The 144,179-nt window shown below is 42.9% G+C and overlaps 1 protein-coding gene and 1 pseudogene across 1 annotated transcript; both read right to left on the bottom strand.

The window, feature by feature from the left end:
* Positions 1–58,691: 58,691 nt before the first annotated feature.
* trmt2b (tRNA methyltransferase 2 homolog B) lies at positions 58,692–116,480 on the bottom strand. Its single transcript, XM_060832345.1, has 15 exons — positions 116,199–116,480; positions 115,678–115,914; positions 89,011–89,200; positions 85,302–85,539; positions 82,626–82,680; positions 80,755–80,862; positions 78,660–78,813; positions 76,006–76,076; positions 74,547–74,693; positions 70,968–71,062; positions 66,713–66,927; positions 65,695–65,796; positions 64,775–64,894; positions 61,172–61,271; positions 58,692–59,468 (listed from the first exon to the last, which is right to left on the bottom strand). Exons 1-15 carry the CDS (start codon positions 116,478–116,480, stop codon positions 59,342–59,344), a joined length of 2,241 nt encoding a protein of 746 aa, XP_060688328.1. The 3' UTR covers positions 58,692–59,341.
* Positions 116,481–128,304: 11,824 nt separating this feature from the next.
* Positions 128,305–129,430, bottom strand: LOC132820321 (interferon-inducible GTPase 1-like; annotated as a pseudogene).
* Between the last annotated feature and the right edge of the window lie 14,749 nt (positions 129,431–144,179).

Here is a 144,179-nt window from a genome sequence, read left to right as displayed (position 1 = left end):
AAATTGTTCTCACCTATTAAGTGAATAAGAATGCCTGGGCATAGATATAAAGTGAGTAATGGTGGCACATGTGTGAGAGGTAGGGTGGTTGATGTGTAAGAGGTAGGGTGCCAGGTGGGTGAGGGTTTAGGGTGACAGATAGCTAGGTAATGTGGTAAAATGCCAGTGGGGTGACTGTTTAGGGTGACAGATAGGTAGGTAATTTGGTAGGGTGCCAGGTGGGTGAGAGGTTAGGGTGACAGGGAAGTGGCTGACAAGGAGTAGAATCACTCAAATATGTGAGGGGTGGAGTGCAGGTAAGGTGAGAGGACAGCGTGGTCGTGGGTGAGTGGTACAAGTGGCAGATAAGGGAGTGAGTATGGGTCAGCTGTTGGGCTCGTTTGATTTTGGGCGGAGCAGTAGGATGTTAGGAAGGGAGCGCATATGGTTGTTAGGTGGTGTGTAGGGTCCACACAGTGTTAGTTGTCTGAGGTATGCACGGGGACAGTCAGGTCATAGAGTCACAGAGATGTACAGCATGGAAACAGACCCTTCGGTTCAACTCATCCATGCCAATCAGTTATCCCAATCCAATCTAGTCCCACCTGCCAGCACCCATGTCCTGTACAGCCGCAACATGACCTCTCAACTCCTGGATTCAATACTCTGACCAATAAAGGAAAGTACACCAAATGCCTTCTTCACTATCTTATCTACCTTCAGGGAGCTATGAATCTGCACTCCAAAGTCTCTTTGTTCAGCAACACTCCCTAGGACCTTACCTTTAAGCGTATAAGTCCTGCTAAGATTTGCTTTCCCAAAATGCAGCACCTCGCATTTATCTGAATTAAACTCCATCTGCCACTTCTCAGCCCATTGGCCCATCTGGTCAAGATCTTGTTGTAATCTGAGGTAACCCTCTTCGCTGTCCACTACACCTCCAATTTTGGTGTCATCTGCAAACTTACTAACTGTACCGCTTATGCTTGCATCTAAATCATTTATGTAAATGACAAAAAGTAGAGGACCCAGCACCAATTCTTGTGGCACTCCACTGCTCACAGGCCTCCAGTCTGAAAAACAACCCTGCAACACCACCCTCTGTCTTCTACCATTGAGCCAGCTCTGTATCCAAATGGCTAGTTCTCCCTGTATTCCATGTTGTGGGTAATTGGATATCGAGGGTATCTGGTTAGATGTTCAGGAGGGAGTTCGGTGTTTGGGTTGGGGTAGTGGGGGACGTCAGTGTGAGTGATTTGGCAAATTAGTTTTACAGTTAATCAGGAATCAGAGAGGGTTTTAATTCCCCTAAAATGCCCTGGTTAATATGTCAGGTTAGGAAGGCCTCTGAGGCCTCCTACTTTCGCTCAGTGCAAAGGAGAAACTCCTGTAATTAGTTCCTAGCTATCACTGCTCGCATTCCCATTGTCTTCAGAGTTCTGTGAAAACCCAGTGCTAAATAAACGTACAGCTGATGAGGGCATTAAAATGTAGGCAGAAGAGAAAGTTAAAAACAATTTGAAGGGAAAAGATGGGCATCAAATGGAACTACAAAATGTTTTGCAGGCTCACAAATAACAGTAATGGAAGAACAAGATGAAAATTGGGTCGCTCGATTAATTGTGTTAACATTTTTGGCATTGATGGAGGAATGGTGGAAATATTTTAAAAATTAGTTTGCTGAACTATTTACCAGGGATTAGAACATTTGAATATGAAATCAGATGACGAGATTAAAAAGTACACATAAAACAAAAGGTGGTAACATTTTTAATAAACTAATCAAATTTCATCATTTCAGATTAGTGTTGATCTATAAGTTTACCATTTTTAACACAATCTAGGGAAGAGATAACAGAGCATTGCTACACATTTCTAATAAGTTGTTAGAGAAAGGTGCAGTTCCCAATAGATTGATGGGCAGTTATTTTCTTTACATCGGTAGCAGGAAAAATAACTTTATTCTTGTTGAAGGAGAGAGCAGAAGATATGAAAAATGTGATCAATGTTTGTTAACATGGATTTAGAAAAGGAAAGTCTCTTGTTTGACCAATCTTCTTGAATTTATTTTCGAGGTGGTAACTGAGAGAGCGTGCAAGGGTAATTTCTATGGTGTTATGATCTCCATGGAGACCAATAACATTTAAAAAGAAAATCAAACTTCTAGTTGTTAGCTGAAAGAATAACACATCAATTATTCACATTTTTAAAAGCTTTTGTATTCAAATGACAAAAGAAAATTGCTGATTAAATGTCATTTTCTTGTGTAAGTAACTTATACTTTAAAATATAGAATTAAACAGATTTGTATTTTTTACTACTCAATTACAATCTCATAACAAACTGTTCAGTCATTCCCAACCATCAGTGTAACACTTATAGTTTACTTTCCCAGATGATAATGTCTAATCACAGACCTGTTTCTCACTACAAGGGTTACAAAACAGATTTTTTCCAAAACCTAAATAAATCTTCCATGCTCTAGTAAATCTTCATAAACTCAGTTGTGAAAATGAGTGTGAGCAACCAACTAGATTGTGTAGTGGAAAGTAAAGTCCATACTTTCTCTGCTTAAAGTGCAGGCCTGATTTTTGCTCCCGACCTCTCAATTGGCTCTTAACCTCACAAGACAAGACTGCAACTATTTGCCTGCCTGATATGCTTAGCTTTTTAAGGTAGACTGTATCTGAATATCAAAGTGGCAACCTTATCCTGTTCTCTTTAACAATACAGTCACAGAATCATAGAATCACCAATGGGCAAGACATTGATTATATATCGAAGCAGAAATGCTAATCAGTTACCAATGATCACAACTTCTGCTTCATACAGAAGAGGTTTACAGCACATCTGTTACAAAACAAACATAAATACCACTTTACTGTGATTCCGGGTGTTGCAGGGTCTACCTGGTATAGATTGAGGAACTGCAGTCAATGTTCCAATGTGTAAGTAACTTGCACTTGACTCTCAATAAAACAATTTGAGACTTCCACACAACCTCCACCACATGTCACAAGACTCCTCTAATTTACCCTAACAGGACCCATTGTTTATATTGCGTGATTTTTTACAACACTGTGTAGCACGCGCAAGTACCACATCATAGGAGAACTAACTGTACATATTAGATTAATGAATAAGGCCATAGGATGCACAATGAGTGAAAAGCAGCAAAATGGTTTGCTCGTTGGCTGTAAGACTGAAAGCAGAAGCTGGGAGTAATGGATTGCTATTCTGAATAACAAAAGGTGGAATGAACTGCTCCATTAGGATCATTGCTGGGATCATCGGTATTTACAATTTACATTCACGATTTAGGCTTTGGAATCAAAAACACTGATCTTAAGTTTGCAGATGAAATCACAGATAGTCAATACTGGGGAGGACTGCAACGAACTAGAAAGAATACATTAACAAAATTGCCGTGTGGACATTTAATCAATAAATGAAATTCAACACAATAAATGCGAAGTCATTCATTTTGCCAAGAAAAATAAGGACATCATGTAGTATCTGGAAAGTAAAAACATAAATGCGATAAAGAGGTAAAGGGATCTGGAAGAACAAGTATACACATTCCTAAAAGTAGCAACACAGTTTGTTATTTTAACTGTCTTGTGAATATAAATTTATTTCAGAAAGTTAAAAATCACACAACACCAGGTTATAGTCCAACAGGTTTATTTTGAAGCACTAGCTTTCGGAGCAACGCTCCTTCATCAGGTAATTGTGATCCTGATGAACCACCTGATGAAGGAGGAGTGCTCTGAAAGCTAGTGTTACCAAATAAACTTGTTGGACTATAACCCGGTGTTATGTAATTTTTAACTTTGTACACCACAGTCCAACACCAGCATCTCCAAATCATTATTTCAGAAAGGTAGCGTTGAGAAGTAAAGTAATTTATGTTGAACTCATATTGATCCTTCGACCCTGCTTTGAGCACTACATACAAATCTAGTTACTAATATGATAGAACAGATATAGAGACATGAGAGAGGGAGGACCAAAAAGATTTACAAATACAATGCCAGAAATGGAACCAGGGAAAGACTGACAGCTGGCTCTCTTGTCGCTTGTAAAGAGGAGGCTGAAGGTGATTTATTAGAGGTCTCTGCAATTTCAAAAAGTTTGACTGAGTAGACATAAATAATCTTCCCATTTGTGGGCATGGGCAACCGGCTGAGCTATATGACATTGATATAAAATAACTGCCAAGAAATTAAACAAGGAATTCAGGTGATTTCTTTCTCCTGGGAGTAGTAAGAATGTGGAACGGGAGTCATTGAAATTAATAATTCCGATGGATTTAAGGGGAAATGGGACAACCATTTGAAGAAGGGAAGAGGGAGCCATAATAATGGATTTCAATGAGGAAAGATGTATGATCCTTTACCAAGTTTAATCAAATTGTTTGTTTCTGTGCCACATGGAAGACATTACACAATGTGTTGATGTAGTTTCTCCATTCATAAGGCACATTCGGAACATCAGCATGTACAACCGGAGGGTTTTCAGTCACTCTTGTGGAGTATATAGGAATACCTATGACTCACTGATGGACAACCAGATTTCCAGGAAATGTCATTAGTTGGAGCAACCTGATCTCGGGTTTCAAACTTCAGTGATGAGGATAGATTGAAGAAGTTGAGACTATTCTCCTTAGAGAGAAAAAAAAAGGCTGAGAAGAGATTTGACAGAGATTTTCAAAATTGTGAGCAGGTTACATAGAGCAGATAGGGAGAAGTTGTTTCTGCTCATCAAAAGAACAAGAATGAGAGAGCACAGACCATAAGACTGTAAGACCATAATATATAGGAGTAGAATTAGGCCATTTGATCCACTGAATTTTCACCACCATTCAATCATGGCTAATATATTTCTCAAATCATTGTCTTGTCTTTTCCCCCTGACCTTTGATCCTTTACCAATCAAGGCCCTATTGATCACTGTCCTAAAGACACTCAATGACTGGCCTCCATAGCCTTCTGGGTCAATGAGTTCCACAGAATCACCATCCTCTGGCTGAAGAGATTTCTCTTTGTCTCAGTTTTAATGTCCTCAGGTCATAGTTTCTCCTACTAGTGAAATTACCTTCTCCACGTCCTCTCTATTCAAGCCTATCAGTATCCTCTAAGTTTCAATCAGATTCCACCTCATCCTTCTGAACTCCATCGATTACAGACCCAGAGTCATCAACCGCTCCTCATTGGACAAACCCTTCATCCCTGGGATCATTCTTTTAAACCTCCTCTGGACCCCCTCCAATGCTAGCACATCCTTCCTCAGATACAGGCCCCAAAACTGCTCACAACATTCCAAATGAGGGCTGACCGGAACATTATATAGTCTCAGTAATACACCTCTGCTCTTGTATTCCAGCCCCCTTGAAATGAATGCTAACATTGCATTTGCCTTCCTAACTGCCAACTGAACCTGCATGTTAATCTTAAGATAATTGTGAACTAGGACTCCCAAGTCTCTATGTACTTCAGATTTATGAAGCTTTTCCCAGTTTAGAAAATAGTTACCCTTCTATTCTTCCTACCAAAGTGATAACCTCACACTTTCCCACACTATATTGCATCTGTCACTTTACTCACTCGCCTAGCTTGTCCAAAACTTTCTACAGCCACCCCACTTCCTCAGCTATCTTTGCGACACCCCCAAATATAGCAACTATCCCTTAAGTTCCTTTGTGTAGATTATTATTTTGAAATGTGAATATTTGTGGTCCCAAACTGGCCCCTGTGGAGCTCCACTAGTCACTGCTGCCATCCTGAAAAAGACCTCTTTATCGCCACTCCCTATCATCTGCCAGTCAGCCTATCCTCAATCCATGCCAGTACATTGCCCCTAACACCATGGGCTTTTATTTTATGTAACAGTCTCCTGAGCGGCACCTTGTCAAAAGCCTTCTTGAAGTTCAAACAGATCATGACCACTGGCTCTCCTTTGCCTAATTTGCTCATTCAACCTCAAATAATTATAATAGGCTTGTTAATCATGACCTCTCCTTGATGAAACTATGTCGACTCAGCCTATTTTACCATGCACTCCTGAGTACTCTGCAATCTCATCCTTAATAACGGACTTAAAGATGATAAAGAAGGTGATGCAAGGAGAAAAAAAAATCACACAGCGAAAATACAATGAATTGCCTGAAAATGTGCTGTAGACAGGATCAATTAAGGCATTAGATTGGATTATTTGAATAGAAATTGTTGCCATTTGCAACCACTTGTTAAGGAGTATAACTGGCACCTAGGACATTTCTGTCACTGGTCACAAGTTCTGTGGGTCCTTATATAGCTGATGAGCCTGATCTTAGAGCCACATCTCCAACCACATATTTGGTAGGTGGTTCCGGGAAGAGGGAGTGGTTCTTGGGCTTAACGTTGTTGGCATCCTTTCTCTGGTTCCTTTTCCATACTTCCTCTTGCTAATGGGTATTCTCAAAGAATTGTATCCCCTCATGAGGGAGGTATCCTCAGTGTGAAGATGTGACTGTGTCTCCACAAGATTGTTTAGTAATCATTTCTATTGATATGCTCATGGACGGGTGTATCTGAGAGGGATTGTTAAGGACAAGGTCCAGTCAATTTCTCCCTCTTGTTGTTTACCCTTTGCTGTAGACCCAGTCTAACAGCTGTGACCTGCAAAATGACAGCTGGTTCAGTCTGTGGTGGTGGACATTGGCAACTCCCACCCAGAGTACATTCTACATTCATTACCACCCCCAGTGCTTCCTCACATTGGTATTCAACAAGGAGGAGCACTGATTCATCTGTGGAAGGTAGATGATAGGCATAATCATCGAATTGGCCCATTGAGTCTGCACTGGCCCCCCAAAGATGATCCCACCCTATCCCTTTAACCCTGCATTTACCCTGGCTAATCCACCTAGCCTACAGCCCCCTGGATACTACAGCGGAATTTCAGCATGGCTGATCCAACCAACCAACACATCTTCGACTATGGGAAGAAACCAAAGGAAATCCATGCAGACATGGAGAGAATGTGGAAACTTCACGCAGACAGTTACCCTAGGGTGGAACCAATCCCAGGTCCTTGACATTGTGATGCAGCAGTGCTGAACATTGAGCCACTGTGCCATCAGTGATACAGCAGGAGATTTCCTTGCCCATGTTTGAGTTGATGCTGTAAAGCTTCATGGGGTCTGTAGTCAATGGTGAGGTCTCCCTGGATGTTCCCTCCCTTTTGTACATGAGTGTGCTTGTCCTGAATGTACTTTGGGATGGCAATGCCTTTGGACAGTTTCCCACAAGTCTGGGGGTGCTGTTGTTGCTTCCAGTTCCTCGGTCATTGCTGAGTATTACTCCTTAATCAATTTTCTGCAGTGGCTTGATACAACTGAATGGCTTTTTCAGAGGCAGTTATAAGCTGATTATATATTTGCCTGATGAGGTAAGGCTGCAGGTATCATTCCCTTAAGGTTACTTGTAAACCAGGATGGTATTTACAACATCTGATGATAGTATCACTACTGAAGTTGGCTTCCAATTCCAAACTTTTTAGAAGTGAATGGCTTTTAATTAATGATTTTTTAAAAAAGTTAAACTGAACCAGTTGTCAAGCTATGATATGAATGTGACCAAAGAGACAGGCTGAGATTTCTGTAGCTTCAGGTGTGTCTCCAGGATTACATGCTTCCTCCCTGTTTCTGAGCCACTGACCAACTGCAGAATGCTGGTGGGTGGAGTTAGGAAAGGTGAACAATGCAAGGGTCCATCTCAGCACCAACAATGTAGATACACAGAGAAAACAGAACACTACAGATGGATTTTTAGAGAGCTAGAAAATAAATTCAAAAACAGGACTTCAAAGAGAAGAACTTCAGAAATATACCTGTTGCACCATGCACCAATAGAACTTATGGACAGAGCAAATGAATGCGTAGCTGGAGAACTGGTGGAGGAAGGACTGGGTTTTGGAATCCTCGAACGTTGGGACCAGTTCGGTGGAAGGAAGGATCCATACAAGCCAAAGGGGTAATACCTAAATAGAGTCATGACCAATATTTTGTGAGCTTTTTTCTGACATGTTAAACTTGATAGTCAGGGAGGTTGGAAACCTAAATGTACATACCGATGAGAGAGAAGTGAAGTTGGAAATGAAATGTAGAAAGTTAATAAGGGAGCATAAATGGCTGAGTAAACAAAAATGAGAAAATTGACATCAAAGAAGCTGTTAAAAATAAGGGGCTTTTCTTTTTTTAGACAGGAATTAGACTTACTGTTTCTGAGAGTACTTGAATATTTTTAAGGCAGAAGGTGGTGGATTGTTTGAGTAGCAGGGTGAAAGGTTATTAGGGCTATGCAGGAATGTGGAATTGAGGTTACAATCAGGTCATAGAGTCATAGAGTCATGCAGCACAGAAACAAACCCTTTGGCCTAACTCACCTGTACCAGATATCCTAAACTGATCCAGTCCCAGTTACCAGTACTTGGCCCTTATCCCTCTCCATCCTTCCTATTCTTATACTCATCCAAATGCCTTTTGAATGTTCTAATTGTATCTGCCTCCACAACCTCCTCTGGCACCTCATTCCATAGATGCACCACCTTCTGCATGAAAGGTTTGCCCCTCAGGTCCCTTTTAAATCTTTCCCCACTCACCTTAAAGCTATACTGTCCAGTTTTTGACTCCTCTACCCTGGGGAAAAGATCTTGGCTATTTACTCTAACCATGCCCCTCATGATTTTATAAACCTCTATAAGGTCATCTCTCAGCCTCTGACGCTCCATGAAACAAAGTCTCTATTCAGCCTTTCTTCTATAGCAGGCAGAGCAGAATTGTATGCAGCATGTTAAAAGTGGCCTCATGAATGTCCCATACAGCTGCAACATGATTTCACAGCTGCTACACTCAGTGCAATGACCAATGAAGACAAATGTGCCAATCACATTCTTTACCACCCTGTCTACCTGCGACTCCACTTTCAAGGTACTATGCCCTTGCACTCCTAGGTCTCTTTGTTCAGCAATACTCTTCAGGGCCCTTCCATTAACTGTGTATATCCTGCCCAGGTTTGCCTTACCAAAATGCAACATCTCACATTTATGTCAATTAAACTTAGCCTATTGGCTCATCTGATCAAGGTCCCATTTTACGATGAGATAAGCTTCTTGACTGTCCACTACAATATTAATTTTGGTGTCATCCGTAAACTTGATTGTGATAACTTCTATATTTACGTGCAACTCATTTATATAAACGACAAAAAGCTACCGATCGTTGCGGCACATCACTGGTCAGAGGCTTCCAGTCCAAAAATCAACTCATCAGCACCACACTCTGTTTCCCACCTTCAGGCCAATTTTGTATTCAAATGTCTAGCTTCCCATGGATCTCAAGTGATCTAACCTTACTAACCAGTCGAACATGTGGATCCTAGTTAAATGTCTTAGCCATGATATTATTGAATGGCAGAGAGATCCGAAGGGCTGAATGGCGTATTCCTGCTCCTTGTTTATATGTTCAATAACTGATGACATATAGTTCATTGGAAAGAGTTGGGTGAATTAGGCGGCTGTCCTGAGGTCATACTTAACCAATTGGAAATAGGGTATTTTAGCTCTTCCTGAAGCATGGCATTAAATTGGAAAGCACAACATTCCTGGTGAAATAACTTCAAGGGCTGACATCAATGCATAACTTTTGACACTAGCACTGCCTGTCACTGAGTCAGGCATTCAGGGGGCTCAATGTCCCTAACATTCATCCTTTTACATCAGCCAGGACTCCCTGATTAGACCAGATTAACAGCCCCAATCAGGGAACTCAAATCCTATGAAATCCTGCTGGCTGACCTCATTATAATTGCTACACCTAGTTAGAGAATTTTCAGACTGGTTAGAGAGAGGGACAGAGAAAAGGAAGGGGGTCATTATATTGCTATAGGAAAAAATGCTGTGAGGATGGAAGACAGGCTTCTGGATGATCAGAAAAGACCCTATTGGTTAAAGTAATGAACAGAAAGGACAAATATGTTCTCACAATTAAAAATGTATGGGACTCCAGATCAAAAACAATCTAGAAAATCTATTGAGTAGTAATAGCAGAGGATTTCAAACACCAAAATATTAATCATAGAATCCCTACAGTATGGAAACAGACCATGCAGCCCATTGATTCCACATTGACCCTCCAAACAGCATCCCATTCAGTGCCACCCCTTTACCCTGTCCTTGGAACCCTGCATTTCCCATGGCTAATCCACCGAGCCTGCACATCCCTGGACACTATGGGCAATTTAGCACAGCCAACCCACCTAACCTGCACATCTTTGCTCTGTGGGACGAAATTGGAACACCCAGAGGAAACCCACGCAGACACCTGGAGAATGTGGAAACTCCACACAGAATGTTGAAAATGCATTCCAGAGAACTCGTAATTAACACAGCAAACTCTTAAAAAAGGGACAGCTCTGAACTATCCTTAGTTTTCAAAGATAAAAATTAGCTGGTAAAAGGGGTGTCATTTGGGGTGCACTTTGATGGAAATATTTGGAATGTCGTCGTGTGAAAAAAGAAACCAAGAAAGAACAGTACTAAAAGTTTTAAGTTGGGAAAGCTGAGTTGTGATTTAGCAAAAGTTGACATGACAGTGGAAGACATTGTAGGAGGAGAAAGCGAAAGTTCAGAACAAATATGCTCCCACAAAAAAATTTAAAGATCACACCAGGTTAGTCCATCAGATTTATTTGGAGGCATTAGCTTTTGAAGTGCTTCAACCTACAAACACACACACTCAAGCAAACCCTCTCTCATACACAAGTTTTCTCTCATATGCTCCCATATATATGCACCCTCTTACAGATTTATACCTCATTGCACTCACACATATACATCTACACACATTTTGTCACAGACACTCACATGCACACGCACACTTGATCTCCCCTGCATACACACATGTAAGCTTGTACTTGCAGAATTACATTTTACTTTGCTCAAAAACTGCATAAATCCATGTAAGATTCTGTATATTGGGACACAGACAGACTTTAACCTCACACCTTCAATGCATTATCTGAGATGAGATGGCACCTATTGTTAAAGATCTCTTGAGAATGTAAGTTTAAAAAAACTTCTAGGATTTACATATAAAAGAACCAAAACTAACGTGGTCATTCTAAAAGATGAAAGACTTAATCTAAATGTGTTTAATATTACATTCCATGACACTGCAATCCAGTTGCTATAAATCCTGTGTTTTATATTTCTGCTCTAACACACCTGTTGAAGGAGCAGCCTTCCGAAAGTTAGTGCTTCCAAATAAACCTGTTGGACCTGGTGTTATGTGATTTTTAACTTTGTTCACCCCGTTCAAAACTGGCACCTCTGAAAAAAAATGTGTGGGGCCTCAAATCTAGACTCCCTTGATTGTCAAATGGCAAAGGATAAGAAAAGAAAAAAAAAGGGACAAATATAAAGCGTTTAAAACTACAAAAAAGTACAAGAGGAGTGCTCAAAATGCAGAATGAAAATAAAATGAAAATTTGGAAAGCAAGCAGTCACAATGAACAAAATTGTCAACTATAATCAAGACACAGACTGATCAAGAACAGTCAATGGGGATTTAATAAACAATGGTCAAAGAGTCATATATCACATGCAGAATGCCATTAAGCACATTGATTCCATGCTAGCATACTGCAGAGCAATCCAGGTGTGTTTAACTTAATTAGACTGGTTGAGCTGATAAAAAGGAGAGTTGATTTGATTTGATTTGATTTTCATTTTATTGTCATGTGTACTCAAGTACAAAAGTACAGGAGTACAGTGAAAAGTGTAAAATGTTGCCACACAAGGTGTCGTCTTAGGTATAAGCACCTAGGTACAGAATCTTAGGAACAAAGTAGAAAGAAAGAAGAAAGTTTAAAGTTAAATGGTGCAGTAATTATAATACAGTGAAACCTACCTAGTTTTAAGTAGAAAATAAAGCTGAAATTTCAAACATTACAGTCTTTCTTAAGTGCTTAACCATCGTGGGACCACACCTCAATGAATCACCTCGAGACTGAAAGTCCACACTGAGGTCATTCAGGGTGAAGAGACAGCCATGTACTACTAAAAGACCACCATTCCAGGCTGAGAGACTGCCAAGCCAAGCCAAAATGACGGCTTTGCCATATTTGGTATAGTCTATATGTACTTTAACAAGACATAAGGCAGACTGGTCAGAAAATTCAGACCTCATAATGTCTAAGGGCCAGTGGCAAGTTGGATCCAAAATCAGCTCAGTGACAGAAAGCTGTAGTCGATAGTGGAAGTCATGTCTCTTGTGACAAATCAGTTGGAAGTTGTCTCGATATAAGCAAGGGTAGATCTCTGAAATCTTTGAGATCCATCCATGGAACAGGGGATCCATATTGGAAGGCTGTGGGTACAGGAACCACTCTTAAATTTTGGGCACATAAACTGGACTGATGTTTCATTGTACTATTGAGAGGGTGCTACACAGTAAGACGTGCTGTCTTTCAGATGTTTGCTGAAAATGTGTTGCTGGAAAAGCGCAGCAGGTCAGGCAGCATCCAAGGAGCAGGAGAGTCGACGTTTCGGGCATGAGCCCTTCTGCAGTCCTCACTTTCTCCTTTCAGATGTTTGACCAGGGTTCCATCTGTCCTCTCAGGTAGAAATAAAAGATTCTGTGAAACTATACAAAGAGGGGGTGGCTAATGTTCTATGGACATTAGATTACTTACAGTATGGAAACAGGCCCTTCGGCCCAACAAGTCCACATCAACCCACCGGAGCGCAACCTACCCATACCCCTACATTTACTTCTTATCTAACACTACGGGCAATTTAGCATGGCCAGTTCACCTGACCTGCACATCTTTAGACTGTGGGAGGAAACCGGAGTACCTGGAGGAAACCCACGCAGACATGTCGAGAATTGAATCCGGGTCTCTGGCGCTGTGAGGCAGCAGTGCTAACCACTGTGCCACCGTGCCCATCCCACTTCACATCCCTGAACACTATGTGTAATTTAGCATGGCCATTTTACCTAACCTGCACATCTTTTTTAAATTACTTACAGTGTGGAAACAGGCTCTTCAGCCCAACAAGTCCACACTGACCCGCTGAAACACAACCCACCCATACCCCTACATTTACCCCTTCACCTAACACTACAGGCAATTTAGCATGGCCAATTCACCTGCACATCTTTGGACTGTGGCAGGAAACCAGAGCACCCGGAGGAAACCTACACAGACACGGGGAGAACGTGCAGACTCCGCACAGTCAGTTGCCTGAGGCAGGAATTGAACCCAGGTGTCTGGTGCTGTGAGGCAGCAGTGCTAACCACTGTGCCATTGTGCCGCCCATGGGTTTTAATCTGCTGTGGCAAACAGTGAAATGTGCATTTAGATTGAAAAATTAGGTAGTCTAATAGCGACCACTGTCCATTGTTGTAAAAACCCATCTGGTTCACCAATGTCTTTCAGGAAAGAAGTCTGCCATTCTTATCTGGTCTGGCCTATGTGTGAGTCTAGACCCACAGTGATGTGGTTGCTAGGATAGGTAATAAATGTTGGCCGAGCCAATGACATCCACATCTCACGACTGAATATACCCAAAGGCACAAGGAGGGAAGGGGCTCTCCCCAGTGTCCATGGCCACTACTTAATGTTAACTAACATCACTAAAAACAAAGCAGCAGTTAATCTATCTGCATAATGTTCTTAGTTTTCAAAAAAAGGACTACAATGTTTACTGCCAAACAACAGTGCATACATGTCAGAAGTATTTCATTTTGCTTTGAAGCTCTTTGGACTATACTAAGGGTGCTTTGTAAATGCAAGTCTTTCTTTTTAATACCACTAAATATGGGAAAAACGGGAAAAATCAGTTGTCCAAACAGAAAGACGTTCTGAGTGTTGAGAGATCGAAACTGCTATCTGACCTGGTCAAACCAGATGCACTGCAGCCTGGATCAGGTGTTATCCTGATACAGCAGTTAATGGTAATAATAAAGCAGGTCCCGTGAGCAATAATTATTTTGCTCTGTGATATAAATACAGTTAACAGAATTCAACCAACCTGAGATTCACACGTCAGCTCAGGCCAATGTACAAGACATGAGCTGAACAGCAGAAGTCCCAGAGTGGCTTTAAAGACAACTGTCAGAGCCATGTTTCATCAGTTTTAAAGTCTCAGGATGTCAAAAAGACTCACCCAGAGCCTTTAAGGGCAAACAAAATTAGAGACTAGGTCTTGTTGGGTGTAGTGTAGACAGGAAGAAGGAAGGGATGGAAGTGAAGGAATGGGGGAAAAGAAGGGGAATGGAATGCTGAAGCTGCTGGAGAGGTAGAAAGCAATGAGGAAAGATTTGTAAATGGGAGGAGGATGAGGAGAAGGGAAGTGAACTAAAGGGACAATTCTGGAAGAGTTTTATGTTCATATCTAATGTCTTCTCTCAGAATAACACATACCTTCTCTCACTCTACCAGTGAGCTTTCCAGTGCCAAATCACCGTTGCCAAGTGGGACAGATTATCCCAACTCTGACTTGTTTCATTCCACACCTGGGCCCTTAGGGTCCACAGAGTCTGCTAGTCGTTCTACATGACCCCCACCATCTGAAGTGTCTCTTGATAAAAACCTGCCACATGTCAAGTTCTATCCAGTGGGGCAACACTTCGTTCGAGAACCACAGTTGGGAAAGGAGCAAGGACACCAGGCACCTGGAGCTTGTCCTTTGGCAATTCTTAATTATTGTTGTTTACTGTTAAATATAGATAGAATAAAAACAGAAAGTGCTGGAGAATCTCAGCACGTCAGCATCTGTGGAGAGAGAGAGACTGTTAAGATTTCAAGCCAAAACTGCTGAGTATATCAGGCATTTTCCACTTTATTTTTCAGACTTCCATCATCAGCACTGTTTTTACTTTATTTAAATAAAAATGGACGTTGAGATTTTGGATAAATCTGTTTTTTGTTCTGGCTTTTCTGTTAATAGTTATATCGTAGAGAAATGAGGTTAAAATCCATGAAATTAGAACAGAAAGTGCTGAGGAAACTCTGCATTTGTAGAGGGAAAAACAGGATTAATGTTTCAAGCTCAACATGAGCTTTCTTCAGAACTGAAGAGGCAGGAAGATTGAGGTGTTTTATACTGCAGTAAGAGGGGGAAGGGAAGAAAGTAGTGGTAAAGATGGTAAAGGTGCCCCAGAGTAAAAGAGGTAATTGCGATGGAAAACAGAATTCACAGACTGAAGTTGTTGAACTCAATATTGAGTCCTGAAGGTTGTAACATGCTTAAGCAGAAATGGGGGAGTTGATGGCCAAGCGGTAGCGTTATTGCTAGACTATTAATCCAGAAACCCAGGCGACCTAGGTATAAATCCCACCATGGCAGATGGTGAAGTTTGAATTTATTAATAATCTGGAAGTAAGAGTCAAATGATGATCATAAAGCCATGGCTGACTGTTGAGAAGAGTCTATCTGGTTCACTAATGCACTTTATGTATGGAAATCTGCCATTCTTACCTGGCCTGGCCAACATGTGACTCCAGACCCGCAGCAGTGCAGTTGACTCTCAACTGTCTTCTGAGCAATTAGGGATGGACAATTAATGCTGGTTCAGCCAGTGACACCTACATCCCATGAATGAATAAAAAGAGATGCTGTTGCTCCAGCTTGCATTGAGTTACACTGGAGCATTACAGTAAGCCCAGGGCAGAAAAATCAGCGCAGGAGGAAGATTCATGACCAAAAGGTCAGGTCATTTTTAAGGATGGAGTGAAGTGAATGTGTTCTGCATCAAAGGAACTCTTGAGGATGGACTGAAGGGAATCAATCAAAAAACTGTTGGGAAGCACAGGATGATAAACTTGACTTTGGGTAATAGTTCTATCACTGTCACAGCCTACTGAGGAGTACCATCAGTCTAACATAATAGTAACAGGAGAAGGCTCTTCAGACCCTCAAGCATGTTTTGTTAAACCATGGCTGATTTATGTTTTAACGCTAGCATACCTTGATCCAACCACCCTTCTTTCAATATTTCAAACCAAACATTTGCTAAACTCAGTTTTAATATTCCGTTAGTTCCACTTCAGCAACTTCATGAGGTTCCAGATATTTGCAAAGAAGTGCTTCCTGACTTCAGCCCTCAGGTCTGAGCTCTAATTTTCACATATTCAGTCTTGTTGTCATGGATCCTTCTATATAACTTAGCCCATCAAATCCAGCAAAAAGCCTACTATGAACTGACCGATGACACTAAATAGTTGTCAGGATGTCACTGGGGATATTCAAAAATGCAATGTAATAATGCAAAGAACCTCAGATTTTGGAGATCTGGAACAAATCCAGAAGTGCTGGTGAGACTCAGCAGTTTTGCCGACAATTTTGGAGAGAGAGAACGAGTTAGCATTCCAAGGGTATCAATAAGGAAGCCCAATGAAGAAGAATTACTGGACTCCAAGCATTAACTCTGTTTCTCTGTCCACAGATGCTACCAAACCCGTTTAAGTTCTCTAGTTATTTCTGTTCTGTTTCGTAAATTTGATGATTGTTTCATCACCTATGTTGTCTGTTCCTGCCCAGTGCGTAACCACAAGTAGAAGGCTCTGTGGCACAGTGGTAATGTCATTACCCTGACACCGGAACGTTCAATTTCCAACTGCTGCAGACATTTGCCCAACCATCTCTGAGCAAATTGATTTAAAACATCTATGATCATAATGAGAAAACAATTTCAGGAGGTTCAAGTGAAAACAAGATGGTGGCACTGGCAAGGTAAGTAATGTTTGGGCTCCTGAGCATGCCCGGTACAGGTCAGACTCATTCTTTCTCTTTCTTTTTCATCTTCTTTCTTTTTCTTTTTCTTGTTGATGGTGCAGAAGATTTCATCATCACAGAGGAGGTTGAAGTGAACCTCATTGCGAAAAGGGCAGCTACAGCGGTGGCTCAAGGTTGCGGTCAGCTCAGAGCGGGACTCCTTGTGATGTCAGCGGATTCAGGGTCTCCTGGGGCATCGGCTGTACCCAGAACAGGGACTGATTGTGGCCCAGAGACTGGAACATCTTACAGAAATCTGGGAGAGCTTAAGAAAACCCAGAGCCGTGCTTGACAAGAAGGACTGTAAAGATGAACATTACTCCTTATTTTTCTACCCTTATATTTTTCTGTCAATTGATGGAGTTCTGTTCAAGTAATTTCTTTTTGTTCATTTTGTAATCTAATTGCAACGACAAAACACTTTTCACTCTATTTTCCGAAATACATGTGACAATAAAATCATTCATTCATTCATTCAAGACATGGAAATGCACAATTTAGGAACAATCACGATCTATATATGTTTACTATCCACTGTGGGGAAGAACTTTACTTCTGCAGAAGCTGCTACCTGGGTGACCTGTAGGTTTCCTCACCAATATCATTGAGGAACATTACATTTTCAATGCAGATAGCAGTCCACAATCCTCTCTCTGTTGAATCGACATAGTCTATGTGGCACAGATGCCACCCTCGGAATTCATTTCCCTTGCAATATCTGTGATTATATTGACCAAAAGTTGGTTACATTCACATATTATTTATTCCAAATGTTAGAATCTTTAATTTGATGACTGTCATGTGGGTTTACAGTGTTCTATTTCAGTGTGACATATTTCCAAACAGATATCTCTTGCCCTTCACAAGGAATGACGGTGACATTAGCATCTGGCACATTCTATTAAAAACAAACCTTTCCTTAATGAGCGTCAGGGAGCTGAACTGTCAGAACTGCAGAGGGTGAATCAGGCACAACCCTAGATAAGAAAACTGGAGGGAGCTCACTCAGAGTACAGGAGGTATGCCCAACATTTCAGTTCTTTTTCAGGTCAACATTGGACATCATGAGAGAAATATTTAATTACAACTATAAACTTAATGCAGCTTCACAGAAGTCAATAAGATGTTTTCAGCAATAATAAGCTGCGTATTGGTTCGAGACTTCAGTGGGCATGAAGTTAGTCAGCAAAGATGGCACACTCCTACCCTCTTGTGTTCACTCAGAAGAAGTAGCAGTGTGCAGTGCCTAACCACAGGAGCTGCTCTCTGTCAGATACAAGTCACAACAAATAAATCACAATAACAGACCTTTGAATTGATAGACAGAGCATAGGGCATTCCTCACCATTTAGACATCTGCAGGAAGGGAGCATGGAAAAGAACTTCACAATACACCAACAATCATTTCTCATGTGATTCCCACTTCCCCGTTCAACTGTTCAGAAGGCAGCTTGCACCAGATACATATTGATGGTTTTGTTGCTCATGCAATTTTAAAGCTGTAACAATGAGATGAAATGGTATATATATAGATATAGATATACATTACCGAATACTGCTATCGCTCCTACTACTGCCAGTAAGCCAGTCACTTGACCATGCATGAGCAAATCAGATGTGGAGCTTAGCTATTGGTTTGCCTGCGTTCTGTCATGCTCTGTCTCTCTCACTTCCAGGCTTTCCCAAACACTGTGCTCTTCTGTTTATTCCTTGTAGATCTTTTATTTATATATAAGGCATGGCCAGGGGATTGAACCTTACTCCCAATCCTTTCTGTACAAAGTATTCTTTGAAAAACTACACAGGGTTTTGTTGAAAAACTGAAAACAAGACTGAAAGAATTCCCTTGACAAGGAAACAACCAGACCAATAAAAAAAAACCTCTGGGCTTCCTGCAATGGAGCACACACAGTCATGTGGCAGGCTGCCAGCATTCGTGACCTTTACTCGTGTCTTTCCCATCGACAGGCACAAGGAGGGAACATGCCAATCAACTCTGACTGTGACTTTAAAATTCCTGAGGAACAATCAAGCAAAAGGAAAATCCATCGGACAGTATTCCTGGAGGCTGCAGTGTGCAAGATCGAGAAACCAACTTCAGGGAGGGCAGAGAAAAGGGCTTTGGCACTGCTGACATTTGTTCATAGGGTGAAGATGGAATAATAACTATAAAATACTAGGAGGGAAAACTACAGCAAATCACCAATCTAAAGAACCAATCCAACTGTTTGGATGACAAGGTATATGACAGTGAAACGCTACACAATGAATCAGTTCAAATCCAAAACATAACACTGCCTTCAATACTTTTTTGTTTTTTTTTGTTTATTTTTGTAATTCATGAGATGTGCATGTCATTGGCTGTGCCAGCATTTATTGCCCATCTCTAGATGTCCTTGTGAAGATGGCTCTGAGTTGCCTTTCTGACTAGTTGCAGTCCATTTTGTGCGGATAGATCCACAATGCTGTTAGGGAGGGAGTGACAGGATGTTGACCCAGAGACAGGGAAGGAATGGCAAAACCTGGATGGCGATTTGATTTGATTTGATTTATTTATTGCCACAAGTATTTTGTAACAAAATATGGTGAAAATTGTTGTAAAGTGTCACCGCTCTCTGGCACCATCTTAAAGCACAGAAAAATAAACCAAAACATAAAATATAAGGGCTAATAAATAAAGAAATAAAGATGTGGTGTTTAACTTTACAGTCCGTCATGAGCATCGACGCTGTGGATTAAAAGTTGCCGCGCTTCCGCACCATCTTACCTCCACCATGTGCCCTCCACTGCCTATCCCAGAGGGCAGTAGGACTAAACCATATTGTTGTGATCTTGAAGTCACGTGTAGGCCAGACCAGGTAAATACGGCAGAGTTCCTGCCCTAAAGGACATTAGCAAAACAGACAGCTTTTTACAACAATTGTCAATGGTCACACAGTTGGCATCAAGTTGCGATGAAGAGTCACTGGACTTGAAATGAAAACTCTGCTTTCTCTTCAGAGATGCTGCCAAAGCCAGACCTGACTTACAACGCCGTGACCGCTGCCAGGGGTGGGGAAAGGAGGCAGATGTGGAATCCACCTCAGTTGAAATGGGGATTGAACCCCATGTTGTTGGCATCTGAGCCACACTAGCTTTCCACCCAACCACTGTAATCACTCTCTTCACATGAAATCTTAGTCACCAAGGCAACGTACCCTTCTGCATGCACATTGTAGCCTGGATCTATGGATACTGATGGGAGGGTCTCAAATATCTTTTAATTACATAGCTGACCAAGAATCTCACCTTCTCCCCACTGTGATTGGCTTACACTGAATGGATTGACAAGCTTCAACTCAATGTTGGCTGCATTGCAAATTCCTTGGTCATTACTTTCTGGAGGTCAAAGCCAGAGAAATCTGCTGTCGAGGTTTGTGATGAGGTGTTGGTCCTTAAGCTGCATATAGTATGTCGAACAATGCAGCATATGACAGGCCCTTTTGCCTTGATTTTGTGCTGACTTTTTATCCTACTCTAAGATCAAACTAATCAACATACCCTTCATTCTACTCTCATCCATGCACCTATCCAAGAGTCACTTAATGTATCTGACTCCACTACCACCGCTGGCAGTGCATTCCACATACCCACCACTCTCTGTGCAAAGAACCTACCTCTGACATCTCCCCTAAATCATCCTCCAATCACTTTAAAATTATGTCCCCTCATGATAACCATTTCCACCCTGGGAAAAAGTCTCTGGTTATTCATTCAATCTGTGCCTCTCATCATTTTGTACCGCTCTATCATGTTGCCTCTCACCTTTCTTCGCTCCAATGAGAAAAGCCCTAGCTCCCTCAATCTTTCTTCATAAGAGATGCCCTCCAGTCCAGGCAGTATCCTGGTATCCTGGTATAATCTCCTCTGCACCTCTCTAAAGCTTCCACATCCTTCCTATAATAAGATGACAGGAACTGAATACAACAAACACAATATGTCTCTCAATTCTACCCATCCGGATAATGGCTTCAAATCAGACAAACAAGTCTGGTCCATTCCCTGGGGAAGAGAGCTCCAAAGACTCACAATACTCCAAGAAAAAAAATTCTCCTTGTGGGATGCTAAGGCATACAAGGCTATGGGATAAGTGCTGGAAAATTGGATTGGAATACTTAGGTAGCTGACTTTGACCAGTGCCTTTTTTCTCTGCTTTAGATCTTTGTGACTCTATGTGTACCAACTGCTGTCCCCAGAATGATTGGAAGATTTGCAAGTACTTTCTTCATATGTTTATCAAGTCTTAGTCAATGCAAGGGTTGATGCTACCCATTACATCTCACACCCCATGAGCACGATGGTAAGGTAGTGGTTGTCTGGGCAACACAGGACTTCTATCATACAATTGTACCTAAATATGCAACAGGTCAACTGTCCTTCATCTGTTACTTGCAGTACGTTCTAATCTGCTTTCACATCCGATTTCCCATGAACTTGTCTCTCGATCTGAACTTGTTGCTGTTGCTCTCTCAGGGCCAATCTTAACTTTGCTACTAACGATGCTGATGAGGTGATGTTATTATTGTTGTTGGTAAACCAGTATGGCCATTACGTTTTCATTTTCTGGCACTTCCTACTGGACCATGTCCCCACAAAACCAAAAATCAAACTATTGTTTCCTGGACTAAAGATTCTCATCTCTTCTAGAGATCATCTCTTCATGACTTCCCAGAATAGCTTGTGTCTTCCTTATCCCCAAGATCTATAAACAGGACTGCATTGGTGCACTCATCATTTCAGCCTCTTCCTGACCTACTAAATTGATTTATTCCTATCTTGACTCTGTTTTGACCCTCCCTCCCCCTATCCAACTTCATCCCACCAATATCTGTGACACTTTCTGTGCGTTCCTTCGCTTAAAGGTTTTGAGTTTCCTGGCTCTGTCCATTTCCTCTTCTCTATGAACTAGTTCACCCCCCCACCAGGATATTCTGACAGCCTTCCACTTCTTCCTTGGAATGGAGACATGAACATTCTCCCTTCAGCACCAGCCACCCCCATCTCCACCTGACTGGCCTTGTTCTCACATTGAACAACTTCTTCTTAGATTCCACTCACATCCTTCAAGTTCTGAAGAAGACTTACTTTGGCCTTGAAACTTAGTCCACTAACCCTCTGAAGTCTTTCTTTTCATTCATTGTTATTGTGTTACTGGCTAGACAAGCATTTATTTCTCATCCCTAATTACTCTGGAACTGGCTTTCCGGTCCATTTCAGAGAGCAGTTAAGTGTCAACCATATTCCTATGGGTCTGGAGTCACATGTAGATCAGACCAGGTGAAGTTGGCAGATTTCCTTCACAAAAGGGTCTTTGAGAACAGACTTTTTTTTAGCAACTATTGCATGGTCATCATTAGAACATAGATCAACACTGTGCAGAACAGACCCTTCGGCCCTCAATGTTGCGCTGACCTGTGAACTGTTCTCAGCTCGTCCCCCTACATTATCCCAAAATCATCCATGTGCTTGTCCAAGGATTGTTTAAATCTCCCTCATGTGGCTGAGTTGACTACATTAGCAGGTAAGGCATTCCACACCCTTACCACTCTCTGAGGAAAGAACCTGCCTCTGCCATCTGTCTTAAATCTATCACCCCTCAGTTTGTAGTTATGCCCCCTCATGCACACTGATGTCATCATCCTAGGATTAGATTTAATCTTAATTCTAGATTTTTTTATTGAAGTTAAATTATACCAATTGTCATTGTGAGGTTTGAATTAGCCTGGGATTTCAGGCTAATAGATCAATGACATTACCACTTTGCTACTTCTGAAATAGTTTAATATACAGTAAATTCAAGGGTATTTAGGAATTGGCAACAAATACTGACTTTGCCTGGTGGAGTCCACATCCCATGAAAGAATAAACAAAATGAATTTTGAGGAACAAAAACTGAAATTATTAGAAAAATTCAACAGTTCTGGTAATATCTGTGGATAGCATGCAAAGTTAATGCTTTAAATCCAGTGATCCTTCATCAGAATTAGATTCTGTAGCCTTTGGATCTCCAACCTGAACAAAAGCCAAATACAGACCACTGCAACATTTAAGCACCTGAAGGCAGACTAATCTATCATTCATGATCAAGGAGGCTTTGGTACAAATTACTGTATGGAATGCAGGTACATAAATGTTTTCTCATTCCCATGAGTCTGTTCATCTCTTGATGAAGGACAGCATAATTGACCACAATTGTAAAGACTCATGACTTGTCTCATTTTCAAGTCACTCAACCTGTTCCAAGGCCAATTTGACTCAAACTTAAATTTATTTTACATTTTTTTCATTGTAGTCCACTTCATTTTTAAGTGTAGTTGTTTTGAAACTGTACATTTCAGGCGATGAGTATCTTGACATTTTTCCATTTGCACAATGAGAGGGCAAACTGATTGGATTGCCTGCCTCTTTACACAGTGGTATAATCCACTTCTAACACTGAATGCCTGAAATGTCTTAATGCTGCAAACATATTAAACCAACTCAAGGCAGAAGGCATTGGAAAATATGTCCGTACCTGAGTTTAGCCCTGGGCAATGAACAATTATGTCCAGTATATTAATTAAGATGAAACTTCCCAATTGTTACTGTTTTTAAGTTGCCATGGCAGGACCTGAAGGATTAGTTTTGTCCTACTGTGCCCAATGCTTTAGTTTTTCCACCAGCTTTAGCTCCTCCCTGGTCACTGCCTCAGCATGAACCAGCCTCATCACAGTCTTGGTGTTCCAATTAGCCTCAAGCTACATGTATAGCCAACCTCAAATTTTTCTCCATCACACATACAGCCGACTTCAGCCATGACTGAGAATGTATCACTCCTGCCTCTAAATCATAAAACTGTGGGTTTGGCTGGGATGCCAATGCATTGTTGAGGGACCAAACATGGAGAATGATGGAGAAACTCACCAGGTCTGACAAAAATCAATGTTTCCAGCTTGATATGACTTTTCATCAATTACTGATGGTGATCTGCAATGCTGCATGTGCTATTTTTCAGATGAATCATTTCACTCAGATCCCGTCTGTGCTTTTGAGTCAACTATAAGAACTCCTGTGGTACCATTTGAGGAGAAGCAGGGTAGTTCTCTCTTGTATTCTAATCAATATTTATTCTTTAAACCACACCTACTAAGCAGATTACCTGATCATTATCATATCATTGCTGTGGGACCTTGCTCCTTGCAAATTGACTGCCCTGTTTCCCATACTATAACAGTAATTATACTTCAAAAGTATATGGCTATGTGCAACCCATTTTGGGCCATCTTGAGAGACTCTTTTAAAATGCATGTTCTTTCTTTCTACCTCTGTAGCATCTGTATCATCAGCTCTGGACTTAAACTTCCCAGTATTCTTTAGGATGACCTTTCCACCACCAGCTTCCACAAACCTAAGCTTACCCTGCTCCAAACTCTATGCCACACCAAAGTCCCTCTAATTCATCAGTCAGTCTTTACCTTTCTACACTGCCTTCTTGTCCTCCAATAATTTTCCATCCTCTTACTAAAATTAGTGCAGGAACTTGCCCTCCCTGCCTCTATAATATCTGACAGCCCTCTCTGAGCTGTGTGCTTTAACTCTGGCCAATTATGCCTAAACCACCTCTCCCTCACCTTGAGGTTACAATTCCCAGCTAAGTCCTCTCATGTCTCTACCTCCTTTTAGACCTTTTGTGAAGCAGTCATTTTTAACAAAGCCGTTAGTCAATTGTGCTAACACCTGTTCCCTTGATTCAGTATTTGTAATGGCTGAAGTTTCAAAATGGACTAAACTGCCTTATTTGTAAGCTGGGGGGAATGGCATATCAAAATTAGAGTAAAGAATTTGTAACTTATGTGGTACATGAACCAGACAGATTTTTATAGACGTTTTTAATAGTTCTTGGTTTGCTTAAGCAGTCTAGCAGGTGCAGTGCTATTGCCCCTGCCTCTGACCCAGTGGTCATTCATGATTTCATTGCAAACAAATTTGAAGTGACATGGTGGCTTAGTTGTTAGCACTGATGCCTCACAGTGTCAGGGACCTGGGTTCGATTCCAGCCTCAGGTGACTGTCTATGTTGAGCATGCATATTCTCCCTGTGTCTGTGTGGGTTTCCTCTGGGTGCTCTGGTTTCCTCTCATGGTCTAAAAATGTGCAGGTTAGGTAGACTGGCTGTGCTAAATATCCCGTAGTGTCCAGATGGATTAGCCACGGGAAATGCCAGTTACAGAGATAAGGCAGAGGGTTGGTCTGGGTGGGATGCCCTTCAGAGGGTCAGTGTAGACAATGGAATGAATGGCCTGCTTCCACATTGTAGTGATTCTAAGAAACCCCACTCTGAGACTTGACGGTTTATGAGAGGTGTGTTTGTAAATGGGTCCAAACAAGTCAGTTATCAACCTATATCCTTATGGTAGGTTGTAAGATTGGGAGAGTTTCCTGGTCAACCAATGTTATCATTCCCAGCTCCAGATAAGAGCCAAGATCACCATCAGGAGGGACATCCAGCTGTAAAGCCAGCTGCCAAATCCAACGTAACAGAAATAAAGAAATTTCAGATATCCTAATAAGTGAAATCATGTGGAAAACAGGATGCTTCCTGAATCCTGGAAGGCCAGGTGTGAGAATTGTTGTCAGATGGAGGAGCTGGAGCTCTTGTGTTGGACATCATTGCAGCACAGTTCTGAGCCTGAGAGTTTTGTGGACAGTAGCTTTTCAGAGATGTTTTTTATTCATTTATAGAATGTGGGCAATGCTGGATGGGCCAGAATTAATTGCCCATCTTTTATAGCCCTTGAGTCATGGAGCCATGCAGTATAAAAACAGATCCTTTGGCCCATCATGTCTATGCTGACCAACAACCACCAAACTACACAAATCCCATTTCCCTGCATTTGGTCCAGAGACTACTAGGACCTGGCATTTTGAGTGCTCATCTAGATGCTGCTTAAATGTTACAAGTGTACCTGTCTCCATCACACTCTCAGGCAACACGTCTCATATTTCTACCACCCTCTGGGAGAAAGAATTTTTTCCCAGATCTCCCCTAAACTACTTATGCATCATCTTAAACTCATGCCCCCGGGGCCAAGACATGTCTGCCAAGGGGAAGAGATTCTCATGACCTACACTGCCTGTGCCCCTCGTAATTTTGTTTACCACAATTAGATTCTTCCCTCAACCTCCTCTGCTCCAAGGAAAATAAACTTAGTCTATATAGTCTCTCCCCCTCATGACTGAGACTTTTCATCCCAGTCAACATCCTGGTGAATCTCCTCTGCAACTCTCCTTCTGACAGTGTGGTGACTAGAACTGCACAATGTATTCCACCAATGATTTATAAAGTTGTAACAAGACTTCCCTACACCTATATTCTACACTCAGCGAAGGTAGGCAAGTATCCTGTATGCCTTCTTCACCATCCTGTCTACCTGCACTGACACATTTGGGCATTATGGACTTCTACACCAAGTTCCCTTTCATCCTCAACACTCCCTAGGTGAGAAGAAGTTAGTGAGCACTTGAATTGGTGCACTTCAGGTGTTGTAAGTAGATAGGGGAAGGAATTCCAGGATTTTGACCTAGCAACACTGAAGAAACAGCGATAAATATCCCAGTGGTGGTGTTCCCGTGATTTGCACGCATCCAGACTTTGTGCCTTATGGATGGGACAGGATTTGGGAGCTGGTTACATATTGCAGCATTCTAGCCTCTGGCCTGCCATTGTAGTCACTGTCATACTAGACCTGTTCAGTTTCTGGTCAACAGTAAAACCCTAGGATGTTAATTGTGGGAGATTCAGTGATGATAATGTCTAGGGTCAGTGGTTAGATTGTCTCTTATTGAGGATGGTAAATGCATGGTGTTCGTGTGGCAGAAATGTTACTTGTTGCTTGTCAGCCTGAACCTGGCTGGCTGTAATTTTACATGGAATACTTCAGTATCTGAAGAGTCATGAATGTTGCTAATCACTGTGCACTCATCAAGGAATAAACCCTTTCATCCCATTGAATCCGTTCCAGTCAAAAATAATAATTGAGTGGCATGGTGGCTCAGTGGTTAGCACTGCTGCTTCACAGCGCCAGGGACCTGGGTTCAATTCCAGCCTCGGGTGACTGTCAGTGTGAAGTTTGCACATTCTCCCCGTGTCTGCGTGGGTTTCCTCCGGGTGTTCCAGTTTCCTCCCACAGTCCAAAGATGCGCATGTTAGGTGAATTGGTCATGCTAAGTTGCCCGTAGAGTTAGTTGCACTAGTTAGGGGAATGGGTCTGGGTGGTTTACTCATTGGAGAGTCGGTGTGGACTAGTTGGGCTGAAGGGCCTGTTTCCACATTGCAGGGAATCTAATCTAATTAAACTATTCCAACCTTCTGATGGAGAGAAGGTCATTGTTAAAACAGCTGAAGATGACTGACCTCCAACAATCACAATCATCTTCCTTTGTGGCAGGTATGACTCCACAATCAGCAGAGAATTTTCTCCCTATGGTGGCTCAGTGGTTAGCATTGCTGCCTCACAGCACTAGTGTCCCAGGTTCGATTCTAGCCTCGGGTGACTGTCTGAGTGGAGTTTGCACATTCTCCCTGTGTTTGCATGGGTTTCCTCCCACAATCCAAAGATGTGCAAGTCAGGTGAATTGGCCATGTGACATTGCCCATAGTGTTAGGTGCGTTCGTTAGAGGGAAAGAGGTCTGGGTGGGTTACTCTTCAGAGGGTTTGTGTGGACTTGTTGGGCTGAAGGGCCTGTTTCCACACTGTAGGGAATCTAATGGATCAAAAAAGGTACAACTTTATGTCCCCACGGTGGCTCAGTGGTTAGCACTGCTGCCTCACAGCACCAGGGTCCCAGGTGACTGTCTGTGCGGAGTTTGCACATTCTCCCGAAATGTGCATGGGTTTCCTTTGGGTGCTCCGGTTTCCTCCCACAGTCCAAAGATGTGCAGATCAGATGAATTGGCCATGCTAAATTGCCCATAGTGTTCAGTGCATTAGTCAGAGGGAAATGGGTGGGTTACTCTTTGGAGGGTCGGTGTGGACTGATTGGGCCGAAGGGCCTGTGTCCACACTGTAGGGAATCTAATCTAATTACTCCATAAGACCATAAGAAGTGGGCTGCGTGGTGGCACAGTGGTTAGCACTGCTGCCTCAGGCGACTGACTGTGTGGAGTTTGCACATTCTCCCCATGTCTGCGTGGGTTTCCTCTGGGTGCTCCGGTTTCCTCCCACAGTCCAAAAATGTGCAAGTTAGGTGAATTGGCCATGCTAAATTGCCCGTAGTGTTAGGGGCAGGGGTAAATGTAGGGGATTGGGTCTGGATGGGTTGCGCTTCGGCGGGTCGGTATGGACTTGTTGGACCGAAGGACCTGTTTCCACACTGTAAGTAATCTAATCTAATCTATTAATTCCAGTTTTGCTAGGGCTCCTTGATACCAAACCTGGTCAAATGTAGCTTTGATGTCAAGGACAGTCACTCCCACCTCACCTCTGGAATCCAGTTCTTCTGTCTACGTTTGGACTACTAAGGCTGTAATGAGGTCAGGCGCTGAGTCCCCCTGGAGGAACTTACACTGGACGTCACTGAGCAGGTTATTGCTGAGCAAGTGCTGCGTGATAGCACTATTAGTGACAGCTGGCACATTTCAACTGAAGAAAGTGCAGGCAAAGAGGGAATGGCTAACTGCCAGGCAATTAGTGCAGGAATCCCCTGGGTGCTTCTCACTCTCCAACTGGCAATGAATTCTGAATATTGATAAGAGTGATAGTTCCTCTGGGGAATGCAGGCAAAGACAGTACATAGGAAATGTTTCAAGCAAGAATGAGGAAAGGCAACATAAAATGAAGGTTAGAATTCTGAACTGAATGTACAGACAAGAGAGGAGCGATAGCAGGATCAGTGAGAAAGTGATTGCATACAAGATCCCAGGTTTGGTAAACAGTAGAATGTTGTGCCCAGTTCTGGGCATCACATTTTAGGAAGGATGTGAAGGCTTTAGAAAAGATGTAGAAAATATTTCAGAGAACACTCCCAGAGATGTGGGCCTTCAGTCATGTGGATAGATTTAAAAAGACAGGGAATATTGAGTAATGCACAAAATCATGTAGATTCTAGACAGAGAAACTACTCCCATTGGAGAAAGGGTTAAGGACCAGTGGACACTGATTTCATGGCGAAAGAATGACTGACATGAAGAAAGACCTTTGTTTAAGCTGTAAGTCGTTAGCATTTGGAATGTGCTGCCTGGGAACATGAAGGAGGCAAACACAATCATAGTTTACAAAAGAGAATCAAATTCTTTTCTGAAGAGAAATATATACAGGTCAATGAGGAAATGGGAATAACTGCAGTGAGCTATCACATACACGAAGGACCAAAGGGCCTTACTCTGTGTTAAAAAACAGTCCATGGTTAAAAGTCAAACGTTTTAGTCAAATGATCTCTTCCAAAATGATTAGAAATCAAGGTCTCCCAGTCTAAATTAAAGCTAAAGAAACCATATTCCCAAAGGCTCTCCTCTCATTGGAGAGAGATGATCGTGGTGGGTTTTCCATGAGGCTCACCACATTTCAGGCGAGGGGGTAGGGAAGTGAGGGTGAGGGCCAGGGCTGAGAAGCCAGGACCTTCATGATAACCTTAACTATTGTAGGAATAGAACTGAAACTGTTAGCATCACTCTGTGTTGCAAACCATCCAGTGAGCCAACTTACAACCTTGCATGATACTTATAATATGAAGGTGCCATATGTAAAGTGTGAATTAATGATGCTTTTAATAATATAGATCGTTGCTTACAATATAAATATAAGGATTATCTCATTGATGTAGACAGTAATGAGACAGCCCTGATCAAGAATAAATATGACTCTTCTAACATCCAAATATAGACCACTGACCTGTTTTAATGTGTTTAAGGATCGCCTGTCTCTGCTGTACCACTCAGTTCACATCCAATACAGACCAATTGGTCCAGTTAATATTAACAGCAGTTGCATCATGTTTCAATGTTTAACAGTCTCAAAGTAGGTTACCGCTTTACAATATTTAATTTACAAAAATGTTCTATAAACAGAAGAATTCCCTTCCCTCCAATTCTATTGCAATATGTACTGCAATGTAAAGTTCAGAAGAATAGTTTACCTGCTATGCAAACCCAGTCCAGTTTCACAGTATTATTGAATCATTCAATGAATTTACATAATTGCTGCATTGTGGGAGATATAAATAAGTCATGAGTACAAAAATTAAACTCACTGGAAATTAATATAAACAGAAAGTGATGGAAGAACTCGGTATACCAGGCAGCATTACTTTACTGAAAATGTGTTGCTGGAAAAGCGCAGCAGGTCAGCAGGTCTCCTGAAGAAGGGCTTATGCCCGAAACGTCGATTCTCCTGCTCCTTGGATGCTGCCTGACCTGCTGCGCTTTTCCAGCAACAAATTTTCAGCTCTGATCTCCAGCATCTGCAGTCCTCACTTTCTCCTCGAAGCATTACTTTACTGCCTTCTTTATAGTTTGACTCCAATTTTAGTATATTGGAGTATCAAAGCATTTGCTTCTTTTGCAAATTATTTTGAATCTGTGTCCTCTTGTTCAAGATGTTTTTATGTGCAGGAATAAATTCTCCCTATCTACTGTCTACAAACCCCTCATGATTTTGAAAGCTTCTATCAAACTTTCACTTAGTGTTCTCCACATCAAGGGATATAGCAAAAGCTTGCCCCTTACTTGCCAAAGGTAAACTCGAGATACACTGCTGAAAACCGCGCAACAAAGAAAGCTGAGGATTCAGAAGATTCATGGGTGGATATCTTACCTTACAGGACTGACACCAACTCTCCTTAATTTATACAAAGCATGGACTTTCTTCTTAAAGTTCTGTAAACCTCATTATTTGGGCAGACAATAGCTGGCTCTCAGCCTTTTGCTAGAATAGACTTCCTTCCTAGTCAGCTCTAATGTAAAATACCTGGATAAAAGAACTTACAGTTTCTTTTTTTAAATAGGGATATGGGACTTTGCATATACAGAGAGGAAATCCCTTTGCAACAATAAAGAACAGCTTCACCAACAAAGATGTTTACATCAAATCAATTCTTGTGCTGAAGACACAAGAATTGGCCTGTACCTTATCTTTGTGTTTCACTTGCTTCAGTTTTCTCTTCCTTTTCTTTCACCTCATTGTGTTTGCTCTCTCTCCCCTCTTTCTGAGGATCTCAGTTTCAGAATCATCGCCCCATGAAGGCCCTTGCGGCATTTCTCTATGTAAAAGACACAGCATAAGCCCAAATGGTGCTATCAAAAAGAAACACTTGCATTTATATAGCACCTTGAATGTCTAAAAAAAAATTCAAAGTGCAATATAGTACTTTTAAAGGGCAGTCACTGTTATAAAGATTGATCCCAGGACAACCCTATTTTCCTTTGAAATAGTACCCTGAACATCCATACATCCACCTTTAATTCTAGTTTCACACTATGGACTAGTGGTTTCTCCCAATGCTAAAGCAAAGTATTAGTATTGACTTTGTGCGAAGTGGGTCTAACCCCACAACCTTGTGCTTCAAAGGCAATAGTATCACCAACTGAGTGACAACTTACACTGTCCAGCTTGCTAGAGTGACAAACGGCACTTTTGACTGCCTTCTTGTCTATTCTCATTGGGCAGGTCAATACTACATTCTAGTCCTCCTGCTGAGGTGAACATTTGTTCACATTCTTTGTTATTTTAAAAAAGGATTAAAAATCTATTGAAGTAATTGGCGTGACTATGTCGCTAACCCTTCCATCGAGTGTCTGATGTAGTTTTTGACGATCAGTATCCATTATTTTATTTCAGCCACAGGGCTGGAACAAAAGTATTGCTTTTGTGGCTGTAAAGATTGAAAGCACATAACTTCACTGGGCGTTCATTTGTGAGCCCTCCCCGGATAGGGAGCATTTCAGCAAAGTAAGATGGAATGGGATGTTGAGTCTCCTGGGGAGTTAGAATTTTAATTCCGCAGCAACGGTTCCTTCTAGCAAGGTGAGTGCAAACATCAGAAAGTGAATGTGCAAGACTATGAAACACTGGTGAATGTCATATACTGCACTTATCAGACTCATTACTCAGGCATGCAACAACTGGAACTCAGCCTTTTGCTAGAGTACACTCCCTTCCTCGTCAGCCCTACAATGTAAAATATCCAGAGAAAAAACTTGCAATTTCTATATTTTATATAAGGATATGGCACTTTGCACATACAGAGAGGAATTCTCTTTGCAACAACAAAGAACAACTTCACCATCGAAGGCATTTACATTACAGAGTCATACAGCATGGAAACAGATCCTTTGGTCCAAATAGTCTATGCCGAACATAATCCCAAGCTATATTAGTCCCACCTCCCCTCTCCTGGTCTATATTCTTCCAAACCTTTCCTATTGATGTACTTTTCCAAATGTTTTTTACACGTTGTAAAAAACACAAGGTTTGAGGTACACCTAATCATTCTTGTTTTACTTGGTGCTGGTGCTGTAGTTATGAAGAGACAAACAAAGTAAAGTGCTGCTTTGAATAGTACAGCAGCTGGTTAAAAAATACTTGGATATGGGTGCAGACATAATTCCAAGTTCTCTGTATTGGAGCCACTTTCTCTAACACAGCCAATTCCCTCACTGTCTTTTTGAAAAGAGCTTGGAACTCATTAATAGTCATTCAAACTAGATTCAAATTATAACCAGCAAAAAAGCCCACATTGTAATGTTAGGTTCTAATTGTTCAATCATCTCATTTCGACATTGCAGGCTAGTTTTTACATCTCCATTTCCCTTTTTTTTTGATTAACATGTTTCTTTGGAAGCAACATGGATGCCAAACTAAAAAATGCCTCTGCTGCAAACTCTGTTGTCTTCCTTGGAAGCTCAGACACCATGCTGTCTCAGCACTTGTACAGAGTTTGTCTAGTGTCTTGTTTAGTGTTTCTTGTCCATGGAGATGGTGATGCAGATGTTCTTCTCAGACCGTAAAAAGTCTCAATGCAGGTGGACTGAGCGATGTTGGCGGTGTCATCTGAAATCTAGGAATAAACCCAAAGCTACAGGCCACACTCTCCCTGCCCTGGAGTTGTGGCTGCAGCAAATGATAGGACTTTCTTACAGCGACCATGATAAGGTGCAGGTGACTCACATTGTCCTTCGATCAGCTTGAGATAAGAAAAGTGTTCTGTTTAGGTCAGCCAGGATCTGAAGTCAATGTTGAAACATCTCAAAGTAACCCCTTCCTAACTGTAGACCACTCTCCTGCCAGTGGGACATTAGATACCCAGGGACTGTGATGGTGGCATCTGTGACAATGTAAGGTATGATTCAGTGAACATGTCAGGTTGACACTTGACTAGTCTGTGGGATATGGCTCCCAATTCTGGCACAAGCCCCAGATATTGGTAAGGAGAACCTTGCAAGGTCAACCGTGTTGCTATTGTTCCTAGCGCTGTGACCAGTTGTATTTCTTTATGACCTTTATTCTGCTGGCTTGGTACAACTGACTAGCATGTTGAACCAGGTCAGAGTTCATTAAAGCATTAACCACATGTAGGGCAGACTAGTTAAGGCACATTAGTGAAACAGGTGTGTTTTTATGTCAAACCATTAAATTTCATGGTCACCATCACTGAGACTAGCTTTCACATTATAGAGCTTATCAATTAAAATTTAACAGTTCAAACAGGCTACATTTGTGCATTATCAAGTGCATTATCCTACAACATGAGACTTGCAATTTTTTTTAGAGTAAACGTAAGTGCTCTGAAAAGGCAAACAATGTCTATGGAATTGACAAGCTATTGTTATTTAAGTACCTTGCTCTTTATATTTTGAAAAGAAAAATCAGTTGGCCTGTATGAGTTGAAAATAAATTTGTATTTGCAAATTCAGTGTAGCTCTAAGGTTTATCATTATAATATTATTACTGCTAGATTCTATCACAACCTGCCTTATCTTTATGGATTGGGCCTAAAATTTCACTGTTTGCTTGTTCCAAAGGAATAAATTTATGGATAAACTGTATTTGATGCGGGTCTACAGATACAAATGTTTGTCATACCATAAATTAAGCGCTTGAAGGAATGTAAGTATATTGAATGGATTTTCATTAATGAGAATGTATGTTTATGTTTGTGCAGTCTGTAATAGATACTTAGATTATGATCGCATTAAATCTCGGCATGGTTTTTGTGATCTGTCCTTGGTGGTTATTAGGTGAATGACATAGAAATGTAAAGACAAAGGAGTTAGTACAATATGCTACTAAACTGACACCCGAGCTCTATATGTCCTGGGGATAAGTGACAGGACATTGGCTGGTGTGCAAGGTATGATAAGCAATCAGGTTAGTTGAGTACATGGGTTGCATAAATAGAGCATGGTGGGTATGTCAACAAATAAGGTGTGAGATCTTGAAGATCTAATGTACAATCATGGAGGTTCAGAGATCAAAATGAGCCCATGAAGTAAACCATCTCAACACTTGAAGCCTCTATGGCCAGACCTGGTAACGTGTCAAATTACTTTTTGTTTCTCTTTCTACAGTACTTCCTGACTTCCTTGGTGAGTATTTCTGGTAATTGCTGTCTTTATTCCAGATAGGCAGCATCCATTGTAATTGATTTCTGTACTTGAGCCTAATGTTCACCTCTTCCATTTCACAAAGCTTGGTGTTAAAGGATAGAATTGAAGCCAATCTTTTCACAATTTTTCAGGTGTTTATTTACAGAGATGTGTGTCATAAGTATGCACTTCCTAACTCAACCACTAGTGTTCTTACTTTAAGGAGCACAAGTCATCTCCGATTGAAACCTCTCTAGGCATATACAATTGAACCACAATGAATGGGTCAGTAAGAAACTAGTTGGGTGAGTGGGAAAATGGTGCTGGGTAGCATTTTGGACAGTGGCGTTTTGTTCAGCTATGTTTTGGAATATAGTAGCAAACATAAAGGGCTTTGGGATGTCCTAAGGATTCAACTATTATATTTCTACAAAGTTAATACCATTGCATTAAATTGGAATATTCTCCCTTGCAGGCAAAACTACTATTGTTTGTTTTTGGTCCGCCAAGTTAGCTCTGTGTATCCAGACACTATGTCAGAAATGTGGTGTCAGTTTAAATCAGTTTAATACTCATCTTGAGACTTCTGGGTCCTCAAAGTGTTAGTAGGTCAGGATCTATGTGCTTTGAAACTGGAGGATTTTGAAAATCTGGGATTACCTAATCCAGATTATATTGTGGGGGATGAGTGTGAGACTAATGGTCACGAGAGGCCACAGAGATTTGGAAAGATGGGCAACAAGTGAAAATATAAGTCAGAAAGAGTGTAGACTAGGGCAAGGAAGGGGGCTAAGAACTAGAAAATCTGGTACTACAGAAAAGAAAACTTTTCTAAGGTAGATTTGTAAGGTCTCTTGTCTCAACCATGAGAAAGGGGAGATACAATTATGATAACACACAGGAAGAAATCATCATCAGATAATAAAGACCAGGAGTGGGCCATTCAGTCATTCACACCCATTCAACCAATCAGTGAGATCAAGGATGATCCTATGTTTGCCGACAGTTTTCAAAGACTATCTTCATACTCTTTTAGGATTGTAGCATCCAGCACTGTCAGCCTTGAAAACACTCAATGATGGTGCTTCCACAGCTCCCTGAGTTACAGAATTCCAAAGGTTCACCACTCTGAGTGTAGGCATTTCTCCTCATCTCAGTCCTAAATAGCCTGCCCCTTATTATGAGATGGTTCAAGACCCTTAGCTTGGAGAAACATCCTTTCTGTATTTATTATGTCAACCTTGGGTGCCAGAGCACAGGAGGGTGGCTAATGTGATGCCTTTATTTGAGAAAGTCTATAAGGAGCAGCCTGGGAACTATAGACTGGCGGATCTGACATCGGTGGTGGGTAAGCTGTTGGAGAGGATTCTGAGACATCAGATTTACATGCAAATGGAGAGTCAAGGATTTATTAGAGATAGTCAGCATGGCTTTGTGCAGAGAAAATTGTGTCTCACCAGCTTGATTGAGCTTTTTTTAAGTATGTGGCCAAAAAGATTGATGAGGGCAGAGCAGTGGACATTGTCCACATGGAATTTAGTAAAGACTTTGACAAGTTCTGGATGGTAGCCTGATTAGTACAGCTAGATTATCTGGGATTCAGGGACAGCTTGTCAATTGGATACTAAATTGGTTTGATGTAGGTGACAGAAGATGGTTTGATGTAGGTGACAGAAGATGGTGGTGGAGGGTTATTTTTCAGATTGGAGACCTGTGACCAGCAGAATTTAGGAAGAATGGTTAGTAAGTTTGCAGATGACACCAGAATTGGTAGTTTGGTGGACAATGAAGAAGGTTATCTAAGACTATAAAGGGTTCTTGATCAATTAGGTTAACGGGCCAAGGAGTGGGAATTTAATTTGGATAAATGCAAGGGGTTGTATTTTGGTAAGACGAACACGGTTAGGAATTGTTCAGTTAATGCTAGGGCCCCTGGGAGACTGTTATTGAACAGAGACACCTAGTGATTCAAGTACATAGTTCTTGAAAGTTGACTATACGATGCCATGTTGAGGTTGTACAGGACTTTGGTGAGGCCACTGTTGGAGGCTACTTTTGAGTACAGTTCTGGTCACCTCACTGTAGGAAGGATATTATTAAATTGGAGAGGGTTCAGTAAAGATTTACCAGGATATTGCTGGGACTACAGGGTTTGAATTATGAGGAGAGGCTAAATAGGCCATGACTTTTTTTCCACTGGAGGTTGAGTGGTGATCTTGCAAACCTTTATAAGATCATGAGGGCATTGATATGGCAAATAGCAAAGACTTTTTTTCCCTTGGGTTCAAATCTAGGGGGCATATTTTTAAGGTGAGAGGAGAAAGATTTAAAGGGGACCTGGGGTGGGCAATGTTTTCCACACAGACGTTGGTTCGTGTGTGGAATAAACTGCCAGAGGATGTGGTAGATGCAGGTATAGTTATAACATTGAAAGGATGTTTGAATAGGTATATGAGTAGGAAATGTTTAGAAAGATATGGGCTAAATGCAGACAAATGTGATAAGTTTAGCTTGGGAAATTTGGTTGGCATGGACGAGTTGGACTGAAGGATCTGCTTCTGTGCTGAATGAATCTGAGTCTATAACTTTGTATGTAAAAATGCGATCACCTCAGATATTTCTAGTATATGTTTCTTATGCATGAATCAGCTCTCCATCCATGTCAATATACACCCCTAATCGCATGTGAACCAGATTTGTTTACCAATCACTTGTTTGTGAACTTACCAAAGTTTTCTGAACATCTAAATAGACTACATTCACCAGATTCCGCCATTATCTACACTGCTGGCTAAAACCCAAACAAAGTTCCAACTGGTTTGACAAACAAGATTTCCCTTTGTAACTCCATGTTGACTTCACCCAGTCCTACCATTACCTTCGGGGTATCTGGCCATCAAATTCCAGTGGAATATTCTAGCATTTTCCCTCTGATTTATGTTAGCTAAAAGGTCTGTAGTTCTTTAATTTTCTCCACCCCTCTCTCTTTCTCTGTCTCTGTCTCTCTCTCTCTTAAATAGCGGGTTACATTTTTCATATTTTAATTTCAAGAAAACATTCCAGAGTCTATAGAATTTTAAAAGATGACCACCAAGACATCTACTATCTCAACAAGCCAGCTCATTTAGTAATCCAGTCAAGAATCCAGTCATTTCTCTATTGCTACTTATTTATTAATGTTAGTATTTTCCAGTTCCTCATTTACTTTAGTCCCTGGATTCTCCGTTAGTTCTGGGAGTCTTTAGTTGTTCCTTCTGCTACAAACAATCGAGCTGACGGACTGATGGTAAATTGACTGCTTACAATTCACCCATCTTCTGGATTTCATACAATCACATGAGTTAAAAATTGAGCAACTGAATTGCAGATGCTAGAGATCTGAAACAAAACCAGTAATTGCTGGAGAATTCCTGAAGCAGGGTTGCCAGACTCAGAATGTTAACTCTATTTCTCTCTGTACAGATGCTGCCAGAGCTGCTGAGTTTCTCCAAACAAATTTCTGTTTTCTTGCCAAAATAGTAATCGAGGTACAGAATGTGCTGTGAGTGAACACCATTGAAGTTGACAGTGAGAAAGAATTTATATTATGGAGCTCTTGCCTAGCCAAGGCAAGAGTTTTCAGACGTTTAATATGGAAGAATTCAGAACACAGAGAAACACATGGTATTATCTGGAACTATAATTGAGCATTTTCCTCCATATTTTTATTCCAGAAACTACATCCCTTGGCCAACACTCATGAAAAATCTGACACTCTGTAATGCATGCAGCCACACTGTCTGGCACCCCAAATTCAGGTAGCCAGCCATCAATGCCATTAGAATAAATAAAACAAAGACCCAGGAAATCTGAAACAAAAACAGAAGTTTCTGGAGAAACTCAGCTAGTCTGGCAACATCAGTGGAGGGAGAAACAGAGTTAATGTTTCGGGTCCATTGACCCTTGTTCAGAACCGATGTTAGCTGGGAAAAGGTGGTTTCATGCTGAAGGTCCCTTCCACCACCCTTCCAATGCAGGTCAACTGTGGTAGGGGGGGGAAGGAGTGAGGGACAGATGGTGATGAACCCAGAGAGAGAGAGAGAGACAGAGAGACAGAGAGATCGGGTGAGAGAGCGAGAGAGCAAGAGAAAAAAAGAGAGACAGAGAGAGAAAACAACAGTAAGTGGGACAAAGAGATGGTATAACATACCAATGATGTAAGTCATGCCAACATGTGACGTTTAATGATGCATTAATGATATAAGGTCTACCTTTGCCCTCAGGGCAAGCTTGGAAGTTGGGAATGGGTTGTGGGAACTTCTGTGTCTTGAGCAGGTTTGTGGGAACCTCTACTTTTTCCTTTTTAATGTTCTGATGTTCAATCTCTCCACCAGTAGGAAGATCCACAGAGGACACCATAACAGGACGGGGCCACAAAGCCCATTAAGTCTTTTTCAATATCCAACTGGATTAGGGTTTCCCAAAGGGAGGGTTAAACCCGAATGCTTGGGGTTTCTCTGTTCCCTGCAAATACATTTCTCCAGAGGAAGAAGAGATCAAACACATGGGAGAAAAGGGAAGGTCAGTCACCCACTTTGTATAAATTCATTGTCTAGTCTCAAGTTTCCCTTGAGTGGGAGGCCAGCTACTGCTGTGGTACATTGCTGTACTGAGCTGGCAGTGAATGCAGTGAGTAATTACCTATCAAACCTGCCAATTTCAGGCATTTTCTGTTAATATTAATTTCTTATTGGTCTGACTCACGTCAGCATGGAAATGCTATCAGTTCGAAACACTTATATCTTCCACCATTTTACGATATTAATTCCTTACCTTTTTAAAATTCTTTTTACGGGATGTGGGCATCACTGGCTGGGCCAGCATTTGTTGCCTAGACCTTATTGCCCCTGAACTGAGTGGCTTGCTTTGCTCATTTCAGTGGGCACTTAAGCATTGCTGTTGGGTCAGGAGTCACAGGTAGGCTAGACCAGAAACAGATGGCAGATTTCTTATCCTTCCCTTAAGCACCTTTAGTTGATGCAGAAGGGATTTTCCAACAAGTGATACTGTAGTGGTTCCGATATGAAGGCCAGCTTTATATTCCCAGATTGATATGAAATTCCACCAAGTGGTGCGCTGAGATTAGAATCCATGTCCTTACCATGGGACTCTGGGTCACAAACCTAACGACATCAGCACTCTATCACCATTTCCACAATTGTCAATAATAACTGTGCTGTTTTAGCACAGGTCAGAACAACATTCCCAAGGATACCACATTTAATGAATACTGTGTAACAGAATTGGATGGAAGTAACATTGCATAAAAGGAGGAACATTGTAGGAACAGAAGACTGACCTGATTATTAAAGCATATTAAACATCTAAATATATCTAACTGTTGTTCATATTGATGGAATTAATATTGTTCCACATGTGATATGTGAACCAAGCTGGTGTGTATGCCATTCACAGATAAGCATTAACCACATCAAAACCAAGGAGGTTGGCCTACATTGGAAAGGTAGTGGAAGGGATCTTGTGGTAGTGACCCTGCCTCTGAGCCAGGAGATCTGGGTTCAAGTCCCACCTTCTCCAGAGGTGTATAATAGCATTTCTGAACACTGAGCCACCGTGTGGCTAGCACTGCTGCCTCACAGCGCCAGGGACCCGGGTTCAACTCCCGCCTCGGGCAACTGACTGTGTGGAGTTTGCACATTCTCCCGTGTCTGTGTGGGTTTCCTCCGGGTGCTCCGGTTTCCTCCCACAGTCACAAAGATGTGCAGGTCAGGTGGATTGACCATGCTAAGTTGCCAGTAGTGTTTGGTGCATTAGTCAGGGGTGAATTTAGGGGAATGGGTCTGGGTGTGTTGCTCTTCGGAAGGTTGGTGTGGACTTGTTGGGCTGAAGGGCCAGTTTCCACACTGTAGGGATTCTAATCACTAAAATGATTGATCTGTCCTGTCTGCATGTATTAGGCTTGAAAGTCTTGTGGTAAGTGACAAAGTCTCCAGTTCTAGGCTGGGAGAGCAGGGTTCAAGTCCCACCGGCCCTGGACACATATCTGGACTACAATCGCCTCAAGTTGTTACTTGTTTCATTAAAAGCAATGCTCTTTACGTGCAGCACTTTTATGTTGTGCACATTTTGCTGAAATATAATTTAGATTGGGAGATTGTATTTGCTAATTCATTTACAAAGGGATCCATCAGCCAGAACAGTTTGAGTATAACTGTTCAAAAGAATAGTCGGGTGATCGTTGCAGCTTTCATATTGGCTGCAATCCTCCATTTCTGGGTTACATACTCCCTCTTGTGGTTGCATGTGGTGTCTGCCTCTATGATTCCCCACATGGAGCTGACTCAAATCACAGAAACGCCTGTATCATGTATTTTGGTGCTGTAACCAGTCTTATAAGTGCAATGCAAACCACTTTGGATGCCATTGCAGGGTAGTACATCCATTGCAGTGTCAGCCTCACTGATCGCCATCTTGATGTGGCTGGAAGTGTTCATGGCTCCAGTCCCAGGGTGCCATCTGACAAAGTGCTGATACCTCAGAGCTCAATGCTTCGGTTCACACCCTCTCGGGACCTCTCACATGGCTGATTGTTGATTCAACAGCAGGAGGGACTCTTTTCCTCAACAAGTGCTCTTGAATAAGAGGATCAAGCTCTTACACATTAGTTGTTGAATGATTTCCACTGATTGCCAAAGCATTTATTGGTTTTTACAGGATGCAGTAGGATCTTGCTCTGGCTCTAATAACTGGGTAAGTTGGCCTGGAGAGAAACACACCCACTTCTCGCTAACTCTATAATTAAGTGCTGGAGGAGAAGGTCCATTGGTGACTTTCTCCACTCACCAGCAACTGAAGCCCTTAAGTGGATAATTAACAGCCACATTAAGATCTCAATGCATATTACCCACGGCAGTATACGCCGTGAGGTACTGTTCAGGCAGAGAGGAGAGTGTGAAGTAGTTCAGAATGGGAGTTTTCCCTTCAACATTCACAAAGATTAAGAGAAAAAAACTCCAGCCCTGATGTGTCAGACCAGAATTGGGAAAGGGGAAGCCTTCCACAGAATGGTTTTCACCCACAGCCATCGCAATCACATCCTCTGCGTCTGTACTAGGGGCGGAGGTATCACTGGTGCATCCAATATGCCAACAGGATGCCACTTGGAATATAAATGACTGGCTTCAGCCTCAGTGGCTGGCCTGCCTGTGGTCAGGAGGATCTCAACTACAGTCACCTTTCCAATTGGTCCATTAGTAGATCCAATTGGCTAGCCACAGTTAATCCTACCTCCAGCAGAACTGCTCAGAATTGGAAATGCATCTGGGAGACAACCCAATGCACGATTTTGCATCCTAATCCTCCTTTTGGTAGAACTGGGAAAAACTGTGTCAGGTGTCCCTACTTCAGTAAAAACACGTCCTACTAATAGTGTTCCACTTTTTGCATCCATCTCCAATGTTTCCAAGCATGGGGAGCAGGCCACTGGCAATGTGAAGGTGACCCTAGGCCGCGGGCCTTTATGAGTCTGCCTCTCTTTCAGGGGGCAACTGGCAAAACTGGCATTGGTGCAAACGAAGTGTGAAATAATTGAAGTCAAGGGGCAATAATAAATTTATAATTTGAAAAACAGTTCATAGAGCATTGCTTATGTCAGCATTTATGACCATGAGCGCAAATGTGGAATTGTAGCATTCAGCCATTCATCCTTTAGAAGTTACTCCACTATTCAATAAGATCCCCGTTGATCGACTGTAACCTTAATGTCACTTTCCTGTCCATCCCTGACAGCCATTTGTTGAATAAATTCAATGTCCCAGCCTTCAGTGCAGTATGAGGATGAGAAATCTATAGATTAAATAATCCTCTCCACAGTTAACTCTTAAATGGGACACCATTAATTTTTAAACAGCATCTTCTAGTTCCAGACAACTCCACAAGAAGAAATATCCTTTCAGCATCCACTCTGTCAAGTCCACTCAGGGTCTTGTGTTTTAATAGAATCTGATTTCATTCTTCTGAACTGTAATGGGTGTGGGGAGGGAAATATATCTCTGGTGGTGGAGTTGCTGGGTTTGAACTTGAAGTCGTGTTGAGTTGCTCACCAGAACTGGAGATGGAGAGGTCGTTGGGGGCCAGGGAAATAAAAGTCATGAAGGAGGAGGAGGGGGACATGGGTGGTGTCCCGAATATATGTGGGGAGTTCCTGGACCAAGGGGAACAAGAGAGTGTCAGGATAAGAGGAGATAAGTTCGGAGGGGTAGGAGCAGTTCAGGTTCGTGGATTTTGGGTAGGAGGTAGAAACGAGCGATGTGTGGTTCTGGAACTATAAGGTTGGAGGCTGTAGATGGGAGATCTCCAGAGGTGATGAGGCTGTGGATGATCTGGGAGATGATGGTTTGGTGATGGGAGGTGAGGTCATGGTGGAGGGAGCAGTAGGAGGAGGTGTCCGTAAGTTGGTGCCTGGTTTCAGCGGTGTTTAGGTCGGTGCACCAAACTACTACTACGCCCACCTTGGGACATTTCTGCCACCTACAGTTAGACCCCACCACCAGATATATATTTCCACCCCATCCCTATCAGTATTCTACAGAGACTATTCCCTCCATGACTCCCTCCTTAGGTCCACGCCCCCACCAACCTACCTTCCACTCCCTACACCTTCCCTTGCTGCCGCACGAGGTGTAAAACCTTTGCCTTCACCTCCATCCAAGGCCCCAAAAGGTTCCTTCCACATCCGGCAGAGATTTTCCTGCAGCTCCAGACACATCATCTATTTTGTTTGTTGTTCTCAATGTGGTCTCCTCTACATTGGGGAGACAGGATGCCACATTGTGGAACATTTCAGGGAATATCTCTGGGACACATGCACCAAACAACCCTGTGGCCGATCATAATAACTCCCTCCCCCCCATCCCCACTCCACCAAAGACATGCAAGTCCTGGGCATCGTCTACTACCAAATCCAAGCCACCCAACGACGGGAGGAAGAATGCTTCATTTCTGCCATGGGACCCTACAATCACACGGCATCAACGATGATTTCACCAATTTTCTCATCTCCCCTTCCCCCACCTCATCCCAGATCCAACCCTCCAACCCAGTACCACCTTCTTCCTGCCCACCTATCCACTCCACCCTCCCCTCCTACCTATTACCATAAGCCCCCACCTCTATCTCCATATCGTCGTCCCAGAAACCTCCCCCCCCAGTCGCAAACCCACCCTAATATTTACCTCTCAGCCCCCTGCTCTGCCTCATATTCCTGATGAAGAGCTTATATTTTCTGACCTGCTGTGCTTTTCCAGTGCCACACTTTTCCAATCCGATCTCCAGCGTCTATAGTCCTCATTTTCTCCTCAGCTATTTACAATCTATTTCAATGACTTGGATGAAACAATCTGAATGTATTGCAACACAAACATATGATGATACTAAAAGAGGCAGAAATCAGGTTGCGAAGACAATGTAAAGTGGTTGTCTTATGAAGAAAGATTGAAAAGATGGGGCCTGTACTCATTCGCATTTAGAAGTAAGGGAGGTGATCGTATTGAAATATATAAGATTTCAATGTGGCCCAATGATAGCTGATGTTTCCCTTCAGAGGGGAATTGAAGGCTAGGGGGCACAGTCTCAGAATAAGATGTGCTCAATTAAGATAGATACAAGGAATTTCTTCTTACAGCAAGTTGTTAACCTTTGCAGTTCTCTGCCTCAGAAAGCAGGGAAGGCTGTGTCATTGAATATATTGAAGGCTGAGAATAGACACAGTTTTGATTGACAAAGGAATCCACAGTTATAAGAGGTCAGCAAGAATGTAGAGTCATGACCACAATCAGATTAAATCTTGTTGACTTGGGGTGCAGTCTCCAGGGGTCAAATGAGCTGCTTCAGTTGCTGACTCTTATGCTCTTGACTTATTTTCACATAAACTAAGTCTGAATGTGAATCATGTGTTTGGGTTTGGACATCTCACAAATACATGTAAAATGTCTCATATTTTTACGATGAGAAGTATAATAAGACCAAATAGCACAGAGGGTAGAAGTTGGTGAAATATGTTTTCAATCAGGACATAATTTAGACCGTTAGTAAATCTCCCGTTTGTCATCACACTTTGATGTTGTACAATCAACTTTCATCGTTCAGACTTGTTTTAAACAGAACCCAGTCGACTTCATCAGGGTTTAAAATGCAATGTAACCTAAAGATTCTGCTCATGGTTTATGCCATTGCTCATTCATCTAACTGACCCCTGACTGCAGCGAGACTCTTAATGCAATTCAAAATGCTGTCAGCTCTCTGGCAAAAGTAATTTTGGAAACTTGCCAACTGGATCAGTAAGGTTGGGAAAATGACTTTGATTGTATATGCTGCCCCGACAACTAAGTGACCACCTCATTGAATTCAGTAATATGAATATTATTCCCACTTAAAGAGCACAATATATTGTAATAACTGTACTAGGAGAAAGTGAGGACAGCAGGTACTGGAGATTCAGAGTTAAAAAGTGTGACACTGGAAAAGCACAGCAGGTCAGGCAGCATCTGAGGAGCAGGGGAATTGACGTTTTGGGCATAAGCCCTTCATCAGCAATGACCCATATTGTAACACTAACACTTCAACAACAGTCTTTTCCATTCCCAGCCAAAACAGAGGCTCAGAGGGAAGGAAAACTCTTGTTTTCAGTAAAATTCGGCTGAAAATAATACCTCAGCGGTAACCTGCTAAGTATTCAGATGAAGAGCACTGACCATTCTCGACGCGTTAAGGAGAGAAGATCTCCACTAGTTATTTAGCTGAAATCTTAAAGCATTGAAAGGCAGCAACTGATCAATCATTAAGTGCTCACATGCTTTCTGGGAGACATGGTCTATTAATAAAATGCTCAACAATGTATACCTCTATACCCAGTAAAGAACAGGAGGAGTCTAGATGTAAGAGCATTTGTTAAGTGCTGCTGATTCTTGGTTTGAGACCCATGGTGCTCAAGGGCCAGAGCACAAAATCTAGACCACTCTTTCAATGAGGCATTAAACCAATGACCCATCTGTGCTGTCTGGAGTACCTAAATGATCCCAAGCAGTCCAGAAGCAAGAACAGAATACTGCTTCCCAGTGATCTGGTCTCAACAAACATTAAAACAGATGATCTGGCCAGTTAACCCATTGCTGTATCTGGGAGCTAGCTGTGCACAAAACTGGTTGCCATTTTTACCAACAAACAATCTTGATACCAGTTTAAAAGTAATCCATTGATTCCGTCGCACTTTGAGAAATACATTGCTCACCACAAGTTTGTTCTTCAATTTATTAAGGCAAAGCCAAGATGAAAAAACTCTTCTGTCTAGTCAGAAACACAATTCGTTTCCATCCTAACTGCTTTGATAACCCAGAAACAGAAAAACAAAGACAATTTGTAATTTCTTTGAAATATCTGGGGAATCTGTTAACGTCTTTCAAGAATTTCTGTAAGTTTTCATCAATCATAAAGGGGTAATTGTGATTTCCTTGAATAGCAAGAAAATCTGGTCCATGTCACTGGATGATCCTTCACCCGGAAGCAGTAGCAATGGAGAAGGAGTTAAAAATGAATCAGTTTAATTACAGACCCACAGCAGATTCTGGATCAGTGGCGCTGGAAGAGCACAGCAGTTCAGGGAGCATCCAACGAGCAGCGGACTGCAACAAAGCAGGAGATTCCCAGGTTGAAGTTAATCAGCATACAGAGACACCAGAAAGAAAGCAAACAGATACAGAGGTATACAGGGATCTCTTGTGAGGCGGAATGCTGTCAATTTGACTCTTTGATGAAAAGGGGATAAGAACCCTTGAAGATACTGTGCAAACTGGCTACAAAGGTCTAAAACCTGGAAAGCTGTGTAAGTAGCTGAGAGCTTAAAGAGCTGAGTGTTTTCCCAGAAAATGTAAACTGAGGCATTATTAACTGGTTGTTTGAAAAGCAATTCTGGAAATCTACACCACCAGGACTGTTGTGACACAAGGGAGAGAGGATTCTTGGAAGTGTGACCTGTGCGCTTTCATATTGTTTGAGACAAGGAACCATTTCTTGTGAAGAAGAAGTAATCTGAGATCACAGTTAATAACAAAAAGAGTGAACATAAAATTCCACAGTTCAAGAAAAAAAATCAATAACATAAATTAAACTTGGATTAACAGGCAAATTGCAGTCAATTATAAATTACTAATTATACACTATGTGTTAGATACAACTAAGACAGACCGTAGGAATTGGCTTAATAGTGCACTCAGTATTTATATTGTCCTTCTCAGTCACAAAGTCCATCAAAATTCTGTTTTGCTTACATGCAATTTCAAGTTCCCTTAGGATTTAACGTGATCCTCAGCTGACAGCAGTGCACAGCTAACTGAACCGAATTCTGCAGGCACAGCCTTTGCCAAAAATGGTACATTTCTGCAGAACCTCTTCAACTTAGTTTATGGCCATTTGGATGATGTAAATCAAGCAATGCTGTGAGTAGTAACAGAAAAGGCTGCAGCGATTGTATATTTGACAATTCCCAGCTTTTTGATCTCACGCCCCCCCTGCATTACACCATTCGAATAATCATTTGAGTACTGTTGGCTCTGTAGCTTTTCATTGGTTACCGACAGTGATGTGGGTTTTGGAATCTGATTTTCAGTATCACTGTCCTTAGAGGCTGGAAGGCCAGGCTGCCCTTCTCCATCTCTTTTTCAGTTTTCCTTTACAATTCAGGTATGTTTAAAATATGCAAACTTTAAGGGCACAGGTTCCACCACATTTGCTGAAGATAATCACACAAAACTCAAAGGTGAAAGCTGTTGTTGAATGTAGGACCCCATGTGAATAAAGAACAGAATGTTGTGGAATAGTGTCGTTATATAGTGCAATGATGGCTCAGTAGTCAGCAATGCTGCCTCACAGCACCACCTTCGGGCAACTGTGTGGAGTTTGCATGTTCTCCCTGTGTCTGCGTGGATTTCCTCTGGGTGCTCTGATTTCCTCCCACAGTCCAAAGATGTACAGGTTAGGTGGATTGACCATGGGAAATGCAGGGTTACAGGGATAGGGTGGGATGCTCTGAGGGTCAGTGTGGACTCAATGAGTCATTGTTTCAGCCTGCTCCTGCCCCACCGAACTCATCTCCCAATACCTCGACACGGTCCTGTCCCCTTTAGTCCAAGAACTCCCCACCTACGTTCGGGACACCACCCACGCCCTCCACCTCCTCCAGGATTTTCGCTTCCCCGGTCCCCAACGCCTTATTTTCACTATGGACATCCAGTCCCTGTACACCTCCATCCCCCATCACGAAGGACTCAAAGCCCTCCGCTTCTTCCTTTCCCGCCGCACCAACCAGTACCCTTCCACTGACACCCTCCTTCGACTGACTGAACTGGTCCTCACCCTGAATAACTTCTCTTTTCAATCCTCCCACTTCCTCCAAACTAAAGGAGTTGCCATGGGCACCCGCATGGGCCCCAGCTATGCCTGCCTCTTCGTAGGATACGTGGAACAGTCCATCTTCCGCAACTACACTGGCACCACCCCCCACCTTTTCCTCCGCGACATCGATGACTGTATCGGCGCTGCCTCGTGCTCCCACGAGGAGGTTGAACAGTTCATCAACTTTACTAACACCTTCCATCCCGACCTGAAATTCACCTGGACTGTCTCAGACTCCTCCCTCCCCTTCCTAGACCTTTCCATTTCTATCTCGGGCGACCGACTCAACACAGACATCTATTATAAACCGACTGACTCCCACAGCTACCTGGACTACACCTCCTCCCACCCTGCCCCCTGTAAAAACGCCATCCCATATTCCCAATTCCTTCGTCTCCACCGCATCTGCTCCCAGGAGGACCAGTTCCAACACCGTACAGCCCAGATGGCCTCCTTCTTCAAGGACCGCAGATTCCCCCCAGACGTGATCGACAATGCCCTCCACCGCATCTCCTCCACTTCCCGCTCCTCCGCCCTTGAGCCCCGCTCCTCCAACCGCCACCAAGACAGAACCCCACTGGTTCTCACCTACCACCCCACCAACCTCCGCATACAACGTATCATCCGCCGCCATTTCCGCCACCTCCAAACGGACCCCAGCACCAAGGATATATTTCCCTCCCCTCCCCTATCAGCGTTCCGCAAGGACCACTCCCTTCGTGACTCCCTCGTCAGATCCACACCCCCCACCAACCCAACCTCCACCCCCGACACCTTCCCCTGCAACCGCAGGAAATGTAAAACTTGCGCCCACACCTCCACACTCACTTCCCTCCAAGGCCCCAAGGGATCCTTCCATATCCGCCACAAGTTCACCTGTACCTCCGCACACATCATCTATTGCATCCGCTGCACCCGATGTGGCCTCCTCTATATTGGTGAGACAGGCCGCTTACTTGCGGAACGCTTCAGAGAACACCTCCGGGCCGCCTGGACCAACCAACCCAATCACCCCGTGGCTCAACACTTTAACTCTCCCTCCCACTCCACCGAGGACATGCAGGTCCTTGGACTCCTCCACCGGCAGAACATAACAACATGACGGCTGGAGGAGGAGCGCCTCATCTTCCGCCTGGGAACCCTCCAACCACAAGGTATGAATTCAGATTTCTCCAGTTTCCTCATTTCCCCTCCCCCCACCTTGTCTCAGTCAGTTCCCTCAACTCAGCACCGCCCTCCTAATCTGCAATCCTCTTCCTGACCTCTCCGCCCCCACCCCACTCCGGCCTATCACACTCACCTTGACCTCCTTCCACCTATCCCACCTCCATCGCCCCTCCCCCTAGTCCCTCCTCCCTACCTTTTATCTTAGCCTGCTTGGCTACTCTCTCTCATTCCTGATGAAGGGCTTATGCTCGAAACGTCGAATTCCCTATTCCTGAGATGCTGCCTGGCCTGCTGTGCTTTGACCAGCAACACATTTGCAGCTGTGATCTCCAGCATCTGCAGACCTCATTTTTTACTCAATGAGTCAAATAGCCTGCTTCCACAGTGTGTGTGGGGGGAGTGAAGTGAGACTTGTGGTTATTTAAGACATATATACCTTTGTTGTATTGATTATTTCATGTGAAATATGTACTTTTATTTGAAGAATAATTTTCCTGTTAATGCATGCAAAATATGCTTTGAGTCTGATTCATGTATAAATAAAAGCCATCAAAAATGGAATATTTTTGGCAGTTACTTAATTTGGGAGTCAGTCAGTGAATTTGATTAGTCTGGTTTGAAGTTTCCCCATGGGGTTATCACAACTTGAAGAAGTACTTTATTGACTATAAAATGGCTTACAGTCTCTGGACATTGAGGTAAAAGTTAGTCTTTCTCTTTCTGTGAAACAGAAGCTATGCAGCAAATACCATCAACAACTCTACAGGACAGTCTCCACACCTAAACCAATGTGACAGAATCAACCTGTCTGCTTTCTAAAATTTACAATTACAAAGTGGATTCCTCAGACATGCAACTCCTGTGAGGGGCAAAAGGAACTGGTCACAAGCAAACGCAGAGGGAATGACTATTTTACATTCTTCCTGAAGGTCCGGCCTCTTCAAGAAAGAAAAAAAATCAAATGGAGAGCACAGAACCACAGTGTATTAAAGCACAGTCACCCACAAATACCAAAGCCTGAATTCACAGAGGATGACAGAAAGAATGACAGCACTCTCTGCTTGTATTTGATGTTCTAATCCCAAATCAGGCATTTGGCCAAAATGGATCTTTGTTAATGTCTTTGATGACTGTGATGACAAGGCTATGAGTATCACATTAACAAATATCAAATTCACTCAGAGTTATAGAAGACTGTTTGATCAAACTTCCTGATGTTTAATGCCTTTGAAGGTCTGAAGTTCCCAAAAATCAAAGGCAGGCTTTTACAATTGACGTAGTATTAAGATGAAAATGAAACTCCCACAATATTCCAGCATCAGGACTATTATAAGCGATTCCTCTTCACATAACCAGAATACATGGCCCCTCTGATTTTGCCTGATCCTCCGAGGGTATCTAATGAAAGGATAAATAAAAAAAGCTCACACTGATTCCACATCCTTAGATGCCTATGTTTTCACTTGTACCAAATCCCATCCATACATTCCCCATCCACTCGCTGAACGACATCAGTTCCTGGACTGCTAATATTTCTATTTTAAAATTTCCCCCCTCAATTTTAGATGCGTCTGGTTGAGCTGAATAGCCCATTTCTGTGCTGGAATTATATTCCATATAATTCCAAGTCATTCTTAAGGTCTACTGACAACCTTATCAACATGATTTCTTAGTGATTAGTGATAGAATTCTACTGTTTACGCAAGGTTTCTCCGATGTTAGGACATGGGCTCCTTTCAGACTGTAGGGCTTAAAAGATGGTGAGATAGTGATAGCATTGACTGTTCCTACACAAGGGACTGTGACAATTCAAAAAAGGCAGCTTCTTGAGAGCATGTATGGATCGTAAATAAATATTAGTCTTGATAGTGGTGCCCATATCCCATAACTAATTAAATCATAACTACTCCCATGCCCATAACTAATCAAATCAAATGCAAAAATGAGCCTTGTCAGCATACACTGCAGAACCTGACAGCATGCCTCTGAATTATGTTAACAAAGGGTAGCAGATCAAAGGGGGAATGGGAAAGTAAGGACAGATTATCAGGGGATTCCATAAATAATAGAGCAAATTTGAAAAGAGAGGCTGATGAAAGGTCAGTCTATCAGTCACTGGATATTTTGGATTGCAGCTGAGCCCAGGAAGGATGACAAAAAAAAACTACTGAAGGAATCTTACCCACAAAGCAAACTTATGCTGACTGGCATTAGGAGAACTTAGCGACTCCTGCCTTTTAGTGTCATAACCCACAGGCGGCATCTTTGGAATCACAGAATTGTTACTGTGTATTGTTATTGTTGTTGTTGTTGTGTTAAAACACTGCCCTTGTTTCATTTGCACATCTTCTCTGTAATAAATGGATGAGTGTGTGTGTGTGTGTGTGTGTGTGTTGGTATATGCGTGAGTGAGGTACGCTTCTGTGGAGCCCCACTGTAGCTTTCTGTTGTTGTGTGTGATATACCAAAATGATCATCACAATCTCCTGAGTAGATTGTGCTAATTAAATTTCAGCTTTCATAATCTTCCAAATAAAGGGACATCAAAAACCATTTTAGTATAGGAGTACAGCTGTTTACTGAGTCTTTCCAAAGGGGGGTATAATACACCAAACAGATCACCTTGAGTTCCTACATTGATTAGATCAATGAAAATGTAGCTACTATAATCCCTGATTATAAACAAGTTTCTCTGCATCAATTTCACAGCACTGTATTAGCTATTGCTTTGCTGCACTTGGCACTGTAGCAAAGAACAGTTTTAGGGGAGCAAAATCTAACAACGTCAAAATTATTGAAGTGCAGAAAATTGGGGAAGGAGTGTGTCATTTGCTTCTCCCAACTGATAGTTCTTTACAATCAACAATTGAAGAAATTGGATCAGATCCAAGATGGCGGTCAGCCAGAGCTTGTCCGTCATCCATTTCTTTTTTTTTCCAGTTTGTGTTTTTTTTTCCTTTCTTTCCTCCCAGCGATGCCCTGAACTCTTACTTGAAGAGTGCTTCAGAGAACATCTCCAGGATACTCGCGCCAACTAACCCTAACACCCTGTGGCCGAACACTTTAACTTGCCCTCCCACTCCGCCAAGGACATGCTGGTCTTGGGCCTTCTCCATCGCCACACCTTAACCACCCACCGACTGGAGGAAGAACACCTCACCTTCTACCTGGAGATCCTCTTACCCCACGGCACCAATGTGGATTTCACCAGCTTCCTCATTTCCCCTCCCCCACCTTATCCCAGTTCCAACTTTCCAACTCAACACCGCACTCATGACCTGTCCTACCAGTCCATCTTCCTTCCCACCTGTGAGCTCCACCCTCCTCTCCTATGTATCATTGCTCCCACCTCTGTCTACCTATCGCACTCTCAGCTACCTTACCACCACCCCCCTCCCCCCCCCAGATCCACCCCCCCTTTCCATTTATCTCTTAGCCCCCTTGGCCCACAAGCCTCATTTCGATTAAAGGCTTACGCCTGAAACGTCGACTCTCCTGCTCCTCGGATGCTGCCTGACTGGCTGTGCTTTTCCAGCGCCACACTCTTGACTCTGATCTCCAGCACCTGCAGACCTCACTTTCTCCTTGCCTGAGTGCAGACTTGGATGTTTGACCTCAGTGTGGACTTGGGCTTAGACCCAGACTCTCAGTCTCAGTGCGGAGCCAATATGGTGATCTCTTGGCTTGGTGTAGCAGACTCTAGGCCTGTCACAGTGGTTTCCTGGGCCGGTGTGATGATCTCTCGGTGGCACAGCGATCTCTTGGCCCACTATGGCCTCAGCATAGACTTCCAGCCTTGAGATGATTCCAGTACAGTCTCTATACCTTGATGAAGCTCAGTGAGGTCTTGAGTCAAGGCCAAGAGCACACTAGAGGCTAGGTGCTGGTGTGGACTGGTATGGAAGGAGTTCTGAACTTTTTATTCCTTGATTTTTCTAATATATTCCTACGATCTGTGATGCTGGACTTTATCTTTATTTTTCTTAATTACTTTTCCCTAAGAATTGCTACTTAAGAATCTGTATCTAGGTACCTTTGCATTTAAGATGGTGCCATAGGTGATGGCTTGTAAACTTTTCACTGTACCCATGTGAGTACACATGACAATAGAGCTAATTCTAATTCATATCTGCCATCTTAGCCCGTGGAGAAAGTATAAAAAGATGGTGTTCCTGTTAAAACCCGATCTCCTTTAGAATCCCTACAATGTGAAAACAGGCCCTTCAGCCCAACAAGTCCAGACCAACCCTACGAAGAGTAACCTATCCAGACTCATTCCCCTACCCTATATTTTACCCCTGACTAATGCACCTAACCTATGCATTTATCATGGCCAATTCATCTAATCTGCACATCTTTGGACTGTGGGAGGAAATTGGAGCACCTGAAGGAAACCCTCACAGACACGGGGAGAATGTGCAAACTTCACACAGACAGTTGCCCAAGGCCTGTGAGGCAGCAGTGCTAACCACTGAGCCACCATGCAATCCCATGGTTGCAGATATAGGTTACTTGATACTTTCTAACTAGCCTGTACATCATTGTGGCCATCACTAAAGCAGCTTTCAGTGGAGCATCATTGGGTACTGATCCTAGTAAATGATTATCTCACTAAGCAATCCCTAACACCCATTTGATCAATGGTGTTAATACCTCTCATTCGATATAAAACCCAATTTTTGGTGCAATGGACTAACTGGTCACTTTAAACATGGAACATATCCTTGACTTTTAGAATTACTTGTGGTAATTGACAATCTGTCAGTCTGAGACTAACATTAATGACCTTAGGTTAGTAGCCTTACTGCTCCAGTTCTGAAATGCGGGCTGTATTTCTTTTTAGCTTAAGTAGTTCTAATAATTCTGAGTTTTTTTTAATGCATCAGTAGCATTAGCTCTTCAGAATGGTTTATAATTTTACATTAGCGTTACCTTTTCCCAAGTTTTTTTCTTTTAAATATTATTTGATACAATATTTATGATAGTATGCACAAAATGTGAAGTACTGCAGTGTCCAAAGAACAACAAGTTTTCTTCAGAATGTCTGTCATGGTATTCCTATTAGCTATTTTCCTATTATGCTACTTTCTCCCCTCCCCCACTCACCTATTGTACTCTATGCTACTTTTTCCCCACCCCACCCTCCTCTCATTTATCTCTCCACCCTTCAAGCACTCTGCCTGTATTCCTGATGAAGGGCATTTGCCCGAAATGTTGATTTTCCTGCTTCTCAGATGCTGCCTGAACTGCTGTGCTCTTCCAGCACCACTAATCCAGAATCTGGTTTCCAGCATCTGCAGTCATTGTTTTTGCCTATTCCTATTAGCAAAGCTGCTCACTGCTAGTCCCTGTCAATGTAGAGTATTTAACATCTCGACTGCTGTCCCTCTCAGTACATCACAGCTTCTGTCCATACCTGTGTGTCTCTTGCCTGGTGTCTACTCTGTTATTTTGTAGTTCCATGCAACCATGCATGTGTCTGGGTTGCTCTTTCTATATGCAGTCTGCAGTTTTACTGCCTCACAGAAAGTACCATTGAACCACAAACTCTTCTGACCTCCAGTGGTAACTGAGGATATTGCAAAAAATAAAACTATTGAGAACCTATGGGGTGATGTTCAGAATGCGCATTAGATTTTAAAAAATGACAATCCGGTCCACGTTTTGAACGAATTTCATGGTTTGGTAGAAATTAAGAGAAGTTGCTGGATATTGAGATGGTGTTGGCAGACTCTGACTAGTGGGATAGCACGAGGATTAGTACTTAGCCCTGGCTGTTCACCACATACTTGGAGGTGCGGACCAAACATAACGTTTCCAAATCAGCAGATGGTATAAAGCTCAGCAGCAAAGTGTTCCATGAAGAAAGGATAAAGCTGCTTTGTGAAGATTTGGTTAAACTTAGTGAACGGGCAAGAATATGTGGAAAATACGTGAGGGTAACCACTTTGGGTGGAGAAACAAATATGGAGAATATTTCTTAAATGGTAAGCGGTTGGAAAGAGGCAATGATTGCATGGTATTATCACTGGAGTATTACTCCAGAGACCCAGGCAACATTCTGGGGATCAGGATTTAAATCCCATCATGGCAGATTGTGGAATTTGAATTCAATAAAAAGAATTGGATTTAAGTGTCTAATGGTGATCATGATTAGGAAACACCCATCTGGCTCACTAATCCCTTTTAAGGGTATACCTGGACTTCAGTAAGGCATTTGATAAATTTTCTCATGGTAGAAAGTGAAGTCACATGGTGTGCAGGGTGTTCTAGCTCGGTGGATAAAGAACTGGTTGAGCAACAGGAGACAGATAGGAGTAGTTGAAGGGAGTTTTCTCAAAATGGAGAAAGGTGACCAGTGGTGCTCCACAGGGGTCAGTGTTGGGGCCACTGTTGTTTGTAATATACATAAATGATCTGGAAGAGGGCATTGGTGGTCTGATCAGTAAGTTTGCAGATGACACGAAGATTGGTGGAGTAGCAGAAAGCATAGAGGACTGTCGATGAATATAGGATGATATAGATAGACTGGAGAGTTGGGCAGAGAAGTGGCAGATGGAGTTCAATCCAGGCAAATGTGATGTTACAATTTGGGAAGTCTAAATCTAGAGCGAACTATACTGTAAATGGAAGAACCGTGGGAAAAATTGATGAACAGAGAGATCTGGGAGTTCAGGTCCATTGTACCCAGAAAGTGGTTGCAGAGGTGGATAGACTGGTCAAGAAGGCACATGGTATGCTTGTCTTCATCGGACAGGGTTTTGAGTATAAGAGCTGGCAGGTCATGTTAAAATTGTACAAGACTTAGGTTCAACCACATTTGTAATACTGTGTACAGTTCTGGTGGCCACATTACCAAAAGGATGTGAACAGTTTGGAGATAGTGCAGAGAAGGTTTGAGGATGTTGCCTGGTATGGAAGGTGCTAGCTATGAAGAGGAGTGGAGTAGGTTGTTTTCATTAGAAAAAAAAAAGAGATGGGGGGGGGAGACCTGATTGAGGTTTACAAAATCATGAAGTTTATAGACAGGGTGGATAGACATAAGCTTTTTCTCAGAGTGAGGGATTCAATAATGAGAGGTCACGTATTCAAGGTGAGAGGTGAAAAGTTTAAGGGAGATACACGCGGCAAGTACTTCACAGAGGGTGATAGGTGCCTGGAACGTGTTGCCAGCAGAGGTAGTAGAGGCAGGCATGGTAGATTAATTTAAGGTACATCTGGACAGATGCAGGAGTAGATGGGGAGCAGAAGGATACAGATCCTTAGGAATTGGGCAATAGGTTTAGACAGGATTTGGATTGGCACAGGTTTGTAGGGCTGAAGGGCCTGTTAATTTTCTTTGTTCTATCCTCACCTGGTCCAGCCTACATGTGACTCCAGGCCCACAGCAACGTAGTCGACTCTTAACTGCCCTCTAGGCAATTAAGGCTGAGCTAGCCAGCAACATCCACGTCTTGCGAATGAATTTTTAAAACGTTTAGGCATACAAGATCACAGTATTCTCACTCATAAATCATTAAAGACTAACGCTTATGAGCAGCAAGCTATAACGAAGCGAGTGGAAGAACAAGGTGATTTCATGGAAACTTACAAAATATTTTAATAGATAAACAGGGTCATTAGAGATGAGCCCAGAGCACAATTTAAAAATAAGACGGATGCCACTTGGGTCCAGATGAGGAGACTTTTTTTTAAAAAACTCAATGTTATAAACTTACAAAAATCTCTAGCAGAGGGTTTTAAAAGTTCAGTCTTTGAGCATGTTGAAGGTAGAGATTGATAGACTTTTGATTACTAATGGAGTACAGGGCTGAGGATGGGGGTGAGTAAAAGACGTTGAAGTTTTCCATCAGGCTTGATCATTTTGAATGTCAAGATGGGATTGATTGGCTGAATGGCCTAATCCCTTTCCTATGAAATAAAAAATGCAAATGTCACTTGCTTTAAGTCTCTAGAAATCCCTCAGTTTAATCACTAATTGATGCATAGATATGGCACTGTACTATGCAAGAACATAACATATATTCCAAAGTTTCCTCATACGCCACTGACACAGGTACAGATTTTTAACCAAGAGCAGAAATTGCCAGAGAAACTCAGTAGGTCTGGCAGCATTTGTAGGAAGAAAGCAGAGCTGAAGAGTCACCGGACTTGAAACACTGACCCTGCTTTCTTCCCGCAGATGTTGTCAGACCTACTGCTGCAGCAATTTCTGTTTCAGATCTCCAGCACCCACAGTTCTTTGATTTCTTTCAAGGATTTTAAAAAAAAAAGGTCCTGGCACTCCAATGCTGTTAAATTCAAAACTACCTTTAACACATCCCTTGGAATCCATCACATGATATCCCTTAACTGTCTCAACTTCCTGGTTTTGTACATCTCTGAAATTGGGGTGAACACAATATGATTTAGAGACATTACAGGGAATGGAATTCTGAACTAGATGGCCACTTTATACCGATTTGCTTTCTCACTGAAGTCATTTCTGCCACTTTCAGCCCTCTATACTTTCGGTTACACTTCAGAAAGGCTTCATTGAATAACAGGTACTTTCACAAATTCTGAGATCATGAAAGACCCTTTGTAACAGCACGTCTTAGTTTGAAATCAGGTTTCCTGCAGCTCAGCTGCCACAACTAAGGTTTCATACAAGGCCTTTTGGCAGGGTGGGGGGAGGGGAGGGGCTCCAGGTTGAGTAAAAACATCACTTTCCAGGAAAAACACATTTAGCTGCAGTCTGTTAGTTCCCTATGAACGCTGCCATGAAATGGAGGCAATGGTTTCCTCTAATATGTTTAGATACACATGAAGGGGTTCATAACAGAGGCTCCAGAGTGGTGACAGAAATAGTTAAACCAACAGTCGCATCTGCACTGGATGAACCACTTGCCTATTTCATCCGTGTGGGCGGCACGGTGGCACAGTGGTTAGCACTGCTGCTTCACAGCGCCTGTAGACCCGGGTTCAATTCCCGACTCAGGCGACTGACTGTGTGGAGTTTGCACGTTCTCCCCGTGTCTGCGTGGGTTTCCTCCGGGTGCTCCGGTTTCCTCCCACAGTCCAAAGATGTGCGGGTCAGGTGAATTGGCCAAGCTAAATTGCCCGTAGTGTTAGGTAAGGGGTAAATGTAGGGGTATGGGTGGGTTGCGCTTCGGCGGGTCGGTGTGGACTTGTTGGGCCGAAGGGCCTGTTTCCACACTGTAAGTCTAGTCTAATCCCTGAAGAACCCAGCATTTGATCTTGACAAGAAAACCCCATATGTAGCAAACTGCACAGCCAATTTACTCCCGTGGAATCTTACAAGCTGGATATTAGTGGTAAAGCCAGCATTCATTTCTCTATCCTAACAATGAGTTAATCATTTTGGAAGTCAATTTAAAGCCATCCATGTGGGATCAGAGTTAAATACAGGCCAGGCCAAGGCTAAAAACAGCATATTTTCTTTCTAAAAAAGTGCAGTAGCAAACCTGTTGGATTTTTGCAATAAAGCAACAGTTGCAAGATTTGAAAAAAGAAACTCAATTTAGATTCTCTCATTGTCGTGCAGCCACCTGAATTGTGTTGTCTAGATTAATTGTACAACATATACTCTTCCAGCAAAACCAACCAATGCACAACTGAAAAATAATTGTTTTCTTTTATTCTTAAATATTTTGGAAAAATATTCAAAAATCCAGACATTCATGTTCACACATGCTTCATGTGATGTATCCATTTAAATTGGGTGTGCAGCCTATCATTATAACTACCATACACTCAGTAGGAAATGCAAGTGAGGTGTTGCATTAAAATAATGACATGACTTTTACTATTTGATTATGGTACAAATCCACACAAGATGACCGGGAAATTGAGCCTTACAGGTAAATTACAACTTGCTCAAACAAAGTATAATTTTACTTAAGAAAATTGATTCAAAGTAAGCGTGTTAAGGCAAGGAAAATAAACGGTAAACAATATTTTTCCAGAACAGTTGGATTAGCTCTTCTTGTGTATGAGATGATTCAATTTGAATTGCAATCAACATATTTCCATATCTGAGAATCAACAGGTTCTTGGGCATCCAGCAACATCTTTAAAAAGTTTGGTTAGAAAACTGCAAAAACAAATAATCATTCACCATTCATTTGAGATATGAACTTCAAAGTTCACGAATATACTGCTGATCACTCCAATATGGAGAAAGTATCATGATCCGTCAGCTCAGGTCCATTCCAATCCACTCTCCAAAGTCAATAACCAATGACTAACTTCTGCAACATTGCTCCACTGGCTAGTAACTGTACAGCTGTTGAAAACAATGTCCTTTCTCAAAAGGATGGCTGTGGGCTCATCTCTCAAACAGCAGCACAAGTTCACAATGAGAGGTGTGTGGGAACATGTCCACAGGTACAGCTACTCTTGGAGTGAAGGGGTCACCAAACAGCTTCTTCTGATGGTCAGGTGGACAGCACAGTCTGAAAGGAGCAAAAACCGTTATAGTTGTGAGCCCAATCATTCAAATACACTGTATTGGCTGTAATAGACCAGCAGGTCTAATGAAATTAGGAATTGTGACTAGGGTCTTGGAACTAGTGTTGCTCATTTCCACATGATCACTTCTATTGATGTGAAATATGGAATTATTCCAACTTTACTTAAAAGCAGTATATAATCCGAAATTATGCAAGATATTTTCCTCCTGGAATATTTAATTTTTCTCAAGTATGAATTGCTTGTTGCAGAATCACTGATCAACACAGCACAGAAAGGCACCGTTTGAACTATCATTTTTGAGACAGCTCTTTTGAAGGGTAATCCACTCAGTCTTTCTCTCCATATCCCTGCATTTACTTTCCAAGTATTTATTTCTTTTTATTGATTCTTGGGAGGTCAGTGACCTGACTGGGCCAGCATTTATTGCCCATCCCAAGTTGCCTTTGAGAAAGTGATGGTGAGCTGCCTTCCTGAACCACTAGACTATTTGCTGCAGTTAGACTCACTATGATTACAGAGGGAGTTCCAGGATATCTAGAGATTATAGATGTAGGATACATTCAAGGTAATTGCAAGGTTAATGTCACCTACTTCAGCATAGTTCGATTTTATGTTCAGAGAATTTTATTTATTCATGCTAAGAGTGAGGATATTGACTCAGTCACCAGAACTGCTCTAATATTAACTCAGGATTAGATTAGATTAGATTAGATTTGATTCGATTCCCTACAATGTGGAAACAGGCCCTTCGGCCCAACAAGTCCACACTGACCCTCTGAAGAGTAACCCACCCAGTCCCATTTCCTTCTGACTAATGGCCCCAACACTATGGGCAACTTAGCATGGCCAATCCACCTGGCCTGCACTTATTTGGATTGTGGGAGGAAACTGAAGCACCTGGAGGAAACCCACGCAGACATGGGGAGAATGTCTGTGTGGAGTTTGCACAATCACCTAAGGCTGAAATTGAACCTTGGTCCCTGGTGCTGTGAGGCAGCAGTGCTAAGCACTGAGCCACCATGCTGCCCCAATCATAAAACATAAGTTAGTTAATGCCTGGGGAAAGGAAATCTACAACAGAAGTGAGTGTTTTTTAAATTAACTTTGGACACTGAAGGGAATGGTGAATGAAGATTGCTCTTTATCCCGAATATCATAACGTAAGTCATCATAGCAATCTAAATTCTGTTCTCAACTAAATATAGGCCTTTCCAAATTCTGGATAGTGATTAGTGATGGCTGAGCCAGTGAGTGATCTCAATCTATCCCTTCCTTTCAGTTATTTTTCAACTGGATCAACAAAACTGGAATGTGCTCCCTCAGCTTTCTTCATCTTCCAGGTTCAGCTAGCAAGTCGATACAGTTCCTCACTCAGCCTCTAGACTAGGTAAGTTGCTAACATCCAGGTCAGCCAGCTTTCTGCCGAGGTGACAAAGTCAGGAATCTTGCAACCCCAACGCATGCCCGTGACCACCTATCACCAGAACCATCCTCTCCGTGTTGGTCAAACTAAACTGGCTTACTGTCGGTGACAGGTAGGTAGATGCCTGGCTTAGCTGGGGCACTATATTCTTCTGCTTGTTTCGCCCATGTGATTAGATTCTCTCTAAATCTCGAGTGTATTAAATTAAATGGGAATGGGTGGAGTTGCCTGGCACTTGGAGTATTCACCAATGCTACCTACTCGACAAAGTTTCTCATGGCTTCACCCTCTGGCTTACAAGAGATGTACACAAGCTGCCGAATCTGCTCACAATTACGAATTGCTCGCACCACCCTGTAATCTGAAAAACAAAAAAAAAGAAAAAAATCAGCACCATCTAAACTGAAACACAGTAGTTTAAATGCCTAAACTCCAGATTGATGATTGAAATGACAATCTGAATTTTCCCTTCATAATTTTTAAATGTAGCATTTTCCTTATAATAGTCCTGTAGTGGATACTCTTAAGATTGCAGCAACGGGCACTACTGCCCAGGGTCTGCACTGGGTAAGGAACATTCTCACTTGACTCCAGATCACCAGCTGAGGCCATCGCTTGTTCCTGGACACATCTCTCTCTCTCTCTCTCTCTGTCCCCCCTTGTGGAGCTGGCCAGTGCCATGTGGTCAGATCGGGGAAACAGGAAGGTGCAGCTGGGTTGGATGACGGCCGCTGTGGTATTTTATTTGTCCTATAATACTGGCTGAAAACTGTCCCAAATGGCCCAGTAGCAAACTGCATTGTCTTGGAGGAATAAGGGGGTTCTATGCTTGGCACTGACTGGCACCCCACAGGACAGAGGGCAGGAGAAGAGAGGGGAGGCAGTACAGCAGTAATCAGAGGGTGGGTAGGGAGATGCGGGGGCACTTGTTGGTGCAGACTTCAGACAGGGGTGCATCATAGGAGAGGGCACAAGTAGGAAGAAGCTGGGAAGTCTGAGGGGACATTCCAAAATGGCACCAATCTGGTTAGCAACCATATGGCAGTACTGTCAACAATACCAATATGAACCTAGCAAGGCTCAGAGAGATTTTTAACTTGAATAGAATAATGTTAAAGTGAAATGGTGCTAACAGGAATAACTTTAAAAGCAGACTCCCCTGTATGTGACTGATCCAGTTTAGCTTCTGGTCAATGGTAAACTCCAAGGTGTTAATAATAGGACTCCAACAATGGTCATGCCATTAAATTTCAAAATAAAAATGGGAAAGTGACCTATTATCTTAATAGGGAGACTCTTCAGGATGCGTCGGTGCAGAGGGATCTAGGTTTAATCATTCATGAGTCACAAAAAACTAGCATGCAGATACAGCAGGTAATAAAGAAAATGAATGGAATGTCATTTTTTAAACAGCTCAAGGGATACAATATAAAGGTAAGGAAAATTGTTGCAACTATACAAGATATTGATGACACCACACTTGGAGTATTGTGCATACTTTTGCTCCCCTTATTTGAGGAAAGATGTTGTGGCATTGGAGGCAGTTCAGAGGAGGTTCACTAGATTGATCCCAGAGAAGAGGAGAGAGATTGGTCAGTTCAGGCCTACTCTCTGGAAGTTAGAATGAGGTGAGATCAAATTGAGGTATTCAAGATGATAAAAGGTGTGGGTAAAAGAGACATGATTGGATGCTTCCTCTTGTGGGGCATTCTAGGTCGAGAGGTCATAGTCTTTGGAAAAGGGGAGCAAACTTAAAACAGAGTTGAGGAGTTGTGACTCTGTGGAATTTGCTATCCCAAGGTGTGGTGGATGCTGGGACAGTGAGTAAATTTAAGGAGGAGTTTTAATTATAAATGGGTTGCAGGGTTATGGAGAGAGGGCAGGAAGTTGGGGATGAGGAGCATATCAGCCATGGTGGAGCAGATTTGATGGGCAAATGGCCTAATTCTGATCTTGTATCTTATGAACTTATAAAGGCTTCCCAGTCTCTTGACATTCCAAAATATTCAGCTCATCTTTCCAGTTAATGCCAAACTTCACCAAACTGCACTCCACGTGCTATGTTCCGGTTAATCACCCTCCTGTTTATATGCTTCTGCTGCCTGCTTGCACCCTCCTCAACACATACTTTCCCAGCTCACTTTGTATCATCAGCAAAGTTGGATGTGTCACTCACAGTATCCTCAGCAAAGTCATTAATATAGAATGTAAGTAGCTGAGGCCCACATCCTGACCCTTGTCGTACCTTGCATAAACCATATTTAGCATGTTGGCGCATGCTACACGGTCTCTGGAGAAGCAGTGGATGTAATAAATTTGTATTTTCAGAAGATATTTGATAAGTACCACACATTAGACAACTTAAGAGTCTGAGATATAGAAGGTAACCTATTCACATGGATAGAGAACTGGATAACTAATAATAAATAGAGTTGGGATAACAGGGTCATTTCCAGGATAACAACCTATAAACTTGTGGACCGTCACAGGAATCAGTGCTGGGGCAACAATTATTTCTGCTATAATGCGCGTTTCTTCAATGCGAATTAGCTATAATGTGATTGAAGAATTTAGACCATTATTTGTAGAACGTGAACTTTCCTTACCTATATTGGCTATAACATGATTCCAGCCCCATTAGTCTAAAAGTCATCGCTATCACTTAATTATCTTATAATGCGGGATTGCACAGGAACAGAACTATCACGTTATATCAGAACGCACTGCATACATTAAAGATTTGGATAAGGAAAGCAAATGTACTATAAAACATTTGGCTATATCATGCAAAAATTGGTGGGAAAGCACGTGGTGAGAATGACAGTGTGTGAGAGAGATATAGACAGGTTAAGTGAATAAGAAAAAGACTTGGCAGATGGAATATAATATAGATAAATGAGAGATAACACATTTTGCAGAATAGAGATGCATATCTTTAAATGAAGGCTGACTGAAGACAGCTATGGAACAGAGGGATTTGGGAGACCTCATCCATAAATTACTGAAAGCTAGCATCCAAATTTGGCAGGACATAGGGAAGGTAAGTGGAATGTTAGCTTTACTCCAAAGTGAAGGGAGTATAAAAACAGAAAGGTCTTGCTAAAATAATACAAGGCACTAGTCAGATCACAGCTGCACTACTGCGAACAGGCCAACCCGCTTACCCAAGGAAAGATATACCGGCCTTGGAGACAATCCAGAGAAGATTCACGAGATTAATCCTAGGTATGGAGGAACTGTTTAATGCAGAGATGTTGAGTAGATAGATCCTGTACTGATTGGAGTTAGAGAAATGAGAGGTGATCTTGTTGAAAAAATGCAAGATTCTTAGAAGACTTGACAAGATAAATGCAAAAAAGGTTATTTCCCCTTGTGGAGACTCTAAGATCAAAGGGCATCACCTCAGAATAAGGGGTCACCTATCTAATATAGCGAAGAGGAGGAGCAATGTCTTCCCCCAGAGGGGAGTGAAGCTATGCAATTCTTTACTACAGACTACAGTTGAGACATTATTAAATAAAATCAAGGCTGAAACAGACAGATTTTTAATCGGTAAGGGAATCAGAGTTATGGGCAAAAGACAAAGTGAAGTTGAGTATTATCAGATCTGACATGATCTCACTGAATGGGGGAGCAGACTCTAAGGGCTGAATTGCCTCCTTCTGCCATGTCTAATGGTCTGAGATACTGAGCCGCACAGATTGTGCAAGATCTCAGATAGACTACACAACAACATTGCACTGTTGTCAGAGTACAGGGATGGATACGCATTCAGCAATGTAAAATTTCATCTTGCTTCACAAGTGAGATAGGCACCAGATAAATGAAGCAGATATTTTAAATAAAAAAGGTTATGATTCTTACGCAGTCCAGCCCGGGATGGGTTCACAACGGCAATGAGGAACTTGACATCCTCCAGTGAGGGCAGCAGCTGTGGTAAAACAATTTCTGCTTTGCCCTTGAGGAATTCACAGTTAGCAATACCTGCAAGAGAGAACAAGGAGAATACCAAGCACTCTGATATATGTCCCAGCAGTCCTGGGTAAAACACAGGTTGACATCTAACTCGAGTTTTGATAATGCATTGTGAAACATAGTAGGACAGATGGACTACAGCCTTCAAACTCTCATTCAATGGAGAGATTCAGTCATTTATTCGACATGTTTGTGTGGAATATCAAACTCATAATTCCTCTTCATTATGCTGACATCAGCAGGTAACTACCAAGAAAAGTCTCCTTCCAACTTTGTCGTCCTGAGGCAAGCTGCCTCATTCCTGCTTCTCTGCTGAAGCCTTATTGAGGTAGAAAAGCAAACTTTAAAGAAGGGGATCAGAAACTGATGGCAACAGGTGAGGAAATAGCACACTGTGGTCAGAAGGGTGTTGCTCTGTTGTATAACAGCATTGCAGACTCCTAAAGGCACAGAACTGATGGAAAATGTTAGAAGAAAGCCAGATTACTGTGTAAACTCGGTGCGTGCGCGTGTGTGGGGAGAAGACAGAAATCCACTAGAGATCATACTCTTGATGATTATCCAGCATTAGACATGTACAGTTTAAGAGATGATAACGACTAGTTCTGACTTGCACCTCCTTCATAGATAATCAGCCAGTCAATATCCATCGTCTTGTCCTAACGCATCAAGTAGGACCCTTTCGGTGAAGTACGAGAGACATGCCAACCTGACGAATCCAATCTCTATTCTCATTTAAATTATTGGACATAAAAACAAAACAGAAAGGGCACAGGACAATTGGAGATACTGTCCCATCACAAACATACCATTAAGAATGGCATTGCACTGGGCATCCTCTACAGCTTGTTCAATGAGCTCGATTCCGATCACTTTAGCTGCTCCTTGGGACAAGGTCAAGCCAATAGCTCCTAGAAAGTAAAACCAGGCATTCAGTAATTATCCTTGCATCAATACACAGTCTTTGATATCTAATGTTCTCCTCCAGCACAGTGCTCAATGCAAGGTTAACATGGTGCTTTGTCTCAGATGCCAGCACCAAGCCATGTCAGAAAGAAGGAAGCTTGTGCAGAGGAATCAGGGTAATTCTCCCAGTTACAGCAAACAATGGGCATACTAATTTTAAAACATCAGTGGTTCACCTTCCTGTAGTTGCTTCACCTAACTTGGATATTGAGCATGAGGCACAGATGAAGGGTAAGTCACCTTCCCCACTTCATAGACTGGGATACAGTGTTTCCAGCATTTTCTGTTCTCATCTCAGATTTACAGCATCCGCATTATTTTGTTTGTTTGGATTTATGTGAAAGTCATAACAGTCATTGATCTGAATCTGGATTAATTACCCAGCACAGTGGACCCATATTCCTGGGCTACAGGAGAAACAATATTGTCTAAGGAGTCTTGGTAGTGGCTATAACTGGTGCAGTGCCAAGCTACCGGATGTGAATTCTCAGTAGGTTTGACACTGGTGCCCCACCAATGATCTCACTGAGCACGTCTGATTGTGCATAGCCACCATCTAGTCAGTTACAAGGGGAGAGCTAGCTCTTCTGAAACTTCTAGTCATCAAGGACAAAGTCACTGCCTTCAGAAATGAAGGGAAAGCAAGAGGATGTCTGACAGGAAAATAAATATTGGAAGATCCAGATGGAACAATTATGGAGTCCAGATTTGACTAGTGGGCCTCCGATAAGGTATCAGTGCCAGGAACTCAGTAAACAAATACTTAGGCCCACTTGAGAGATGAAAGAGAAAACAAACAGAGAAAGTAAAGTACTTTTCCACCATTGTCCAACAATCTTGACACGTCACAATCCCATGTACCTGTACCACAGCAGACATCGAGCACAATATAGTCACCATCCACCCTGCTCAGGTCACGAACTGTTTGATAAAGGATCTCTGCTCCCTCAGAATTGACCTGGAAGAAGGCATCTGGAGAGATTCGGAAGGTCAGACCCAATACTTCCTCATAGATATAAGGAATTCCATAGAGGAGTTGATATGGTGAATGCTCATGGAGACAGCGGGTCATTGAACTATGAAAACACACAATTAACAACAAAAACTGCCTCATTAGAGGAAGAGGAAAGGATTTGAAAAAATGTAGTGCCCACTATACCCCACAGTTCACAGACAGCTGCCCATATTTTGAATGAGTCACGAAACAGGGGTCTTGTCTGCTACATCAGGTAGAGTCATAGGGTCCTGCAGCACAGAGACAGGCCCTTTGGACTCAGGAAAAAGTGAGGATTGCAGATGCTGGAAATCAGAGTTCAAAAGTGTGGTGCTGGAAAAGCACAACTAGTCAGCATCCAAGGAGCAGGAGAGTCAACATTTCAAGCATATGGTCCAACCAAAATCTGTCCACGCTAACTCCATTTCCCTGTACTTGGCCCGTACCTTCTAATCATTGCCTATACACGTATTTGTTCAAAGGCCTTTTAAATGTTGTTAATGAATCCACCTCAACCAGTTCTGCTCATTCCACATGTGTACCATCCTCTATGTAAAAAAAAGTTGCCCTCAGGTTCCCTTTTATTCTTTCCCCTTTGACCATAAACTGATGCCCTCTCATTCTCGATTGCCCAACCCTGGGAAAAAGACCGAGTGCATTCACCCTTTCCATGCCTCTCGATCTTATACATTTCTGTAAAGGTCCCCCCTCAATCTTATACACTCTAAAGAAAGAAGTCCTAGCTTATCCAACCTCTCCCTCTCATTCAGACTGTTGAGTCAAGGCAACACTTTGTAAAGTTCTTCTGCACTGTTTCCAGTTTAATAATAACCTTCCTATAACAAGGTGACCAAAATTGAATACCGTACTCCCAACTGTTGCCTTACCAACGTCCTGTACAACTGCAATACAACTTCCCAACTTCTATACTCAGTGCCCTGACCTATGAAGGCCAGTGTACTAAAATCCTTCTTCTCTGCCCTGTCTACCTGTGACTCCACTTTCAGAGAACCATGCACCTGAACTCCAAGATCCCTCTGTTCCACTACACTCCTTCAGGCCCTATCATTCACCATGAAACTCTTACTATGATTTTACTTTCCAAAATACAAGACCTCACACTCCAAGACCAAACTTCATTTGCCATTTCTCAGCCCAATTCCCCAGCTGATCAAGGTCCTGCTGCAACATATGAAATCCTTCCTCACTGTCCATGATACCTATTTTAGTGTCATCAGCAAATTTTCTAATTATGTGTTGTACATTCTCATCCACGTCATTGATATAGATAACAAACAGTAATGGGCCCAGCACCGACCCCTGATGCACTCTACTAGTCACAGGCCTCCAGTCCGACAAGCGTCCTTCTACTATTACCCTCTGCTTCCTACATCAAGCCAATTTTTCAGCTCCCCTGTATTCCATGTGATCTAACCTTCCAGAGCAGCCTACCATCTGGAACCTTATCAAAGGCCTTACTGAAATCCATATAGACTACATCTGCTGCCCTGCCCTAGTCAACCTTCCTGGACACCTCATCAATGGATTCTAACAAATTTGTGAAGCATGATTTCCCACTCAAAGCTATGCTGACTACTCCTAATCAAACCTTGTCTTTCCAAATGCATGCATATCTTACCTCTCAGAATCTTCTCAAGTGATTTACCCACCACAGATGTGAAGCTTACTGGTCTATAGTTCCCAGGGTTCTCTTTGCAGCCCTTCTCGAATAACGGCACAACATTCATGACCCTCCAGTTTTCCGGTACCATTTTATGATGCAAAAATATCAGCCAGGACCTCTGCAATTTTTTCTCTGGCCTCTTGCAGTTCTTGGATATGTCTGGTCAGGAGTTTTATCCACCTTCATCCATTCTAATACATCCAACACCTCCTCTACTGTAATATGGACTGCCCCAAGATATGACCACCAACCTCCCCAAGCCTTCATGTCTTTCTCCATGGGAAACACAGGAAAAATATTCACTGAGAACATTGTTCATCTCCTGTGGTTCAACACATACAAGTTTACTTTAGTCCTTGAGGGTCCTACTCTCTCTAGTTATTCGTTTTCCTTTAACATACTTAAAAGAACCTCTTTCAATTCACTCGAATTGAAAGGATGCTTCAGGTTACAGAGGGACATACATAAGCTGCAGCTGAGCAGTGGCAAATGGAGTTTAATGTGGAAAAACGTGAGGTGATTCACTTTGGAAGGAGCAACAGGAATACAGAATACTGGGCTAATAGTAAGATTCTTGGTAATCTGGATGAGCAGAGAGATCCAGTGTCCATGCGCATAGATCCCTGAAAATTGCCACTCAGGTTGATACGGTTGTTAAGAGGTCATACGGTGTGTTAGCTTTCAATCGTAGTGGTATTGAGTTTCAGAGCCATGAGGTCATGTTGCAGCTGTACAACACTCTGGTGCAGCCACACTTGGAGTATTGCATATAGTTCTGTTGCTGCATTATAGTAGAAGCATTAGAAAAGGTTGCAGACAAGATTTACCAGGATTGTGCCTGGTATGGTGGGAAGGTCTAATGAGAAAAGGCTGAGGGACTTGAGGCGGTTTTCATTAGAGAGAAGAAAGTTGAGAAGTGACTCAATAGACATACAAGATCGGAGGATTAGAGAGGACGGATAATGAGAGCCTTTTTCGTCTGACGGTGTCGGCTAGCACGAGGGGACATAGCTTTAAATTGAGGGGTGATAGACGTCAGAGGTAGGTTCTTTACTCAGAGTAGCAAGGGCGTGGAATGCACTGTCTGCAACAGTTGTAGAAGCTCCAACTTTAAGGGCATTTAAATTGTCCTTCGATAAACATATGGATGATAATGGAATAGTGTAGATTAGATGGACTTTAGATAGTTGCACTGACCTGTGAAACCATCGAGAGCCCAAGGGCCTGTACTGCGCTGTAATGTTCTAATCTTCTCAGCCAAAGCCCCCCTTTCGCCCTCAGTGAACTTCTACATTCCCTGTCCTGAACATTTCATGGCACCGTTAAGAAAGCAAGGAATTTTTTGCAATGTCTAAGCCAACATCTCTCTCTCTTATCAAACATCACTAAATGGAAATTATCTCAGTCTTGTTTGAGTGGTGCTGTTACATGCTATTACACTGCCTTGTCAATGAAAATAACTTTCAGATTCCTGTGTAATTCTGACTCACTGATAGATGCAGTATTGTGTCTGACAGTTATATGATTACCCTTTCTATACCAGCAAGGGAACAATACCATTTATGCAGCGTTCTGACCTCTGCTCTGTGCCTTCCATCACCCTGTATGCCCCACTATCAGAAAACTGCCAGTCTCAGATACACTACGATAGCAGTAACTCCTAGAAAATGAGGACAAAGGTAAAGGATGAATGATGTAATGGTCTTCCAGCTAGATTTTACAACATGTGTAAGGGTTAGCTGCCCAGCCACTGAGCTTAGCAACATTAACATGAAGCTGCCTGCAGCAGCCTTCACACATTATGCGTTTTAACATGACAACAGTGAGTGCATTTCAAAAGTACCTCATTCTTGACTATACCTTAGTTCTCCTGATTTGACAGCTAACATCGATGAATCTTGCAGAAGATAAAACTTTGAAGTTATTTTCCCAACTCTCCAGTAGCGAATGAACAAAATTTCAAAATATTAATCCAACTTGCAAGGTGCATTTACAAATCAGCCTACTGACTGAACTAACTAAGAGAACTAACTCCCATGTCACCAAAGGATGATTACAAAGTAGCATATAACTAGTGCTTGTCCTTGTAAGCTTCAGTTCCACTTTTGGAAGAGATTTTTCACCAATTTGTGACTGCAGGATGATTTTGTGCAGATGCCAGATTTGAGACATCACAATCGCCCAATCCTGCTAGCCCAGGTGACTATTTCTATCAAGACTTACCAACCCAGCGCTATGTCTGTGCTGACTAACTGGGTGGCTCCGTGTCACAGATAAGCACATATGCAGAACTGAACAGATTTCAGTTGGGATACTTTGCCAGATATCTGACTGAAATGATAAACTGAGGAGAGCTGTTTACTGATGGTATGGAATTGTAATCATACGGCTGGTCATAGCCCTCCCAGATGTATGAGCAAACAGGGAATAACAAATACCTCTCCTGAAAGTAGAGACACGTCAGTTCACATGCAGCTCCTGGTCCAATGATAAAATATTCCACCAGTGATTGCTGATGTTTGGCAATTTCCTCCTGAGAAAGAAAAATTCTACAAGAACACCTTACATAACCATACATTTCATCTTTAATACTGACTAATCCTTCATTCATAAAACAACAATTTATCAACTCATCATACTGTTGAGAGTCTTTACTGAATTCTGCCAAACCTTTCCCATAAATTAGCTGAAGAGGACAGCACTTTATCTACTTTTAATTGTCAGTCAGTCAGTCTGGATAAGCATTCCCAACCAAAGAAGAAAACCATTACTTCTCTGAAACGTGATGAAATGTTCTGACTAAACACACCCCAGATAGCAGAGTAAGCAAAACAACTGAAGCTAATTTCTTAGGGCTTAGAACTCTTGCGACAGTTTTATATAAATTGTGAATGGGTTTTGAGAGGTCGACACTACTTCCTGTTTCATCCAGTTTATGAGCTGTGCAGAAGCTAATTCAAGGAAAAAGCCAAATCAACTGTCAAGGAGACATGGTAAAAACAACCCAAGCCCAGCTTGAATTACACAAGAAACTAAATACAAAAGGTCATTCGGGCAGAGAGGTAGACTAGTCAGCAGCGTTACTTGCACCGCTTACTCAGAAGATCATAAGTTCATGCCCATAGGAGACGCGAGCACAAATTTCAGGCTGCCACTCAATTGCAGTACTAAGGGAGCACTGCAAAGTGTGAGGAACAATTTTTCAGAGTCTTCATTGGTTGTTAACCCCAAGCTGTATTGTCCTCTCAGCTCGGTGCAAAAAACCAATTGGTGAGGTAAAAACAATGACTGCAGATGCTGGAAACCAGATTCTGGATTAGTGGTGCTGGAAGAGTACAGCAGTTCAGACAGCATCCAAGGAGCAGCAAAATCGACGTTTCGGGCAAAATCCGTTCATCAGGTGATGAAGGGATTTTGCCCGAAACGTCGATTTCGCTGCTCCTTGGATGCTGCCTGAACTGCGGTGCTCTTTCAGCACCACTAATCCAGAAGCAAAAAACAAATTGTTATGGCACGATTCAGAGAACAACAGAGTAATTTTCTACCTTAACTGCCTGGCATGTATCCATCAATTAACAGCACTAGAAATCGTGAACACATTGCTGTTTATGGACCCTGCTTTGCCCTAAATCATTGCCATGTTTCATGCAAAGTCAAATAGTTATGTTTCAAAAAGCATTTCACTGACTGCAAAGCATGTTAGAATCTACTAAAGTAGAAAAGGTGGTGTATAAATGCAAACTCTAAATTGATATGTGGAGCTTGTTCAAGGAGCAACTATTGAGTGCCCTTGATAAGTATGTAACTGTCAGGCAGGGAGGAAAGGGTCGTGTGAGGGAGCTGTGGTTTAATAAGGAATTGGAATCCCTTGTTAAAGGGAAGAGGGCGGCCTATGTAAAGATGAGGCGTGAAGGTTCAATTGGGGCGATTGAGAATTATAAGGTAGCCAGGAAGGATCTGAAGAGAGAGCTAAGAGCAGCAAGGAGGGAACATGAAAAGTCCTTAGTTGGTAGGAATAGGGAAAACCCAAAGGCTTTCTATAGGTATGTCAGGAATAAAAGAATGACTAGGGTAGGATTAGGTCCAGTCAAGGATAGTAGTGGGAAATTGCGTGTGGAGGCTGAAGAGATTGGGGAGACACTGAATGACTACTTTTCGTCAGTATTCACTCAAGAACAGGACATTGTTGCCGATGTGAATACTGAGTCACAATTAATTAGAATGGATGGCTTTGAGGTATGTAGGGAAGAGGTGTTGGAAATTCTGGAAAGGGTGAAAATAGATAAGTCCCCTGGGCCTGATGGCATTTATCCTAGGATTCTCTGGGAAGCAAGGGAGGAGATTGCAGAGCCATTGCCTTGATTTTTATGTCCTCGTTGTCTACAGGAATAGTGCCAGAAGACTGGAGGATAGCAAATGTGGTTCCCTTGTTCAAGGAGGGGAGTAGGGATAACCCTAGTAACTATAGGCCGGTGAGCCTCACTTCTGTTGTGGGCAAAGTCTTGGAGAGAATTGTAAGGGATAGGATTTATGAACATCTGAATAGGAATAATGTGATCAAGGATAGTCAGCATGGTTTTGTGAAGGGCAGATCGTGCCTCACAAACCTTATTGAATTCTTTGAGAAGGTGACTAAGGTGGTGGATGAGGGTAAAGCGGTAGATGTGGTGTACATGGATTTTAGTAAGGCGTTTGATAAGGTTCCCCATGATCGGCTACTGCAAAAAATACGGAGGTATGGCATTGAGGGGGAGTTGGAGGTTTGGATTAGGAATTGGCAGGCTGGAAGAAGACAGAGGGTAGTAGTTGATGGTAAAGGTTCATCTTGGAGTGCAGTTACTAGCGGTGTTCCGCAAGGATGTGTTTTGGAACCATTTTTATAAATGACCTGGAAGAGGTGCTAGAAGGTTGGGTGAGCAAGTTTGCAGATGATACGAAAGTCGGTGGAGTTGTTGACAGTGAAGAAGGATGTGTCAGGTTACAGCAGGATATAGTTAAGCTGCAGAGCTGGGGAGAAAGGTGGCAAATGGAGTTCAACGTGGGTAAGTGTGAGGTGATTCACTTTGGTATGAGTAACAAAAAGATGGGGTATAGGCTAATGGTCGGATACTTGGTAGTGTGGATGAGCAGAGGTATCTTGGTGTCCATGTACACAGATCTCTGAAAGTTGCCACCCAGGTAAATAGTGCGGTGAAGGCGGCATATGGCGCACTGGCTTTTATTGGTAGAGGAATTGAGTTCCGGAGTCCTGAAGTCATGTTGCAGTTGTATAAGACTCTGGTGAGGCCGCATCTGGAGTATTGTGTGCAGTTTTGGTCGCCATACTATAGGATGGATGTGGAGGCACTGGAAAGGGTGCAGAAGAGGTTTACCAAGATATTGCTTGGTATGGTAGGAAGATCGTATGAGGAAATGCTGAGGTACTTGGGGCTGTTTTCATTGGAGAAAAGAAGGTTTAGGGGTGACTTGATAGAGGTGTACAAGATGATTAGGGGTTTAGATAGGGTTGACCATGAGAACCTTTTTCCACGTATGGAGTCAGCTATTATGAGGGGGCATAGCTTTAAGTTAAGGGGAGGTAAGTATAGGACAAATGTTAGGAGTAGATTCTTGACTCAGCGAGTTGTGAGTTCATGGAATGCCCTGCCAGTAGCAGTGTTGAACTCTCCCTCTTTATGGGCATTTAAACGGGCATTGGATAGGCATATGGAGGATAGTGGGCTAGGATCAGCGCAACATGGAGGGCCAAAGGGCCTGTACTGCGCTGTATTTTTCTATGTTTACTTTCCTAGACTCTCCTTCAGGATAGAGTATAGTAGGATGGACCCTGTAGCTACAGTGCATAGAAAATATCTCATACAACAGCACCTGCTGAGTGCAACATGCTGGCAAAAGTACCTGGGAAACTACATTCTATAGTGTGAGGGAGGCTGCAAATACATGATGTGTACAATAACCAGATTTAACCCACAATACTGGAGTTACTCTGACTGTGTACAATCTTGGTGGAGCAGTACCTTCTCTAGATGCTGAGGATGGAAGTAGACAATAGCCATCGTATCTCCTTTCCTATTGGTGCGAACGGTGATTTCTCGCCAGTGTCCTCCTTCATGGAACAGGATGCAAGGCTCCAGTGGAGAAAGCTGGATGAACTGCTCATAACTCTGTCATGGTGGGGGCAGGGGAGCAATAAAATTCAAACCAATTAAACCAGCAAAAGTACTCTCACAAAATTTTCTCCCTTAAGGAGTGGTATCTTTGTTGAATTACAGTTCCCCAGGCAATTGGTCTCCCAAGATCAAATGCCAATCACTCACATGTAAATGTCACCTGTAAACCTCACTGAGGATTTCAACTCAGTTCTTGTCCCTGACATTTGTACCTTCTTCTTCTCCTCCTAATACATAACAGAAATGCACTCCATTTTACAGGCAGCACGGAGGCACAATGGTTAGCACTGCTGCCTCACAGCGCCAGGGACCTGGGCTCGATTCCAGGCTTGGGGACTGTGTGGAGTTTGCACATTCTCCCTGTGTCTGAGGGGGTTTCCTCTTGGTGCTCCAGTTTCCTCCCACAGTCCAAAAATGTGGTTAGGTGAATTGGCCATGCTAAATTGCTCATGGGGTTAGGTGCATTAGTCAGGGGTAAATGTTGGGGGAATGGGTCTGGGTGGGTTACTCTTCCGAGGGTCAGTGTAGACTTGTTGGGTCAAATGGCCTGTTTCCACACTATAGGGCATCTAATCTTCTACCTGGGCATGGGTGCCAAGGCAAATTTCACCACCACACAGTAGCTTGTTAAATGACTGCAGTGCAGGGTTTGAACAGGAAATCTTTTAAAAAGTATTCTTTCATAGCATGTGGGTATTGCCAGCCCCATACCAATTTAGCCGTGAGAAGGTGGTTTTGCACAATGCAGTCCATTTGACTTTTCTGTAGCGAAAAGGTAGAGTGGCTTGCTTGGCCATTTCAGAGAGGGAGAAAGTGAGGACTGCAAATGCTGGAGGTCAGAGCTGAAAATGTGTTGCTGGAAAAGCGCAGCAGGTTAGGGAGCATCCAAGGAGCAGGAGATTCAACGTTTCGGGCATAAGCCCTTCTTCAGCACTGTCAATCACACTGCTCTGATCGGAGTTACATGTAGGCCAATTTCCTTCCTTTAAGAGCATTAGTGAATTGGGGCTTTATCATCATTAATAACTTCATGATCACCTTTACTGAGAATGGTTTTTCAACTCGATATTCTCATTGATGAATTGAATTTAAAATACCTACTGTTGCTGCAATGGGATTTGAATCCTTGTCCCTGAATTACACTGGGCTTCTGGATTATTAGCCCAGAGATATTGTCAATACACATGCACCACTATTTCCCCTTGGCTGACAATAAATCACTAGATCTAAGTTGAGAAATTCATCTTACTAATATTGCATTTTCCTGTCAAAAGAGACCTTGTATCACCACATGAAGTTGACTTACTCTGGCCACTTGCTTGTGTTTCTCGGGCATATTCACCAAGTGATCTGAATGAGTACAAACAATGTTTCTCCCTGTGAGGAACAGACCAATAACAATTTGCATTTACATAGCATATTTAACATTGGAAAATACCCAAGGCACTTCACAGGAATAATTGTCAGACAAACCTTGACACTGGGCTGCGTCAAGATTTTAAAACAGATTACTAACAGCTTGGTCAAAGTAGTGGTTTAAAGAATCTCAGAATGCAGGGGAAAAAAAAACTGTTTTAGATAGGGAACTTAGGGCCCAGAAAACTGAAGGCATAGCCATCAATGATAAGGCAAAGGTCTTTGGGACATGGAAGAAATCAGAATGAGAAGCATGTAGCGAATTCACCGGGTTGTAGAGCTGGAAAAGATTAAAAATATAGGGTTAATCAATGATACAATACTGAAGAGTGCACAGAGTCAGGGGAATCGGAATATTTAGGAAAAGTATGCAAATTGTAAAGCTTTGCTCAGGTCACAACTAGAGAGTCATGTTCTGATTTGTTTACCACATTTTAGGAAGAATATGAACGTTCTAGACCGGCTGCAAAAGGAGATTTATCAGAATGTTTCAAGCTAAAATGTTCAGTTAGGTGGAAGGAGCTGACGCTATTGTCCTTGGATCCAAAAAAAAAGATTATGGGGAGGTTTGCAGACTGAACAGTGACTTGGAAAAGAAAACTGGATAAATACTTAAAGGAAAATATTTACAGGATTGTGGGAAAAGCAGGGGAGTGCGATTAATTTAACACCTTTAGCTACTATAGACATGATAAGCTGTAGCTACTATTACTATCCTAGCTGAAGTAAACACAGATCCATGACTCTGAGAAGTGACTCAGCCCCACATCAGCTGGTACCTTTAGACTCTGAACTATCAAGATATCACTTCACTGGAACCTACAAAGTGAAGGAACATAGAACACACAACATTACAGTGCAGTACAGGCCCTCGATGCTGCGCGGACCTGTGAAACCAATCTGAAGCCCATCTATCCTGCACTCTTCCATTATGATCCATATGTTAATCCAATTACCTTTTAAATGCCCTTAAAGTTGGAGTCTATTACTAATGCAGGCAGGGCGTTCAATACCCTTACTACTGAGTAAAGAACCTCCCTCTGACATCAGCACTATATCTATTACTCCTCAATTTAAAGCCCACTCCCCTCAGACTAGCCATCACCATCCAAGGAAAAAGGCTCTTACTGTCCACCTATCTAATCCTCTGATCATCTCGTACGTCACTATTAAGCCATTTCTCAACCTTCTAACAATAACAGCCTCAAGTCACTCAGCCTTTCCTCATAAGACCTTCCCTCCATACCAAATTCCTGGTAAATTTCCTCTTCACCCTTTCCAATGTTTCCATATCCTTCCTAGAATGCAGTGACCAAAACTGTATGCAATACTCCAAGTGCAGCCATACCAGAGTTTTGTACAGCTGCAACATTACCTCATGGCTCCGAAACTCAATCGCTCTACTAATAAAAGCTAACACTTTGCATGCCTTGTTAACAATCCTATCAATCTAGGTGGCAACTTGCAGGGATCTATGTACACGGACACAGATCTCTCTGCTCATCCAGATTACCAAGATTCTTACCATTAGCCCAGAACTCTTTATTCCTGTTACTCCTTCCGAAGTGGATCACTGCACACTTTTCCATATTAAACTTCATTTGCCACATCTCAGCCCAGCTCTGCAGCTTATCTATGCCCCTCTAGCCTGCAACATCCTTCAGCACTATCCACAACTCCATTGACCTTTGTGTCATTTGCAAATTTACTAACCCACCCTTCTATGCCCTCATCTACATCATTTATAAACATGATCAACAGCAGTGCACCCAAAACAGATCCTTGTGGTACACCACGAGTAGCTGAACTCCAGGATGAACATTTCCCATCAACCACCACTCTCTGTCTTCTTTCAGCTAGCCAATTTCTGATCAAAACCGCTAAATCACCCTCAATCCCATGCTTCCATATTTTCTGCAATAACCTACTGTGGGAAACCTTATCAAACCCCTTACTGAAATCCATATACACCACATTAACTGCTTTACCCTCAGTGACCTGCTTAGTCACTTTCTCAAAGAACTCAATACAGATTTGTAAGGCATGATCTACCTTTCACGAAACTGTGTTGACTACCCCTAATCAAATTATCCCTTTCTCGATCATTATAAATCCTGTCTCTTAATCCTTGCCAACACTTTACCCGCAACCAAAGTAAGGCTCACTGGTCTATAATTACCAGGGTTGTCTCTACTCCCCTTCTTGAACAAGGGGTCAACATTTGCTAGCCTCTAGTCTTCTGCCACTATACCTGTAGACATTGACAACATACAGATCCAAGCCAAAGGCTCTCCAATCTCCTCCCTAGCTTCCCAAAGCAGCCTAGGAAATATCCCATCCAGCGCAGGGACCTTACCAATTTTCACACTTTCCAGGATTGCTAACACCTCCTCCTTATGAACATCAATCCTGCCTAGTCTAATTGCGTGTATTCTCTTCGACAACATTGGAAAAAGACAACGTGAATACTGACGAAAAATATTCATGAAACAGGAGTACATTACAGTTAATGAGGTAAAATGGCCAAACGTGTGTGTAACTCACCTTTGCCAGTTCCAATGTAATGCCCAACTGTTTTGGGATTGCCATCAGGCCCTCTGTTCACAGAGAAAGTTGACTTGTTGCGATACCCAACAGTAACTGGCTGCAATGAAGAGTGGCACAGTAAACAGATCTCAGGTGTCCAGGCGATATCTACCTGCAGCAGACACCAACTACACTATGGCAACCACCAGAACGACTAGAACGTAGAACTATAAAACCCAAAACAGGCTACTTCATTCATTGAACATCATCCTGTCAATTCAAATCTCCAACATTTCTACTCAATTATCTTATTAAACAAACCATGTTTAGTTAAATGTTGATTTTGAAATTAAGTTCTATTTCCTAGTAAGCATTTTATACATACTGTTCATTCATTTGCATTTATGGCTTTCACTATAATCCATCACTAACACATTTGACTGGCACAAGAATTAGGTTTTTAATCTGTAAATTACAGATCTAATGCACTTTGTAGTAGATTTCGTAAAATGCTCATAAGAGGTTACTCTGCTTGGACACTTAAAAGACCAATCCCAGATTTTCTTTTTAGATTAGATTACTTACAGTGTGGAAACAGGCCCTTCGGCCCAACAAGTCCACACCGACCCGCCGAAGCGCAACCCACCCATACCCCTACATATACCCCTTACCTAACACTATGGCAATTTAGCATGGCCAATTGACCTGACCTGCACATCTTTGGACTGTGGGAGGAAACCGGAGCACCCGGAGGAAACCCACGCAGACACGGGGAGAACGTGCAAACTCCACACAGTCAGTCGCCTGAGGCGGGAATTGAACCCAGGTCCTGGCGCTGTGAGGCAGCAGTGCTAACCACTGTGCCACCGTGCCGCCCCTAATTTATTTGCAGCAAAGTTTGAAATCATACACAGTCATGTCCCAGCACTGAAACAGTCTGTTTCTGTCACAACAACAAGGTAAAGTTTCCTAACATTTGGGGCTCAAATCTCTTCCAAGTGCGGCTCAGGTGAATTTTTAGCGCTATGACTCAATTAGAACATATTCTGGGACTTACACAGAATCCATAAATGCAGAAGCAGACTATTCGACCTCTGAACAGCATCCCATTCCAGACCCACCCCTGCTACCCTAACCCTGTAATGTTGCATTTCCCGTGGCTAATCCACCTCACCTGCAAATCCTTGGACATTATGAGTAATTGAGCATGGCCAATCCACCTAATCTGCACATCTTTGGATTGTGGGGGGAAACTGGAACGCCCAGCGGAAACCTACACAGACAAGTAGAGAATGTGCAAGCTCCACACAGACAGTCGCTTGAGGCTGGAATTGATCCCAAGTCCCTGGTGCTGTGAGGCTGCAGCGCTAACAACCGAGCCGCCCCTACACAGCAAGTCAGAGGTTTGGTATTCTGTAGCAAGTGACTTCCTGACTCCCAAAAACTTGTGATGTATCTAGTGGGTGGTAGACAAGTGCAAGTAATGCCCCACTTTCTTGAACAAGTGTAGCTCTGACAAGAGTCAAGATCTGACACCATCCAGGACAAAATAGCCATTTGATCAGGACTCCATTCACCATCTTAATCATTCATTCCCTCCAGTGCAAAAGGGTCAGTGGGAGCAATGCAAAATGCACAACAGCAACCTTTCAAACTTATAAATTCTACCACCTGGAAGAACAAGCATGGGAAAACCTTCCACTTAGAAATCACACACTATCCTAATTTAAAAAAAAATGCTGCTCCTTTATCTCTGATCCGAAATCCTTGAACTCCATTACGAACAGCATTGTTGGTGTACCTTCACAAAAACATTATGTACAAATCAGCAGCTCTCACCGCTGACCCAAGCATTAATTAGGGATGGGGTAATGAACGTTGGCCTGTCCAGTGATGCCCACATCTCATGTACAAAATTCAAAGCAAATGGAAAGACAAACAGGGTCAGGAGATGAAAAGATACCATTTCTCTCCCAAATATCCAACAATCGAGGCTAAACCATACGCCTTCAAGAGAAATCAGCACTACATGCTCTGGCTGTTCGCTACCTGGTTAAGCAATATATCACCATCATAATGAATAACCGGTGGGGGTGAGTGATTGTATACTAACCGAGGGGAGAGTTGATTGCAGTGGGCAGCACAGGTCCTCAGTCCTAGCACAACTGGGGAGGCTGGCAGTTAAAAGCTGAAGGGTCCTCTTTTGAGCTTCATATTTAACCTAGAAGGAAAGAGAATACCCGAGTTAATACGCTCATGCTCTCAGGACATTGCAAAACACAAGGAAACATGGCAGATATGTTGCCAAATCACATGACAAGGTGTTGAATTAAGAGTTTTTACTTCCCATGAACAAAATCAAAATTGGTAGCCAGCCTCCTGTTCAAGGTAAACTCAGTCAGTTCCCAAACTATAGTTCTGTCTCTTTAATAGAGAGACACAGTCAGTTACCGTCTGGAGAGTCTTGCTGTTAGAGTAGTTAAAGCCTCCAGGACCAAAACAAAATCTTGCAATGGCACCAAGCATCAACCTTTCTAGTCAAAAGTTGCTCAGTATTTACAGCACAGAATGGGGTCCTCACACCTTCCCTTTGGATGTATCTTTGCTACTCACAAGAACTCTCGAACGTGGTAGCAAGGTCTTACATTCTAAACACTCTGAGCAAGAAATTTCTCCTGAAATTCTGTTAGTTTTAATGGTAACTATCTTATGCTTATGATCTCCAGTTTGGTCATCTTCTCTACCACAAACCCATCATAATTTTCAAGATCTTGATTCTATAGCTTTCTCTCTTTGCAAGTAAACAGCTATAGCCTGTCCAGTTTTTCTTTTCTACAGATCTGAACTGGACAACAGCAAAAAAGCTGTCTTACCCCATCAAACCATCTTCACCAATGCAGACACTAATCTCACAACTGACTGCTTTTCAGATTGAAAGAAAGAAAAATCTGTGAGGTTTTCAGGAATAGGCATCCTAACCACTCCTTTTCTTCATCCAGATGAATGATTTGTCAGACCTGGGGACACAGGGTATAATTTCAAAACTTGAGGATGATATAAAACTAGGAGGTATTATGAACTATGAGGAGGTTAGTGATGGACTTCAGGAGTACACAGACAATCTGGTGGGACAGGTCGATTCAGCCTGGTAAAATTAAATACAGAGAAGTGTGTGAAGAAAGTGTATGCAGAGAAATTTCAACAAAGGAAGTGACAAAACAGATTGAGAGAAAGTAACTTTGAAAAGCTTTCCAGAACCATAGGTTTGATAATCAGAGATACAGAATACAAAAGGAAGAAAGTTATTACAAAACACTTTATCAAACACTAGCTTGGCCTCTGCATGAATAGTGTGTCCAATTTTAGACCACCGTTTAGGTGTGGTAAAGAGTCACCAGTGTAATTCCTGTTTGACAGGTTACACAGATAGATCAGACTGTTCTTCCCAGAGGAAGCTGAGAGGAGATTTGATAGAGATGTTCAAACTAATGAAGGATTTGGCCACAGTGGATCAGAAAAAAACTGTTCCCACTGGTGGAGTGATTGCAAATCATAAGATAGAAGGTAAATGGTAAAAGGAACAAAGGAAGTTGTTAGCCAGGTGATGAAGAGATTCTGCACTGACCAAGCACATGGACATTGCTAGTCTGCTTTCAAATAACTCAAAAGGCTGCACATAAAACAGTATTAAATTTTACAGCCTAGTGAAGACGCATTGCGGCTTTTTAGCTTTTCCTGTAAAATACCAGGAAATACAAGTAAACTCAAAACTCTTTCCTACACTGTAGGTGGAAACCATTTTGCAAGGAGGCAGTGTTAGAGACTGGATTTACTGAAGCTCAAATTCTCTAGCCCACTGTCTCTGGAGGAGAATCTGGACAGTCTTCTGCCCAGTGTTTGAATTTAGGTTTTCTGAAAGCTTCTTATCGATAGGATATAATCAATATAATATAATTGAATAGATATTGCAATCCGCTCACAAACCTGCAGCTGCTCCTCGTAGTTCATTCTCCAGAGTGGAGTCACAGCATCAGCCAACCTGAGAGAGAACGGATAAAGGTAATGCAATAGGATGAAAAACATTTTGTAGAATGGGGTCAATTTTATTCTCAATTGGTTATCAGGAACGAGGCAGGATTATCCGTTGTTTATAACTGCCTATAATTGTATGCATTGGAACAATTTCAAGAAGCAATTGGAGGATGTAAAAGCAAACTACTGTGAATGTTGGACATTTGAAACAACCAGTAAAAATGAGAGAGAAACTCTGCAGGTCTGTGGAGCGAGAAACAGAGTTAAAGTTCCTGGTGAATGGGCGAGTAGTATACCTTCTGTGATTTGATGGCAAGGTGCCACAGGGGAGTGTGGAAGTGTTAACAGTGATGAACGATTAGACTAGAATGTCACAGAGGGAACTATCCCTGCTGAATCCTGACAATGGAGGGGATTCTCCTCTTTCCTCACTATCCAAGACCTTGGTTACAACTTCCAGGTGAAGCAGCTTATGCTTGCACTTCCTTCAATCTGACCTATTCGATTTGCTGCTCACAATTTGGTCTCCTTGACACTGGTGACACCTAACGCAGACTGGGATAACCAGTTTGCGGAACACCTCTGCTCTGTCGATAGAAGTGATCCCAATCTCCCAGTTGGGCACTATTTCAATAAACCACCTTGCTCTCATCTTAACATTGCTGTCCTGAGCCTATCGCAATGTTTCAGTGATGCATGAGGTAAGCTCCACAAGCACATCGTATTTTCTGCTTTGGCACTTTACAACCTCAACATCACAAATATTGACTTTCATAGCTTCTTTCCCCCAATTTCTCTTACAGTCCTCTCCCTGTCTCAGGTTTGTCTTAATTGTGAATCATTTATTTTGCTATCGGCTGAGAGGGTCGCAAAGTGCGGCACTGGAAAAGCACAGCAGGTCAGGCAGCATCTGAGGAGCAGGAGAATAGGCGATTTAGGCATAAGCCCTTGATCAGACTAATGCACAAAACATCTATTCTCCTGCTCCCCGAGTGCTACCTGGCCGACTGCGCTTTTCCAGCATTGCAATTTTTGACTCTGATCTGAAGTCCTCATTTTCTCCATTCAGCTGAGGGGGCCTATTTCCACCATCCCACAATTAACTTACATTCATTTTACATCTCAAATTCCATCCCTATTTGTCCTTCCCGTCAAATCGCAACCCTTCTATATTTTGCACTGGGCCTCCGCAACATTTGCTCGCTGCCTCTCTTCTGGCTCTGCAAATTATAAAAAGCTATCATTTTCTAACTCCTTTCAGTTCTGAAGAAAAGTCAGAACAGATCTGAAACATTAACTTTACTGCTTTCTCCACAGATGTTGCCAATCTGGAGAATAATATTGAGAGGGGTGTAGAATCAGCTCTCCACCCAGTGAAATTAGTTGATGTTACCACCAATGTTTTCTGGACATGAACAAAATGATCTGCATGAAGCCCTACCACACTGTGCAATCAGCTATTACTAGACGCACTGAGTTTGTGCAACTATCTAATAGTAGAAGGCACTCTGCTGATGATAGAGCAGTTGACCGAACAATTCCGATCAATTATGCAGCAACAGACTTGGACCTGAGGAAAGTGAAGAACTTTGGGAATGAACAGGTCTAATTCGCATTTCTCCAAAAACTGTTGTTTTTTTTTGGTCTCTCCTATTTTTCTTGGACTTGCTACAATGTTAGTTTGAGCACTCTTTTCCATCTCCCTCTATCACCCAGTCCACCTCCAATTCTTTGACATTTAAGTTTCCATCTAGACAACCTTCCATTTGATTTAGGCCCTTCATCTTCTGTCTCCCCAGAGGTCCCATCTTCATTCGTCATCTCTCCCAGCAACAGATACTATATCATCTTTTTTCAGCTATTTTATACAATGGGCCCACTAACTTCAGTGACCCATAATGTGCTAGTTCTTGATCTTGTCCTTTCTTGTTACTCCACAGATCAATTTCAGTAGCTGCATCTCATTTGTGTCCAGTTATTATTCCTTGTCTCAATGTTGCACAAGCTAAACTATACGTCAGTCTTCTCAACTGTTTTGCAGATTCCTCTTTAAAATTTCCGTGGCACTTTTCCATCACATAATACTCCACTGTACTTGCTCCACAATTACTCCAACCAGAGCTCATCAATTGCTTAATTTCCATTTCCATACTTCCATCCTCTGCTATCACTGACCCCAGATATTGAGACTCCTTGCTTTCACCAAGTCTTCAGCCATAATCTTTACACTATATTCTCACCTGCTTCTCTATGCTCAAGCTGATAGCCCACCTACTGGGTCTTTACTGATCTTAATATCCCTATTTTTACAGACATCTTTCTCCAGTTCTCCAAAGACATTTCGTCAACTTTCACACCGGCTTAAAAATCTCTCAAACTACGTTGATGTTCCCTAAAATAAATCCACTTGGGAGCTCAGTGATATTTAGCTGTGAAGTGTGTTTATGATTAAGGATTGCAAATGAATAACAGAAGTTAATGGCCAACATTACATTTCGGCTCCAAGGTAATGGGGAGAACAAATATACTAAAACCTGACCCTCTGGAATTCTCAACGAATAGAGGAAAAGCAGTTGGATGATCAGAATTCTGATTGGAATTGGAAAGTACAGAACAAAAAAGTGTCACCTTTCTTCCCAGGTTTTACTTGTATTGCGGAGTACTGGAGTTTTGCCAGATTTTCGCTTTTCTCCCAAGGGTTTCTGCACATTTACTTGGCTAGTTGCAGTAGTTAGACTGCGGCTTTGTGCAAAGGTCACATTTCTGCAACATCGTAGGTAGGAGCAGAAACAGAAGTCCTGCTGACTGATTAGCTGAGGTACATTCCGCAACAGGCGACTTCGAGGAGCAGCTGACATAGTGTCACCTACAGAGAAAGGGAGAGATCCACGAGAGGAATGCATTAGCTTATCAGAAAATAATGTTCCTATTCTAAAATCCCAAATTTATTTAGCTCCTCAATCACAAATCGGAGTCCCACCCCCCTTGCACTTCCAAATGGACGAACAAGCATATTCAGTTTGCAGCGAGAACAGGGAGAGAGAGCGGGAAATTGTAGTTTCAATTTCTGGTCTGACTTGAATTGGATGATTCCACTGGTAAAGGTACGGCTGGCTTAGCAGATTACTCACATTACTGGGTTATCACACACCACCACAGGAAGTTAAAAATAACAAGCAATTTTGAAGGCTTGTGGATCAATATGACCAGCCAACAATTAACAGCCAGGGAAAGGATAGAATGTCAGGGAAAAGTCCTAAGAAAAATGTATTTTTTGTTATTGTTTCCCAACATTGCAGTAACACACAGTATGACTTCTTGTAAATTATTGCATTCGGTTCTAGTTGCCACATTACATGAAAGGATGTGGAAGCTTTGGAGAGGGTGCAGAAAAGGTTTACCAGGATGCTGCCTTGGTTAGAGGGTATGAGCTGGAAGGAGAGGTTGGAAAAACTCGGGTTACTTTCTCTGGAGCAGCAGAGGCTGATAGAAGTCGATAAAAATCATGAGATGTATACTTAGGGTTGACAGTCAGAATCTTTTTCCCAGAGTTGAAATGTATAATAATGGGGGGGGGGGGGGGGTGGCGGGGGGAGGCAGAGTTCAAATGGTGATATGAAGGACAAGGTTTTACACAGCGAGCGATCGGGGTCTGTAACTATCACCTGCAGGGTGGTGATGGTGGAGGTGGAGGTAGATACAATAGGAGCATTTAGGGGACTTTTAGATAAACACATGAATACACAAGGAATGGAGGTTTATGGACTAAGCACACGCAGAAGGGATTAGTTTAATTTGATGCCACTTTTGACACAACATTGTAGGCCTGTGCTGTACAGTACTATGTTCTTCTAACTATGAGGTTTAAAAGTGGCAGTAGTTTGTTTAGCTATGATCAACACACTTCCTAAACATAAGGTCGATGCCATCTAATTGTTATTTTCTTAATTACCTTATTCGCTCTCCTTTAGTTTTGTGCATTGATATACCCTGTACTCTGGGTCTTCATAGCTGACAGAAAGATTCAAATGCTTTTCTTTCTCTAAACTCAACAGATAGTCCAATAAAACCAAGAATTGCAGATGCTGAGATCAAAAAGAAAAACAGAAACTGCTGGTTATATTCATGCAGTATCTGTGGGGAGAAAGAAGTCGTGACTCTTCATCAGAAATACACTCCTGGAACTGTCTTTTCTAATTCTAGCCACCAAAGTTCTGATGAAGAGTCACTGGGTTCGAAACATTAACTCGACTTCCTCCCCATAAATGCTTCCAGACCTGCTAAATCTGTCAGTCATTTGTTTTTGTTCCAATACATAGTTTGATGACTGTCTAGATGCAAGGTGCATTTCTCTCAAACAATTTTCTTGAGGCGTGCAGATATTTTAAAGTGGCACAGTGCTGCTCAGGTTGGTCTTATGCAAATTCATTTGAATCTGCTTGCAAGTCCTGAAACTGCCTTTTGTATTTCTAGCCATTTTTCAAACATTAAAGTGTAAAATACGAGAGGCTAACGTGAGCATTCCATGTATGTGTGGAAGAGATCGGTCATCCTTCATTTAACACCAATTTACTTTTTGGGGACTTCGTGTAGAGTCATAGACATAGAGTTGTACAGCACGGAAACAGACTCTTTGGTTCAACTGCCCATTCTGATCAGATATCCCAAATTAATCTAGTCCAGTTTGTCAGCATTTGGCCCATATCCCTCTAAACCATTCCTATTCATATACCCATCTAGATGCCTTTTAAAGTGTTAAAATGTTACCAGTCTTCACCACTTCTGCTGGCTGTTCATTTCATATACATCCCACCCTCTCCGTGAAAATGTTGCCCCTAGGCCCCTTTTAAATAATTCCCTTTAAACCTATGCCCTCTAGTTTTGGGCTTCCCACCCTAAGGAAAAGACCTTGGCAATTCATCCTATTTACACCCCCCATGATTAAATAAACTTCTATGAAGTCAATAAGGTGCAGCTCATAGATGGGGTATGGGCATCACTGGCTGGGCCAGTATTTATTGTCTTACTCTAGTTTTCCTGAGAAGATGGCGGTGAGTTGCCTTCTTTAACCACTGTAGTTATTGGTTGGAGGGATACTCATGGCTCTATTAGCAGGAGATCACCAGGATTTTTACCCATTAACAGTGAAGTAACGGTGATTATAATTGATGCTCAAGTCAACTGGTATGTCCAAAATTATAAACTGAGGTGTCAATATACAAGGATTAAGCTGTAATAGAAATCAAACAATTTATTTTGTTTTCATCTGATAATGTATAATGGCACACTCCGTGGTGTGATGCCTGCAACCAATAGCTTCTATTAACACAACAGATCATCCTAACTATTTCTATTGATGTGGTATATTTACTAATACCACAAGATGTTTCACAAAAAAAGACAAAAACTGAAACTGAGGCAATGAAGAAAACACTAAAATCTAAGAGAGTAAAGACTTGGACAAAGTGCTAGATGTTGAAAATAGGAAGGGATGGAAGACTTTCAAAAGGGAATTCCCAAGTTTGATACTGTTTGTTATTGAACGAACTTGGAAGTACTCAGTAAGATGCTCATTGCTAGTTTTGAAACGACAAAAACCATATTAGGTGAATGGGCCTGGTCAGCCAAATGCACAGTTGCAACTTATCAACTGATGGAAGTGGGGGGGTGCTGAAAAGACCAGAAATAAAACAGAACAGATATCTTGGAGGCTGCAGGAGGTGAGAGAGATAGGGAGGCATCTGTGAATGAGATTTGGTCAGCACTCTGAAACCAAGATAGAAGATTAACAATAAGTGTGTAGAATAGACAGCCTACAAGTTAAAAATAAAAAGACATTAGACACCAGCAACCTTAAATATTCACAACTTCCCACTTTTGTTCTGGTCCCAAGTTCAAACTACCATCTAAGGACAAGCTAGAAGATACGTGGGAAAGCCATCTGTTAAGTCCCCCTCCAAGCCACTCACCATCTTGATTTGGAAATACATGATTGTTTCTTCATCAAAATCCTGGAATTCTCTCCTTATTGGCATTGGGGGTCTACCTACAGCACAGGGACTGCAGCCGTTCAAGAAGGCAGCTCACCCTCACCACCACCACCACCACCACCACCACCTTCTCAAGGGCAGCTGGAGATGGGCACGAGTTGCTGGCCCAGTCAGCAGTGCCCCACACCCCATGAGTGAATAAGAAGAGTCACAACATCTTCCTAATGGGTCTGGATGTCTCTGACAGGATGAGGAAGAAATACAAGACCAGACAGAGGAATCCCTCCTGCTCCACTTCTTCCTCCTTCTCCCTCATTTACTCATTATTCATTTATCTCATCTCTCACCTCCACGGCCCACAATCGACTGAGGGTAGCGAACCAGCTGCGCATGCACGCCCCGCCGCCTTCTGGGATTGCTTCGTCCGCTCGGTTCATAGAGGACTGTCTCACGCGCACGGCCTTCTGGGTAAAGTCCCCTCCATCTACACCGACGTTGAGCACGCTCTTTCATCCAGGAAGGAACTCCTCGATGTTTCTGAAGGAAAATAAAACTACGACTGCGTTAAAATATCGAACTACATCTAAAATACGTTGCATTTTAGTAAAGAATATTGTGATAGGAACTCGGTGTTCCGACCACCAAACCACATCCCAAAGTCGCCGGAAATTCATCAACATGCTCCCTCCCCAACTATAAATCAAAGCGCAGTTCCACTAAAAAACAGAGAACCCGCTTTTCATTTATTTATGTTCATAGAACCGAATTCTGTTAACTTTTCTGTTCTTCTAGGTTGAATTTAACAATGACCATAATATCTTTTCCTTTAAGAAATCCGATGGCAAATTTTGCTAACTTCTAGTGTGTTTCAGTAAAATAATAATCAGATGTTACCAACTGATCATTAAAAAAAAGGAATAACGTGCGAGTGAAAGAGAAAAAGAACGAAAGAAAAATGTCAAAGAAACAAAAACAAACACATCGGCCTTCTTCAGGACAGCCTAAAACACCATAAAAGCTGATGACATACTTTCAGTGTTGATAATTAGCCTGTTAAGTCTGGCATCCCCATAGCAGATGGTAAGAGTGGGAAAAGTCGTGATGAAGATATGCTTGATGCAATACACAACTCACCACATTCAAGGGCTTGAGCAGAGATAAGCCAAGCTGCACTACCTTAACTATACATGATGTAGAAATGGGAGAAGCCCCTCCTATAAGGCAACATTCCTATCGGCTAGGCCCAGAAAAGCTAGCCCCTGTTCAGGAGGCAATTAACTATATGCTGGAATACAAATTAATACGACGAAACAGTAGGAACATATTTCCCCAGTTGCGTTTGTGCACATGTTGGAAAGTCCTATAGCGTTTGTAAGTTTATTGTTTAATATATTTATTCTGGTTTCACTCTTTGTAAAAAAAAGGCAATGAATCCTGTTTCATTCATCATGTGGGGTAAATGTCATGACCATGGATGAGAACCCTGAAGTTTTGGGAAAAAAAATAAACTTACAATTCCAAAATGTGATTTTTAAAAAAATTATGTATACATAAAGAGGTTTGATACAGTCAACAAAAGTTAATAGTCATAGAAAGAGAGAGAGAGAGAGAGACCAAAAGTCTCACACCTAAAGCTATGAAAGTTTCTTTAAACAACAATTATTCAGAGGGAGAGGAGCCAAGTCAAAACAGATTTTGTGACTTAAAAGATAATAGGGGATGGAGTGGGGGAGATAGGGTGGGAAGCAGCTGAAAACTTCCTACTGAATAGCAAAAGCTACAGATTATGTCCCTAGCTGCAGGCATATTTAGTGTCTTTCCCTTTGAAAAATATAAAATGGGCAAAGTTAAAAAGCTAGTTCCATTTCTACATTTCTAAATTCACAAAATGTGGGTATCAATGGCTAGGCCACATTTATTGTCCGTTCCTCATTATCCAGATGGCAGTGAGCAGTCAACCACATATACATGTTAACAGAGTTTCATGTAGACTAGACTAAGTAAGGATGTCAGATTTCCTTCCCTAAAAGGATAATAGTGAATCAAATAGTTTTTATGACAATCAACAGTGTTTACATGGTTACCATTAGTCTTTTTCCTTCAAGATTTTTATTGAATTCAGATCTTGCCACCAGTTGTGAAATTCAAACTCATATCCCATATTAGCCCAGGGTTCTAGATTACTAATCCAGTGACAATCCCACTAAGCCATTACCTTGTTTCTGCTCAAGCATGTTCGTGAGACTGAACTTATGTACTGGCAGATTGTGGTACCCTTATATTGTAACTTGGGTTTAAGCATTAGCATGATGCAAAGGCTAAATTAAAAAAAACTATCCCCTAGTCACCACTGCATTTCAGGTAAAGAGACCGTAACTCAGTGTTAGATATTAGCTATCAACAAGTCAGACAAATGAAAGAGGATAACAAAAGGACTCCCTCCAATACTGAATGCTGAAATTCATTCACGATGAAGAGGAATTAGAAAGTCAGAATCTCAACCAACCTGCAAAACTAAGGTTCTTGAAATCAACTATTTAGCATCTAATATCATCCCTACTGCAAAGTTCAACTATTTGCACTTTATGAACAATTCCAATCCATAAATGTATGGTTTAAAACTTAGTTAAAAATCACAAAACACCAGGGTATAGTCCAACAGGTTTATTTGGAAGCACTAGCTTTCAGAGTGCCACTCTTCCATCAGATAGTTGTGGAGGTTAAAATCATGCTTACAGAATTTATAGCCAAAGGAGTCCAGTGTCATGGTGGTGTGATACAGTAAACAATCTAAGATTAAAACTTTCATCTTTTCTAATGGGATGTGCTTTGATATGTTCTTTGATATATAAATCACAGAACTTCTTTTAAATTACATTCTCAAGAGAGTTCAGGTTTTTAAACAATAGGTGTGAATTCTGTCTGTGTCCGAATGCTATGTCAGACTGACAAACCCTCTATAGTTTTACAGAGTTTTACGTGTATTCATGCAGTTTTTGAGCAAAATAAAACATAATTCTGCAAAAACCCATAAACTTATATGTGTGCACATGTAGGAGTGACAGATTGAGTGTGCACATGAGTGTGCGTGTGAATGCATATGAGAGAGTGTGTGGGTATACAGTATTTGTGTGCGCGCGTAAGCTTGGTTAAGTGTGTGTCTGAGAGTGTGATGGGATGTGTGAGAGAGGGTGCGTGTGTCGGTAAGAGTGCGGGGAGTGTGTGTGTGCATATGAGAGAGAGCTTGTCTGTGAGGGAGAGTCTGCATGGGTGTGTGATTATGTAGGAGATTGTGTGTGTATGTGTGTGAGAGAGAGAGTGCGTGTGTTGGTGACAGTGCGGGGGGGGGGTCTGCATGGGTGTGCGAGTATATAGGTGAGTGCGCATGCGTGTGTCATGCACCTCCAAGTCATTTTTAAACATACCTTTTTGGACTTACCTCTTATTTCTAACCTGTATGTGTGTACTGTGCTACTACTTATTATTGCACTTAGTAACTAATGAACTCACACTTTGTTAACTCAAGCTCTGGTTAAATTGCCTCCTTTTAAAAGATAATTTCATTTGTGTCTGGGAGAGAGATATCCACAGGGATGGTATAGGTTTTCAAGTTAACCTTATTGCAACAAATCAAGGAATGCATTTATATTAATAAAGAAGGGGAGTCAGTTCATTGTTCCCCACCCAAAACAATGAACGTGTCTTGAATTGTAACAATTTAGGAAACCTCACAAGAGGCCTGAGCATAACAGAACATTAGAAACATGGGTATCCCATTAAATCCCTCAACTCGACATCTTGAATGGCTTACCTATACTTAAACTCCATTTGCTCACTCTAACATCATATTCTCCATCAAACTATGCTAATCAGAGTGGAGAATTGGTTAACAGACAGAAAGCAAAGAGCAGAAATAAATGGATTATTTTCAGGATGGCAGCCTGTTACTAGCAGGGCCCACAGCTCTTCACAATCTGTATAAATGATTTGGATATGGGGACCGATTGTAATGTTGCCAATTTGCTAATGACAGCAAACCAAATTGAGAGGAGCACACAAAGAGTTCAAAAGAATTGGACAGGCCAAGTGAATAACCTAGAACAGAGCAGTTGGAACATAAAATAAGTGTGAAGTTATTCACTTTTCGTACAAAGAACAGAGACCTAAATGTTTTTCTTGAAAGATGAGAAATTGGGAAGTGAAAAGTATCCAAAAGGGCTGCATGTCTTTGCTTATGAGCACCAAAACCATAATGCAAGTGTACAAATGAAGTCAGAAGGCAAACAATATGTTGACCTCCATTGACAGGGAATGAGAGTACAGTATGAGAGTAAGATGAGTTGCTGCAGATGTAAATAGCTTTAGTGAGACTCAAACTGGAGTGTTGTATACTGTAGTGATCCCCTTATCCAATGATAGACAAACTTGCCAGAGAAGGAATGCAGCATGAGAATAATCCTTGGGATGTTAGAAATCCTTTCAAGGACACTGGATCAGTATTGCATTGAATCTTGAAGAATCAAGTGTATCTCATGGAAATTTACAAAATTCTTACAGAGAATGACAGGTGGATGTCAATATTTCCCCGGGTGGTGAGTCTAAAACCAGGAAATCCAATCTCGGGACAATGGGAAGATCATTTTAAGACTGAGCTGAGGAGAAAGTTCTTTATTCAGAAGGTCTGAATCTTTGTAATTCTCTATTGTAGAGTGGAGGCTCAGTCAGTGAACAGGTTGCAGACAGACATTAATTGAATTTGTGGAAACTAATGATATCAATAGATATGGAGAATATGGGAACATGGCATTGATGAGGTTGATCATCTACAATTTAGTTGAATGGTGGAGCTGGCTTGACAAGTTATGAGTGACCTATGTTCCTTATGGCTTCTTTTTCCTTAAGGATCCATCCATGTCCATTTCTACATATAGACTGCTCCTCAACAAAATCAACCAAAAACCTATCAGGCTCCATACGATAACAACTAGCTCCACCTCTCCACAGACCATTTGTCTCACATTGTGTTGACATCCAGTCCAGAAGGACCAAGTTTTATCTAAACATTGATAAGGCTGATTATTTTCTCAGTCCCTGCCACAAACTTAACTGTCTATTCAAATGCAGCCCCCTTACCATTATGGTTTGAAATTGACTGCTCAGAATTCTACATTCTTCCTTCATTATAAAAGTTTTCAATTATAATTTATCATCACCAAGACTGACTACATCTCCTTCTGTAAAATTTGCATTCTTAAAATGTTTCTAAAATTTTTATTCTTATATTTCGATCCCTACTTCATCTCATTTGCTGAAACCCTTGCCCGTGTTAGCTCTAGTTTTGACCATTCCACTGCTCTCCTGGGTAAACACACCGCACCCCCCACTCCCACCCCGCAGCTTAAAATTCTGTAAACCCAAACTCAGCTAAAATATTGCTAATTTCCAAATTGACAACTCCCATTGCTCATCAACTAGACTCACTGGCCAACACTGGATTCTGGACTAGCAATACTTCTAATGTTGCAGATTGTCAGAGTTTTCAAGTTTATGTTTTGTCTCATTTTTGCCTGTCTTGAATCTCCTCCAGCTCCAGAACTCATTGGAGATCTCAACACTCAAAATCTGGTCTCCTTGATAACTCCAAATTTTACTATTCTAACATTGGCAGCCTGTCTGAGTCTAAAGCTGTGGAATTGCCTCCCTAAAGTTTTTCCTCATTTCTTCTTCCAATATGTTGCTTCAAATCCCATCTCTTTGTCCATGCTTTTGGTTCTCTGTCCCAATATCTCATAAGACTCAGTGTTAAATGTTATTTGATAATGGTCCAGCAAAACAGCTTTGCACATATTAATACACTCAAGACACTGCTAACACTGAAGCTGTTGTTGAGAGGATGCTGGCTTCAGCAGTTCTAGCTGTAGAATTAGAATTCCTAGTTAACTCAAATAATCCCTTAGTCTAATGTTTATTTTACAGAGAATGAGAGTCAGAGGGCATGGAAGAGTGTACAAGGAAGGGAAAAAGAGGGTTCAGTAGGGAGCCCTAAGCAGTGTGTGTATGAGAGCACAGAGATAGGGCAGGGCATAGAGCAGCTTTCATACTGCTATGATCAAGCAGACAATTGACATCACTTACAATATGGATAAATAGCAACCATCTGGATAAAGCAGAAGGACTTACAATACCTTACAACAGCATGAAACAAACATGTCCAGAAAAAGAAACTGAACAAACACTGTTTTGGTAGATGTCTCTGTAATGATGCTGGATTTCTGTTTGCTCGAGAGCAGCTCCACCGTACTGTGTCTGGGACTAGAGTCTTTGTGAATCATAACTAGGAGTGTGGATAGGGCTTTAAACTAATAGGGGTGTGGCTGGATTTATTTGCATGGAAAATTATGGAAAGAGATAAAGGGATGTAAGTGGGGCATGGGCTCTGCAAAGGTTAAAATTTCCAGAACAAGTAATAGGAGTCAGGTAGATGGGTTACCTCTAGGAAAGATAGGTGAGGTAGGAAGGAAGTGCAGGAATCTCCAATTGCTATCCCCATCTCAACTTTGCAGTTTTGGGAAATGTAAGGGGTGGTGGACTCTCAGGGGAATGCAAGCACTGGCAGCCAGGTTTCTGGTACTGAGACTGGCTCTACTATAATGAGGGGTACATTAGGTTCCAAGTGATCGATTGTGATAGGAACTCTCTAGTTAGAGGCACAGACAAATGTTTCTGTGATCGGCAGCAAGACATCAGAACGGTGTGTTGCCTCCCTGGTGCCAGGATCAAGAATATCTTGGAGATGGTGCAGAATGTCCTCAAAGGGGAGAGGAACCAGCAGCAGGTCATTGTACACATTGGTACCAAAACATAGGAAGGGAAAGAGATGAGGTTCTGAAAAGGCAATATAGGAAATTAGGCAGGAGGTTAAAAAAAAGGTCCTTGAGGGTAGTAATATTTGGATTACTCCAGGTGCTACATGCTGGTGAGGGTAGGAATACAGCAGATGAGTGCATGGCTGAGGAGCTGGTGCAGGGGATAGGGATTCATACTTTTGGATCATTGGAATCGCTTCTGATGTAGAAGTGACCTGTATAAGAAGGAGGAGTTTGCACCTGAATTGGAAGGGGACCAATCTCCTGAGCTAGTGATGCTCAGGAAGCATGAAAGTATTAGGGGTGGGGGATACACAAAGAGATAATGAGAAAAGAGATAAGTCTGAGACTGGTACAATTGAGTCATAGAATCCCTACAGTATGGCAACAGGCCTTTCAGCCCAGCAAGTCCACACCGGCCCTCCGAAGAGTAACCCACTCAGATCCATTCCCCTGCCCTATATTTACCCCTGACTAATGCGCCTAACCTACACTTCCCAGAACATTATGGACAATTTAGCATGGTCAACTTACCCTAACCAACACACCTTTGGATTGTGGGAGGAAACTAGAGCATCCGGAGGAAACCCACGCAGACACAGGGAAAATGTGCAAATTCCATACAGACAGTCACCCAACGCTGGAATTGAACCCGTTTCCTTGGCACTGAGGATTAGGTCAAGATAGGCAAGATCAAAGCAGAAAATGAGGTAAGACCAATAACTTAAACTGCATTTATTTCAATGTAAGAGGCCTGACAGGTCTGGCAGATAAATTTATGGTATAGTTGGGAACATGGGACTGGGATATCATAGCAATTACAGAAATGTGGCCCGGAGAAGAGCAGGACTGACAGCTTAAAGTTCTAAGATATAGATGCTATAGGAAAGAGAGAGGGGGGGGCAAGTGGCGTTTTGATAAGGGATATCATTATGGCTGTAGGTAGGGAGGATATTCCTGGGATTATGTCCAGCAAAGTTATTTCATGGAACTGAGAAATAAGAAAGCAATGATCTCCTTTTTGGGACTCTACTATAAGCTCTCAATAGTCAATGGGAAACTGAGAAACAAATTTGTAAGGAGGTGTCAGTTATCTGTAAGAATGATAGGGTTGCAATGGTAGGGGATGTTAACTTTCCAAACATAGACTGGGACTGTCAGAGTGTTAAGGATTTGTATCAAGTGGAATTTGTTACGTGTGTACAAGAAAAGTTTCCTTTACAGTCTGTGGATGTACCTTCTTCTGAGAAATAAGGCAAGGCAAGTGACTGAGGTGTTAGTGGGGGAGCACTTTGAGGCCAGTGACTATAATTCAAGTTTTAAAATAGTTATGGAAAAGAATAGATCTGATCTAAAAGTTAAAGTTCTAAATTGGAGTAAGGCCAAGTTTTACATTATTAAGCAAACACTTTCAAAAGGTGATTGGGAGAGGCTATTTGTCGGTAAAAGGATGGTTGAAAATGGGAGACCTTCAAAATTGGGATAGTGAGCATAGAGGCAACGTGTTCCTGTTAGTGTAAAAGTTAGAGCTGGTAGATGTAGGGAATGCTTGATGATTAGAGAAATTGAGGTTTTGGTCAAGAAAAAGAAGGTTAATAGCAGGTGTAGTCAGCTGGGATTGAGTGAATTTGTCAACAGTATGAGTATAGTCAAGAGGGCAATCAGGAGTGCAAAAAGGGGACATAAGATAGCTTTGGCAAATAGAGTTAAGGAAAATTCTAAGAGATTCTATAGATGTGGTAAGGGCAAAAGAGTAGCTAGGGTGAGAATAAAGGTTAGCAAGGCCATCAATCTGTGGAACCACAGGAGATGGGCTAGATAATAAATGAGTATATCACATCAGTATTTACTGTGAAGAAGGACATGGAAACTAGAGAATTTGAAGAATAGTGATAGCTTGAACAGGTCCATGTTTCAGAGGTTGCAGCACTGGACGACATAAAATGTATTAAGATGGATTAATCTCCAGGACCTGATCAGATGTATCCTAGAAATTTGTGGGAAGCTAGGAAAATGATTGTTGGGGCACTTGCTGAGATAATTGTATCAGTGATAGCCATGGGTGAGGTGCCGGAAAGCTGGAGGATGGCTAATGTACTACCATTGTTGAAGAAAGATGGTGAGGAAAAACTTGTGCCTAGGAGGAGGCTGGATGACTTCTTCAGGTGGGGGATTCAGGCTTGGATGCTAATTGCTTGGGGCCTGAGCATGTGCAGTGAATGACTGTGTATTCTGGAGTCTGCAGCCTGGAACTGATCAGAACTTGGTCCATTTCCTCCTTACTACTTTGTGACTGTGGCCTATTTGCTGCTCATGACTATTGCCTCTGAGCACTAAGGAACTATTGTTTTTATCCTGTGGGCAGAGTGGCAGATCAGGACATGGCTGTCTGAGTTGGCCTGACTGGCAGGGAAGGCCAAAGGGACTTCCTCAGTTTCTTTTATGTACTATTTGTGTGAAGGGGGGTGTTGTTCCTGGTTGGGGGGAGGGGGCGGGGGGGGTGTGTGGAGGGGGCGGGGGGGCGGGGGGGGGTGGAGGGGGTAGTGATAGCGACTTTGAGGTCTTCTAAAACAACTTCCGGGGTGGGGCCTAGTCGTTCCTACACGGGGGTGGTTGCATCCTCTGTGTCCCTCCACTGCTAGGTCCTTTTTGCCCTCTACTTATTTAAGAAAGCAGCTTGAGGTGAAATGCTGCATACACCTTCACATGACCATTGAGGGATGTGCAGCTGGCTTGGCAGGGGTAGTTGGCACTCCATTAGTTGTGGTAAACCGCAGATGTACTGGAAGGTAGAACTAGAGTCAGAGTCATAGAATCCCACAGCACCGAGACAGGCCCTTTGGCACAAAATGTCCGCCCACACTAACCCCATTTCCCTGCACTTGACCCAAATAACCTTTTAATCCTTTCCTATCCATGTATTTGTCCAAATGTCCTTTAAATGTTGTTAATCTACCTGCCTTAATTCCATTGGCAGCTCATCCCATATGAATATCGCCCTCTGTGTAAAAGAAAGTTGCCCCTTAGATTCCCTTTTATTCTTTCCCTCTTAACCTTAAACTGATGCCCTTTAGTCCTCAATTCCACAACCCTGGGAAAAAGATTGAGCGCATTCACCCTCTCCATGCCTCTCATGATGTTATATACTTCTCTAAAACTCCCCCCCATAGAAGCTGCCTCAGACAGCTTTATGCTGACCTGGCGCCCCACTCCACAAGCCCATAGTTCTGTACATGCACCCATCCAGATGGCCTTTAAATGCTACAATTGTACTAGCCTCCACCACTTCCTCTGGCAGCTCATTCCATGCATACACCACCCTCTGTGTGAAAATATTGTCTCTTAGGTCCCTTTTTGAAGGCTGAGCAGGTGTGTACCACCCCCTGGAGAAAGGGCTTACTATTGGTGGGCCGCTCTCATCTGTCAGCCCTATGGAGGTAGTTGCTGAGATGGCCTTTCATTCCATCAGACCTCCTTCACTACATTTGCCAGCTCGGGGTGGGGAGGGGGAGGGGAGGTTTGGTGTGATGTCATTATTGATCAGCCTGAAGGAGGCCTGAGACACGTTTACTCCTCCCTGTGACAGGTTTTCATCTGCTGAGGTGGTCACCGCTGAGCCCGAGGCTGATGCTTCCTGGCTGTTCTGGTTGGTGGAGGGTGTGCGGTGTCTTGCCTGCAAGGAGGTGGGTCACCTCCGGACAAACTGCCCTGCCATAAAGGTTGGCACCCATTGTCCTCTACCCCTGGGGCTTCCCCTCAGCCACCGCGGGAATTTTGGACACGTAGTTATTATCTCAGTTAGGGACACCACTAGGGTGGGAGAAGAGCAAACTTGTCCCCTATGTATTCTTCAAAGGGAAAGCCCGGAGGAAGATGAAACCTGTGGGGACAGCCTTCCAGGAGGATTCCCAGGATGACTCTGCTACCATTGGTTCCCAACTATTAGAGAGAAAAATAACTAAAACTAGTAAATTACCAATCCAGCTCACAGAACTCTTTTTTTTGGTTAGAGGAGGAGGATGAGAGGTGACACTACATAAGTCATCTTTCAGGTAAAGCAGCCATCCACCATCTGCTCCTGCTCAGCATGCGCTCTGCCTATTCACAAGGTAAGTTTTTAATTGCTAGATTTACCTTCCCAGCAGCCCTCTGGTCCTCACTCCCACTGTAAAAATGGAGGCCCATGATGCTCAAGATAAGTTCTAAATGTACTTAGGCTTTTAACTTGTACCCTTCTTACCCTTTCTTCTCCATGTATCTGTCCAAATGTCCTTTAAATGTTATTAATGTACCCACCTCAATCACTTCCGAACAGTTCCAGCATCCAAATTCCAAAATACACAGTCATTCACTGCAAGTGATCAGGCCCCAAGCAATTAATATCCAAGCCTAAATCCCTTGATGGTAGTATTAGTCCATACTCCAGAAACAAACCTCCTTGGCATGAGCTGAACAGAAATACGGGTCATCATGCTGCTGCTGCTGCCCTGAGAAGCAAGTCCCAAGTTTGAGTCCTTCCAGACAGGCAGGCCAGCTTCAGCACCTGGCTGTCAGCCCAGTCCTCAGCAGCTTCTCCCCTGCACAGTAGGTATGATTACAGTAGTCTTCAACTCATCAAGCAGAAATGCAGGCCACTTGGCTTCCAAAGGCAGCAGTAACAGCAATGGGAAATCCCAGGTTCAAGTGCCTCCAGGCAGCCAGAGGCTTTAGGGGTTGACCAGCTCCAGCTGATCTCATTTGCCACTTCAGCCTCCAAATTCCAATTACAGCAGAGTGCAGAACCTGCCCTCTACAGGGAAAGCAACCCTCCACCACCATTCTCTGTCTCCTACCATGAAGCCAATTTTGTATCCAATTGGCAATCCCATTTTGAATCTCATGTGATCTAACTTTATCAATTAGTTAACCATGTGAAATCTTGTCAAAGCTTTACTAAAGTCCAAGTATACAACGTTCACCCCTCTGCCCTCATCAATCTTCATGGTTACTTCCTCAACAAACTCAATTCAGTTTGTGAGGCACAAGTTCCTTTGCACAAAACCATGCTGACTATCCCTAATCATTTCTTGCCTCCCCAAGTGCATATAAAATCTAAATTTCAGAATCACCTCCAAGAACTTACTACCACTGAAGTCAGACTCACAGGTCTGCAGTTGCTAGGCTTCTCCTTATATCCCTTCATAATCATAGGCACAGCATTAGCCACTCTCTAGTCATTTGGCACCTCACCCATAGTCATGACTCAAATATTTAGGCAAGAGGCCTTGCAATTTCCTCTCTAACTTCCCACAATGTCCTAGAATACACTACATCAGGTTCTGGAGATTTATCGACCTTTGTATTTTCTAAGACTTTCAGCATTTCCTCTTGAGTAATGTGAACTACTTTTAAAAATGTCAATGTTTATTTCCCTGACTTCTCAAGCTTCCTTTTCTTTCTCCACAGACACAAAATATTCATTTAATATCTCTCCCATCTTTTGAGATTCAACACAAAGACGACCTCTATGATCTTTAAGGGGCCCAATTCTCTCTCTGGTTGCTCACTTGCTCTTAATGTATTTGTGGAATCTCTTTGGTTTATCTTTAATTTATCTGCCAAAGCTGTTGCCTTCCGATCTACCTCTTCAGAGTGCCCCTACATTTTTATACTGTTCAAGAGATTCATTTGAACTCAGTTGTCATGATTTAATGTGATTTTAAAAAAATTCTTGATTAGAGTTACAAATTCTTCCATTGTTCCCTAATCCTGCCAACCTTACTTTTCACTGTAACATAAACATGATGATTATGAACTGGTTATCACACTTTTGAATGCCTCCCAGTTATCAGACATCCCTTTACCTGTGAACAATTTACTCAAATCAAGTTTTGAAAGTTCTTATCTCATACCATTAAAATCTGCCTTACTCAAATTTAAAACTTTAACTTATACAGAAGGCTTATCCTTTTACATCACTATTTTAATACTATCAGAATTATGGTCACTAGACTCAAAGCATTCCCCTACTATCACTTCAATCACTTGCCCTACCTTTTTACCCAAGAGAAGGTCAAATTTTGCTCCTTCTCGGTTCAGTACATTGACATAATGATAAAGAAAATTTTCTTGAACGCATTTACCAAATTCTTCACCATCCAAACCTTTAATGATATAGTAGTCCTAGTCAATTGCAACCTTATGATTCTTGCATATATCTGAGATATTTCTACATATTTGTTCCTAAATTTCCCTCTGACTAATCCCATCAAGGTGAGATTTCTAATCTTTTTATTTATAACTTCAACCCATATATTTTCATTGCACAAACATGCTGTGAGTTGACCAGCCTTTTCTGTAAAACCGCTTGCTTCGAAATAAATACAGTTTAATTACAATGAGTTACTTTGTTCTCTGACTTGCTCTTGCCTGTCTTTTCTATTAACTCATTCTTTAGAAATTCAGAACCTCATTCTCACCTAAATTTATATTTACTTAGAATCGTTCCACCTCTTCTCTCTAATAGTTTATAGTCTCTCTTAATACCATAGCAAATTTCCCCACTAAGACATTGGTTCCTTTCCAGTTCAGGTAAACCAAAACTTTTTGAAAAAGTCTTTTCTGCCTCAGAAGGAGTCCCAATGATCCAAACTTTTTATGGCTGCACAAGACATTGGTGAGGCCTCATTTGGAGTATGGCATACAATTCTGGTCACTCTGCTATTAAAATGAAAAAGGTGCAAAAAAGATTTACAAGGATGCTGTTGAGAACAGAATTAAAAGGAGAGGCCAGATAAGCTGGGACTTTCTTCACTGGAGCATAGGAGGCTGACGGATAATCTTATAGAGATTTATAAAATTCATGAGGGACATAGATAAAATGAATAGCTACGGTCATTTCCCTAGGATAGGGAAGTCTAAAACTCGAGCACGTCACTTTAATATGAGAGGAACAAGATTTAAAAGGGAGTTGAAGGGCAATAGTTTCACACAGTGGGTGGTGCATATATGGATTTAGCTGCCAGAGGAAATGGTAGAGGTGAGCACAATTACAGCATTTCATAGATAATTGAACAGGTACATGGACAGGATAGCATTGGAGAGATATGGGCTAAATGCAAGCAAATGGGACTCGTTCAATTTAGGAAGTCTGGTCGGTGTGCATGAGTTGGCCTGAAGGCACTGTTTCTGTGCTGTATGATTTTATGACTATAAATGGAGCAACAGTCTCAGTGTAACTAGAGCGGAGGGTCTCAGTGTAAACGTAATAAAATTAAATGCTGGAATATAATTTCAGAATGTAACTTGAAATACTCACCAGTGAATCACTTTTAGATTTGTGGCGTGAGAAGATTCTGTTTCTTTGTTAACCTGCACATGCAGAATTTGACATTATCTGAGCTCCTGGCTGATGCCGAGGCTTGACTTGCTATTTGCTATAAAAGGCTGCTATCATCACACCTAGTAATGCAAAGTAACTGCACATCAGTTTCAGAACATTCTGTAACAATGTAAATAACCTGCATAAGAAATATTTCATATTATAATTAACTTATTCACAGGAAACTATAGGCCAGTCTAACCGCAGGGGAGGAAGTATTGGAAGCAGTTCTGAAGGACACAATTAATCTGAATTTGGTGAGGCATGGGTTATTCAAAACTAATCAACATGGTTTTGTTAAAGGGAGGTCATATTGACCAACATGAATCAATTTTTCAAGGAAGTGACAATGGAGGCATGTTTTATTAACTGGTGGTCTGTGTCAAGTACAGTCCTGAAGGGGTTCTTGCTGTTTATGGCATACACAAATGATTTAGATGAATCGAGGACATAAGTGGGTCAATATTGAAGAGTATAGACTTAAGAGACAAGAGGATATGGACAGGCTGGTCAGATTGGCTGACCAGTGGCAAATGATATTTAATCCAGGTAGATAGTTGGTGATGCACTTAGACAGGAAAATCACAGTAGGAGGTGTGTGTGTGTATGTGTATACCAAAGTAGACACATACATACCAAGGACTGGTGGAAATTACTCAATCCATAGAATTTAAGAGGAGGATGATTATGCTGGAACTGTATAAAATATTGGTTGTCCCTGTTTACATATCCTCTTGTACCTTCAGGCTGTCCTTCTCAATATTGACCTCCCCACCAATTTTTGTAGAACCTGCAATATTGTCTGCAAAGGAATTGGAGAGGGTGGAGAGAAGATTTATCAGGATGTTTCCTGGGCTAGAGAGTTTCAATTATGAAGAGATATTGAATAGACTGGGGTTGTTTTCCATAGTGCAGAGGAGATTTAGAGCAGATATGTTGGAGATTTATAAAATTTTGAGAGACAATGAAAGAGTAGATTGGAAGAAACATTTTCCCTTGGTGGAGAGATCAATGACCATGGGACATGGATGTAAAGTTAGAGGCAAGAGGTTTAGAGAAGATGTGAAGAGAAACTTTTTCACTAGTTAGCAAGGATTAACATGGAATCTGGGTGAGCTAGCCAATTGGATACAAAATTGACTTGAAGGCAGGAATTAAAGGTTAATGGTGGAGGGCTGTTTTTGGTGGAGGGCTGGAGACCTGTGACCAGTGGTATGCCACAAGGATCAGTGTTGGGTCCATTTCTTTTCTCATTTATATGAACAATTTCAATGTGAATATTGGAGGTATGGTTAGTAAGCTTGCAGATGACACCAAAATAGGTGGTATAATGGACAGAGAAGGTGGTTTTCCCTGAAAGCAACAGGACCTTGATCACAGGGACCAAAAAGCTGAGGAGTAGTAGATGAAGTTTAATTTGGATAAATGTAAGGTGCTGAATTTTGGTAAGGCAAATCAGGACAGGACTTATCCGGTTTTTGATAGGGGCCTGGGAGGGCTTTTGCCCAAAGTGTCGATTTCGAAGCTCCTTGGATGCTGCCTGAACTGCTGTGCTCTTCCAGCACCACTAATCCAGAATCTGGTTTCCAGCATCTGCAGTCATTGTTTTTGCCCTGGGGAGTATTGCCAAACAAAAAGACCTAGGGGTATAGCCACATAGTTACTTGGTCAGCTCACTGAGTAGAGGAGTTGGGATGTCAGAACATTGGTTTGGCCACTTTTCGAATTCTAGTCTCCCTGCTATAAGATGTTGTTAAACTTGAAAGTGGTCAGAAAAGCCTTTTCCTCATAGTTGTTTCACTGGAATCAATTGAATGTCTGGCAGCATAGAATCTGGTGTCTCTCCATCAGCAGGGAACCACACCGCCCTCCCAGATTGGGGTTAGTTCCCATGGTGTTAGGGGCCTGAGGCAGCAGCGGCGAGGTAATTCTCCCACTGTTTGGAGCCGGCAGCAGTGGTAGCAAAGCTTTTCCAGTGATTAGGGACTGCACACCAGTGACAGCAGACACTTCAAGGTGTAGGTGCTGGCAAGGCAACACCACCAGCCAAAGCAGGATTTGTGGCCCAGTGGTAAACTGACCTCGCAGTGGAACTGGGGAGTTTTCGTTGCAGGGTGAGTGTGGGTTCAGCAGCATCAGCAAAGTGGGCCCAGCAGTGAAGAGATGGCGCCTAAAGTGGGATGACTCCTACTTTGGTGGGTCTGGTGCAGGAAGTGGCAAGGCAATGGAGATCTCTTTTGAAGTGTGTAGGTTAGCTCGCTGAGCTGGAAAGTTTGTTTTCACCATGATTAGTTAACGTCCTCACTGAGAGTCTCCAGTGGCTCTCACTGATGATGTCACCTCGTCATGGTGACAAAATATCTGAAAATAAACCTTCCAGCTCATGGAGCTAACTTACATACTTATCAACAACCTGAGCTACCAATCTTCTCAAAAATCATCTCCATTGAAGCTTGGTGCTGCTATGGACTGGGTTGGTAAGATTGATGTTGTGAACTTCTTACTACTTTAGTTTTGTAATTGATTCCTATAATCTATAATGCTGGACCATTTATTTCTTTACTTATCTAATTTTTCTTTTGCTTCCTAAGAATTTGATCTCAAGTATTGTACCTTTATGTACCTATGATGGCACTATAATACCAGGACTGTAAACGTTTCACTGTACTCATTGGAGTACACGTGACAATAAAGCTAATTCTAATCCTAATTCAAAAATATTTACAAGAATGTTGCCAGGATTGGAAGACGCTGAGTAGGCTGGGGCTTTATTTCCCTGGAGCTTATAGAGGTTTATAAAATCATGAGGGGCATGGATAGGGTGTATAGTCAAGGTCTTTTTCCCAGGGGAGAGTAGCTAAACACTGGAGAGCATCTGTTTAAGGTGAGAGGGGAAAGATTTAAAAAGAACCTAAGGGGCAGGCTTTTCACAAAGAGGACGGTATATGTATGGAACGAGCTGCTAGAGGAGCTGATGGAGGTTGGCACAATTACAGTATATAAAAGGCACCTGGATGGATACATGATTTAGAAGGATTTTGAGGGTTAAGGGCTGGCAAATGGAGTGAGATCTGTTTAGGATATTTGCTTGGCATGGAAGAGTTGGATTGAAGTGTCTGTTTCCATGCTGTAAATCTCTCTATGACTCTGATACATGGAGGATGGTGAGAATCTGGAACTCACTGCTGAGAAGGGTGGTAAAGGCAGAAAGCCCTGTTACATTGAAGAAGTATTTAGATGTGGACTTGGGAAGTCAAGGGCACATAAGGCTATGGACCAAGTGCTGGAAACTGGGATTAGAATAATTAGGTAATAGTTTTTGAGACGCACTGACTCAATGGGCCATAGGGTGCTATGACACAATGTTGTGTGGCAAAGAGTAGAATTCATCCTTTTGCTTGAGTATTGCAAAGGATTGCTGTTGGAATCAATCAGATTGTACTTTATGATATGTTTTGACATATTAAAACCCCTGTTGTATGCTAACACTTTGATTCATTTGATTTTATTTATTTCTTGCATAATGAACTTCTGTTTGCTAAAACTGAACCTGCAGCATTGTGTGTTTATGGTATAGGTTTGCTCGCTGAGCTGTAGGTTTGATATCCAGACGTTTCATTACCTGGGTGGGTAACATCATCAGTGGCGACATCCAAGTGTCGCCACTGATGATGTTACCTAGCCAGGTAATGAAATGTCTGTATATCAAACCTACAGCTCAGCGAGCAAACCTATACCCTAAGCCTCAACCTGAGCTACAAACCTTCACAAACCTTGCAAAAAGTGTGTGTTTATGCTTCAGTGAAAGGCTACCTTGTGTGAACCTAAAACAAATGATCTAACAATTCAGATTTCTGTTTGGGGTCTAACTCGTGCAGTACTTACATCAGCTGGAATCTTAACCAATTTAATTCATTCCACCTGATGTCAAGAAACAGCAAAAGCATTGGATATTGAAGAGGTTATGGGCCATCACCAGAATATAGGAGCTCCCTAACCAAGCAAAACCAGTGTTTACCCAGTAATTTATAAAATTGCTTGACCTTTATTGGTCAGTACCTTGAGTATTGTAGTTGGGAAGTCATGTTGCAGCTGTGGAGGGCATTGGTAAGACCACTTTTAGAATATTGTGTTCAATTCTGGTCTCCCTGCAAAAGGAAGGATGTTGTGAAATTTGAAAGGGTTCAGAAAAGATTTGAAAGGATGTTGCCAGGGTCGGAGGATTCGAGTTCTAGGGAGAAGTTGAAAAGGCTGGAGCAGTTTTCCCACGATCGTCAGAGACTGAGGGGTGACCATTTGGAGGTTTATAAAATCATGAGGAGCATGGATGAATAGCTCTTTTCCCTGGGCTGGGGGAGTCCAGAACTGGATGGCATAAGTTTAACATGAGGGGGAAAGATTTAAAAGAGACCTAAGGGACAACCTTTTCACACTGAAGGTAGTGTGGGTAAGACCATAAGCCCATAAAACCACAACATGTAGGAGCAGAAGTTAGGCCATTCGGACTATCTAATCTGTTCTGCCATTCAATCATGGCTGATAGGTTTCTCAATTCAAGTTTCCTGCATTCTCCTCATAACCCTTGATCACCTTGACAATCAAGAACTGTCTCTGTCTTAAATATACTCAATGACCTGGCCTCCACAGCCTTCTGTGGCAGTGAATATCATAGATTCACCACTCTCTGGCTGAAGAAGTTTCTCCTTATCTTCTAAAAGGTCCTCCCTTTAGCTTAAGGCTGTGCCTTCGGTCCTAGTTTGTCCTACCAATGGAAATATCTTCCCAACATCCAATCTGTCCAGGCCATTCAGTGTTCTGTAAGTTTCAATTAGATTCCCCCTCATCCTTCTAAACCCCATTGAGTATAGACCCACAGTCATCAAACGTTTCTCATATGTTAAGCTTTTAACTCCTGGGATCATGTTCGTGAATCTCCGCTGAATACGCTCCAGGGCCAATACGTTCTTCCTGAGATAGGGGTCCCAAAACTGCATACAATATTCCAAATGTGATCTGACCAGAGCCTTATACAGACTCAGAAGTACATCCCTGCTTTTACATTCAAGTCCTCTGAAATTAAATATCAACATTGCATTTGCCTTCCTAACTATGACTCAACCTGCAAGTTTATCTTGAGAGAATCCTGGACTAGAACTCCCAAGTCCCTTTGCACTTCAGATTTCTGAATTTTCTCCTCCTTTAGGAAATAGTCCATGCCTCTATTGTTCCTATCAAGGTGCATGACCTCACACTTTCCTACATTGTAACCAACTGCTACTTCTTTGCCCACTCTCCTAACCTGTCCAAATCCTTCTGCAGCATCCCTGTCTCCTCAATGCTACCTGTCCCTCTACCTATCGTTGTATCATCTACAAACTTAGCCAGAATGCTCTCAGTTCCTTCATCTAGATGGTTAAATGTATAAAGTGACAAGTTATAGTCCCAACATTGATCCTTGCTGTGCAACAATTGTCACAGACTGCAAGAGAAGGCCCCTTTAATCCCCACTTTCTGCCAGACAGCCAGGCTTCTGCGAATGCTAGCACCTTGTCTGTAACACCAAGGGCCCTTATCTTAGAAGTCCAGATAGATAACATCCATTGGGTCTCCCTGATCCAACCTGCTGATTACTTCCTCAAAGAATATCTCTGATACCTCAGAATCAGCCTCGGATACGGGTGGCATGGTACCATGCAGTAGCTCAGCATCTACACCCAGAATGTCTCAGAAGAAATTCATCCTCTTCTTCAGGCAGTAAAAGGGTCGAGGATATCATGCCCATCTCAGGCACTGAGGTTTCCTTGATGCTAAATGGAGGGAAAGAACCCACATGTTCCATCAGCCTTGTTGGCTGTTCTGAGAGACCAGGTATGTTTCTCCCCTGTCCTGATTGCAACTTTCATGAGGTCCATGTGCTTGTTCATGACCATCCCACCTATCTGAACTTTGTATGTCACAGGCCCTGACATTGCACTGACTATGCCTCTTACCCATGCAGGGCCATTCCTATAGTTCCAGCATCAAACTTCATTCCATGAAATAAACTGTCTCTCTCACTTAGAGGAGGCTTGTGTCCAGCATTCACATTTCGGACATCATTTCAACCTCCTCCCTGCACGTCTGGGAAGATCAGATTTAACCTGGTGTGGAGCTTTCTCATCATTTGCAACTCTGCTGAAGCTATTCCTGCAGTCGCATGTGGGGCTGTCCTATCATCAAACAAAACCAGGTCAATTTGGTATCACATGAAGCTGTATTTCTTTAAGCCTGCCCTCAAAGTTTGGACTGCTCTGGACCATTGGAAAATGGATGATATGCAGCTGTCCTTACATGCCAAATGCTGCTGAATTTTAGGCAATACTTGAATTCCCTGGTCGTGACCATCACTTTTGGGAGTCCATGTATTGCAAATGATTCTCACAGCTTTTCTATCATTTCCATGTTTGATGAATGATCTCTATGCACCTCCAACCACTGAGTAGACTTACACAATAATGAAGAACATTGAGACCAAGAAAGGGCCACAATATTCCAAGTGTAACTGACTCCAGGGTTTACCCAGCCATTCCTACGAATATTGGGGAATTGCTGGCAAGTACTTTTTGACCTTGTTGGCACACTGAGTACTGTCCCAACAACACAACTATGTTTGCATCCAATTCTAACCACTAGACTAGTGGTGTACCTGTCAACAGGAGGCAGTTCAAGGCACCTGCATTTGCTGCTTAGCCTCGGGAATGGTATTCTGATTTGAAATTTTACACAATTAGAATGAGAGCCCACTGCTGAATTTCACCAGAAGCGATGTTTGGTCTTGTTCTCTTTAAGTAAACCTAGCAGGATTTTGTGGTCTGTTACTATTACTAGTTTACATTTGTAAAGGTACAGGTGGACCTTTCTCACACTAAAGATGACTGCCAAACTTATGTTTTCTATCTGGGCACACTTGCATTCTGCATCAGCCAAAATTCGGGAAGCCTATGCTATTGGCCGTTCTCGTCCTTTGGACCCATCTGTGAGCCTACACTACCCTGATACTACATGAGGAGGTTTCGCTTGTCAGCACCAGATCTCACTTGCAATCACCTTAGATGGTGGTGGCTGTTTCTTCATTTCCCGAATGGATTTGTGTTGCCTACAAGATCATTGCCAAGTTTGACCTCTTTTCAGAAGCAGATGTGAGAAACCAGGATGGAGGCCATGTTATGTATGACTTTCCAGAATAATTCACCAATCCAAGAAAAAAGATCTAAGCTCCAGTATAGAATGTGAAGCAGGGCACATTCAATTGTGCTTATTTTACCTTCCAATGGGTTTTGTCAATGCTGTAGACCAACTAGGCAACTTGAAGTGCCTGGAAGACATTTTTTTCCTTCTAAGGCATATGCCCATCCATGAGAAATGTCAAAGGACTATGTCCAAATTCTTTAAGTACTCCTTATTTGTCTTTCCTGTTATTGGCATGTCATCCAGTTAAATGACAGCTTCGGGTAGACATTGTAAAATGTTCTCCATCATCAGCTGAAAAATGGCATAAGTTGACAATACCTGAAATTGCAATATCATGCATTGGTCCAAACCCGAACATTCTGGGAATCCTTATCTAATTGCAATTGCAAGTACACAAGTCTCATGTCCAGCTTCATGAAGGAAACACCCCACCTGTCAGTTTTGCATATGAATCCTCTACGTGAGAATTTGAGGATTTACCTAGCTCCGAAAAGCAGTTTACCATTTGTTGAAATCTGCACTAAGTCGTATCAACCCTTAGTATTGGTCTTTGCAATCGGTATGTCCGGTGCTGCCCATTCTGCAAACTGTACGAGTTTGATGATTCCTTCGCTTTCCAGCCTCTTGATTTCTGCTTCTACATCTTCCCATAAGGCAATTGGCACTGGGCAGGACTTGTAAGTTTAAAAAAGGTGGAGCCAATCAAGTTGAACCTTTCTCAACCAATTTCACCCCATCAGGCTTCAGTCCAAAACCTTTCCTACAATCAGTGGTAACTAAACCAACTGCTTTCATAACAGACCAGGACTGAAGTTGTACCCTTCATCTGTAAAAGGTTCTCCGGTATAAGTTCTCAGTCTAGCCAAAGTCTTACGCAATCGCAAGAGTTGATGTCCGGAGTGAATTTTCTGAAAGATGGATCCTGCAGTCACTGATCCAGCTTAGCTAGTGTAGACCTCTATTAGATTAGATTAGATTACTTACATTAGATTAGATTACTTACAGTGTGGATTTAGGCCCTTCGGCCCAACAAGTCCACACCGACCCGCCGAAGCGCAACCCACCCATACCCCTACATTTACCCCTTACCTAACACTACGGGCAATTTAGCATGGCCAATTCACCTAACCCGCACATCTTTGGACTGTGGGAGGAAACCGGAGCACCCGGAGGAAACCCACGCAAACACGGGGAGAACGTGCAAACTCCACACAGTCAGTCGCCTGAGTCGGGAAATGAACCCGGGTCTCAGGCGCTGTGAGGCAGCAGTGCTAACCACTGTGCCACCGTGCCGCCCACATTTAGCCCACATCTGGGTGCCCATTTAGCCAGACACTGGTCTAGCTCCCTCAGAGCCAGCTCTCCTGTTTATTTTTTTTTCCTGGTTATCCTGTTCATATTTTATTAAGTAATTACAAAACAGTTTAAAAAAAAGTTAACATTTACAGCTGTATACAACAGCAATTTTACAACAGAGAGGAGCAGCAAAGCCAGGCCCCAAACCCCACCATTCAACCAGTTTAACCAACCCACCTTCTGACCACTCTAAGGCAGCCCATCCCAACACACCTTCCGGCTCTTGTTCCACCCCATGTCCCTTCCAGTTCTCGATCCGCTCTGACACCTTTCGACCACCTCTAGGACAGCCTGTCCCCTTCCCCAGGGACGATAGTGTGCAGGATAGCCCAAAGTCTTCCAGATCTCAGCCTGCCCCTACGCGCCTTCTGGCTCTCGGCTGCTCTGACACACCTTCCGATCACCTCAAGGACAGCCCGTCCCGATTACCCCTCCTCGGGACGACAGTGCTCAGAATGGCCTACCCAACATCTAGCTCTCGGGGCAACTGGCATCATGATGGCCTACCCACCCTCCAGCATTCAGGACAGCCTACCAACCTTCAAATTCACAGGATGGCCTACCCACCCTCTGGCTCTCAGGGTGACAGCTTTCAGGACGTCCCATGAGCCTCCCAGCTCACAGTAAGACCTGTCAGACCCAGGGACACACAAGACAGTGCAAGTGATAGACCCAACAAACAACATGATACAGTTAATTATCAAAAAACACAGAATCCTTTCTGGTACACACAGAGTCCAGATATAGAGTCTTCAAAATATAGAGTCCATTCTCAGGAACAGAGTCCACTCCAGTTTACAACATGCATTATCAGAAGTGGAGTGCGCTTCAAACTGCAGAGTCCAATCTTGAAGGCAGCAAATGCACACCCCATAGCACACAGGTGTTCAGTCTCCATGGAGTCCTGGCCCAGCCTTGGAAAACCAGACCCACTCACAGGAACAGTACATTATACAGGTGCAGTTAACTTACAGGAGCTTTGGTCCACTCCTGAAGGAAAGGTCTTTTCCCAAACTCCAGGATACTGCAACTGCTCACCTCCCAGCACACACACAGGTGTTCAATCTTCAGACACCCAGTCCCAGGGCTAGGCCTCCCCACAGGAACAGCTCCTCTGGTAAAATGTATGTCTTCCACAGGGCTCAGTCCAAACACCAAAAACAGTGAGGATACATACAAAAAAAAAAGAAAACTAGAGTCCAAGGGCTAAGCCCTACCACAAAATTAACATTCTTTTCTCAAAAAAGAAAAAAAAGAGTAACACACAGGCTGTAACCAGCCAGTGTAACAACAATCCCCTACTGAGAACTGAGTTACAACTGAAAAACATTATGTGCATCAGGAGTTTAACAATCAGTCCTCACGAAAAGGAATACCAGCGCCCTGGCGACGTATTTTTTCCGCCAGGTGCGTAACCTCAACTACGACATGCAGCTCCTGTTCGTCGACTGTGATGGTTTGGAGGTCACCCTCAAGGTGTTGCCTGTCTTTTACCAGGACCTGATCACTGTCTGGAACATGGTCGAATTGCGCCAGACCTACCCTCCGGCAGGAGTAGCGGCTGTCGTCAGGGAGCCGTTGCTCAGGAATCCGCACCTCCGTGCTCGTGGGTTCGAGTGGCTGTCGGAGGGGAGAGCTGTGGCGGCGAGGGTGACCAGGGTCGGGGACGTGCTGGGTGCCGGGGGCCTGGGCTGGACGTTGCTGCAAGACATAGCGAGCAGGGCAGCGGTAGACGTCCGGTATGTGGCCACCGACATCCAACGCCTTAAAACGGCGGTGCTCGGACCCGACGTAGTGCACCAGTTGGAGGATGCTCAGGTGTGCGGTGGGATTCCGTCCGTGCTCACCCCAGCCTGGATGGAATTTCACATTGGCCCCAAGGTCGCGTACTTCCCACGGGAGCCTGTGCCCCACAACCTGAGCCGCCTCCGGAATTTTAATTTTGTTTCTTTCAAAGACGTAAAAAGGCGGGCCCTGTATCGACTGCTGCTGCACACCGTCCACCTCTTCTCCCTTGTCCACCGTCCGGACACACTTTGGCGTGCCCATTTGCCACTGGGCGGTGGGGATCCCCAGTGGAGGGCTCTCTACGCGGGAGTTCTCTCCCTTTCTCTCGGGGATCTGGGGTGGAGGGTGCTGCATGCAGCAGTCCCCTGCAACCGCAGATTGTGGTGGTTCACGGACGCCCAGCCCCACTGCTTGTTCTGTGGTGCTGTGGAGTCCGTGGACCATGTGTATATTAGGTGTGGGCGTTTGCACTCCCTCTTTGATTTTCTGAAAAACCTTCTCCTCTGCTTTTGGTTGCACTTCAGTCCCATGCTCCTGATCTTCGGGCACCCGGTATGGAGGAGGAAGGGCAGGTCTGAAGACCTCCTCATGGGTCTGCTCCTGGGCCTGGCCAAACTGGCCATAAACAGGTCCAGGCAGCGGGCCGTGGAGGGGGTCGTTAGGGCTGACTGCCTGCCTCTCTTCCGTGGTTACGTTAGAGCCCGGGTGTCCTTGGAGAAGGAGCACGCGGTGTCCACCAACACCCTGGAGTTGTTCAGGGAGAGGTGGGCGCGGCAGGGAGTGGAGTGCATCATTTCCCCCTCCAACTCTATTTTGATTTAATCCCTGTCCTCCCCTTCACTGTTTTGATCACACAGCATTGCCCTTTGATGTGAAGGGCACTGCCTGTCACAGGCCACCCGGGTGTTTCCTTTCTTCCTGGGGGTGGAAATTAAATAAAGATTTGTGCACTTTGTGTCTCTCACTGTGTCTCACACCTACACACACCATGGGTGGTGGGGAAAAATAAGCACTACCAAGAAAAAGAAAAAAGAAAAAAAAAGGAATATCAGTTAACAAACTGGCGAAATAATTCAGCCAGTTCAGGAATCAGGGTTCCCCCTCCAAAAAAAAGGAAGCAGAAACCAACAGTAACACACTGACTGTAATACCAGCCAGCACAGAGTCAGTCCCCTAAACTAAGAGGACTCTGAATCTCCTGTTTATTTTTTTAAAGGGCAGATAGCCCATTTTAATTTTTTTTTCCTTTTAACACCCACACTACCGCCTAACTGCTTATTTTTCCCCAGCACCCATAGTGTGTGTGTGCAGGTGTGAGACACAGTGAGAGACACAAAGTGCACAAATCTTTATTCAATTTCCACCACCAGGAAGAAAGGAAACACCTGAGTGGCCTGTGACAGGCAGTGCCCTTCACATCAAAGGGCAATGCTGTGTGATCAAACAGTGAAGGGGAGGGCAGGACTAAATCAAAATAGAGTTGGAGAGGGAAATGATGCACTCCACTCCCTGCGGCATCCACCTCTTCCTGAACAACTCCAGGGTGTTGGTGGACACCGCGTGCTCCTTCTCCAGAGACACCCGAGCTCTAACGTAACCCCGAAAGAGGGGCAGGCAGTCGGCCCTAACAACCCCCTCCACGGCCCACTGCCCGGACCTGTTTATGGCCAGTTTGGCCAGGCCCAGGAGCAGACCCACGAGGAGGTCTTCAGACCTGCCCTCCCTCCTCTGTACAGGGAGCCCGAAGATCAGGAGCGTGGGACTGAAATGCAACCAAAAGCAGAGAAGGAGGTTTTTGAGGAAATCAAAAAGGGAGTGCAAATGCCCACACCCACTATGTACATGGTCCACGGACTCTACAGTGCCACAGAGCAAGCAGTTGGGCTGGCAGTCTCTGAACCACTGCAATCTGCAGTTGCAGGGGACCGCTGCGTGCAGCACCCCAGATCCCCAAGAGAAAGGGGGAGGACTCCCTTGTAGAGAGCCCTCCATTAGGGATCCTCACCGGCCGGTGGCAATTGGGCACACCAAGGCATGTCTGGACAGTGGATGAGGGAGAAGAGGTGGACAGTGTGCAGCAGCAGTCGTTACAAGGCCCGCCTTTTTATGTTCTTAAAAGGACAAAGTTAAAATTCCAGAGGCAGCTCAGGTTGTGGGGCACAGGCTCCGCGGGAAGTACGAGACCTTGGGGCCAATGTGAAATTCCGTCTGGGCTGGGGTGAGCGCAGACGGGATCCCACCGCTCACCTGAGCATCTTCCAACTGGTGCACCACGTCGGGTCCAAGCACCGCCGTTTTAAGGAGTCAGATGGCGGTGGCCATGTACTGGACGTCTACCGCTGCCCTGCTCGCTATGTCCTGCAGCAACATCCAGCCCAGGCATCCAGCACATCCCCAACCCTGGTCACCCTCACGCCACGGCCCTCCCCTCCGACAGCCACTCGAACCCACGAGTACGGAGGTGCTGATTCCTGAGCAACGGCTCCCTGACAACAGCCGCTACTTCTGCCAGAGGATAGGTGCGACGTGGTTCGACCACGTTCCAGACAGTGATCAGGTCCTGGTAAAAAGACAGGCAGTGTCTCGAGGGTGACCTCCAAACTGTCACAGTCGATGAACAGGAGCTGCATGTCGTAGTTGAGGTTACACACCTGGCGGAAAAAATACGTCGCCAGGGCGCACCACCTAGGAGGACGCTCGAGGTAAAGGTATCGCTGTAAGGTCTGAAGGCGGAAGGTCGCGCCCTGGGTGTGGATGCACACCAGCGACTGGGCGCCCTCGATAGGGAGACTCAGGAACTGATGGCAACCCAGTGCATCTTTTTGTCCCAGAAGAAGTTGACCAACGTTCTCTGGATGTCAGCGACAAAGCCAGGAGGAGGCACCAAAGTGACCAGCCGGTACCACAGCATGGTGGCCACCAGCTGGTTTCTGACCAGCACTCGACTCCTGTAAGATAGCACTTGGAGCGGTCCTGTCCAGTGGCCTAGGCGAGCCGAGACTTTGGCGTCCAGCTCCTGCCAGTTTGCCGACCAGGATTCCTCAGCCAGGCTGAGGTAGATCCCCAGGTAGAGGAGATGGGTGGTACTCCAGCTGAACCCCCGTAACTCCTCCAGCAGGGAGTCCACCTGCCACGGACCGACCAGTAGTCTGGAACCTTTGGCCCAGTTGATCCTGGCGGAAGACGCTGCGGAGTACATGGCCTGGCACTCGTGCATCCTCCCCAGATCAGCCGGGTCGGTGAAAGTGAGGAGCATGTCATCAGTGTAGGCCAAAGGACCACCCCGTGCCCGCGCCGCGCAGAACCAACCCCTCCGCAAGAGGCGCAGGAAAGGCTCCACGCACAGGGAATACAGCTGGCCGGACAGGGGGCAGCCTTGACGTACTCCTCTCCCGAAGTGAAAGGGCACCATCAGGGAACAGTTAACTTTAACCAGACACTCTACGGCGGCGTACATCCGGGCGATGAACTGCGTCCTGAACACGAATGCCCGCAGAGTCCCGAGCAGGTACTCATGATCAACCCTGTCTAATGCCTTCTCCTGGTCAAGAGACAGGAAGGCGCTCGGCAGACCAGCCCATTGACAGAAATGGATCAGGTGCCGGACCAGGTGGACGTTGTCGTGTATCCTCCAGCCCGGCATCGTGTAGGACTGGTCCAGGTGAATCATGTGGGCCAGCATGGAAGCCAGGCGAGAAGACAACACCCTGGCGAAGATTTTGTAGTCCATGCTTATGGAGACCAGCCAGCACAGAGTCAGTCCCCTAAATTGAGAAGGCCTTGGAATCTCCTGGTTTTTTTTTCATTTTATTAAACAATTACAAAACAGTTTACAAAAAACAGTTAACATTTATAGCTGTATACAACAGCAATTTTACAAGGGAGAGGAGCAGCAAAGTCAGGCCCCAAACCCTACCGTTCAACCAGTTTACAGGGAGATGAGGACAAACCTCAAATCCCAGTTTCACATATGACAAGACAATGACAATGACATTTGTACATAAAAAGCTGATCCAGTTACATAAACGGTGCAGACAATACAGACCCAGCAAGCCCCACCCCTCCCACCTTCCGACCACTCTAAGGCAGCTCGCCTCTACTCACCTTCCGGCTCTCAATCCACCCTATGCCCCTTCCAGTATTCAGTCTGCCCTGACACGCCTTTTGACCACCTCTAGGACAGCCCATCCCGGTACCCGCCTGGGGTGACAGTGGTCAGGACGGCCCACCCACCTTCCGGCTTCACTAACCACCCTCAGCACCTTTCGACCACCTCTGGGGCAGCCCGCCCCGGTACCTGCCCGGGGTGACAGCACAGAGGATGACAACCCGCCTTCTGGCTCTCGGTCTGGCCCTGCATACCATTGGGTTCTCACCCACCCTGATGCGCCAATCAGCCAGTGGGCTATCCTGGCACACCTTCCAGCCACCTCTAGGACAGCCCAACCCCTTCCCTGGGACGACAGCATGCAGGGTAGCCCACAAGTCTTCCGGATAACAGCCTGCCCCTACGCACCTTCTGGCTCTTGGCTGCTCTGACACCTTCCGACCACCTCTAGCACAGCCCGTCCCGTTTACCCCTTCTTGGGACGACAGCGCTCAGAACGGCCTACCCAGCATCTGGCTCTCGGGGCGACTGGCATCATGATGGCCTACTCACCATCTGGCTTTCGGGACAGCCTACCAACCTTCAGGTTCACAGGATGGCCTACCCACCCTCCGTCTCTCGGGGTGACAGCTTTCAGGACGACCCATGAGTTCCCCAGCTCACAGTAAGGCCTGCCAGATCCAGGGATACACAAGACAGTGCAAGTGATAGACCCAACAAACACAATAATACAGTTAATTATCAAAAAATACACAGAGTCCAGAATAGAGACTTCAAAAATACAGACCCCATTCTCAGAAACAGAGTCCACTCCAGTTTACAACATGCATTGTCAGAAGTGGAGTCCACTCCAAATTACAGAGTCCACTCTTGAAGGCAGCAAATGCACAGCACACAGGTGTTCAGTCTCCATGGAGTCCTGGCCCAGCCTTGGAAAACCAGACCCACTCACAGGAACACCATACATAATACAGGTGCAGTTAACTCACAGGGGTTTGGTCTACTCCTGAAGCAAAGGTCTTCTCCCAAACTCCAGGATACAGCAACTGCTCACCTCCCAGCACACATACAGGTGTTCAATCTTCAGAGGCCCAGTCCCAGGGTTGGGCTTCCCCACAGGAACAGCTCCTCTGGTAGAATGTATGTCTTCCACAGGGCTCAGTCCAAACACCAAAAACAGTGAGGATACATACAAAAAAAACAAAGAAAACTAGAGTCCAAGGGCTAAGCCCTATCACAAAATCCACATTGTCCTTTTCTCAAAAGTAAAAAAAGGAGAGAAAAGAGTAACACACAGGCTGTAACCAGCCACTGCAACAACAATCCCCTACTGAGAACTGAGTTGTACCTGAAACACATTATGTGCATCAGGAGTTTAACAATCAGTCCTCACTAAAAGGAATACCAGTTAACAAACTGGCGAAATAATTCAGCCAGTTCAGGAATCAGGTTTCTCCTTCCAAAAAAAAGGAAGCAGAAACTCACAGCAACACACTGGCTGTAGCACCAGCCAGCACAGAGTCAGTCCCCTAAACTAAGAGGACTCTGAATCTCCTGTTTATATCAGTCAGCCAGGGCTTTCCTGATTGTCCCAGGTTAACAGCCCAAGTCAGGATAGAGAAATCTATCAAACCAAAACCCAAACCAAACCAATAATGAGAACACTTTCAGATTCAAATGCCAACAAAATGTGGCTGAAGGGCTGGTGTAGGAGGGGGGGCTCTAGGTATGTAGATCATTGGGACACCTTCTAGGGAATGTGGGACCTGTACAAGAAGGACAGGTTGGACCTGAACCGAAGGGGCACCAATATATTGGGTGGGAGGTTTGCTAGAGCTCTTTCGGGAGGGTTTAAACTAGATTAGCAGGAGGACGGGAACCTGAGCTATGGATCAGCTAATGGAATTGGTAGTGAACAGCCAGATATATCGTGCAGAGTCTGTCAGGAGAGATAGGCACTTGATGGGCAATGGGGCAGTCAGTGTAATAGGTTGAAGTGTGTCTATTCTAATGAAAAATGTGTCAGGAATGAGGATGATAAGTTCAGAGCATGGATCAGTACTTGGAACTTTGATGTTGTGATCATTACGGTTACTAACATACCATAGGGGCAGGAATAATTGTTGAATGTTGCAAGGTTTCAATGTTTTCAAAGGAATAGCACGGGAGGTAAAAAGAGGTGGAAGAGTGGCATTGCTAATTAGGGATAGTATCACAGCTGCAGAAAGGGAGATCATCGAGGAGGGTTTATTGACAGAGTCAGTATAAGTGGAAGTCAGAAATAGGAAAGGAGCAGTTGCTTTATTGGGAGTTTTCTACAGGCCCCCAATTAACAACAGAGACACGGAGGAGCAGATTTTGGAAAAATGCAAAAGTAACATGATTGTCGTCATGGGTGACTTTAACTTCCTGAATATTGATTAGAACCTCATTAATTCAAATACAGGGAACAGTTTTTGTCAAGTGTTCTCCAGGAAGCGTTCCTGACTCAATATTTGGATAGGCCAACAGGAGGGGAGGCAATATTGGATTATGTGCTTGGCAACGAGCCATGCCAGGTATCAGCCACCTCGGTCGGAGATCATTTCGGTGATAGTGATCACAACTCCCTGTCCTTTACTATACTCATGGACAAGGATAGGAGCACATGGTATGGGAAAGTATTTAATTGGGGGAGGGGAAATTACAATGCTATTAGGCAGGAACTTGAGCACCTGAATTGAGAACAGATGTTCTCAGGGAAGTGCACAACCAAAATGTGGAGGTGGTTTAGGAAGCACCTGTTGAATGTGCTGGACAGGTTTGTCCTACTGAGGCAAGGAAGGGGTGGTAGGTTGAAAGAACCTTGATTGACAAGGGATGTGGTATATCTAGTGTTAGGTAGGATAGAGATGTAGTTACTTCTTAGGACATTGGGGGGCACTGTGAACCTATAGTTTAAAATGATGACCAAAGTAATTTTAATTCTGGGCTTGTTGCCATGACAACTAACAAAGCTGATGTTCAAATGAAAGAACATCAGCAAGGTCAATTTTGCCTGCTAAACTAAGTGATTAGATTAAGGTAAACTATGTGATAATAAGACTAGGAAAAATGTCTCGATCATAGCAATTCTTTGTGTCTATGATACAGAATGTCTCAAATATATGTAAAGCCTTTGTAAAAATGTTTCCAGAATACATAGAACCTTTGTTTGCAAATTATACCATTTTGAAGAAGGCTTTTGTTTGTGAAAGATCACGTTGCATGAATTGAGATTAGAAAATAGTATAACTAACGGAGCTTATCGATAGATTATCAGAACTTGTACATTTTCTCCAGCGAACCACTCGATCTTTCGTACTTCGCTGTAACAGCTAAGTTTCTGCAGCTAAATAAACGTACCTGCTTTATATCAAATAATTGGGTAAGTGTGGTCACTCCTTAAAAGAACACGCTTGGACGAATTCCATCCTAACACTAGTCAAGAGAAAGAAGGAAGCTTATTTAAGGTTGAGAAGGCAAGGATCAGACAGAGCTATAGAGGGTTATAAGGCAGCCAGGAAGGAACTAAAGAATGGACTTTGGAGAGCCAGAAGGGGTCATGAAAAATCTTTAGCGGGTAGGATTAAGGAAAACCCTAAGGTATTCTACACTTAGGTGAGGAACAAGAGGATGGCCAAAGTGAGGGCAGGGCCGACCAGGGATAGTGGAGGGTATTCGCATCTGGAGTCGGAGGAAGTAGGGAAGGTCCTTAATGAATACTTTGCTTCAGTATTCACTACTGACAGGAACTTTGACATTTCTGAGGACAGCATGAAACAGGCTGATAAGCTCAAACAGGTTGCTGTTAGGATGGAGGATGTGCTGAAAATTTTGAAAACCATAAGGATACATAAATTCCTGGGACCAGACACGATATATTCTAAACTTTCTATAGGAAGCAAGGGAAGAGATTGCTGCACCTTTGGTGATGATCTTTGCATCCCCACTGCCCACTGGAGTAGTGCCAGATGTTGGAGGGTGGCAAATGTTATTCCTTTGTTCAAGAAAGGGAATAGGGATCACACTGGGAATTTCAGACCAATCATTCTATCAGTGACAATAGATTTCCGTTTGTCAATATTGTTTAATTTGTAGCATTTTTGGTTCCCAGCCAGAACGATTTGAGAACATATTGCAAGTGAAGACAGCACAGTGGTGTAGTGGGAATGTGCTGGGTCCATTACCCAGAGTTCAAAGGATCAAAACCATGCTTTGCTAACCATTGATGTTTGTTACATTGACAGGAGCAGCTGCTTTTAGGGCAGCTCAGCAGTTAGCATTGCTGGCTCACAGCACCAGGTTTGATTCCAGCCTCAGGCGACTATCTGGGGGGAGCTTGCATGTACTCCCTGTGACTGTGTGGGCTTCCTCTGAGTGCTCTGGTTTCGTCCCACAGTCCAAAGATGTACAGGTTAGGTGAATTGGCCAAGCTAAAGTGCCCATGGTGTTCAGGGATGTGTAGATTAGGTGCATTAGTCAGGGATAAGTGTACAGTAATAGCGTAGGGGAATGGGTCTGGGTGGGATACTCTTCAGAGGGTCTGTGTGGACTTGTTGGGCCAAATGGACTGTTTCCACATTGCAGGGATTCTATGAAAGTGAAACCTCAGGGCAGTATTGAGGGAGTACTGTATTGTTGGATTGGCTGGGAATTTTATCACTGTGCATATGAGGTTAAGTGGTGACCTTATGGAGGTTTATAAAATGAAAGGGAATGGTGGGTCTCTTTTCTCTAGAGTTGGGATTTCAAGAAAGATTTTAAAAAGACATGTTGCCTCGCATTGAGGGAAGGTCTTACGAGGAAAGGCTGAGGGACTTGAGGCTGTTTTCATTAGAGAGAAGAAGGTTGAGAGGTGACTTAATTGAGATATATAAGATAATCAGAGAATTAGATAAGGTGGACAGGGAGAGCCTTGGATGGTGATGGCTAGCATGAGGGGTGATAGATATAGGACAGATGTCAGAGGTAGTTTCTTTACTCAGAGAGTAGTAAGGGCCTACAACAGTTGTAGTCTCTCCAACTTCAAGGACATTTAAATGGTCATGGATAAACATATGGATCATAATGGAATAATGTAAGTTGGATGGACACCAGATTGGTTTCACAGGTCAGTGCAACATTGAGGACTGATGGGCCTCTCTGCGCTATAATGTTCTATGTTTTATGTACACCCATTCCCATCTCCAGATATTTCCTTGTCCTTTATTCTCAAAGTTTACCCCAGTGAAGAAGACAGGGAATAAGTAATGTAGCAGGTTTTCAAGGGAATTTTCTCTCCAACCCAACTCCAGTGATTGACAAGTTTCCCAACCAACCCTGCCCTGGACACCACATGACAGACCCACTGGGAGAGGCTCTGGGATATTGTCACTGTTGTGGCTGAATGCAATGTGGAGTTTCCAATACTGTGGGTACTTATGCCCATTGAGGTCACAAGGTCAGCTTCTGGAGTCACGACCTACAAAGCAGCAATGGCTGCTGTGGAGTTTGCTCTGATTTCCTCCAGCTGTGAGATCCCTTTAACTGTTTTCTTCTCCCTTATTGTTGATGGGTGTGACCTCATGGACAGCACTCTGAGACCTAATTGTTGCTGCAATATAAAAAGCTTGTCAATAGGTAGATGTTTGAGGGCTTTTTTTTTCGAGACAGCGAGACTTTTCATCAATTCCCCAAGACTTGATTCTTCCCCGCCCCTTCCCACTGCAGTTCCACATCTCTCAGCAACTAAAGCTCACCTAACCACGCAAAGTCTCTCATACCTTCCCAAATCGTCACTTTGGTGTCATTAGAAATCTGAGACATTAAAAATGTTGTCTAATTGTGAAAAAGCACCAGTCCAATGGATTAAAATAACTTACAGCTGAATGAAGAACTTTGAAATGGAGTCAGTGTTGTAAGGTAGGAAACAAATATAGTGGAAGGAGCTGGATATGATTTGCTCTGTAGAAGGGTTGTCCATATGAGAATGATATCAAGATGCGTTAGGACGATACTGGGGCCAGAATGGAATGGTCTATATTCGAGAAAGTTCCACATATTGCACAACAGAGCTGATCTCAACAATCAGAGTTGATATAAATGATGGCTGAATGAGGAGAGGTGAAAATGTGTTGCTGGAAAGGCACAGCAGGTCAGGCAGCATCCAAGGAGCAGGAGAATCGATGTTTCGGGCATGAGCCCTTCTTCAGGAATAAAGAGGGCTCATGCCCGAAACATCGATTCTCCTGCTCCTTGGATGCTGCCTGACCTGCTGTGCTTTTCCAGCAACACATTTTCAGCTCTGATCTCCAGCATCTGCAGTCCTCACTTTCTCCCTGAATGAGGAGAGGCCCAGATCCACAGATGGAAAGTGTTAGTGAAGGAGCCTGTGTGAGTTGCTGTCGTGCATCTTGTAAACATTATACAGTGCTGCTACTGTACATCAAGAGTGGCAGGAGTTGATGTTAAATTCGGAGATGGTGTGTCAATTGAGCAGGATGCTTTGTCCTAAATAATACACTTATTAATTAGCGTGACATCCATCCAAGCATGACGTGAGTATTCCATCATACTCTTAACTTGTTTTGTAGATTATTGACAGGCACTGTGGAGACAAGAGGTGTACTTGTCCTCTTAGAATTCCCAGATTCTGACCTGTCCTTGTAGCTACAGTATTTTTGTGGCTGGTCCAATTTTGTTTCTTTACAATGGTAACATTAAGAACCTTGACAGTGGGGGAGTCAGTGACAGTAATGCCATTGAATGTCAAAGAGTGATGGTTAGATGCTTCCTTGTTGGAGATGGCCATTACGTGGAACGTGTACAGCATGAATTTTACTTGTCACTGTCAGTCCAAGCCTGGAGATTGTCCAGATATTGCAGTCCATGGATACTGGCTACCGCAGCATCTGTGGAGCTGCAAATAAGGCTGAACTTTGTCCAACCGTTAGCAAACATTCCAACATCTGACCTTAGGATGAAAGGAAGGTACAGATGAAGATGACAGGGTCATGGACTCTACATTAAACCACCCCTGCTGTGGTGACCTGGGACTGAAATGATGAACATCCAATAACCACAACCAATTTCTTTTGCCCTAGGTATGACTCCAAATAGCAATGAGTAGTACATCCTATTCAGACTGACTCAGGACCCTAATGCCATTCTATCAAGTTGAATAGAATTAAGTTTACTGTCATGTGCTCACATGACTACAGTGAAAGGTTTATATATTACCACTTACTGCACCATCTCAGATGCAAAGACACCCAGGTACAAAATCTTAGTTGCAAAGCAGAAAGTAAGGAAAACGAAGTTAAAAAATTAAACATTACTGTCCTTCTCACTAAAATTTGAAAAACACAAAAACACAGATAACAGGGTCCACAAATGCCTGGCGATGATGGGTTCACATTTTTCCTAAGGGCTTGACCTCACCCCTGCCACCATGCTGTGCTGCGTAATGCTGCCACCTTGAAGCCTGTTCCCGCTCTCGTCATCAGCTGCCTCCGACTGCCTGCCCCCGTTTTCGCTGGCATCTGCCTCAGGTCACCTGATCCTGCTGATTTTACTTCAGAGTGGTGCTGGAAAAGCACAGCAGATCAGGCAGCATCCAAGGAGCAGGAAAATCGACGCCACTTCCTTTTGCTGTTGCCACCAAAAGCAAAATGAAAATGATAGAGGAAAGAAAAAAGAAAAGGTGAAAGAAGAATGTTGCAGTCCTGGTGCTGGGGCAGTGGACAGGCTCAGAAAGCCCAAACTCTGGCTCCCCTGCCACCATTGCACTCAAGGTTTAAAGTGTGTTGCGCCTGCCACACAGTGTATTTTAACTGTTACATCTAGCAAAGAAACTGCAAGTCAAATCTTAATAGTAATAAACAATAATATTTGTTTATTTAACACAATTAATATTATAATATCAAAATACACTACAAACTAAGAATTTACACTATAAATCTAACCAACTATCTTGTACTTTAACTTATCTCTGGGTGGTCATATACCACCTTGGCCTTGGAACATAGAACATAGAACAATACAGCACAGAACAGGCCCTTCGGCCCACGATGCTGTGCCGAACATTTGTCCTAGCTTAAGCACCTATCCATGTACCTATCCAATTGCCGCTTAAAGGTCACCAATGATTCTGACTCTGCCACTCCCACAGGCAGCGCATTCCAAGCCCCCACCACTCTCTGGGTAAAGAACCTACCCCTGACAACCCCCTTATACCTTCCACACTTCACCTTAAATTTATGTCCCCCTATAACACTCTGTTGTACCCGGGGAAAAAGTCTCTGACTGTCTACTCTATCTATTCCCCGATCATCTTATAAACCTCTATCAAGTCACCCCTCATCCTTTGCCGTTCCAATGAGAAAAGGCCTAGCACCCTCAACCTATCCACGTACGACCTATTCTCCATTCCAGGCAACATCCTGATAAATCTCCTCTGCACCCTCTCCAAAGCTTCCACATCTTTCCTAAAGTGAGGCGACCAGAACTGCACACAGTACTCCAAATGTGGCCTTACCAAGGTCCTGTACAGCTGCAACATCACCTCACGACTCTTGAATGCAATCCCTCTGCTAATGAACGCTAATACACCATAGGCCTTCTTACAAGCTCTATCCACCTGAGTGGCAACTTTCAAAGAGCTATGAACATAGACCCCAAGATCCCTCTTCTCCTCCACCTTACTAAGAACCCTACCCTTAACCCTGTATTCCGCATTCTTATTTGTCCTTCCAAAATGGACAACCTCACACTTGACAGGGTTGAATTCCATCTGCCACTCCTCAGCCCAGCTCTGCATCATATCTAAGTCCCTTTGCAGCTGACAACTCTCCTCACCATCCACAACTCCACCAATCTTCGTATCATCTTCAAATTTACTGACCCACCCTAGTGGGTGATGCGTGTATGGAAAGAGCTGCTAGACAAGATAGTGGAGGATAGTACAATTACAACATTTAAAAGACATTTAGATTAGATTAGATTACTTACAGTGTGGAAACAGGCCCTTCGGCCCAACAAGTCCACACCGACCCGCCGAAGCGCAACCCACCCATACCCATACATTTACCCCATTACCTAACACTACAGGCAATTTAGCATGGCCAATTCACCTGACCCGCACATCTTTGGACTGTGGGAGGAAACCGGAGCACCCGAGGAAACCCACGCAGACACAGGGAGAAGGTGCAAACTCCACACAGTCAGTCGCCTGAGGCAGGAATTGAACCCAGGTCTCTGGCGCTGTGAGGCAGCAGTGCTAACCACTGTGCCACCGTGCCGCCCTCCGGATGGTTTTATAAATAAGCAGGGTTTAGAGGGATATGGCCGAATTCTGGCAAATGGGACAAGGTTAGATTGGGATGTCTAATCGGTGCGGATCAGTTGAAACAAAGAATCTGTTTCCATAGATATGGGAGCCTATGGATAGCAGCAGCTTTATGATTCCAGCATCCTGTACTGTCTTCATTGGGAAGCTGCTGTAAACAGCATGTCTGCAATTTACATCTGCTTCAGTCATCTGCCTAGCATGTGCAAATGCTACCTCTGTATTGTGAGTGATATTCTTTGGAGCAGACAGTGGCAGTTTGTGGAAATTGCTTGTGGTCAGTCCTGAATGTTGTTTTGTCTACTGGAAGTAGGTATTGATGAAAATGTTCACAAGCAAAGACAGTGGCCAGGCATTCTTTGTCCATTCAAGTGTAATGTGTTCCATTTCTGTTAATGTCCTGGAACTAAATGCGACCCACTGTCCTTGCTGCATCAGGGTTGTTCCAAGTCCAGTCTCACTGGTACTGAGGAGTGGGACCTTGATGCCAAGTGCAGTCTCTCTCACATCACCTGTGCAGTTCACTGCTTTGAACCGTGTTTGGATCTAAGCTGCCATGAAGCCAGGAGCTGAGCGGGCCTGGCTGAACCAAACTGAGCATCAGAGAGCAGGTTATTGTTGAGCAACTGTTGTTTGATAGCAACATCACTTTGTTAATGATTGAGAGGAGACTGCAAAGGCAGTTATTGGATCATTGTCTGATCTATACTGCCATTTGTCAGTTCGATTTGAATGGACAAATTGCTTCAGGCTTTGGAAGGTTCTGGAGCTGAAGTCTTTCGTCGTATTGCTGCATGTTGTCAGGGCACTTCACCCTTACTTTCTGCAGTGCCTTCATCCTTCATCATGTATATTGAGTTCTGCACAGTACTGAAACCTTTTCTGACATTCTCTGCTTTGTGCAACAACTGTTCTAACGCCAAGTGAGTGGGCTGTACATTGAATGTTCTGATGGGTTTAACAGCATTGGAAAATAAGCTTCCTCTTGATAAGGCTTTATACTGGGGTTGTTGTTTGCTGGGAGGAAGACTACACCGTTAACCTTAACACAGGTTTAAAATGTCATGTGAATGATAGCTATGAGGATGGAAAAACGTACCAATGTGGAAATTACCCATAATCAAAAATGAAACACAGTCCCAGTGAGTTTTCTTTCTGTAGGAGTCCATTTCAGTCATAATGCTGTTGTTATATTTTAAAAGGGAGCATTACAGAGAAGGAGCTAAACGTTGGAACTGAATCCGTCACTGTGAAAGTGGACACACAGATATTTCTGACCACAGGAATGGGGGGCTAAATGGATACATCCTGTGCTGGAGGATTCCAGCAGTGAGGAACATTTATTTAAATTTGTATTTAATATAGAGGTGTTCAGGGAACATGTGAAATTAATTCAACTCTTAAAATTCTCTTTATAGTTCACCTCAAAAAGGCCATCTACAAGAATGTTCCGCAATAACATTTCCCTGAAATAAATAAATAAAGAATATTTTCACAAATAAGTTCAGAAAGAAGGAAATACTATATAGCATACTTGCATTGATGCTGAGGGCTAGATCCCATTTATCCATCAGCTACAGCATTCACTCACTGGGTTGGATCATTTTCGGTCCCAAATGCAGCCGTCACCACTTTCTGTGCACTCTCTGTAAGATCATCCAGTGCAGCATCCAGCAGTTTGTAGGTCATAAGGAACGAAGACCCTGCTCCGAAGATGGAACCAATCACTGGGATGGTGTCAAGGGCGAGCTCGATTGCTGAAATGGTGACAGCAGCAGCACCCCAGGCCAATCTGTTTATGACATCAGGGGTTATCTCCCTCCTGACCAGGGGAGTTGTCACCACTGCTTTCAGATCCTTCATAGGTTTCCCTGCCCTTTTGGCCAGACTTTGAATCATTCAGACCCAGACATTGACAGAAATGTATTATTCCTCCAATTACTATCCAAATGTCACAGCCCAGGGAGACTCCAGGAACTGGCACTGCCCCAATTCCCCCAGAAAGTGTCGCCAACATCCAGACTCGTTTCCTTAGCTTTCCTTTTCTTCCCCACAATCTCTGAGCTTAAATTTGGAAGGGCCAGTATGTGGACACACTTTTCTTTGTATTCAAAAGGTCATCTTCCAGAGCTTTATTTAACAGATTAAAATCATACAGATTCAGGTCAAAGTTTGATATCAGGAACACTCTGGGTGATGGGATCCCAGCCTCTTGCAGCTTGCTGACACAGTCACTCCTGATCTTCTTCAGTTCTTCCTCTTCATTAAATTTCCCCACTCTCTTTCTCATTGAATAAAGATTATGATCAATATTAGATCGAACAAAATAGAAATTCTTCCCTAGCCGTTTGTTCTCTCTGACAAGGTTTGTGTCATTGCTTGAGAATCAACAGACTGAGGTGATGATGAAAAAATCATACCTTTTGAAGTTCATTTCCTTCAGGTATTTATTCGCTGGGAATTCTTTGCTTCCAATTCCTGGCAAATCCCAGAAATAAACATTCGGCAGGTTGGGATGTTTGTATCCCATTGGCTCCATTGTGGTTACTACAGAATCAACTTCAGCTGCTCCCTCATCATGTAACTGAAGTCCTCTCATCGCATTGATGAAGGAAGATTTCCCTGCATCTGTTTCTCCAGTTACTGCAACATTAAGTTCTGTATTGTCCAGTTTGGTTACTTTCTGTTGTAGCACAGTGTTAACCTTTTCCATTCTACATGTACTAAAATCAGACTTCAGTTTTTTGTGCTCTTCCTCAATGAAGAACGAAGAGGCTGAAGATTCCACTATTCCAATTCCCAAACAATTTTGGCTTCTTGATCTCTGAAAGAAAATATGTTGATGTAATCTGTCTTGAAATTTTCAGGACCTCCTTTCACGCTTAATTTCTCATTGGTTGTTAAAATACCTTTACCATTTTAAATATAACTGATTATGATGCCCAATTTATAGAAAATGTCTTATCATGAGCAATGAGGTGAATGACCTTCATTCCTCTTACTGAAGGATCCCTTATGTTGAGGGTCATAGCTACCACATTTGAGGATAATCATATTCTCTTTCTCTCACAGACACAGACACAAGCACAGACACACGCCCCTCAATCACCTTCCTGCATTCTACCTGAGCCCTCCCAAGGGGGTGGTTCTCAACTGCTGTTTGTGAGGCTCAAGTGTTGTAATGGATTGGTTAAAGCCCAAACCCAGGGCCTTGCTGTTGAAGATGCTCCTCTGTGTTGAAGGACTGAAGCAGCAGAGAGTTTAATCGGATATGGGAGCTGGATGCCTGCTAGTCTACTTGCTTTACAAGCAACTTTGAGCAAATGTAACATGTTGCACACGGAACCTGTATTCTACCAGAAGATGCTGAGGAAACGGTTTAGTTCAGAAATGACAAGGCAGATTGGTCACAAAATATGTGGGTCCTGTAGTATATCAGAAGATGTGGATGCTACTATTGACATAGGCGACCACGTGCAGGTAATGTGACCAGTCACAGAAACCTGAGCTTTGAGTTTTGCACTTTGAGTAGCAACTAGACTCACTATTATGCATCTGCAGGGCTGAGAGTAAGACTGGATAGCCTGTTGAGAGAGGTAGTCAAACTGCAGGCTAGGAACTTGCAGACAGAAAGGACATGGGAGACTATCAAACAGACCAAGAGAATCAGGCAGAGAACCCTGACGTTCCACTCGCTAATTGGCTTTCTCATTTGGATATTGGTGAGGGCATTAGTTCCTTGTATGAGTGCAGTCAGAGCCAAGGACTGAGCGCCATGGGTCATTCAGCTGGACAAGAGAACAGAATGATAGAGGATTCATTAGTTAAGGGGACTGGCATTTCTGTGTTACCTCCCTGGTACCAGGATCAACTATGTCCTGAGTGACTGCAGGACATTCTTCGAGGAGAGGCTGAACTGCCAGAGGTCATGGTGTATATGACTTGGGTTAGAAAAGTAGGTTTCAGGGAGCTGGAAATAAGATTGAAAAGCAGGCGCCCTAAAGCAGTAAATGTAATGATTGCTGACAGTCTTATCTGAGAGTAAGCATAGAAATAGAACATTGAGCTGGTGTGTGGAGAATCTCATGGACGAAGTAGGGCATAGAAACGACTAACATCTTTTCAGGGAGATTCACTAGTGCTGCTGGGGGTTTCCTGCTCATTGGCATTGGCATGGGAATCTGAGAAAGAGCACAGGCTTGATTTTTTTTAAAAACCATCAAAAATTGGAAAAACCGAAGGCAAACAAGGATAGAAAACAGATAGCAATGCAAGCACCAAACAGTATCAGAATAAACAATAATTTTTTAAAAAGTCAGAATTGCAGTTCCTGCACCTGAATGCTTGCTGTGCAGCAGTCACAAAAAAAAGGTTAACAATTTCACTGTACAATATAAGGTAAATGGGTATGATTTAATTACTCTAACAGAGATATGGCCTCACAGTGACTAAATTCAGGAGGTGAATACCCAAGGATATTTGGCATTTATGAAGGACAGGCAAAAAGGAGGTAGCAGAAACGTCTGATAAGGGATGAAACCAGTACATTAGTAAGACAGGATCTTATGCCAAAGGAGCAATGTGTAAAATCAATTTGGGTGGAGCCTTGAAACAGCAAAGTGGTAGCAAACGTCGGTGGGAGTTGTTTATCGGCTACCATAACACACAAGATTATAAGATATCGGAGCAGAATTAGGCTATTAGGCCCATCAGGACTGCTCCACTATTTGACCGTGGCTGATATGTTTCTCAACCCAATTCTCCTGACTATTCCCTGTAACTTTTAATCCCCTGAATAATCAAAAACTTATCTCTATCTTAAATACACTTAATATCTTGCCCATCTTTGGCTAAAGAAACTTCGAAGGCTGTTTGTGCTTCAGATTTCCAAAATCTACATATCTATTCTTCCTACCAAAAAGCATAACCTAACTCTCCCACATTATATTCCATCTGTCACTCTCCTAGCCTCTCCAAGTGCTTCTGCAGCCTCCCCCCCTCATCATCAGTACCTGCTCCTCCACCTTTGTGTCATCTGCAAACTTAGCAAAAATGACCTTTTGTCCAGATCGTTAATGTAAGAAAAGCTGTGATCTCAACACTGACCCCTATAGAACTCCACTAGTATTTTGATTTAGTCCCTGCCCTCCCCTTCACTGTTTGATCACGCAGCATTGCCCTTTGATGTAAAGGGCACTGCTTGTCACTGGCCATCGGGTGTTTTCGCATCTTCCTGGTGTTGGAAATTGAATAAAGATTCATTCACTTTGTGTCTCTCACTGTGCCTCACACCTACACACACACACACCATGGGTACTGGGAAAAAATAAGCACTACCACAGTTAGGTGGTAGTGTGGGGGTTAATTTTAAAAAAAAGAAAAAAAGAACTCCACTAGTCACCAATTGCCATCCAAAAAAGACCTCTTTCTCCCCACTCTCTGCATTCTGCCAATCAGCCAGTATTCTATCTATGTTAGTACCTTGCCCCTAACATCATGGGCTTTTATCTTACTCAGCAGCTTCCTGCGCAGAGACTTTTAAAGGCTCATCAAAGGCCTTCTCGAAATCTAAATAGCTCATGTCCACTGGCTAACTTGTTCATCTAAGCTCTTTGAAGAATTCATAGATTTATCAGACATGATTCCTCTTGAAGAAACCGTGCTGACTCAGCCCTATTTTACCATGCACTTCCAAGTACTCTGCAATCTCATTCTTAATAATGGACTCAAAATCTTACCAAGGGCTTAGGTCAGGCTAACCAGCCTATAGTTTCCTGTCTTCTGCCTCCTTCCCTTCTTAAAAATGACTGTTTAAATGTAACCATTTTCCATTTGTCTTGGACCCACCCTGACTCCAGTCAATCCTGAAATATCACTACTATTACCTGTATAATCTTTACAGCTATAGCTTTCAGGACTCTGGGGTGTTGTCCCTCGGTTTGAGTGATTTCTCCACCTTCAGATCTTTCAGTTTCCCTAGTACCTTGCCCTTAGGGATAACCACTATACTGACCACTGCGCTCTGACTGTCTTGAAGTTCTGGCATCCTGCTGGTGACTTGCACCATGAAGACTGAAATAAAGAACCTACTCAGTTCTTCCAGCATTTCTTTGTTCCCAAAGATGGCTTCTCCTTGTTTTCACACAATCCAATGTCAACTTTTTCCTCGCTCACCTTTTCTACAACAAAGGAATTTCTGCAATCTTCTTTTATATTCCTGGTTAGCTTATCCTTTCTCCCTCTCTCTCATCTCCCCACTCGACTTATTACTTTTTCAGTTGTCTTTTGCTGGTTATTAAAGTTTTTCCGATTCTCTGGCTTCCTGCTCATTTTCATCACATTGTATGCTTTTCCTTTTCCTTTTATACTGTCCCCATCTACCCTTGTCAACGACAGTTGTCTCATTTACCTCTTAGTATGTTTCTTCTACCTTGGGATTAATCTCTGCTATGTCTCCCAAATTACTCACAGAAACTCCCGCCATTGCTGCTCCAAACTCTTCCTTGCTTCAACTCCCCTTCTAATTAACTGTGGCCAGCACCTCCATTATGTCTTTGTAGTTACCTTGACTCAATTGCAATAACGTTATATCTGATTCCAGCTTCTCCCAGTGAAACCGCAGTGTAAATTCCTTAATATTATGTTCATTGCCCCTGAGAGGTTCCTTCACCTTAAGCTCCCTAATCAAGTCTGCTTCATTATTCATCACCAAATCCAGATCTACCTGTTCTCAGGTGGGTTTTAACTCCAAAACAAACCATCACAAAGACGTTGTCCAAAGTCCTTTTGTGGGATCCACTGCAACCTGATTTTCCCAGTCCACTTTCATATTGAAGTTTCACATGTTACGTGTAACAGTGCCTTCCTTACATGTCTTTTATACCTTCTAATTTATTTTCTGCTACACACCGTAATTCCTACTATGGGGCCTGCATGTAACTCCTTCACAGCTCCTTTTCCTTTGCAGTTCCTCAACTCCACATACATGGCTGATGGTGCATTTGATTTAATAATAATCTGGAATAAAACCATTGAAACCATGAAACCATTGTTGGTTGTCAGAAAAAACAAACATCTGGTTCATTCATGTTCTTCAGGAAAGGAAATTCCCCATCCTTATCTGGTCTAGCCTACATGTGACTCCAGACCCAAAGCAACATGGTTGACTCTTTGGGATGGGCAATAAATGCTGGGCCAGCCAACGATACACACATCCGGATGAATAAAAGGCTAAAAATTCTATGCCACCTGACTCTATATCATTTTTTGTTGTTGGTTAATTTTAATTCCTTACTAACAATGCCACTCAGATCCCATTATCTGTCTAGGAGAAAGTGAGGACTGCAGATGCTGGGCGATCAGAGTCGAGAATGGGGTGCTGAAAAAGCACAGCAGGTTAGGCAGCATCTAAAAGAGCCTGATGAAGGGCTTATTCCCAAAACGTCAATTCTCCTGCTCCTCGGATGCTGCCTGACCTACTGTGCTTTTCCACCCCCCATTGTCTGTCTGCCTGACCATTTGATAATACGTGTATCCTTGGATATTTAGCTTACAGCTCTTATCTCTTTGCATCCACATCTCTGTGCTGCCCACAACATTGTACCTGCAAATTTCAATCTTAACCACGAGCTCATTCAATTTGTATTATCTATTGCATACATATACATACAACACCCTTGATCTTGCAATGACTACACCCTTCTCAAAGGTATTCCTTTACGTGTCTGAAGTTTGATTCTTGACTCTCTCCATACTCTCCGTCCTATTACTTATTCTATAAACTTTAAGAACCTTTCCTAAGCTCTCCCAACTGCTGAGAGAAGCAGACGGTGTTTAATTTAGATAATTGTGAGATGCTGCATTTTGGAAAGGCAAATCAGGGCAGCACTTATACACTTAATGTTAAGTTTCTGGGGAGTGTTGCCAAACAGAGACCTTGGGTATAGGTTCATAGTTCCTTGGAAGTGGAGTCGCAGATGGCAAGGGTAGTGAAAAAGGCATTTGGTAAGATTGCCTTTATTGGTCTGTGTGTTGAGTATAGGTGTTGGGAAGTCATGTTGCAGCTGTACAGGATATTGTTTAGGCCACTTTTGGAATAATGTGTGCAATTCTGGTCTCCCTGCTTTAGGAAAGATGTTGTGAAACTGTAAAGGGTTCAGAAAAGATTTACAAGAATGTTGCCAGATTTGGAGGGTTTGAGCGTAGGGAGAAGCTGATTAGACTGTGGCTATTTTCCCTGGAGCGTCAGAGGCTGAAGGGTGACTTGTAGAGGTTTATAAAATCATGAGGGGCATGGGTAGGGTGACTAGCTAAGGTATTTTCTCCAAGGTAGAGAAATCCAAAACTAGGGGCATAGGTTAAGGGTGAGAAGGGAAAGATTTAAATGGGATCTAAGGGGCAATGTTTTCATGAAGACTGTGGTATATGTATGGGATGAGCTGCCAGAGTGGGTGGTGGAAGCTGGTACTGTTACAACATTTAAACAGCATCTGGATGGGTGTATGGGCCATATGCTGGCAAGTGGGACTAGATTAATTTTGGATAACTAGTTGGCATGTACTTGTTGGACCACAGGATCTGTTTCCATGTTGTATATATCTACGACACTATAACAAATTGAAACTTCTGGCGACCACCTGATTTATCCTTTCCTTGAGGATCCTTACCGAGGTCAGTTCAGATGTAGGCTGAACCGATGGTGCCATTCCTTTCTGTTGAAATACTGATGCTCAGGCCCCATCAAAATGGAACCCCTCTTACACGGTGCAGCACAATGGCTCAGTGGCTAGCACTACTACCTCACAGCACCAGGGACCTGTGCTCCATTCCAGTCTGCCTGTATGGAATTTGCATATTCTCCCCATGTCTGCATGAGTTTCCTCCCACAATCCAAAGATGTGCAGGTTATTAACCAAGCTAAATTGCCCATCGTGTTCAGGGGTGTGTAGATTAGGTCATTAGTCAGGGTAAATATAGAGTAATAGGGTAGAGGGAATGGGTCTGGGTAGGTTACTCTTCAGAGGATTCGTATGGACTTGTTGGGCTGAAGGGCCTGTTTCCACATTATAGGGAGTCTATGATACTCACACCATTCCTTTAGCCACATGCTTGCTTCCCTAATTTTCTTTACTTTATGCAACTTTCCACAAAGCTTTCCAGAGATTACCTGCCTCAATTTTAGTCACACCCTCCTGTTGCTGACCACTGGCCAAATTTGAAATACTTAATTTATAGGGTGTGACTGTTTCCAGAAACATAGGTAAATCCCCCCGCCCCCAGCCAGTGGAGCTCTCACCACTGATTTTTTTCCATAGGTTTTCCTGTAATGTTGGCCAGTCTTTGAAGAGAGACATTGACGAGACCTAGGTAATCATGGAATTTTTAAAATTGCTTTAATCAGTATCTCAACGTCACAACAAAAGGAGAATCCAGCAACTGGCACTGCCCCGAATACCCCTCAAACTATTGCCAAATTCCAAATTTGTTTCCTTAGCTTTGCCCTTTTCTTCTCCACAATCTTCAAGTTTAAGTTTGGAAGGGCCAGTACATACACACTTTTTTTTCATATTTGAAAGATCATCTTCAAGACCTTTATTTAGCAGATTAAAATCAAACCAATCCGGATGAAAGTTTGATATCAGGCCCACACTGGGTGATGGGATCCCTACTTCTTCCAGCTTCTGGCCCAGTCATTCCTGATCTTTTCCATTGTTTTCTCTTCACTGAATCTTCCTCCTCCCCTTTCCATTGAATTGAGATCATTATCAATTCTAGATCGAATGAAGTGGAATTTCTTCCCCAGCTGTTTAATCTCTCTGGCAGGTTTTGCATCATTTTCTGTGAATCGACAGGTTGAGACAATGATGAAGAAATCATATATTTTAAAATTCATTTCCTCCAGGTATCTAATCGGCTGGTATTTTGTCATTCCAATTCCTGGCAGGTCTCAGAAACAAACAGGAAGCAGGTTGGGATGTCTGAATCCGATTGGCTTCAATGTAGTTTCTGTGGGTTTAGTTTCAGCTGTTGCTTCATCATTTCCCCAAAGTCCTCGCATTGAACATATAACATAGAACATTACAACACAGTACAGGCCCTACCATCCTCAACGTTGTACCGACCTGTGAAACCAATCTGAAGCTCATCTAAACTACATTATTCCAGTTTCATTTATATGTTTAGCCTATGACCATTTAAATGCCCTTAAAATTGGCGAGTCTACTACCATTGCAGGCAGTGAGTCCCACACTCCAACTACACTCTGAGTAAAGAAACTACCTCTGACATCAGTCCTCTGTTTATCACCCTTCAAGTGAAAGCGATGTACTCTCGTACTAACCATCACCATCTGAGGAAAAAGGTTCTCATTGTCCGCTCTATCTAATCCTCTGATTATCTTATATGTCTCAATTAAGTCACCTCTCAACCTTCTTCTCTCTAACGAAAACAGCCTCAAGTCCCTCAGCCTTTCCTTGTAAAACCTTCCTTCCGTACCAGGCAACATCCTAGTCAATCTCCTCTGAACCCTTTCCAAAGAGCAGCATGGTGGCACAGTGGTTAGCACTGTTGCCTCACAGCGCCAGAGACCTGGGTTCAAATCCTGCGACTGACTGTGTGGAGTTTGCACATTCTCCGTGTCTGCGTGGGTTTGCTCTGGTTTCTTCCCACAGTCCAAAAATGTGAAGGGGTAAATGTAGGGGATTGGGTTGTGCTTCGGCAGGCCGGTGTGGACTTATTGGGCTGAAGGGCCTGTTTCCACACTATAGGGAATTGAATCTAATCTAATCAAAGCTTCCACATTCTTCCTATAATGTGGTGATCAGAACTGTACACAATACTCCAAGTGCGGCCGCACCAGAGTTTTGTACAGCTGCAGCATGACCTCATGATTCTGAAACTCAATCCCTCTGCCTTCTTACCAGCCTATCAACTTAGGTGACAACTTTCAGGGATCTATATACATTGACCCCGAGACCTCTTTACTCATCTACACTGCCAAGAATCTTACCATTAGCCCAGTACACTGCATTCCTGTTACTCCTTCCAAAGTGAATCACCTCACACTTTTCTGCATTAAACTATATTTGCTATCTCTCAGCCCAGATCTGCAGCTTATCTATGTGCCTCTGTCATCTACAACCACCTTCGGCACTATATCCACAAGTCTGCCAACCTTAGTGCCATCCGCAAATTTACTAATGTATGTTTCTACGTCCTCATCCAGGTCATTTATAAAAATGACAAACAACAGTGGACCCAAAACAGATCCTTGCAGTACACCATTAATAACTAAAGTCCAGGATGAACACTTCCCATCAATCACCACCCTCTGTCTTCCTTCAGCTAGCCATTTTTTGATCCACTTCACTAAATCACCCTCAATCCCATGCCTCTGTATTTTGTGCAATAGCCAACCATAAGGAACCTTATCAAACCCCTTATTGAAATCCACATCAACCGCTTTACCCTCATCTACCTGTTTGGTCACCTTCTCAAAGTACTCAGCAAGGTTTGTGAGGCATGACCTACTCTTCACAAAACCGTGTGACTACCCCTAATCAACTTATTCCCTTCTAGATGATTATAAATCTTATCTCTTATAACCTTTTCCAACTCCTTACCCACAACTGAAGTAAGGCTCACTGGTCTATAATTACCAGGGTTGTCTCTACTCCACTTCTTGAAAAAGGAAACAACATTTGCTATCCTTCAATCTTCTGGCACTAGTCCTGTAGACAATGATGACATGAAGATCAAAGCCAAAGGCTCCGCAATCTCTGCATTGATGAAAGTAGATTTCCCTGCCCCAGAGTCTCCCGTCACTGCAACATTCAGCTCTGTGTTGTCCAGCTCTTCTAAATTCTTCCGTATCAGTGGTATCACCTCTGCGACACCATGTTTTGCAGAAGAAGTCTTCAGTTCATTAATCTCAGTAAGACTGATCCATCTGATCTCTGAAACGTTTTCTACGTTTTCTACCAGAAAATTATATTTCAGCAGCAAGCTGTCACTTTGTCAAAACATTCCTTCATACTCACATCAAATTAATAAGTGATGAAGCACTATAACTGTTGTTATATAACAGATTGTCACAGGTAATGCATATACTGCACTGTCCAAATCATGAGGTGAATGATCAGTTGGATTGTCTGTTCTTGACTAGGCAAAAGTGAAGACTGCAGATGCTGGAAATCAGAGTCTAGATTAGAGTGGGGTGTGGAAAAGCATTGCAGGTCAGGCAGCATTTGAGGAGCAGGAAAATCAACGTTCTGGGCAAAAGCCCTTCTCTTGTCTGTTCTTGAAGCTAACCAGCCTTCCTTCGACACTTTAAATCTGGGTCCCGAACTACCACAGCAGAGGATGAGCATTGACTGTTTCATATGAGTAGTGACTGCCCCTCATTTACTCATCCAAATCCTCCCCATTAAAACTCTTGATGCATCTCCATGTAGTCTTTCCTCAGTCCGTCTAAACTGTACCAAGTGGATGTCTCTCCAGTGTTTTTTGCAAGAAGCAGTGGAATGTTGGGTTTGGGAAAGTGAGGGTTGGACAAAGCTGAAACTGAGGGCCCTTGTTTCTGAGATTGCTCCCCCTTTGCTGAAGGGCTGAAGAAGTGGCAAGGTTAATTGAAGTACTGGAGCTGGAGAATTGCCAGTACACACTCATTACAAGTCATTCCACTGAACAAGGAGCATGTGTTACAATGACAGACTGTGCTGGAACAGGAGGAACTGAAGAAACACAATACGAGGAGTTTCTTGACCAACCTGGAGCTGGCCCCTCCCATCCTCCTTCTGTGTCTCTCACTGCTTTCCCCAGTCACTGCAGCGGACAGCTGGAACTGACAACCGGAAGCGGCAGATTCAAATCACTACAAATGCCGGAGGAAAGATCACAGAAGTGCTTCACAGGAGGCTCCCAAGCACTGAAGATGTCACCTAGACAGAGGACGAAACGTCTGCAACACAAATTCCCAGCTCGGCGAATACAACCACAACAACGAGCACCCGAGCTACAAATGTTCTCCCAAACTTAGAATACCTACGGGCGAGAGACGCTAAGACAAGTCAGGAAATGGGAATCCTGTGCCAACCGCCTAAGCGCCACATCCGAACAACTCCAGTTCCTGCATGAATGCTGAAAGAATCAAATCCTTCCACCATGTGTCAGATAGAGACCACCAGTCAACAACTCACAAGCCAGGGACACAGCCAGACAGAACAGATTCAGGATGATCCAGGTAATGATTACGGACGCTTCAACACAAATTCCCAGCTCGGCGAACAGAACCACAACATGGTACCTTTGTTATTCTCTCCATTAATGCTGCCAGACCTGCTGAGCTTCTTGAGTGCTTTCAAGTTTTATTTCGGAGTTTAACGAAGTTGTTTAGAGAGACAAAAACCTGCTATTTGAGTCTGTTGTTGTATATTTAATAGCTTGCTGAAATCTGACTGAGATTATTCCTGAAAGCTAGATGGATGTCGTATTAATGTTCAAGAAGGACATCTAGTTAACAGCAGGAAATGATATGTTTATTAGCTTGATATCAGTTATAAATAAATTGCTGAAAGGAGAAATCAAGATATTTTCACGTGCTTCAGAGAATCCAAATTCTTGAGAAATACAACATGGAAATACATGGGTCATGTTCAATAGCTCATTCATCCTTAAAGAATAGTTGCGTGGCTAACCTCTGATTTTAAATCTATGGGTTTATTCAGCTGTCTCTTTTTAATATGAAGACTAAAAATTTTCCAATCCGTGATATAATTTCTAACCAGGCAGTGCTATTCATATGCATGTTTTTGCCTCTATCCATGATCATCTTAATGTTGCTTTAGCTGTATAAGAGGTAAATTAAGATTACATCAGAATTATTTGCACATACCAAAATATTTCATATTTCAACCAACCAAATGATCATTATGTGAATTAGGATCCTGTGTGATTCAGAAAATTCGAGGAGAAAGTGAGGACTGCAGATGCTGGAGATCAGAGCTGAAAATGTGTTGCTGGAAAACCGCAGCAGGTCAGGTAGCATCCAAGGAAAAGGAGATTCGACGTTTCTGGCATAAGCCCTTCTTCCTCATTCCTGAAGAAGGGCTTATGCCTGAAACATCGAATCTCCTGTTCCTTGGATGCTGCCTGACCTGCTGTGCTTTTCCAGCAACACATTTTCAGCTCTGATTCAGAAAATTGCCAGTCTTGATACTTGTCTGTCCACTGACTCGATAACTTTCCCTTTCATGTCTAATAAATTGTCAACATGTATTGACAATCCCCCCTCAAGTAGATGATATGCAAATATTCAAATGGTGCTGTCTTCTCTTGTGACACAAAATTGGTTATAATGCTATAATCTTTTAATTTTACTCTTCTATACAGTTAATGGTAGCACCCTGGGGAATGGTGCTGAACAAAGAGACCTTGCGGCGCAGGTGCTTAGTTCTTTGAAAGTGGAGTTGCAGGCAGACAGAGTAGGGAAGAAGGCTTTTGGCACACTTGTCTTCGTTGGTCAGTGCATTGAGTTTAGGATTTGGGATGCCATCTTGCAGCTATAGAGGGCATTGGAGAGACCATTTGTATTTCGCTCTTATCTCACTGCTGTAGGAAATATGTTGTTAAACTTGAAAGGGTTCAGAAATGATTTACAAGGATATTGCAGGGAGTGGAAGGTTTGACCTACAGGAGAGGCCGAGGAGGGTGGGCTTTTTTCACTGGAGCATCGGAGGCTGAGGGGTGACCTTATAGAGCTTCATAAAATCATGAGGGGCAAGGATATAGTGAATTGCCATGGTCTTTTTCCCAGGGTAGGGGAGTGCAAAACTAGAGGGCATATGGTTTAAGGTGAGAGAGGAAGGATTTAAAAGGGACCTGAGGGGCAACATTTTCATGCAAAGGGTGGTGCTTGTATGGAATGAGTTGCCAGAAGAAGTGGAGGAAGTGGGTACATTTATAATATTTATAAGACATCTAAATGGACACATGAATTGGAAACATTTACAGGGATAGGGGCCAAATGCTGTCAAATGGGATTGGATCAGTTTAGGATATCTGGTCACCATGGTTAAGTTGGACTGAATGATCTGTTTTGGTGCTGTGTAACTCTATGACTCTACAACTCTATCTTCACCAAGTCAAGAGAGTGAGGGAAGGAATTGCATGTGATGAAGACCCTTGTGTTTACTTCTTAAACTTTCAGTGAAATAATTCCTGATGTGGAACACAGAGAGGGTAAGCTGCCATAATGATAATGATATCTGAATGATCCCCAACATAATTCATGTGTAAATCAGGGAACAATTTGTAGCATGATGGATATATGCTATGAATTGTGAATCTCCACAAGTTGTTGCTAATTCTCATTTTTCCACCATTAGCTTCTTGGTATTGGCATCTCGTGTTTCACTTCCCAGTCAGATTCACAAACCTCCTGTATTTGGACATTAATTGTGTATTAATGAATATTGGCAAATGACTGACTCAACAAATCCTCATGATACTGGACAATGTAACCAAGGTAAAAGGAAAGGCAAAAATAAATCATGGAGTTTAAACTCAGTTTAATGGAGGTAAATAAATGGTAAAGGAGAAATAATCCTGCTTTTAACACAACTCGGGATGTTTGAATGTTTCAATACCTTTTACCCACACTATCCCTATATTCCTTTGTGCCAGTGAAAATAAAATTATTGTCCAACTATATTTTAAATTTCCTCAAAGACTGAGTTTCTGAGATAGAGGAAAATAAAAATCTCTTCATCTAAGTCCTAAATGGCACCTTTTTTAAAAATACAATCCTGGTTTTAGACTGCTCAACCTGGGGAAGTACTTACCAGCATCAATTCTGTCCATCCCTTGCAGTGTTTTGCAGGTTTTCAAATAGACCACCTCTCATGTTTTCAAACTGTAGAGAATACAGGCTGAAATTGCCCATCAGATAGTCCTGACATCCCAGGAACACGTCTGTTGACCATTTGTCAGAAACTCTCTATGGCAATAATATCTTCCCAAAAGATAAAGAGGCTAAAACTGCACACAGTTCTCCTGTAGGAGTATGGCAAACTCCTACACCAGTGGTCTCCAACTTTTTCATCACAAACTCATTTTTTGTACCACATGGGATTCACTCCTAAGAAAATGTTGAATAAACTGCTGATTTTTAATTTATTCTATGTAAATTGAAAATTCAATATGTATAATTGCACTTTTTCAAAACTGAATCCCCACAGGACAGATACAGGCCATTCAGCGCACCAAGGAGAAGGTGCGGACTGCAGATGCTGGAGATCAGTCAGCCTACCAAGTGTAATGAAAATCATTACATACAGACTCAGCTCCCTCCTACCCTATTCCATAACACCGCATTTACCATGGCTAATCCATCCAGCCTGCACACTAAGGGGCAATTTAGCCTAGTCAATTTAACTAGCTTGACATCCTTGGAGTGTCGTCCGAAGAAACTAGAATACCAGCAGAAATTCATGCAGAAACTGGAAGAACATGCAAACTCCATGTGGAGATTCACCCAAGGTTGGAATTGAACCCAGGTTCCTGGTGCTGTGAGGCAGCAGTGCCAACCACTGTGTTGCTTCTTTTGCTCCCTGTGCAAAAACTCTCAGTGTGACACCTGTGACTGCACATTCTCTATTAGTGCCTTTAGCTCTGGGTTGTTGTCATTGGAAAAGGATTCCACTTACCTTGCTATAATCAAAGTACCATATGACAAGTTCTGGGTTGTTGTTGTTATTTCTTATTTGTTCTCAAAGTCTTTGAATAAAGAGATAGTGGCCACAGTCAAAGCTTATTTAATTGCATCACCATGTATTTCACTATCCCTATATCTACATGATTTGGAGATGTCGGTGTTGGACTGGGGTGTACAAAGTTAAAAATCACACAACACCAGGTTATAGTCCAACAGGTTTAATTGGAAGCACACTAGCTTTTGGAGCGTCGCTCCTTCATCAGGTGATAGTGGAAGACTCAATCCTAAGACAGAATTTATCGCAAAAATTTACAGTGTGATGTAACTGAAATTATATATTGAAAAATACCTTGATTGTCTATTGAGTCTTTCATCTGAATGAATACCATGGTAGTATCACTTCTTTCATGTGTAAATCACAAAATCTTTTTTAAAATAAAAGTAGCATTCTCAGGTTAGCTGTAACAATGGGTGATAGCTAGACAATATGTTGAAGGTGTTGGCTCTCTGTGTTCTCTGTCTCTGCCATGATGTTTAGATTGATTCTAATCTAAAAAGTGAGATAACAGAATTTTATAAGAATTCAAGTTTTGAGCAAAGTACAATGTAACTCTGCAAGTACAAATACACCCCACAAAATATATGTCTGCATGTGGGTCTTTGTCTGTCTGTCTGTCTGTGTGTGTCTGTCTGGTTTGGGGGTTGTGAGTGTGAGAGAGAGTGTATGTGTGTGTGTGTAGTGAGTATAGAG

Source organism: Hemiscyllium ocellatum, chromosome 11, assembly GCF_020745735.1.
Source record: "Hemiscyllium ocellatum isolate sHemOce1 chromosome 11, sHemOce1.pat.X.cur, whole genome shotgun sequence".
NCBI lineage: Eukaryota > Metazoa > Chordata > Chondrichthyes > Orectolobiformes > Hemiscylliidae > Hemiscyllium > Hemiscyllium ocellatum.
This window is presented reverse-complemented; position numbering and strand designations above follow the sequence as displayed.

Excerpts from the sequence above, each read along its gene's own strand:
- trmt2b (XM_060832345.1), bottom strand. The coding sequence starts at position 116,480 with ATGCACGAGTGCCAGGCCATGTACTCCGCAGCGTCTTCCGCCAGGATC. Across the intron at positions 76,077-78,659 it reads TTACATTGGAACTGGCAAAG|GGAGAAACATTGTTTGTACT; the intron begins GTGAGTTACACA and ends TGTTCCTCACAG. Across the intron at positions 66,928-70,967 it reads TGTCTCTACTTTCAGGAGAG|TTCAATGACCCGCTGTCTCC; the intron begins GTATTTGTTATT and ends GTGTTTTCATAG.